This window comes from Geotrypetes seraphini, chromosome 13 (assembly GCF_902459505.1).
Source record: "Geotrypetes seraphini chromosome 13, aGeoSer1.1, whole genome shotgun sequence".
Classification (NCBI taxonomy): Eukaryota; Metazoa; Chordata; class Amphibia; order Gymnophiona; family Dermophiidae; genus Geotrypetes; species Geotrypetes seraphini.
In genome coordinates, this window is record NC_047096.1 from 79,233,354 (window position 1) to 79,360,637 (window position 127,284).

At 42.7% G+C, this 127,284-nt stretch overlaps 4 protein-coding genes across 14 annotated transcripts; 2 read left to right on the forward strand and 2 right to left on the reverse strand.

Moving 5' to 3' along the window:
* Nucleotides 1–35,475: 35,475 nt before the first annotated feature.
* Nucleotides 35,476–58,923, forward strand: SP2 (Sp2 transcription factor). Of its 6 annotated transcripts, none has more exons than XM_033917574.1 (7): nt 35,476–35,505; nt 49,794–49,870; nt 52,206–53,165; nt 53,971–54,274; nt 55,240–55,414; nt 55,647–55,840; nt 57,970–58,923. In XM_033917574.1, the coding sequence occupies exons 2-7, from the start codon at nt 49,808–49,810 to the stop codon at nt 58,068–58,070; spliced, it is 1,797 nt and encodes a 598-aa protein (XP_033773465.1). In that variant the 5' UTR covers nt 35,476–35,505; nt 49,794–49,807; the 3' UTR covers nt 58,071–58,923. The 6 variants fall into 6 exon arrangements, with proteins under 6 accessions (XP_033773465.1, XP_033773462.1, XP_033773460.1 ...); XM_033917571.1 differs by lacking the exon at nt 35,476–35,505 and adding an exon at nt 35,569–35,641; XM_033917569.1 differs by lacking the exon at nt 35,476–35,505 and adding an exon at nt 35,701–35,837.
* A 163-nt stretch (nt 58,924–59,086) lies between these two features.
* On the reverse strand, nt 59,087–80,418 carry LOC117347141. 4 transcript variants are annotated; one of them, XM_033917577.1, is made up of 9 exons: nt 80,217–80,301; nt 79,663–79,720; nt 78,980–79,230; nt 78,162–78,766; nt 64,985–65,058; nt 62,193–62,645; nt 60,868–61,114; nt 59,836–60,045; nt 59,087–59,731 (listed from the first exon to the last, which is right to left on the reverse strand). In XM_033917577.1, the coding sequence occupies exons 3-8, from the start codon at nt 79,195–79,197 to the stop codon at nt 59,870–59,872; spliced, it is 1,773 nt and encodes a 590-aa protein (XP_033773468.1). In that variant the 5' UTR covers nt 79,198–79,230; nt 79,663–79,720; nt 80,217–80,301; the 3' UTR covers nt 59,087–59,731; nt 59,836–59,869. The 4 variants fall into 4 exon arrangements, with proteins under 4 accessions (XP_033773468.1, XP_033773467.1, XP_033773470.1 ...); XM_033917576.1 differs by having other exon boundaries at nt 59,087–60,045; nt 80,274–80,418; XM_033917579.1 differs by lacking the exon at nt 80,217–80,301 and adding an exon at nt 80,306–80,361 and having other exon boundaries at nt 59,087–60,045.
* A 140-nt stretch (nt 80,419–80,558) lies between these two features.
* On the forward strand, nt 80,559–100,747 carry PNPO (pyridoxamine 5'-phosphate oxidase). 3 transcript variants are annotated; one of them, XM_033917580.1, is made up of 7 exons: nt 80,559–80,829; nt 83,833–83,957; nt 89,269–89,368; nt 90,582–90,635; nt 93,668–93,796; nt 93,942–94,012; nt 99,631–100,747. In XM_033917580.1, exons 1-7 carry the CDS (start codon nt 80,680–80,682, stop codon nt 99,794–99,796), a joined length of 795 nt encoding a protein of 264 aa, XP_033773471.1. In that variant the 5' UTR covers nt 80,559–80,679; the 3' UTR covers nt 99,797–100,747. The 3 variants fall into 3 exon arrangements, with proteins under 3 accessions (XP_033773471.1, XP_033773472.1, XP_033773473.1); XM_033917581.1 differs by lacking the exon at nt 99,631–100,747 and adding an exon at nt 98,335–98,875; XM_033917582.1 differs by lacking the exon at nt 99,631–100,747 and adding an exon at nt 94,784–95,546.
* Nucleotides 100,748–115,742: 14,995 nt separating this feature from the next.
* Nucleotides 115,743–120,602, reverse strand: PRR15L (proline rich 15 like). The gene is made up of 2 exons (XM_033918747.1): nt 120,447–120,602; nt 115,743–117,151 (listed from the first exon to the last, which is right to left on the reverse strand). The coding sequence occupies exon 2, from the start codon at nt 117,109–117,111 to the stop codon at nt 116,803–116,805; it is 309 nt and encodes a 102-aa protein (XP_033774638.1). The 5' UTR covers nt 117,112–117,151; nt 120,447–120,602; the 3' UTR covers nt 115,743–116,802.
* Nucleotides 120,603–127,284: the final 6,682 nt, after the last annotated feature.

A 127,284-nucleotide genomic window follows, 5' to 3' on the forward strand; every position in this document is an offset into this window, starting at 1 on the left:
CTAATATGCATTTTAATATTCTGTGTGCTGATGCCTATTACAGGAGTACAGAAGCCTTTTTAGCATTAAGGGTACACTGTAGCCCAAGGTAGCTTTCTGCATTGGCCCCACCAGTCAAAAGAACATAAAAATAGCCTTACTGGGTCAGACCAATGGTCAATCAAGCCCAGTAGTCCAGTCTCACGGTGGCCAATCTAGGTTCCTAGTACCTGGCCAAAACCCAAAGAGTAGCAACATACCATGCTACCAATCCAGGGCAAGCAGTGGCTTCCCCCATTTCTTTCTCAATAACAGACTTAAAGATCTCAATCTGTATACTTTGGAGGAAAGGCAGGAGAGGGGAGATATGATAGAGATGTTTAAATACCTACATAATGTAAATGTGCATGAGTTGAGTCTTTAATTTGAAAGGAAACTCTGCAATGAGAGGGCATAGGATGAAGTTAAGAGGTGATAGGCTCTGGAGTAATCTAAGGAAATACTTTTTTACAAAAAGGATTGTAGATGCATGGAACAGTCTCCCAGAAGAGGTGGTGGAGACAGAGACTGTGCCTGAATTCAAAAGGGTCTGGGATAGGCACGTGGGATCTCTCGGAGAGAGAAAGAGATAATAGTTACTGCGGATGGGCAGACTAGATGGGCCATTTGGACTTTTCCTCCAGGAAATTGTCCAAACCTTTCTTAAAACCAGCTATGCTATTCGCTCTTACCACATCATCTGGCAACGCGTTCCAGAGCTTAACTATTCTCTGAGTGAAAAAAATTTCCTCCTATTAGTTTTAAAAGTATTTCCCTGTAACTTCATCAAGTGTCCCCTAGTCTTTGTAATTTTTGACGGAGTGAAAAAATCGATCCACTTGTACCCGTTCTCCTCCACTCAGGATTTTGTAGACTTCAATCCTATCTCCCCTCAGCGGTCTCTTTTCCAAGCTGAAGAGCCCTAACCGTTTTAGTCTTTCCTCATACGAGAGGAGTTCCATCCCCTTTACCGTCTGGCAATTCAGTTTAGAATGAGCTGGGGAGGGCTTCAATGAGAACTCCAGCAATTTAGAACATGAAGAAGGTATTTTTACGGTCTGTATCCTGCAAATTAAAAAGTCACCTTTTCAGGGACGCCTTTGAATAACAACCCTTCCATGTTTAGTTTGACTTCGAAGCTCAATGCAGGCAAGGCCTTATCTTTGTAATGTTATTCCCTTATGTTTTACTCCTTTGTCGTCCTCTTTCCTAGATCTTCCTCTCGTCTTTCTGTCTACCTCGTCCAAAGTACGACAGTGTCTCCATAATAAATTGTTTGTCTTCCCCATTTTATTGTACATCGCTTTGAAATTCTGGAAAAAAAGCTATTTTTATCAAACTTTTAAATAAACTTGGAAATGATATGATGGTTTGGATAGGCTGGCCTGAGCTTCGACGACAACTCCAGTAGTTGAAATGCAAAGTATCGAGCCTTGACAGTAACTCCAGTAATTACAGTCGGACTTCGACAGTCTAGCACCCAGTAATATCAAAGAAAAAAGACAATTCAATTTAAACATGAATTTATAATGACTGTAAATTGTTGGGCAGACTGGATGGGCCATTCAGGTATTTATCTGCTGTCATTTACTATTTTACAATGCTAAAATGAGCAAATTCATACTAAACTTATAATTAAGCAATGAAATATTTAGGCTTGCTTTCTTCAGCTGTGAATTTTAGGGCTCCTTTTATCAAGCCGCACTAGCGGTTTAATGCGAGTAATAGTGCACGCTAAACCGTCGGCCGCACTAGCCGCTACCGCCTCAGGGTTTAACGCGGGATGAAAAGTCGCTAGCACGGCTTGATAAAAGGAGCCCTTAGTGTTCAGTGTGTCAGACACTTGAACACTGTCAGTCAGGTATGTCACATGAGAAGAAAGGTTGAGAACCACTGTTCTAGAGAGAGGGAGAAGAGATGCTGCTAAAGTCCAAATAAGAGCCAGAATCTGAAAGTGGAAAGTGAAAGGAAGGGGAGAAGGAAACATTCACACCATGGAGGGAAGAAGGGAAAGGAGATACTTTCCAGCATTTTGAATTGGAAAAAGGAGGCTGGCTGTACAGGAATCCAGAACATAGAACAAGGGGACATTTGTTAATGGATTAAATATGTGAGGGAATAGATTATTATTATTACTAAGTTTTCACACTGCTACTAGACCTAGGACAGTGGTCTCAAACTTGCGGCCCAGGGGCCACATGTGGCCCACCAGGTACTATTTTGAGGCCCTCGGTATGTTTATCATAATCACAAAAGTAAAATAAAACAGTTTCTTGATCATGTGTCTCTTTAGCTATAAATAACAATATTATTATTAAGACTCAGTCAAAAGGAAAAATGTATAAACTAGAAAGAGTTTTTTTTACCTCATGCAAATTTGTCATTAACTATTTTTTCTGAGGCCCTCCAAGTACCTACAAATCCAAAATGTGGCCCTGCAAAGGGTTTGAGTTTGAGACCACTGATCTAGGAGATACTCCATGAAACTAACTGGTAACAAATTTAAAATAAATCATAGGTTTTGGGGTTTTTTTTCACTCAATGAAAAGTTACACTTTGAAATTGTTGCTAACACGGATGTGGTCAAGGCTAGTAGTACAGTCATGTTTAGAAAAGGTCTGAACAAGTTTCTGAGGAGGGGTCCATTAATTATTATTTGCCAGCCAGACAGGTGTCTCCTAATGGGATCTGCTGGGTTCTTCCAAATGGTCCAGAATGGTCACTGTCAAAGGCAGGATGCTGGGCTTGATGGAGCAAGGAACTGACCCAGCATGCATCTCTTTTGTTTTTAAAGAAATTATATTCAGCAGAAAAATTAAAACAGTGCTCCTTTTATGCCATGAATCAAATAATTATAACATCGGAACACTACCCCAAAAAAGTACTTAAATAAAGCTTAAATCATGCTATACATATGTAAAGATCAGCTCAGAGACATGGAGGGGCTTTTTCATAGTAACATAGTAACATAGTAGATGACGGCAGATAAAGACCCGAATGGTCCATCCAGTCTGCCCAACCTGATTCAATTTAAATTTTTTGAATTTTTTCTTCTTAGCTATTTCTGGGCAAGAATCCAAAGCTCTACCCGGTACTGTGCTTGGGTTCCAATTGTCAAAATCTCCGTAAAAACCTACTCCAGCCCATCTAAACTCTCCCAGCCATTGAAGCCTTCTCCAGCCCATCCTCCCCCAAACGGCCATATACAGACACAGACCATGCAAGTCTGCCCAGTACTGGCCTTAGTTCAATATTTAATATTATTTTCTGATTCTAGATCCTCTGTGTTCATCCCACGCTTCTTTGAACTCAGTCACTGTTTTCCTCTCCACCACCTCTCTCGGGAGCGCATTCCAGGCATCCACCACCCTCTCCGTAAAGTAGCATTTCCTAATATTGCTCTTGAATCTACCACCCCTCAACCTCAAATTATGTCCTCTGGTTTTACCATTTTCCTTTCTCTGGAAAAGATTTTGTTCTACGTTAATACCCTTCAAGCATTTGAACATCTGATTCATATCTCCCCTGTCCCTCCTTTCCCCTAGGCCCTAGAGTCTAGGGTATACATATTCAGGGCTTCCAGTCTCTCCTCATACGTCTTCTGGCGCAAGCCTCCTGTCATTTTTGTCACCCTCCTCTGGACTGCTTTCAGAAGGTAAAACCCCCCCTATTTTGCCATCTCATCACCCAATCATTGCTGAATCTTTCATACTTTAAAGCAGGAGTGCCCAATAGGTTGATTGCGATTGACGGGTAGCTCGCCAAGGCAAAGTGAGTCAATCATCCAGGACTCACTTTGCCTTGGCGATCTATCGGGCCAATCAGTCTTCCTCTCCCCGACGTCAATTCTGCCGTCGGAGAGGAAGTTCGGGCCAGCCAATCGCTGCCTGGCTGGGCGGAACTTCCTCTCCGACGGCAGAATTGATGTCAGGGAGAGGAATGCTGGTCAGCCCGAAGCAGGGAGAGCATGGGGTGGCGGTGGCGGCGGCTTTGGGGCCTGTTATCCATTGGTTGCGGTTTGGGTCCTGTTCCCCGATGGCAGCGGCAGTGGCAGTGGCTTGGGGAAGGGCAGGGAGAAAGAAAGGGGGCAGGCAGGGAGACAGAAGGAAAGAAGAGAAACAGAAAAAAAGAAAGGGGGCATGAAGAGAGGAAGAAAAAGTTGGGGGAGGGAATGAGGAGTGGAGGAGAGGAAGCATACAGGCTGAAAAAAAGATTGGATGCACAGTCAGAAGAAGAAAGTGCAACCAGAGACTCATGAAATCACCAGACAAGGTAGGAAAAATGATTTTATTTTAAATTTAGTGATCAAAATGTGTCTGAATTTATATCTGCTGTCTATATTTTACAATATGGTCCCCTTTTACTAAACCGCAATAGTGGTTTTTAGCGCAGGGAGCCTATGAGCTTCGAGAGCAGCGCTGGGCATTCAGCGCAGCTCCCTGCGCTAAAAACTGCTATTGTGGTTTAGTAAAAAGGGAGGGGGGTGGGTATTTGTCTATTTTTGTGTGGTTGTTACTGAGGTGACAGTGCATAGAGTCATCTGCTTTGACCTCTTTGAAAAAACCCCGGAATAAGAATGATAATTAACAATTCTATGTGTACAGTGTGCGTTGTGTTTTTTTTTTTATTTTATTGTTGGTAGATCATTTTGACTTGGTCATTTTAAAAGTAGCTCGCGAGTCAAAAAAGTGTGGGCATCCCTGCTTTAAAGCATTAAATAGTGCCAAATTTATACCAAATAAATATTAGAAAATCAAAAAATTTCTTAACTTAAAGCTTGGTTTCTTGGTAGTGTTCTAATATTATAATACACAAAGTCTTTCACTGCCTGTTCTCTTTTTGAGGTATCTTTATACTTTGACCCCGAATCTCTTTTGACTGAAGTATGAATCAAATAATGGCAGCTGGGCGGAGATCCCCATCTGCTGGTCCTGTTCTTGTCTGGTACAAGAAGTAGCAAGTGCAGACCTGTCTGCCAACTGGCAGGATGTGTTCCACTGTTTGTTTTATTCCTGTTTAAAACATCCAGGCCTTTAGTTCTAGTAAGAATCCTGTGTAAAATGCTAAAAATATGTTCACATCGAAGGCAGGACAAGCTCACAAGACGTCGTTCCTTTCATTTCACCACTCCGTATGCCTAGAATAAACTACCTGAGTCCGTCCGTCCCTTGTTCAAAAGTAGGCTGAAAACCCACCTTTTAAAGACAGCCTTCAACTCATAACCCCTACTCCCCTCTGTCCTCTGCTCACCACCCTAGCCAACAGTTTAACCATCCTCTGGCATCCTGTTTGTCTGTCTTGATTGTTTAGATTGTAAGCTCATTTGAGCAAGGATTGTCTCCTTTGTGACTCTGTACAGTGCTGCGTACATCTGGTAGCACTCTAGAAATAATTAATAGTAGTAGTAGTAATGCGTCGATGCTTTGAAACAATATAGTGGTTGGCTTAACTTGTCAGAAAACTCAGTCATGCTGATCTTTCAGCTAAATACAACAATATTCAAAGAGCACAAACCCCCATACCACGCCTCTGACTCTCTCACCCCAGTCCCGTCTCTCTACTGCAACGCCAGATCTGCATGCAACAAAACACAAATTTTGAAGGACCTTCTTGAAGATCTTAACCTCGGATTCCTATTCATCACTGAATCATGGATCACAAAAGACGACATATTCTCTCAAAACGAACTCTGTTCTCACGGTTACCAAGGCCTCTTCTCCCCCAGAATTAACCAAAAAGGAGGTGGTCTGGCACTCCTTCACAAATCATTCTTCGATGTCCAGCTTCTAGAAAAGGGTAGCCATGCCTCCCTAGAATACATGCTAGCCTCTGTCAATGACGAGCTCCATCCTCACCCACTGGGTATCCTGCTATTATATCGTTCACCATCCCCCTGGAACAAATCCTCTGATCTCGTCCTTGAGACCATTACAAATGCCTTCCTCAAATTTCAAAGATTACTAATCATTGGGGATATCAATCTTCACATAAACGATACCACCAACAAGGATGCAATTGATTTCAACAACTTCCTCACCTCTTTAGGCTCCCCCCCCGGCTGTCTCCCCAACCCATGAAAAGGGGCATACGCTAGACATCATCAGCTTCCTCGATCTCACCGATTACAAAACTTCGGTTTGACGACACTCGCTGGACCTGTCCCTTGGTCCGACCATTTCCTAGGGGCTTTCTGCCTCCCCATTTTCATGTCACACCTCGAGCCAACACCGCGTACCCCCAATCCCATTACCTTCCGAAAAAAAATTGCGAGCGATTTGTCCTGGACCAAATTCCTCAACCTAATTTCCACCATTCCCAACCCTCCAAACCCTGAATCCAATGGCACAATTGGATCTCTCTCTCTGAGACCACCTACCACTCCCTTGCTCCACTATCCACTAAAACTGTCTCCTACTCCCGCAAGGCCCCCTGGTACCTTCCATATCACAGACAACTGAAACAGAAATGACGAATACTGGAACGCAAATGGAAAAAATCTAAATCCCCTACTGACAGACAGTCCTGGAGGGCTAATATTAAGTTCTACAATACTGAATTAAAAAAATCAAGGAAGAACTACTATGGCAACAAAATCTCCAGATCCAACAACCAAAGTAATACACTGTTCAACATTTGGCGTTCCATATCCTCTAAACATGATTCTGCCACACTCCCCTCCTCTCCATCTGCCGATGATCTAGCAAAATTTTTCAATGAGAAAGTCACTACCTTACGATGCTCCTTCCCTCTTACACCCTCTTACAATTCTCTGGTGCTCGCCGTCTCCAACCCTAATCTAACCGAGGCCAACCATATCTCAGCCGATAGATCCTGGACCGCCTTCGAACTCGTTTCCAATTCCCAGGTCTCCAAACTCTGCCTCAAGTTAAAATCCTGCAACTGTACCTTCAATCCTTTCCCCTCCTATTTATACGAGAATATTCCCGCACAAGCCATCTCATCTCTCACCAAACTTATAAATTCCGCCCTACACTCAGGCCTATTTTCTGCAGAAATGGGACACATTGCCTTATCCCCTCTATTGAAAAAAGCTAATCTAAACTCCTCCACACCATCCAGCTATCGCCCAATAGCCAACATTCCTCTCCTGACCAAGATGCTAGAGTCCATCATAGCCACCCAACTCTCATCCTATCTTGAGAGATTCTCCATTCTCCTACCCTACCAACATGGCTTCAGACCCAACTTCAGCACCGAATCCCTTTTGGCCTCTTTAATTTCAAAAGTCCAACAACTTCACTCTTGCAACAAGTTCGCTGTCCTTCTACAATTTGACCTTTCTGCAGCTTTCGACATTGTCCATCATGACATACTAATCCTCCAACTTTCTGAAATTGGCATAAACTCCACAGTCTTAGATTGGTTCTCGAAATTCTTACGTTCCTGCTCCTACTTCGTTAACATGAATGGCACCTCATCCTCCCCTTGGAAACCGATTTGCGGAGTTCCTCAGGGTTCACCTCTATCCCCGATTCTTTTCAATGTTTATATGTCCTCCCTGAAACTCCTCCAACTATCCCCCTTGGAGACACTTTACACCTACGCCGACGACATCCTCGTCCTCCTCGAGACTGACTCTAACCTCACCAACCTCTCTGATAACATCTCTTCTTGTATAACGAATCTCCAATCCTGGGCTCTCACCGTTCAAATGAAACTAAATGAGACCAAAACAAAACTACTTTGGCTCAGCCCAAAATTAGATCAGCTGTCCACCCTCATCCCACTATCCTCTGGCACCAAACTGCAGCTTGAGCACTCAAGCAAAGTTCTGGGAATCATCATTGACTCTACACTGTCCTTCAACGATCACCTCAACTCCTTAGTAAAAAAATGCTTTTTCAACCTTCACATGTTAAGGAAAGTCAGATCCTGCTTCCACCAACAACACTTTGCTGTCCTCGTCCAATCCATTATTCTATCCAGACTGGATTACTGCAACTCCATCTACTTAAGCCTAACAAAGAAAAGTCTTCTCAGACTGCAGCGGATTCAGAATACCGCGGCTAAACTAATCTTCGCAAAAAGCAAATTCGACCACGTCTCCCCGCTTCTGTCTAAGCTTCACTGGCTCCCAGTTATCCTCAGGGTTAACTACAAATGCGCCTGCCTAGCCTTCAAGTCTCTTCACGGCACTCAGCTGCCTCTCACTATCTCTCTTCATGTATCATCCGCTATGTTCCCCCCTCCCCCTGTGAGCTTCGCTCATCTGTGCCCTTCTCTTCTTCTACCAACTCCAGACTCTGTCCCTTCTACCTTACTGCACCGTATGCTTGGAACAAGCTGCCTGAATCCCTGCAGTGGGCTCCATCTCTGGCAGTGTTCAAGATTCAGTTAAAAGCTCACCTCTTTGAGAGAGCTTTCATCTCCTAACTCCTCTTACCTTGGGTTCTGAATCCCTCAACCCTATATGTCATGTCTATCTGTCCAAATTAGATTGTAAGCTCTTCCAAGCAGGGACCATCTATTAAATGTCAAAATATACAGTGCTGCATATGCCTTTCAGCGCTATATAAGTGATAAATAGTAGTAGTAGTTGTAGAACCCCTGATGCAGACAGTACTGAACTAGACTCTTCTGAAAGATCCTGTAGTGCACTCTTGAGAGAAGCACGAACTGCAAAGAGATTCTGCCCACTGGTTCTCAACCCAATTCTCAGGAGTACTTCATCAGGAATAGCCCAAAAACCTGATCGGTAAAGGTGCACATGGAAACTTGGCTCAGACCATGCTAAGTAACTGACAGCAGTGACATAATGCACTAGAGGTGTGCACAGGGATGGGAACAATGGAAACCCATAGAAACCAATAGTCATTAATGCCTTGGGGATGAGAAGGAATGGATCCAAAGTGAATGTGGACAGGAGGGAATGGATCAGAGCTAGGAGGGGATGGGGAACTGATTATGTCCCTATACACAACTCAACTAAGAAACTTGAAACACCAACACCTCAGCTAAAAAAAATTTGAAAAGAAATTCAAAACATCTTGCCTATTTAACAAATAAATTTCAACATGTTATGTTTTGTTTGAATTTATAAGTTAAGAACATAAGAACTAGAGAATGACATGGGGAAAAAAATCTGTCTCCGTCACTGCACCGTCCCTTCACTGCCCCGTCACCGCCATTCCCTTCACCGCCCCATCACCATCACCGCAGTCCCATTCACTGCCCCGTCACCGTCACTGCTATCCCATTCACCGCCCCGTCATCATCCCTGCAGCATCCATACAAGCCTCAGTATTGCAATATTTAGCTTATTCCTTCCTTATAAATCAAAGTTTTGGCTGCTGAACTGGAGAAAGAGATGTTCAGCTGGCAGGACTTTGTTTATAAATTTTTATCAACACAACTAATATACTACTTTATCCGAAGCAAAAAAAAAAAAAAAGAAATAGAATTTTTTTTCTACCTTTGTTGTCTGGTTTCTGCTTTTCTCATCTTCTCATTCAATTCCTTCCATCCACTGTCACTCTTCTCTCTGCATCTTCCATTTGCTCTGTTACGGTGCCTCTCCCTTTTTTCCCCCTTCCAAATTGGTCTGGCACCCTTCTTCCCTCCGCTCCACCCATAGTCTGGCATCTCTGTCTTCTTCCCTGCCAGCATCTTCTCCCCACTCTCTCTTCACCATTTCTCTTCAGCGTCTTCTCCCACTCTGTCTTCACCATGTCCTTTCAGCGTCCTTCTTCCCACTCTGTCTTCCCCGTGTCCTTTCAGCATCCTTTCCCCCCTGTCTTCTCCATGTCCTTTCAGTGTCCTTCTCCCCCCTGTCTTCCCCATTTCCCTTCAGCGTCTTCTCCCCACTCTCTGTTCCCCACTTCCCTTCAGCATCTTCTCCCCACTCTCTGTTCCCCATTTCCATTCAGCATCTTCTCCCCACTCTGTCTTCCCCATATGCTTTCAGCGTCCTTCTCCCCCCTCTGTCTTCCCCATGTGCTTTCAGCGTCCTTCTCCCCACTCTATTTTACCCATTTCCCTTCAGCATCTTTTCCTCTCCACCCCACATTTCCTCCTCCCTGCTCCTTACCTTCGTGGCGCTTTCACCCCCACCCCCTCGGACAACAGGCCCGGTGCGACAAACCTCCCTGCCCTTTACCCGTGGCCGGCGATGTCTAAACTGCCTTCTTATTGCAGCCAGAGAGTTGTACTTGCATATGGCTGCCGTAAAGGTCATCTCTGATGCAACTTCCGGTTCACGTTATTGTTCATATACCCAAAGATCTTCAAGACTCCTGACGCAGGCCTTAGGGCCGAAACATGTACATGTCGGGTCGAGTTACTTTGGATGAATAAAGATCAATCAGATGAGTTGAAAGACACTTTTATTTGTGCACCTTTCTGATTGGACAATTCCACCCAGTTTTGCTTCCACAGATACGCTGGACAGTTCCCCCCCCCCTTGGCTTTTTTAAAAGAGGCTGAAATGAGTGATGTCGGGAGACGAGATCGGGCCCGACTCAGTCTTTGATCATGTTCGCCTTCGCCTGCCATTACTTTGCCACCCCTCCCCCTTTTTTTACCTCACTTGTGCAGGAGAGTGGCACATATGTGGATCGCATGTATAGCCATCAGTGATTGGTGTAGGCTTGTGTCCGATAAGGTAATTTGCATGGGGAGCCTTTAGTGAATTGGTCGCCTGGCATGACTTGACCACGGATCAGACAGGTAAGGGCGCTTTAGTGAATCTAGCCCTAAGATGCCTATAGAAGTACAATGGGCATTTTAGCGTTTAGCACATGCTAATTGCTAGCATGTGCTAATGTGGTAAGCACACACTAAATCGCTTAGAGTCCATTGATGAACTGCCCCTTAGCCGCATGAGCGACATCTCTTAAAGATAGGACTGACCGTTATACAGTTCAATATAACCACTACATTTAGGCAGTTAGTTAAGCATTGTATGTCGGCACTTAACCCCATAAGTGCTGACTCACCCCCACACTCCCCACAAAACAGCCAGCTTTGAGTTTAGTGGTCTGTGATGATATTCAGCAGCACTAATCAATCAATGTCAACAGATACTCTAGTCCAGGGGTAGGGAACTCCGGTCCTCGAGAGCCGTATTCCAGTCGGGTTTTCAGGATTTCCCCAATGAATATGCATTGAAAGCAGTGCATGCAAATAGATCTCATGCATATTCATTGGGGAAATCCTGAAAACCAGACTGGAATACGGCTCTCGAGGACCGGAGTTCCCTACCCCTGCTCTAGTCTCAACAAGCTACTTAACTGGCCAGGAGCTATTTCTGGCCAGTTAAATCACTTTGAAAATTGCCCCTTATTTTTTAATACTTTTTTATAATTCCCCCACCTGAGCACTGTGTATTGATGCACCTTCTTGTCCAGTTTGTCTATCATGACTAGATTGTAAGCTCTTTTGAGCAGGGACTGTGTCTTCTGTGTTTTGATGTACAGCGCTGCCTATGTCTAGCAGCACTATGGAAGTGATTAGTAGTAGAAGAGATGCCTGCAGCCAATGACCTACAGAATCATTATGTTTTCAAACATCCTATATATAGCTCCATGCCTCTGTACTAAAGACATTTGATTGATTGATTTACCTACTAGCATTTATATTCTGGATTTAGTAATGGTGCTGAAAAACTCTACACAGAGCAGTATTCTATAAATAGCACTCTGAGTTGCTCACCATTTATAGAATAGCACTTATTTATTTATTTAAAAATTTATATACCACATACAACTATGCGGTTCCCATATCACAAAACAAAAAATAAAGAGGAACTGGAGAAAAAAATACAAAAACAAAAAACCAATAACCTCCAGTTAAAGCGCTGAATCAAATGCTCAAAACTTCACCAATTTATGTCTATGAATTCAGGTCATTTCAGTGAGTATACACTTGCTGGGGAAGTTGCCTCAGAAGCTGCAGGGAAAATGTTTTTGTTTCCATATCACATACATAAAATCTTATTTCCCTACAATTATCACACATAACATAGACATGTCTAAACAACATCATTAATCGTCCCTGTTATAAACAGGGATAGAGCGCAAATTCAATCAATTAGAGCTGATCTCTGCACCAAACTTCAGGCATGAGGATTTTCACCAACTGAAACATGGTCTAAATCAGGGGTCCCCAAAGTCCCTCCTTGAAGGCTGAATCCAGTCGGGTTTCCAGGATTTCCCCAATGAATATGCATTGAAAGCAGTGTATGCACATAGATCTCATGCATATTCATTGGGGAAATCCTGAAAACCCGACTGGATTCGGCCTTCAAGGAGGGACTATGGGGACCCCTGGTCTAAATCCTAGCAAATAAGATAGGCATGGATCCACGATATTCAGTACTACTGTGCACATCTTTAATGAATGCCCGCTGACCTGCCCATGCCCCTCCCATGGTCACACCCCTTTTGAGTTGTGCGTGAATATAGATATTTTATTGGTAGTTTAGCAAATCCAAAGTATTCCAGAGCTTGAATAGTGAGTGTATTTTCCTCCCCATGGTCCAACTTACTAAGCTGCTCCTGAGGTAAAAATGCATTCTGTAATTCCAGAAGAAGAAAAGAAAAAAGCATTCTGATAGGGTCTCTCGTCTCAATGAGTGCCTACAGGTTCTTCTAAAGTCTTTCCTGAGCTACCTGCAGCTATTAGGAAAAAAAGGAATAACTGCCCTCCTTGTAAGAAAAACAAGTCAAACTTCAAGGTTTGGAAAAATCCCAGAACAAATGCGTCCCTTCTTAGGGCTCCATTTTGAGGCCAGAGGAGGGTGCAAGGAAGGCAATTATCCAGGACATCATCAGTATCACAGGGGCTCCCTTGGCAAAGCCCTATTTGTAAGCTCTGTCAAGCAAGGATTGTCTCTTACATGTTTAGTGGTGTACCTGACTTGTTGTCTACTCAGAGTAGAGAACCCCCCTTCTCCAGGCAGTAGGGTAGTGCACGGAGTGATCTGCCAGTCCCCCACCTTGGTTGGAACAGGAAAATTACATCAGAGGGGGCAGGGGCTGACAGAGCCAGAGGCCATGCATGTGAGCCGTGGACCTGCAACTTCTCCACGCAATGCTCTGCTGCCTGGAGAAGGGAGGTGCTCCGCTCTGGGTAGCCAGCAAGCCAGGTACAACGCTGAACATGTATGAGACAATCCTGCATCCACTCCATGCACCCCCAACTCTCTCACTTGGTTTGCCAGAGTACGTGTTTAATGTACAGCATTGCATATCTGTCTAGCAGTGCTATAGAAATTATTATTAGTAGTAGTAGTAGTAGCAGCAGTGTCAGGGTGTCTGGCCAGGTCCACTTCTTTGTTTTTACTCTGTGCCACCATCCCTCTAATTCTATAAACTTTTGTGGCACAACTTAATGTTTAGTGTGCAAAGTTGCAAGCACAAGTTATAGAATACTGTCGGTTAACTTGATTGAGTAATAAGCTGCTAATTAGCATTGACAACCAGTTATTGGATATAATTGGTGTTAACACTATTTGGCACAAATTAGCAATTACACTATGTGATGCGGCCCATCTTACTGGGGGTTAGGCTGAAGCCAGCATTCCTCCTTCCTGAGGGTCACCTGTAGGATACTGTGGTCTGTAAGAAATAAGGCTGAGACCAGTCTCCAATTTATGACTCAGGCCTAGATTCTCTAAAAGTCGCATTAAAAACTGATGGGCCACTGTCGTAGCCGTCATAGTAGGCCTGTCAAAAAAGTGAGTCATTCTCCAAAAAATGCTCATGCAAATGAGGTTGACAGAGAGTAGCAAAGATTCACTAAATTTGCATGAGCCCATGCATAGAATAAAGGCAAAAAAAAACCCCCAACAACAAAAAATTGAGCCACTAGTAACCCTCCACCCAACAGTAGAAGAGATGCCCAATCTCTCCTGCCGCCAAGAAATACACCTCCAGCACCCCTTTGGCAGCGGGAGAGAAGCCCATTCTTTCCCGCCGCCAACCGACACACTCCCCCGGCAGCAGGAGAGAAGCTCATGCTCTCCCATTACCATCCCATACATCTGACGACCCCCGCCCTCTCCCCCTTACCTTACTTTCAGATGGCAGGTTGGAGGGATGCCTACTCCCTCCAGTCAGCTGGCCAGCCTCTTCAAAATGGTGGACCTTACCTTCCCCGGTGCATCCTGGGATGCACCAGGGAGGGGCCTGAGGCTCTGATTGGCCCAGGTTGCACTGGGGAGGGGAAGGCCCGCCATTTTGAAGAGGTGAGCCAGTTGGCCGGAGGGAGTAGGCATCCCTGTGGCCAGCCATCTGAAACTAAGGTAAGAGGGAGAGGACAGGGGTCATCAGAGGCATGGAGGGGAGGGGTTGCATGGGGACGGGAGAGCGTGGGAGGGGTGTTGCATGGCGGCAGGAGAGGGGGGTTGGGGTATGTGTTGGTTGGCAGCAGGAGAGATTGGGCATCTATCCCGCTACCAGGGTGGGAGGTGTCTCAGTTGGCGGTGGGAGAGATTGGGCATCTTTCCCGCTGCCGGGGGGTGTGTGTCAGTTGGCGACAAGAGAGACTGGGCAGCAGGAGAGATGCCAAATGGGTGCTGGAGGTGTGTTTCTTGGCAGCAGGAGAGATTGGGCATCTTTCCTGCTGCTGAGAGGGGCTATAAAACACACGCTCAAGAAGCGTGCTTTTACTACTCCCACTAAACTAAAAAATAGACAATTTATGATTCTTCCTATAATTTTTTTTTTTCATTAGCCACAGTTAAAATGCACTTTTAACTGTACCGGCACCCCTGGACCAGTCACTGATTTTTGTTGCAAAAAGCCGACGTCACTCTTGGAGAATGACTCAGCAATTTTTAAGAATCCACCTGAGTGTTCATTTCAATATTCAAGATCCCATTTGCATGGCAGTGTCAGAGACTGCTAGAAAGCTCGCTAAAGACTGCGATAAGCTGTTTTGATAATCCACCACTAAGAGCTCCTTTTACAAAGGTGCATTAGGGCTTTAAAGTGCGGAATAGCGCGTATTAAACTGCCACGCATGCTAGACTCTACTGCCTCCTCTTGAGCAGGTGGTAGTTTTTCGGGTAGCGCGTGCTATAGCGTGCGCTAATCCGGTGCGTGTGCTATAAACGCTAGCACACCTTTGTAAAAGGAGCCCTAAAATGCATGCAGGCTAACCCTTCTGCAACCAGTTTAGTTTTGAGAATCTGGCTGGAGTCCTGTTTACTATCTCCCAATAAGATTAGGGTAAGACATTACTCTAATTTGTAAAGGTGGTTCCAAAATCACCTTACTGTCTTTGGAGGGCCTATGCCCCATTTCTCACAGGCAGGCAGGCAGAAGAGCCCCTCGCCTTGAGATACAAACGAAACAACAAGAAAAGGCAACCAATAATAAAGTCTTTATTAGAAATAAAAAGTCCCAACAAGGATCTCAGTTTCGGCGTCTAGAGGACACCTTCTTCAGGGGACACTGCTGAAAACAACGTGAAGTCAAAAGCTCAGATTGTAATCGGGAAAACCTTTGTACTGAGCTAACTACAGCAATGCAGGATTAGCCTTGGAAGGCAGCCCTAGGGTTTGCCGTTGTTCAGACGTCTCAGCATTCAGGGAATTCAGTCAGCCTAAATGTGAGAGATAACCCACTCCTGCCACCTCCCACGTAATCTTCCCTGTCAGGCTATTGCCTCTCAAAGTAGGATCATCTGTTACTCACCCTAATATACAAAAAGGATTTAGGGGCTATCCTCAAACCCAGGATGTCTTCCAATACTGATTCATTTCTGGGGACTTCTCACATGCTCGTAATGGCGCTAAGTCATATTCTGTAAACTGTGTGAGCATAATCCAAAGAGCAGAAGTGCAGGGGGGGGGGGGGGAGGGTGGACCTGGGAGGAGCAAGGGTAGGTCAGAAGCGTACCCAGCATTTGCACGCACAGATTACACTACAGAATACTAGCATTGACTCATCTGACTGCCTACATTTAGGAACGAGTATTTAAACCAGCCATTGAGCTAGCCTAAGTGTTTGCCCCTACAGTTAGGCTTGCAACTGTGGACTTACACTAGCATTCTATAATGGCAATCATGTGTTTAATAGCTGATGTAGAATTTGCGTTTAGTGCACATCGTCCCAGTGCCTAACTTTAAGCGCTCTATTGAGATCCATGAGCCGGATTTCAGTAAGTGATGCCGAAAGTTAGGCACTGGGAAAAATTTTGCTCAGCACTATTCTATAAATGGTGCTCTGGGCTGAGAGCTCTTCAGTTCGTATCATGTTAGGACAAAAACTTGCACTAAAAATCTTGGACTGTAACTATGACAAATTGTAATCCGTTAACTGCATTAGAGAATGACACGGGGACAAATTTTATGCTTACTTAAGCCAAGCTCTTCTGGCTGATGTACTTGCTTCCCCCTCCTTTTGGTTTTTTTCCCTTCCCATCTAAATATTGTAGTTCTTCCCAGCTTCCTTTTGTACCAGTAAGTCATTGGTTGTCAGTCAGGTATTTCTGTTGCTGTATTGTTAATTGTTTTTAATGGTTTCCTGAAACCTGATGTCCGTCTCAACAGCAGTCTATTGACTTTTCCTCCAGGAACTTGTCCAAACTTTTTTTTTTAATCAGCTACATTAACTGCTCTTAGCACATCCTCTGCAACGCATTCCAGCGCTTAACTATTCTCCAAGTGAAAAAAAAATATTTCCTCCTATTGGTTTTAAATGTATTACTTTATGACTTCATCGCGTGTCCCCTAGTCTTTGTAAATCTTGATGCAGTAAAAAAAAAAAAAAAAATCGATCCACTTGCACCCATTCTACACCACTCAGGATTTTGTAGACTTTGATCTTATCTCCTCTCAGTTCCATCCAGTGGCGTAGCGGGGGTGAGCAGCGACTGGGGAAGTGGGGCCCCTCTCCCGCCCCACCCCGTCACATGCGCACACTCCTTCCTCGTACCTTATCATCTTTGGCGCAGGCAGCCACAAACTTGCTGTTTGCGTCGGCTTCGGCGCTCTCTCATGTCACTTCCTAGGCGCAGGACCCAGAAGTGACATCAGAGACAGCGCCGAAGCCAACGCGAGCAGCAAGTTTGTGGTTTCTCACGCCAAAGTTAAAAAGGTACGGGGGGAAGGGGCGCATAAGGCAGGGGGAGGAGTGAGTAGGAGGGGCGGAGAGCAGGAAGGGTGCCAGTGCCCCGAGGAAGACCATGCCCAAGGCAGACCGCCCCCCCCCACCCCCCTTACTACACCACTGGTTCCATCCCCTTTATCATTTTCATTGCTCTTCTTTGAACTTTTTCTAGTGCCCCTTAAACTCTGTTCAGACAGCACCCCTCTCCTTAAGCATTTCTCATCCAACTGCTCCACAACATCCCCTTTCTCAGACCTGGCTATACCATTATTCCTACATCATGTGAACTTTCTATTTTAGGCCCTCTTTGACTAAGCCTCAATAGAGGTTTCTACCTTGATTCAAAGCATTAAATGCTCCAATGCTCATAGGAATTCTATGAGCGTCGAAGAATTTACCACTCTGGGTCATGGTAGAAGTTTCAAGTTTTATTGGGATTTGTTATCTACGCAATATCATATATTTCAATGCGTATAACAATTGTTTTTAAATGACAATTAACAAATTGGGGAGGACAAAAGATAATATAGACAAATTTTGGCATTCTATTACAAACTGGTACAAAAGGCAAAAGGGGTGAACTACAAATTTTTTAAGAAAAGAAAAAGAAACATTTAAGGAAAAAAAAACCACATATGGAGGGGTCATGGAAAACATATATGGTAGGATCTCAATCCAAGATATAAAGTGAAATAAAGAGTATTTTGGCGACCTACACATAACACTCATTAAAAACTGGGATTTAATATTTGTAGGTAATATTTTCTATATATTGAAAGCGTACTTGAACAGAAAGCTTTCAAGGGAACGCTTAAATTTTTCTAAAGAAGGTTCATTATGTAAAAATAGTGGTAAATTGTTCCAGAGCTGAGGTGCTATGACCGAAAAAATGGTAGATCTCCTGGTCCCTATTATTTTTAAAGACGGAATCGTTAATAGATGTTGTTGTGTTGATCTGAGTGTCCTAGATGATGAATATGGTATCAAAAAACGGTCCAAAAATAGTGGCACATGTGATTGTTGAATTTTAAATGTTAAGAGTATGATTTTAAAAGTTATTCTACCGCAGCCTAGTAAAAGGGGGGATTACTACCTCCGCCAACTGAGAAGGCTCAAACCCTACATATCCACACCTGACCTAGCCCAACTCTTCTATGCCTATGTCCCCTCCAGGATGGATTACTGCAACTCCCTATTTAATGGAGTAGCCAAAAAAGATCTCAAGTGCTTACAGCGGGTACAGAATGCAGCAATCCGCCTCCTACATAACCTCAACTACCACAATCCCATCTCCCCAGCTCTCCACGCAGAGCACTGGCTCCCAATTAACCAATGCTGCGCATTCAAGGCCCTGGTAATAGCACATAAAAGAACCCCTGCCTACACAGAATCCAAGCTAACCCTGTACACCCCCACCCGCCCCCTCTGCTCGGAAATGGAGAAACGCCTATGCATCCCTCCAGGAAGGTCCCTCTGGTCAGAAACCGCATGCAAAAGCTCCTACAGCCACTTCATCCCCCAACTCTGGAATCAACTCCCCCCACAAATCAGATTGCAGAACTCATTGATGACTTTCCAGAAAGCGGTAAAGACCCTCTTCAACTATAATTATAACCGCAATCTACCCCTCACCCCCCCTAAACTCCCCCTCCCTTCTACCCTCCCTTCTGATCCCCTACTTAAATTGCTGTATAGTCCTTGTACTTAAACTACTGTATAGTCTTGGTATTGTCCAAATGTACACCACAGTGAATGTTTGCTTGTAGGCCGTTCTGAGCTACTGGGAGGACAGGATAAAAATCTAAATAAATAAATAAAAAATAATTTCACTAAGGATACAGGGAGGCTTGGAAAATCATAGGGCAGAATAGATATTTATATATTTATGTATACATAGTAGCCATTTATAAATTCTTATGCAAATTAGCAGCAATAGGTGAGGATTGGAGGGTATTCAATGTAAAGCCTGGTTTTAAAATGGGCTCAAAGGGTGATTGGGAAACTACAAACCAGTGAGCCTGGCATTTTGTTCAATAGAGCAAATTACTGAGCACTTGGATAGACAAAATTAATGGATCAGAACCAACATGTTAGGTGCAAAAAGAAAGAACTGCCAGTCCAAGAGTCACCTGACCAACACAAAACAAGTAACATCAGTATGTCTTTCCCAAAGGTTTATTCATAAGAGATGTGAAACTTGGCATTGACCCTATGGTTGTCTAGAATAACCTAAAGTTAGACAACTGTGCAAATTGAAGTTTTTCCCACGAGTTTAAAGTTACATAAGAACATAAGAAGCGCCATCTCCGGATCAGACCTTCGGTCCATCAAGTCCAGCGATCCGCACACGCGGAGGCCCTGCTAGGTATACACCTGGCTTATTTTATAGCCAACCATATCTTTATATGCCTCTCTCAAGGAGATATGCATCTAGTTTGCTCTTGAAGCCTAGGACTGTCGATTCCGCAATAATCTCTCCTGGGAGAGTATTCCAGATGTCAACCACTCTCTGTGTGAAGCAGAACTTCCTGATATTAGTCCTGAACTTGTCCCCCCTTAGCTTCATTTCATGTCCTCTTGTCCGTGTCAAATTGGACAATGTAAATAATCTTCTCTGCTCTATTTTGTCGATTCCTTTCAGTATTTTGAAGGTCTCGATCATATCCCCACGCAGTCTCCTTTTCTCAAGGGAGAACAATCCCAGTGTTTTAAGTCGATCCTCATATTCCAGTTTCTCCATACCCTTCACTAGTTTAGTTGCTCGTCTCTGCACCTTCTCCAGCAGTTTTATATCCTTCTTTAGGTAGGGAGACCAATGTTGGACGCAGTATTCCAAGTGGGGTCTGACCATTGCCCTATAAAGCGGCATTATAACTTTCTCCGATCTACTCGAGATTCCTTTCTTTATCATGCCCAAGTTGGTTAACGACACAGCCGAGTGAGGTGTTAAATTGATAACTGACTTTGCCCCTGGCATCACCACAGACCTAGTGCAGCATGAAGGTTTCGAGGTTTATTAAAAATTTCTTATACCGCTTAATCTAAAGTTCAAAGCGTTATACAATAGAATCTATTATCAGCATACAATAACACGAAAACAGAAGATTATAAACAAAACTTATCATTACTGGGGATTGGTCAGTAAAAACAAAAATACATACACCAGACAAACAAAGTAAAACAAGAGGGAAAAGGGAGGAACTACAATAAGTAAAGAAAAGAACGATTGCGGGAAGAACAATAAGGAGAGGGATAACCTGAAAAACAACAATGAGATTATTGCCCTTACGAGGGCAGTTATGAAGCCTTATTGCAAGGAGTTGAACAGCATCACATCCTAATTCCTGTAAACCGTGCCGAGCTCTGCGTCTGCGGAGATGGTGCGGTATATAAACCTAAGGTTTAGTTTAGTTTAGTTTATCTTGACTATCTCAAGAGGACATTGAGGGCTCCTTTTACAAAGGTGCGTTAGGGCTTTAACGCGCGAAATAGTGTGCGCTGAATTGCCGTGCGCGCTATACCTTAACGCCAGCATTGAGCTGGCGTTAGTTCTAGAAGCGTAGCGCGGTTTAGCGCGCGCTAAAATCCTGCGTGCGCTAGAAACGCTAGCGCACCTTAGTAAAAGGAGCCCTGAATAAAGCTTGAGTGTTTGGAAAACCATTGGTAGATGACACCAAAGTGTACGTGTTTAGCAATTAGCGAAGTATGTTAAATTTCTGTTATTTTCCACAATAAAGTGCAGACATAGAAGGTTCATTTAATAAAATACTACTAGTATTTTGCATAAAATGTCTTTTTATCAATGTATCATTGCTTAGTGTGAAAATATAAAAGTTATAGCTATAATACCATGAAATTTGCTCCATTAAGCAAAAATAGTAGCAATTTTTTTAAAAAATGGAGCTTTATGTAGTCAGTGGCTTTGAGGGACCCTGGGCTGGGCTTTAAAAATCTTTTCAAATTATTTCCTGTCAAGCACAATCAAATTCATGGGGAAAAACTTCAATTAGCACAGTTTTTCCAACTTTAGGTTTTTCTGGACAACCCTAATGGTCACGTTTCGGCAACAAAATCTATAAAAATATAAATAGCTGACAATGATTAACAGAGGTGGATATCGAGCGTCTAGTGGTGGAGCAAGTTATAATGTGTAAAACGCCAAATGTGTGTACACAGAGTTGTAGACTTTTGAATCATGAATAGGATGACATATTGAGTCAATATTGATTTTAATTATTTTGAATAGAAATTGTTTTCTGAGCATGATGATGTCACACACCCTGTAACTGTTAGTCATGACCATGGGACCAGCCCTTCGTTTTTAAAATCCATCTTCTCAGCTAGACTTGAGTGAATTTCAACGAGGTGGTAAGATGAAAATTATTTTTCTTGAGTTGTGACCACTGAACTTTTTTTTAATTTTTATGTGGTTTGTGGATATGGAGGAGTAGCCTAATGCTAGAACAGTGGGCTGAGAACGAGGGGAGCCCAGTTTAAACCCTACAGCAATTTCTTGTGATCTTGGACAAGTCACTTAGGGCTCCTTTTATCAAGCCGCGCTAAACCGCCGGCCGCGCTATCCGCTACCGCCTCCTCTTGAGCAAGCGGTAGTTTTTGGCCAGCACAGGGGTTAACACGTGATGAAAAGTCGTACGCGTTAACCCCGCTAGCGCGGCTTGATAAAAGGAGCCCTTAACCTTCCATTGTCTTAAGTTCATACTTAGATTGTGAGCCCACCAGTAACTGAAAATTACCTGCAGTATCTGCTTTGATAGCTTTTGGGATTGTAGGCAGTATATAAGAAATTATACATTAAATAAACAAATATATTTCCGAGATGAAAATCAAACAGTCCTGCTAGAGTGAAATGTCATGATTCCAGGGTTACCTGACAATTATTTGCAATGATTATGTGTCTTTTGCTCCCCCTAATGGTTAAATAAATTGTGGTTCTCTGAGGACAAACAAGTATAATATTCTCACATTTGGGTGACGTCATCCATGGAACCCGGTACAGACACTGCCAAATGCACTGTTACTTTACATCTTTAGGCAGTTGCATGCAGGTGCCTCTCTGCCTGACATCGGCATGAAGGACCAACAGTTCTAAGTTTTCTGTAGAGCCGAGAAGCTGTATATGTTTGGTATCTCCTTAGCGCATCAAACTTTAAAGTCTTTTTTGTGTCTTCCCATTATTATTTTATTGTTCTTTTCTTCGTAATTCTTTATTTTTATCAAGTTTGGGTTTTTTATCAAGTTTGGTTAAATTCTGTCAATTTTTCATTTTTGGTCTACTTCAAAGCCTTTTTCCAAACCAGGGAGTGCCAACCAGGGCAGGATAAACCAATAGGCCAAGTAGGCACATGCCTAGGGCATCGATTGACAATGCGGGCCCCACCCCGATCGGCACTCCCCCACCCCATCGACGGAAAGTAAGACAAGCAAGCAACGTGGGTAAGAAAGGCAATGGAAACTGTAATTGTGCAAGCGGTGTTGCTTGCCCAAAGCTTCCCTCTGACGCAGCTTCCTGTTTCTGCCTGGGCGCATGGTGGGGTGGGGCGGGGCAGGGGGGCCCAGTGTACTTGTGTGCCTAGGGGCCCTTGACGAATTAATCCTGCCCTGGTGCCAACATTTTTCAGTATACTTTTCACTCAAGTTCCCTGGGCCCTTGAGACTTTTGACTTCGTGTTGGCCATTTTCCCTCCATGTCAAAAAGGATGCTAAGTGGCTTCAAGAAATGTACTCAATGTAATTGGACCATTTTAGGCTCTGACCCCCACAATTGGTGTGTTCAGTGTCCTAAGCATCGAGACATTCATTGTGAACTCTGTCTGCAAATACAAAAATGGTCTTTCAATGCCCGACAAATTCAGTGTGACAAACTTTTCAGTTTGACATCAACATCCATCATGGTGGGAGATTCGAGACCCGACAGTCAATGTGCATTGACACTGACATTGATATCATGTGCACCAACACAACATTGAGATTATCGAACATCAGGCTCTCTGCAGAGACACTGCACTCAACATCATCACTGCCTCATGCATCAGGGGACATTTCATGTAAGAAAGCTAAGAAACACAAACATTCCTTCCCTTCTAGATATGAAATGACATTTCAATTTGATATCTCTGCAGCCTTCGACTCAGTGGACCACCACCTACTACTAACAAAACTGTCAAAAATTGGCATAACAGGCACTGTGTTAATGTGGTTCTCCCGATTTCCTACAAAACAGAGAATACATAGTCAAAAAGAACGGAAAAACTTCCAACCCCTGGAAGGCCTTCTGTGGCGTGCCACAAGGCTCCCCACTCTCCCCCATCCTATTTAACCTTTTCATGAGTTCTCTTGGAAACATAAAATTTGAAGACGAGAGCATAATGTCTTACGCAGATGACATTTTTCTCCTTATTCCTACAACCAACAATCAAACGGACATCACCAACAAAGTCACACTCAATATTGAAAGAATCCAAAACTGGGCAACAATCAACAAGCTAAAATTAAACACAATCAAAAACAAAGTTCTATACTTCCACAAGGCCCAACAGACGGCACCAACAAACATTACCCTCCAATTGGGCAAAATCCTTCCTATAGATGAATCCTCCAAAATCCTTGGCTACATTCTAGATTCTACACTTACCATGAAGCCTCAAATCTCCAAAAGAAATCCCTCTTCACCCTGAGACAACTGAGGCTAATCAGACTGTACTTTCACCATTACTTTGCCTTAATAGTACAACTGATGATTCTACCTCAACTAAACTACTGCAACTCCACCTACATAGGAATCAACTTCGTAGTGGGCCATAAAATACAACTAATCAAAAACACTGCTATAAGACTAATCTTCAGTCTGAGAAAATATGACTCTGTCACAGTTTTCACCAAACAACTACACTGGCTACCCATCTCATAATGAATAACATTCAAAATATCATGCATCGTGCACCACATACTTCATGGAAACTCAGCGGCTCCCCTCATCCAGCTTTTCTCAGCGGCATGGTTCAGCTCTTGCAGAACCCTCAACAAGATACTACTAAATCTTCCATCCACAAAAAAATCTTCAATACAAACGGGTTTTCCACTCCATACTTACCTTTCTAGGAGTAAAAACCTGGAATGACCTCTCAGAAACGACCTGTTTTCACAGGTTTAGCAACGATCACTGCTAACCGACCCAATTCACAAAATGGCGGTCTTAGCTAGAGGGGTTGAAGTAAAAACAGACATGGTGGGGGCAGAATTAAGTTCGTGTTGATGCAGGTACTCTGAGGCAGCATGGCGAAATGCGTCAGAACCCGTTGAAGCCCTGCATTACAAGCTAAGTCTGTTTTGAAGTTGAGCATTTAAAAAGACAAAAAGTAATTTAAAAAGATTTAAAAAAATGAGAGAGTATTATACTTATAGATACTACAGGGACCAGTGCAATGATTGAGAATTGAGCCGTATCAGTAGTGGGCTAAAAAATTTTGCTTACCCAGCAGTCTCATCAGCTAAAAATGGTTCTCTGAGCACTGAGAAGTATTAGAAAGTATGTGTTATAATCACCTGTGTGCACAGCACTTGGGGCAATTGATTATTCCTGAATATATGTTAAGGATTATATATGGCCATGCAGAGATTCAGTGCAGGAGGAGAGAAAGAGAGAGAATGAAGCAGCTGAGAAATTTCTCCTCCTGTCCCAACTGCTGGCTCCAATCTTCTTTCACCTGACTGAGTTACTGCCTGAAGAGCTGGAAAATGTTACTAATGTTGTATCGCCACCTACAGGTTGTATGTTTTAGTTCTGTGATTATTCAGGGGGATAGACAGATATGGATATATGGATATTTGCCGATACGGAGTGTTTTGTTCCTAGTGATAACGTGTTTATCTTTTTTTAGACATCAGTATTGGTGTTAGGGATTGTTAGAATCTATTACACTTCTCTCTCCGTATTCGCTGTGATAGGGGATTAACAGAAACACAAATACTGAAAAACTGCGAATAACTTTTTTACATGTTATTTGCTGTTTACTATTAAAAACTATCGTGAATATGGTGAAACCGCAAATAACATGGTGGGAGACCTGGCCTGTTCCTGAAGGAGAGGCAAAACACAGTGAACAAAGTGCTAGGAATCAGCGATTTTCTCTGTAAATGCTTGGAATCAGAGATTTCTCTATGCAAGCTGATGTAATTTGGGGGGGGGGGGGAGGAGCCAGCAAGCTAAAAACCGTGAATAATTGAAACCACGAATACGGGGGGAGAAGTGTACTAGGATTTTACTGCTGCTTACTATTTCATTTATTTTGCTATGCTAAATAAACCATTACTGTTACCAATATCTCAATGGCCCATATTCTTTATCAATAAATAAGGGGGCAGTGAGCCTTAGGACTAGGACGATAAAGGAGATAAGGGATAGGGACTTGTATGCTGCCTTTTTTTTAGTTACACAACAACATTCAAAGCAGTTTACATACAGAGACTCAAGCATTTTCCCTATCTGTCCCAGTGGGCTCACAATCTACCTGGGGCAGTAGAGGATTAAGTGACTTGTCCAGGGTCACAAGGAACAGCACAGGGTGCTGAGGCTGTAGCTCTAACCACTACACACTCCTCATAAGTTTAATTATTCCCTAGACGTTCACCTTGGATACCATCTATAAAATAACCCCTACAGGGGTGCACACCCACGAGCACCTCATTATTAAATCTCCCTTTTTGAAGGTAATTCCACAAAGGCAACCTGAATGTGCCTGTTTACAGCCTACTTTTTAAATACTGTAGAATGATAACATAACAGGTCTACTTTTTATGCGTGAGCACTTACACTAGCCACTGAGCATGAATACAATGCACATTGATTATACTGTTTTATAATGCGTGCACATTCATGCGCATCCTACTCATACTAGCAAGTGTGCAAATAAACATAAAGTTCACCCAAACTTCAGCCATCTGACCATTCAACAAAACAGGGCAGGATTCAAATGGGGAGTGCTAGTGATATTATGAACAAGGCCACAACTTCACCGAGGGGGGGCCTAAGGGCAAGTGGGAACCACTGCCCCAGGTCAGATCATAAGTTTGTGGGACCCTGGGCCAACTAGCACATAGGACCCCTCTCCCCTTTGGACATAGGATTCAAGGTCCCCATCTCTATCTCCTGCAGTTGTCTCACACTCATCATTGCCCATCCCTCCTGCAAACGCTGGCTTTAAAGACACAAATCCATAAGACGATCCATTTAACATTAATAGAGTAGTTTAGACCAGTGTTTTTACACCTATGGACCGGCAGAAATAAAATAATTATTCTGTGGACCGGCGGTTGAAGAACACTGGGCTAGTTCGTGGGCCAGACCCTGCCCATCTCTACCCAATCTCCACCCCAGACCCCACCCCCATAATAGTACTAATGCACCTTGCATGTCCCGTGCCTCATCTGGAAGCCTTCCCTCTGACGTTGCAACGCGCAGGATGCCTGTAGGAGTCACTGCCCGTGGCTTTGTGCACTGAATCAGTTAAGAAGAGGGAGCTGGCTCGAAGATAACGCCGCATCGATCGCACTGTGGACCGGTGGTTGAAGAACATTGTTTTGAGCCTGATGCACGTGCTGGCCCTGTGGACCGGCAGGAAATTTCTGTGGACCGGCACTGGTCCATGGACCGGTGGTTGAAGAACACTGTTTAGACAATAACTGACAAGATGTTAATGACAAACAATGAAATGACAAAAGCAGAAATAGGTTGCATAGGGTACAAAACATAGAAATTGGTAGATTCATCATATTCCTGAAAAATATAACATGTGTTTCAGTAAACATAACCATCAGACTGCATAGACAGGCTGCTACCCAAACCCGTCTTGATGAGAGCTGCCCTCTCACGCGTTCGTAACCCTGGGCATGGGCCTAGTAGGCCCAAGCTGGCTTTGATGGATACCTGAGCCTTATGCCCACCCCCAAGAAAATGGGAAAGAAAGGATTAGATTGTACTATACAAGGCAATGGACAAGTATTGCCTGGTTGGTCAGGCAGAAAAAGGTGCAGGCTGGCATTAGGCAGCAGCACCAATTATGGCATTGGCTGAGCTAATCAAGGATGGCTGAGAGCATAAAAACGAATTTAGGAATTTGAATCATTCAGGTAATGATAACATGAAGGACCTTCTATCCCAAGAGTAAAGTGTATATGTGTAGTTTATTGTTGTAGGGGGTAGAAAAGCTGCTAATGGTTGCCTCAGTTAGAGAAATCCCCTGGACCAGAGTGCCCAGGAAGTGAAGGTATACAGGCATCACTGCTCTTCCTAGAAAAGAGGTGGAAGAGATTTCCCCATTGCTCCTCCTATGAGTGGTGGGCTGTAGCTAGAGGGCACGGTCACCTGGGGCAAGGGAATAGGACTTGTATACCGCCTTTTTGTGGTTACACATTCAAATTGGTTTAAGCTAGAGATGGGCCAATGAGTAAAGTTCAGGGGGGATGAGACATGTGGCTTGGCCTCTTTCCTTTTCCTATTACCTGCCTATCCACCCTTCTTATATGGAAAAAGTGACAAGGGAAAGCACATACCTGAGCCTTAAGTCTATTGCAAGGGGGAACAAAGAGGACTGGATTATACTATGGAAATCAATTAATATAAGCATCACCAGATGGAGACACCCAAAAGTGTGCAGGTTGGCATTAGCTGATCTAGTCACAGAAGGCAAGTTGAGGGCCTCTGAAGTACAGAGTTGCACGGGGTCAGAAATCCCATCCGCCCTCATCAGTATCCCACCTGTTCTCTCCCGTCCCCGCCAGAATCTCTTCCATCCCTGCCCGTCCCCATGAGGAATCCCCTCCATCCCCACCCGACCCCGCGAGGAATCCCCTCCGACCCGAGGAATCTCCTCTGTCCCCACCCATCCCCCCATAAAAGTTACCTGTCCCCATAAAAAACCAGCAATTACTTCTGACAGCTTTGATTTTTTTTAGTCTTAGTTTATTTAAACCAACAATAAAATGAAATATAAACAAACTAGTTTTTTAGTCCGGGTGCTAGAATAGATGTGTAGACTTAGGCATTTCTTTCTATTTTTCTGTCTTTCCCCCCTGTCCAGCAGCACCTCTTCCCTGCTCCCCCTGTCCAGCAGTAGCCCTTCTCCCTTCCTTTTACCTCCCCCCTGTCCAGCAGCACCCCTTCCTAATTTTCAGGACAATGGTTGCATAAGAAAAATGTGCCAAAACTGAACTGGAAATCCCAAAACAAACTCAGCAAGTAGTTAATTTTGTACTAAACACAATTGGTGGCATAGCCATGAGAGGGGGCTGGGCCTTCCACTTTGTGCTTAGCCCCCCTCAAAATGAACATCTCCCTTGCTGTAGCTGGTGGGACATTTTGTTTTTCCATCATCTTGGTCCCAGTCTTTGCTTTTGTCTATCTTCTACTAATTCTCTTTCCAGGCCTCAGAAACCTCAGTTCCATCCATGCAGGAGTCCCGTATATCTGGGGTGATCCCCATTGGAGTCCCATAGACCTGGGGGGGGGGATCCCTGCGGGAGTCCCGTGAGATTCCCACAATCCCTGTTCCCGTGCAGAAGAGAATGGCAATTCTGACTAACTCAAGTAATGATGTCATAAAGGTACAGCCAATCAAATTACGATCCTGTATCCCATGAAGTTATTGGCAAAACACCATCAAGCATGTTGTATTTTGAAGATTTCAAAAGCCAGAACAATAGAGATGGGCAGCCTTTTTAGGCTACAGTTAGAGCACTCGTATTGGAAGTAAAGTAAGAGCTGGAGTCACTGCTAAGGAAAGCTTTGCCTAAATATGTTCATAGTAGAAGCAACACTATAGAAATGAAAGCAGACAGGGCAGAGAAGGCAGTGTGCCAACAGAAAGGTTGACTGCAACTAGAGAATGACACGGGGACAAATTTTTCCCCATCCCCGTGAGTTCTTTTCCTGTCCCTGCCTCATTCCTGCAAGTTCTGGCCTCATATGCACAAGCCTCAAACACTTTAAAATCATAAGTGTTCGAGTCTTGTGCGGTTAAAGCAAAGCTTACAGGACAGCGACAAAACTCTCGGGGAAATTGAGTTCTGCGGAGACGGGGAAAAATTTGGCCCCCATGCCATTCTCTAACTGCAACTCTATCTATTGGAGAGGCATCTTCAGTAGCTGAAACATGCAATGGTAAATGTGGTGTGTGCAAACTGTACGCCACCTAATTGCCATGCCTATTTTGCTCTGCTCCCCTGTATAACTGTGTCTCCTCCTATGCATTAACGCAATGTTCCTCTTCTGTTAACTTGTAACCCACTCTGAGCCTTCTGGGAGGACGTGATATAAATCTAAATAAATAAATAAATATTATGGTAGATGGGATGGTGGGGAAAAGGGGGCTAACGACTACTTGAGTAAACTTTTAGAACATAAGAACATAGGAACCTCCATCTCCGAATCAGACCTTCAGTCCATCAAGTCTGGCGATCCACATACGCGGAGGCCCAGCCAGGTGTACACCTGGCGTAATTTTAGTCACCCATATCCCTCTATGCCTCTCGTAAGGAGATGTGCATCTAGTTTGCTTTTAAATCCTAGAACGGTGGATTCCGCAATAACCTCCTCTGGGAGAGCATTCCAGGTGTCCACCACTCGTTGCGTGAAGCAGAACTTCCTGATATTTGTCCTGGACTTGTCCCCCCTTAGCTTCAGTCCATGTCCTCTTGTCCGTGTCACATTGTCACATTTTTTTCTGCTCTATTTTGTCAATTCCTTTCAGTATTTTAGTATTTTCTGTCACCCTATGGCATTCCTATAACTTTACTGCAACCGTCCCGAAACTTTCCATCTCTTTTGTGAGGAAGCCAGCACAGATTATATTATCTCTCCAAGAATTCAATAGTGACCTTCACAAAATTGCTGTAAACCTTCCTGGAAGAAAGGGTATTATTTTTTTTTTTTTTTTTAAATAAAGCTATTCTCTAATTAGTAACTACAGCCCACATAGGGCTCCTTTTATTAAGTTGCGATAGCGGGTTTAGTGCGGGTTTAGTGCACGCAGGATTTTAGCGTGCGCTAAACCCACGCTACGCGGCTAGAACTAACGCCAGCTCAATGCTGGCATTAGTGTCTAGCGTGTGCGGCAATTCTGCGCGTGCTACGAACGCACTAAAATCGCAATCACAGCTTAGTAAAAGGAGCCCGTAGTGTTTGCAATGTAAAAGGTTTAAGAATAGCATGAGCAAAGCTAAGTGCAGGCGATACATTTTCTCTAAATAATATGCATTTAAAAGAACTGAATAGCATTAACACACGAATATTTATTTAGACATGAATTATAAAAGCAAGTGAATCCTATGCAACTTTAAAAAATAAGGGCCTCTTTTATAAAAAAAAAAAAAAAAAAATAGTGCAGGCCAGCGCAGCAAATGCACCGAAGCCCACAGGGATTTAAAGGGCTTCGCTGCATTTGCCACAAGGCATTCGCTAGCATGGCTTCATAAAAGAGGCCATAAGATTTACTATAAAAATTGCCAAACAACTACTTTGCTGTGCAAGTTTTTTAAACTTGATATTGTACTAAAAATTATGCAAAATTTCTTAAAAGAATTAAAAAATAAGATTTTATTTATCATTTTTCAAGTTTCTTTTGCCTATGTAACGTGCTTGATACGTGTATGTACATACTTTGGGTGAATCGCTTTGTAAAGGCGATTTATAAAGCCCTAATAAGTAAATAAACAAATAAAAGTCTTAGGTGCACAGACTGTTTATTTTCTCCCAATGCTAATTAGAGGTGAGGTTTGCCACCTTTTACTTCAAGAAGTAAACATCAGAATGTACAGTACACGGGTGAGATACAGGTGCTGAAACTGTGCTTTGGAAGTGATGAGTGTGAGGATCTGAAGAAAATCATGATGAAACTAGAAGCTGTGTTTAAATAAATTGACAGGCTAAATAGCAGTATGTCACCAGCATCTACCGTATTTTCACACATATAATGCGCACGTTATACACGATTTTACAAACCGAGTATAACCATGCGCGTTATATGTGTGAGCGCGTTATACATTTTTTTTTTCTCATTGCGATCTGGCATCCCCCCTGCGAACCGGCATCCTCCCCCCGCTCGCGTCACCCCCCTCCCCCGTGATCCTACATCCCCCCCCCGCACCGCAAAGACATTGCTTACCCGATTGGGCACCGGCACCAGCACCAATGCACAGGACGTGCCAGTGCCAGTGCCCGAAGATCCTCCCTCGCCTGGGCTGGGCTGTGCGGTGCGAGGGAGATCCTCCCTCTTCTCTGTGCTGGGCTGGTCTGGGCTTTGAGCATTTGCGCATGCTCAAAGCCTTCTGGTCTCGCTCTCTCCGAGATTCTGAATCTGAGAATCTCGGAGAGAGCGAGACCAGAAGGCTTTTGTCTCACTCTCTCCAAGATTCTCAGATTCAGAATCTCAGAGAGAGCGAGACCAGAAGGCTTTGAGCATGCACAAATGCTCAAAGCCCAGACCAGCCCAGCACAGGGAAGAAGGAGGATCTCCCTCGCACTGCCCAGCCCAGCCCAGCCCAGGCGAGGGAGGATCTTCGGGCACTGGCACGTCCTGTGCATTGGTGCTGGTGCCGGTGCCCAATCGGGTAAGCGATGTCTTTGCGGTGCTGGGGAGGATATAGGATCGCGGGGGAGGGGGGTGACGCGAGCGGGGGGGAGGATGCTGGTTCGCAGGCCAGAAGAGGGAGTAAGCGGGGGTGGTGGGAGGAGGTTATAGCAGCATGCGCGGTATACGCGTGTGCGTGCTATATAGATTTTTTTTTACAGCAATGCTTTGTTCCCGCGCGCTATACGTGTATGCGTATTATACACGTATGCGCGTTATATGCGTGAAAATACGGTAATGGTATTCAGCACTAAGTTCTGAAATAATTTAAATATGAAATAGCAGACCTAGGTGTGAATTGACAGAGCACTGGAAGCAGATTGAGCCCCCATGTCTGGAAGGATAAATAGACTGTGGAAAGTGGTTTTGATGGAAAAAATGAACCACCAGATGGCAGATGACCCATATAATAAGTTTGAAAAGGACCAGGCACTTTTACTGAAATATTTGAAAGTGCTTGCATTCTAGGTATATTTGGTGAGTTGAGGGGGGGGATGGTAGGGAGGGGCTCAATTATTAACAAAACAGAGAAACTGAATGCTGTTCTAATTAGTTTCTATTGGCAATATGCAGTTGATAGGGATTGAAATGATATTGTAAATGCCTACTAAAGATTTGATGTTAAACTGTCTGTTGTTTAAAAGAAAATATACCTGAATATAAATAAATGGAATTGCGGTCCTTTTAATAATCATTGATTAAAAAGATAGGAAAGAGAGAATAGGTAAATTTTCAAATAGATAGTGAAGAACAGTGGAGCATCCCACAGATCTACACTGTACATAAAAACTGATAAGTAAAAAAAATATAAGGTTATACCTTTTAATTAATACATTTCTTGCCTAGCTTTTGGGAGCTTAATGCTCTTCCTCAGCTCAGAACTGAATGAGTAAAAGATGACAATACTAGAAAATATCAGTCAATGAAAAAAACATTCCAATAGTCCAAGAAGGAGGGAGGAGAAATTGGGGGGGAGGGGGAGAGAGAAAAGGATGAGTGATCAAAAGGTGACAGGCAGGTAAATGCTTTGGTGTATAAGGTGTAGGAATCCCAAATCTTTTTGAAGTTACTTTGAAACTAATAATAATGTGGGGCAGATGCAGGAAGCTTTGTGATGCAGCAATTGCCCTACTACAAAATTACTGCTAGGAAAATAATATTGTAAAATCACAACAGTAATCCATAGTTCATTTTTAAATGTCACCCTTCCTGTCAATGTGCAAGCAGTGACTGGCTCACACAGACAGGAAGAAGAGCAAACCAAAACAAAATATACGGCATCTCCCTACCTCTCTAAACCAAACCATCAGTCCCATCTAGAGGCCCTCCTCCCTCCCTTGACCTGACCCCCCTACCCACATTTAAAACATTTCCCTGTCTAGTAGCCCCTTCCCTCCCTCACCCTTCTGACCTGACCTCCTTTCTTCAAGTAAAAATTCAATCCCTGGTGTCTAGAGGTACTCTCCCACCCCTGACCCCTCACCTACCATACCTTGAAAAATAGCTGTGCCCTGCTCATACATGGTAGACATGCCCCACTTAATGCATTCCCAAAATGCACTGTGCAGAGCAGGGTGTCACCATTTTTCAAAATGGCAGCACCAGAGGCAGGAGTAGGCATTGCACCAGACAGGAGGGTCAGGGTGGAAGGGTGCCATTAGATGCCAGGAATTTAATTTTTTATTTGAGGCTAGGGGATCAAGTTGAGAGGAGGGAGGTGGACCACTAGACTATCAGAGAAATGTTTTAATTGTGAGTAGAGGGTCAGGAAAGGAGAGGGTCACTAGACTACTATGGAAATGTTTTTGAACTGCAGGTGAGGGGATCATTTCAATATAAGTCATTGGGGAGGGCCTGATGCAAGTATTGGGGCAGGATGGTTGGATTGGAGGGAGAGGGAGTACCAGTAGTCACCCACTCCTCTCAATCAATCCTTATATTCTGCCCCAGACCCTTATACAATTTTTCCTGTGGTAGCTGCACATCCAAAGCTTTTTTTAAAAATTATTTTGCAGCTGCACATCCAAAGCTTTTTAAAAAAAAATATTTTGCATGCTGTGGAATATAAAAAATGCCACATTTGCATTCATTTTAATGAGGTGTGCAGTCAGGGTTTCCAGAGTTACATGAAATCCTCTCTACATTACTACCCTACAGTAAAACTGTGTAAAACCTGTAGTAACATGAAAAGATTTCTGTATAGGCCCCTTTAGGTTCCTTGATTGTTTTAAAGTTTCTGTATATCATCCTAATCTTAGCATATTGATACACAATACAGTGGCCTGGTCCCCAGAAGTGTCCTCTTGTCTGCTTAGGGGCCTCTAACCTGATGTATATGTAAATTATTCTAGTCTTTAACATCTTGCCTGTCTCCCAATATAATACCATTCTTCATATTTTCAGCATTGAATAACATAGCTACAGTATTTACTGGGCTGGCCACTGTTGAAAATAGCTTGACATCATGCCTAGGATGGGGCCTTGAACTTCTGCATATGCTGAAGGCTCAACAGGTCTCACCTCCTCTGAACTTATATTTTCAGAAAGGGAAGGACCCAGCAGACGTTGAGCATGTATTCCAAGTATGTGTTTTGTATGCAAGATGACATGCCATTACCACCACAGTAGAAGAGGGAAGCCACTGAACACCTTGTTGGGAGGATAGGAAGATGCTGGAGGGGGACACTGAGACACCAGGGGAGGAGATGGAATAAGGAAGGAGAGAGATGCTGGACAGTCAGGGGGAGGGAAAATAAGGAAGGAGAAATATGCCAGTCACCACAGGAGAACAGGAATAAGGAAGGAGTGAAATGCTGGGACTGGGGGGGGGAGGGGGAGGAAGAGAGAGAGAGAGAGAGAAAGAAAGAAATAGCAAAAGAGGGAGATGATTGACACCATGGGGAGAAATAAGGAAAGAAAGGGACACTAGACACCATGGGAGGGTGAGACAAAGGGAAAGGGTTATGAGTACCATTTGAGGGGATAGAATGGGGTATATGCTGGACAGCATAGAGAGATAGAGAATGAGACATGCTGCTGGACTCCATGGGGAGGAGGGGAGGAAAGGGAGGATCTTGAACCTTCAGGAGTGGGGTACATTTGGGCCTGACCCTACTCTGAAACAATAGCACAAAATCCTGCAATGTAGTGTGCAAGGAGATGCTGAACAGCATAAGGGAAAGACAGGAAGGTATTGGCTGAGTTTAAAAAGGTTTGAATAATTTCCTAAAAGAAAAGTCTCTAAGTTGTTATTAAGATGGACTTGGGGAAATCCACTGCTTACTTCTAGGATAAGCAGCATAAAATCGGTTTATTCTTCTTTGGGATTTTACCAGTTACTTCTGACCTTGGTTAACCATCCGGCATGGCAAGTTCTTATGTTCTTAATACCAAATGCTCAGATGTAACAGACCAATTCAAACAAGTAAATAAAAGTAGAGACATAAATAACAACAATTAAGTCTGGAAACGAGCTATCACCTAAATAGAAAGAAACTTTTAAGTGCTCGCCCTCCCAAACTCCGCTTTCTCCTGCCTTCCCCCATCACGTCTTAAAGAAGGGAGGTCGTATTTTCCACAGGAAACTGTTTTTCTCACTGGTCATTTGCCAGTCAATCAATAACAAATTAGCCAATCATATCAGCAACAATTTGGCACGTCAGGACCCGCCTTCGTCGAGTGGGTGGAGACTCAAAAAGTGATAAAAAGCGCTTACGGTTTTTTTCTTTTTAACCAGGAATGGATTATATAGCCTGTCCATCAATCAACAAGTGGGTGGCATTTATCATTCCATTGGATCAATGCCCCATCAGTCAAGTTTATGATAGCGAATCTGTTGGCTTAGTGTACGCCCGTCATAGCAGGGACTCCTGTTGCCCGCAAGAACCTAAGGCTCACCCTCTATTGGTAGATATTACCGTCGATCACTTTACATCACAGAATGGACAATATCATTGGCCAGGCGCACTGCCCATTGCTCAGTGTTTGATTGCCATTGGTTCGTTGCCCCATCTCTCATGAGCAGGGTGTGTGGTGATTGGATGTGGCGGGGCGGTGGTGCAGTCCGCCAGGGACCGGGGATGAAGGAATGGCGTCATGAGCGGTGGGTAGGAGCCGCTCTTTACTCTCTCACTTTCCAGGCTGCTTTTGCCGTCGGTGGGACTCGGAGTCGCTGTCGTGGCTGGTCGGGGGTGGGGAGTTGCTGTGCTGTGGCCGGGTGGGGCGGGCCCGGCCCCGGGGAGGAAGGACCTGTCTGGGGAGGCGGGACCGACCTGGCAATGGTGGGGCCGCGTTTCCGGAGTAGGCCTTAGAGCTGGCGGAAGAGCCGTAGAAGTGGATGGGGGAAGAGTGTGGGAGGGATACGTTGTTGGACGGGGGGAGCGGAATGAAGGGCTGTATGTGCATTTAGAATAGGAAGCGTGTATAGGCTAGGGAAGATACGCTGCTACCCCTCCTATGTATATATATATATGTACTTTGTTGGAGGATGAAGGAAGTAGAAAAGGTTAATATGGGGTAGAGGGTACACAAGGGGCCTGAAGCGTTGTATATGTAGGAGGGCTAGGAGTGTGTTCATAGGAAGTTGAAGGGAGTAGGAAGACTGTATCTGACTATTTACTCAGTTCTCGAATGCTATCAACTGGTCAAATTTTCGGGCTATCCCTGAGAATATACGTGATATTTCTGCTCAATAGCAGTAGTATGCATGCAACTCTCATGCATGTTCACAGAGCCAGTGGAAGGGTTTGGGGTACCTTTAGCGAACCTTCAGCTTAACCCTTCCCCTCCCTTAAAAATAGATATTGATGGCTCAGAAACTATTGTTTAACTTATGTTGCTGTTTTGCTGCTCAAACCCCCCCCCCCCCCCACCTGCTGGCATAGGTACCTGCCTGTATTTGCACCTGATTATATAAATTAAGGCTATCCTAAAAATTGCTAGCTGCTCTAGAGTAGAGAGTTGCGCAGGGACAGAAATCCCACCCGTCCGCGAGGAATCCCCTCCGTCCCTGCGAGGAATCTCTCCATCCCCGCCCGTCCCTGTGAGGAATCCCCTCTGTCCCCACCCGTCCCTGTGAGGAATCCCCTCCATCCCCGCCCATCCCTATAAACTTCAGAAATAGTTATTTCATTTAATTATGCTACTGAATTAAAGGCTCTGGTAGAGACCCATTTACAAATAAGCAAAGACCCTTTATTAATTTGGAAATATTAATTGGGAAGAGTATATACTTTGTAAACGGGTTTCTACCAGAGCCTCTAATGTAAATATACAATATAAATAAATACTCAGCTGATGAGAACCCCCAAGCTGTCAGCTGAGGACTTCCTTTGCAGTTGGCCGTGGGTCCCTTTTGCCAAGCTTGGCAGGCAGCAGTAGCGTCCCTGAGTCACAGATGCTAGCACCTCAGTGGCTCATGGATGTTGCCAGCGACTGCTGTGCTTGGTGGAGGGGAGTTCTGGCCCTCTCTAGAGGAGGTATTCTGCTGGCGGTGCTTGGGGATCCCCACCAGTCACAGCAAGGATCAGCAAATACTTCAACACTGTAGAAATAAAACCAGAAATGCATTTCCTTTTCTTTTGAACACAATTCAAAGACATCTGCTACATACATTTCCCAAAGCTAACATATTGAGTCCTCCCACCTTTGTTTGAGGTCTTTCTGTCTGTCTCGCTCTCTTTGTCCTCCCTCTCCCCAGGGCCTGGCATCTCTTCTCTTTCTCCTCAGTTCAGTGTGTTTCCCCTCTCTACCCCCTCTAGTTCAGCATCTGCTCTGTCTTTCCCCTCCCTTTTGGTTCAAGTCTGCATTCCAGCCCCTCCTCAAGGTCCTTTTCTGTCTCTCTCTCCTCTCTCCCCCCCCCCGTCCAGATCTAGTGTCTCTATGGGTTTACAGTCAGGGTTTACCTGCCATATCCCTACATTCAATTTCACAGCAGGTTACAAAAAAAATCATAATACATCCCAACCAATCTACACAAATTAATATAATTTTAAAAAAATTATCAAAAAGCCACTTCAAAACTCGCTTTGCGAATCACTCCTGCCAATTTAGTGATTCTAGAGCCCCCCCCCCTCTCTTTTTACTGTCCTTCTACGCAGACATTAGAAAACAAAGTTTTGGGATAGTAAATAATTTGTTTTTATTCATTTAGCTTTGGAGATTTTCATTTAAAAATTTTACAGGGATTCCATCTCAACTCAAGTCTTCAAACACACCTAGTCAGGATGGTTTAAGGACACCCTCCATGAATATACATGAGATAGATTTGTATTCAGTGGAAGTAATGAAAACAAATTTATCTCATGCATATTCATTATGGGTAGCCTGAAAAACTGATAGGCTGGGTGTGTCCTGAGAACTGGTTGGAAACTTTTCTTTTTTGAATTTGGTTTTTTAAAACATGTCTAATTGGCCTTAGATTTCCCTGTATCCTGAATACAGAAATAGGAACATTATCTCCTGTCTTTTTGCCAGAGGAGACTCTTTTATATTTTTCTGCTGTCTGATTTAGCCTTAAAACATCCCAATCTAAAATCCTAAGCATATATTGTGCAACTAATCTTAAAAAATTATTTCTGAGCTCTGTCTGCATATGAATCCCTTCTCAGACTGTTTTGGGGAAGCTTTAAATGTTATCCAGTGCCACACTAAAACCTGACCCATCTCGAATAAAATATAATTAAATAAAAATATACTCATTTAACTCACTTCGTTCATTCTATTATTTTAAAAGAAGCATCAGAAATTTAATCGAATTTTTGAAATGTTAGCATGTAGTTTTCCGAGCTCTGCAGAGACATTTGGACACCTCTTTTTTGCAACTAACTTGGGTCAAATACGAGTTATTTGTTCTGTCTGAAGTTCTGGACAAGATCATTCAAGCCAAGCAGGTAATAGATGAGCCCAGCATTAGGCCAGAGGCATATCGGGTATGGAGGTCTCTCCTCGAAGAGCTTACACTACAAGACCCAGAAAATACGTTTTGTTCAATATAAAGATATTTTCAAAGCACTGAAATTGAGTACCTCAGCACTTTGCACCAGCAAAAACTGGCTGAGCTGGCGGGGGGACAACAGGGTGCTAGGGAGAACACTGCTCGTCTTCCATTTCTTGCCTGCCTGCCGCAGCACACATAGCCGACCGGAAGTCTTCCATAAACCCTCCCTCCGACGTCAGCGCTGACATCGGGGAAGACTTCCGATTGGCTATGTGTGCTGTGGCAGGTCAGGCAGGAAATGGAAGACGAGCCTCGCAGCAGGGAAGGTAGGAAAATCAGACGAGCCTCGCAGCTCGAATTGTATTGAACCCTGTGGGATCCCTGCGACCCTAGGGGGCGTCCCCACGGGATCCCTGCGACCCTAGGGGGCGTCCCCATAGGATCCCCATGACCTGAAGGGGGAACCCATGGGATTCCCATCCCTGTTCCCGTGCAGCTCTCTATTCTAGAGCACTTGGCATAACTACAAAGGAAATATGAGGATAAGGGGTTAAGGAGAGGATAAGGTTCAGGGATGCATGAGGTATGTATGTGGAAAATCTGCTGCTGGTTCTCTCCCAATTCAGAAATGAGCAACTCTTCTCATCTAGTTGAATATCTATCTATTCAGTACTAGCAGCAACTGTTTTCTGCTATTTTTGTGCATTAATGGGAATGGTGTCAGACACAAGCAAGGAAATATGGGTGGAAGCATGGAATATAAATCTCTTGGTTGGCATGAGCATTGGGACACTTGACCAATATGCTCCTGACTAGAAGAACTTTGTAGTGAAGAAATAATTTCTTTCGATTTGGGGTGACTTTTTACAGGTTGCATTTTGGGTTAATTTCTTGGCTTAAGAACCTGAAAAAAATAGAACTTGTTAACAGTATATCACTGAATCCATCTTATATGAAATTTATTGCCAAGATTGGCTGTTTCAATGATTAAATTGGTAAATACATACATGGTGGTATCAAGCATACATGCCCTTTGGGGAAATATGCAAGTGACCATTACATGTAAACAATGTTTGTTTTATATTGAATAAGTTCTTGGCACTTATAATTCCAAACCTGATTGCCAGAGAAAATTGAGCATGTGAAAGAATACTTGCATTTTTAAGGCAGTAGACCTCTTAAAGATGACTGGATTTTATTCTTTGGGGATTATATTTTGATGATGTTGAGTTTGATTTTATTGTTCTGATGCCTTTTTATAATTGTATTACTTCAGGCATTTGTGTATATGTGATTAATAAATCTGAATGAATAAATAAACCTAAAATAATATATAGGACAAATTGCACATACCGGTCCTCCTAATTTGAGCTAGTAACATGTTGGTAGCATTCTAAATCCTTAATGTGGGTCTGGACTGCAGCCTTGGACCTAATCTGCTATCTGCTTCTGTGAAAACACAGTGGTCAAGGCATGCATTCTAAAGTCTCCCCAATGGTCCCTGCCTTTTTTTTGTTGTTTATATGCAGGGAGTCTGAGGGTGTCTCATGTTTTGGTCTAAAGAACAATACCCCAAATGATTTGTAGCCATGACTCCCCCCCCTTTTTATTTTTTATTTTTTTGCAATTGTTTATTTATAACCAAAAATGCACACCAACACAGCATCACAGTACCAAAACAGTACAAGCAATACAATCAATCAGGCATCAGAATAGCATAACCCTCTGAGAGCAACCCCACCCTTGACTTAAGAAGAGAGCTAAACTGACCTTTATATTAGATGTATATGCACATAAGCTATATGCAGTAAGGATCTTTTTATCAGTAAATCTGATGTTTGATATCTAACTGCTTGAACACCTAGTATTGCTCATTCTTTAGTTGTTGCCTTGGGTTTCTCTGCAATACTCATAAATTGTCAAGTATTGTTTAGAATATTTTGTTAGTGACATGAGAAGTTCATTAAGACAGATATTAAATGTCTGTTACCTTTATCCTACTTCTTACTTTCATAAAAAGAAGGGAAGGGAGATTATGTACGTGGGGCAGTGGAGGATAAGTAACTTGCTGAGTCACAAGGAGTTAACTAACCGTTAGGCTATTCCTCCACTCCTAAAAAGATCCCCCCCAGCAGTAAATTTAGGCAGAGGAAACACTTGATTTTCTGAAGAAGTGGTTTATTTAATAGAAGCTGGTTTTGACCTGGGGTGGGGTTTAAGGGCAAACATGAGTTTTAAGGACATTTCCAGAAAATGCAGGACACGGTTCATTTTTGGGCAGTTTGTCCACCTGGATGAAATCTTAATGGGGGATCTGAGATTCACTCCCCCTTTCCTTATCAGAAGAAGAATAGATATCACACTAGCACTTAACATTTTACAGTACTGCAAAGGTGTCCTCTAACTACTTTGGCTTAGGAGTGTGGTTCCTTCTGTCATGGTATACACAAAACTTCCATATAGAAATATTGCCTTTGAAAGAACATGTTAAAAAGATGTCATGTTTATGTCATGTTTCTGATAACTGTGAGGCAGTAGTAAAGAAAACCATATTCTTCACAGGAAATAGTAACACACTAGGAGCAGAAGTGTCAAAAACATAAGAAATACCAATTCCCCAAAAAATATTTATTGGCACTTTTGCTGTGTGAACCTCCAGTATAACATGCAAAAGTTAGCTGCTCTTTTGGTCCCAACCAAAACAGTATCAGGAGATGATGAACTACATGAGCTTTTCCAGAATACACTCTGACCTTTCTCCAGTCCCTTCTGGCCCTTGATGCGGTAAGCTACTTTTTGTTAGTGCATGGCTTATTCCTTATTTTCATACACTACTCTTATTCCTGATGCAGTAAGAAATTTTAGCACAGGAAAATCAGTGGTAAAAGAACTTTGCTGAAGAATAGCACACTAGGTGTGCAAATCACTGCATGACAGATTGCTCCCAATATGAAACAGTGCTAAAATCTAGTCCAGTGTTTTAATTCTTCTCCTAGTGAATTTTTTACACCAGATCAGGACTGGTGTAAAGATGGAATGGGAGCAAACAGGTTATCTGAAGTGAAGTGTGGCACTTCATCTTACATCATTAAAGATACATGGTGGCTCAAATGTGACATTAGACACCCCTTCCCAACACCACAGAAAGAAACCCTAGTAGTTTGTGGGCACCTAGACCCCCTAGCTCTGAAGAACTCCCAAATGATCCCCTTGCACGCTCTGCCTCCCCCCTTCCCCCCCAAAAAAAAAAAGAAAAACAAAACTTGGTGGTCTTCTAGTCTCAGATCTGGTACTCCCCCCTCTATCCAACCTCCCATACACACATATTCGATCTACCTTAAATCATTTCTTCATCTGGGTCACTTAACAGTGACAGTGGTCCAACAGGCTGTCCACCCAAGCTCAGAGCCTGCTCTCTGCTGCTTTCCACCCCTTCCTGACCTAATGTGCTGCTTCTGCAAGGGTAGGATACAGCAGAGAGCAAGCTCTTGGGTCGAGCAGATGGCCTCTTCAAATCGCTGCCAGTATCAGTGACCTGGATGAAGAAACAATTTAAAGTAGACGGGGGGAGCGATGATGTTTGATACAGGGGAGCACTGGACCTGGGACTGGAGGTGAGGGAAAGAGATGTTGGACAGTGGCTGGGTAGGAGGGAGGGAAGAGAGATTGAAAGAAATATTGGAACCAGAGGAGGAGGAAGAGATACTGAACAGTGAGTGGTATAGAGGGAGGGAGGCATTTAAATGAGATTGAGAGATGTTGGAGCCTGGGGTGCTGAGGAGAGAGAGCTTGGACAATGGCTGGACTAGGGAGGGAAGAGAGGAGAAATGTTGAACCCAGGGGCAGAGGGCACATGAGGTGCAAGCGGTAATTTGTGGACCCCCAGAATGGAGACAGCCAAAGTTTCTGGACATCCACTCAAAGCCCTGTTTTAACCCAAACTTCCCAAAAGGCCTAGTGTTCCAGCTTGATCCCCCAAATTCCTTACCCTGTCCACCTCTAAAGTTGGGAGTCTGGAAAAATGCCATCTTCCCAAAATGATAGTGCATCAGGATATACAGTACTGCTAGGAGATCACTTTGCTAAATAAGGCAATTCACTAAGGGAAGCATTCTCTTATTTGGTAGATTGACCAGGGTGCGCTGGAGTAGATGGCACCTGGTGAAAGGGGCCCACTGAGCTACCAGTTAATTTTTGCTGGGTGATTCGGGACATACTGTAGAGAATGACATGGTGACAAAATTTATCACCATTCCCATCCCTGTGGGAAACCATTCTTTAAGAAGAGAGGGATGGATCAGAGTATGAATGGGCAGAATCACTGACCCTCAAGCCTTGCATTGAAGAATGCTGGTGTAGAAAGACTGAGGCTGAGATAGACACTAAAGAATGACATGGGGTTGTTTCCTGCTGTTATCTACAGGAATGGTGATGAATTTTGTCACCATGTCATTCTCTACTGAGCTACTGGTGAATTTTTTAGGGTGGGGGATGGGGATCACGGAGTCTGGTTTTTTAAAATGTGTGTCTCTCCCTCTCAGTGTATGAGCTACTTCTTACTCATGCATTGACAAGAAGCTGGACACTTTACTCACAATGCAGCAATAGATTGCACATTACTATGGTGGTGTGTGCTTTTTTTCACACAGCACATAGTTGGTGGGGGGTAGGTGCGGTAGTCTTCAAATGGTTTAAATCGTTTCTTAGTGGTCGGAAACAAGAAGTTTAAAATACATGAGAGATGATCAGCTCAAAGGTCCCCGAGAACTGGAGTGCCACAAGGATTTGTTTATTTTTGTATCTGAACTGAATTTGTTGAAACTTCACCTCTAGTTGCCCAGCTGCACAGTAGGGTTTCACTGCAGTAAGTACACACTTCACATCATGCCACTGTCTGCTGCATGTCATTAACTTGGACTTCCAGAGGCTGCCTGTGACAGTTATGGCTTACCTTGAAGCATAAAGCTGGGCTTCATAGCAGGCTGCCCAATTTTACCAGAAGCAGGTCTTGTCAGATGAATCTGATCAAGTTTTTTGACTGAGTGACCAGAGAGCTGTATGTATACACTAGATGTAGTGTATTTGGACTTCCACAATTCTTTTGACATGCTTCCTCATAGGGTGATCAGTAGATTTATCATGAGCCATAAGGAACTGGTCAAGTGACAGATGACAAGGGGTAGTGATAGATGGATTTCATTCTGAGAAAGGAATGTTAACCAGTGTTGTGCTACAGGTATCAGTCCTTGGTCTGGTTCTTTACAACATTTTTGTAAACAATACTGTGGAATGTTTTGTAGATGACCTTCTGGAATGTGGGGATAATATGAGGAATGGTGTAAACCTTGAAGAATAGTCTAGAGCAGTGTATCACAAACTGTGTGCCATGAGACGCCGGTGAGGAGGAGAGGCGCTGGCTGACTGCCTACAGGACATGCCTATCCTGCTCCAGCACCCCCCACTGGCGGCCTAGGGCCTCATCTGGAGGGCCTTTGCGCATGCACAGATGTTGACATGATGATGTTACGCATGCGTGTGATGTTATCATGGCGACATCCACACATTTCCGTGTGCCCTTCAGCCAAGACCCAGAGTTTACTGTGCTGCCAAGTAAAAAAGCTTGTGGGTCACTGATCTAGATTGTGGCAGCTAAGATTTAATGCTAAAAAATGCAGTTATGAATGTGGGTTGCGAAAATCCGAGGGAGCAGGCAAAAGTACTGTCTGTGAAGGAAGAGCAGGATCTGGGGGGTAATCATATCTGCTGATCAGGTAGATAACAGTGAGAGCAAAAGCCAGAAGGATACTTGGGTGCACACAGCAAGAGGAATGACCAGGAAAATAGTAAGCGATAGTGCCTCTGTGAATCTTTGGTGTATGACATGCCATTCTGGAGACTGCAGCTTTGAAAGGATATAAGCAAGATGGAGTTGGTCCAGAGGGTCACTACCAAAATGGTCAATGATCTTTGCTATGAATCATAGGATAGGAGCCAAACCTTTTATAATGCTTTTACAAATGATTGTCATTATGTTCCCAGAACCAACAGAAATAAAGAAATACAAATAAAAATTACTGATTGGACAAAATCCATGACTGTGTGACAAGGCATTTAAAATCTTGAGTTAACCATCCCAACCTATTTACAGTCTTTAGTTCCAGATGTTTCCCAAGCATGATATATCAACCACCCCTTCATCCTGGACTTTACCTTGCAAAAAAGCTTTTAAGATATAAAGTGTCATAAAACATAAATTTGTTAACCGATCCACAGTATGACTATATATTTGGAAGGAAAAGTTGCAACGGCAGTAAGAAAATATTTTAAACTTGACCTCCCAAAAACCCATCCTGTACTTTGAAAAATGTTTTAAAACTAAATTGTGGTCTATATCCAGCAATTAATGTACTCGTAATAAAGAGTAAGATTAATATCTTAAGAAAATTCTAATAAAGCAGTCCCATCAAGGCTACTATGCTGAGAGGATATAGTATACCCTAACTAAGGATGACAGGGCTTGAGGATGCATCTTCTAAATGTCCATAATGTATCTACGTCTCAAATGTAGAAAAATTTCAACTTAGAATCTAATTCAAAATTCCTATATAAAAAAAACAATCTGTGGATTAACATGTATTAAATTCTTTATTAGCTAGATCCAGGGCAGCTGTTAATTAGTGTTCTCCTGAGCGTCATCCCAAGAATCAAATTGTAAAGTTGCAAAGCTATGACAACCAGCCTGAAAGCATATCTTCCATTTGGACTGATGAGACAGCCAGTTCCTCCAGGGAAACTGAAGTAGTCCCTTTCATCTATGTTCCAGCGCTGTTGGCAAAGGTCTGACAGGCTGCTTTGAGGGCCAAACCACCCAGAAGATCATCTCTTTCTCTGCTTCTCATTTCCAAAGCTGAGAGTTTCACCAGTTGCACAGCATCAGTCTGATGCTGACACTTCAATTCTCACAGTAACCACTCCATCCCTAGAGAGCCCTTCAGCAGTGGAGTCCATCGCTGCAGTCCAATCCTGCACCTCCACTGCTCCTGAAGTCCTCTGGTAGGACTAGGGGAGAACTCTCCAGGACTGAGTGAAACCTCAGCTTGTCGGAAAAACCATCTCCATCACATCCAACTTCCCTCTAACAGCCAACCCAGGATACTGAACTACTGAGCCAGTTATCTGCGAGGATCAACCTAATCTTCCCTTTAGGCATAAAAAGAAATTACAATGAATAGAAAAAGAGTCTACAATTCAGCTGCCTTAAACTGCTGCCACGTTGGCTTTGCCCCCTTCCCACCCAATTCAGATCTAAATGTGTATACTTCGTAAGAAAAGCAGCATAGAGGAAATATGATGGTGACATTTATAGTAAATATCTTTATGGTATAAATGCACAAGAGACTGCCCTCTTAAAATGGAAAGCAAGCTTTAGAATAAGGGATCACAGGATGGCTGAACAGGAGTAGACTTGCGAGTAAGAAAATAGTTCTTTATGGCAGTGATTCCAAACCTGGTCCTGGAATCACCACAGCCAGTCAGATTTTTCAGGCTATCCACAATATTTGTGAGAGAGAGTTGCCTGCAAATCTCTCTGTGAATATTTCTTGTGGATATCCTGAAAACCTGACTGACTGGAGTGCCTCCAGGACCAGGGAACAATGGTATCTGAATTCAAGAAAGCATGAGACAAGTATAGAGGATTTCCAAGGGATAAGGGAATGTAGAATTTTAGTAGGTAGTGTGGGAAAGACAGACTGGAAAGACTATCTCGTCTTATTCTGCCATTTATTTTTCTCCAGAGACGAGCAAGTAAGATGCAGGCCCACTTTTCAGTTGATGACTCCTAGTAAAGAACCTTTTGGCTTACTGGGCTTGTATGGAACCGCATCTCAACTCTTTGGAAATTGGGGGTACCCTTGTATAGACCTCTTTGCTGCTAGCATATGTAAAGTGTGTGCTCTACTTCTCCTTCTATCCAGGTGGCATCAGCTTTGCACGAGATACTTTCACCATCTCATGGAACGAAGGACTCCTATATACATTCCCACCCCCTCCCCTTTCCACTGTTACCTTGAGTTCTGCAGAAGATACTTTTAGCCTTTGCAACTTTCATCTTAACACCCCAGTGACCCAGTCAATACTACAAAACAACTTGGTCCATATGGGACTCTCCCAAACTTTTATCGCACAACAGAAGGCCAGCTCCTGCACCCCAATTTTCACAGTCTCTCTCACAGCATAGAAGTTGAACAATGCCTACCAGTCTCCCAGGAAGTGAAGTCATCCTCTTAGTGGCTAGGAGACCCAGCACAAGAAAATCCTACCAATCCAAATGGACATGTTTTGCCCACTGGGCACACAACCAACAACAAAACCCCATTTGCCTGCCACATCCTTATCTCCTTTACCTCGCTGACTTTAGTCTCATTACCACTTCAATTAGGCTCCATCTTTCCATCATTGCCAAACATAATGAAGAGATGGACCACAGGGCCAGTCTCAGTGCATTCTCTGGTAACCCATTTCATGAAGGAATTAACAATTTACAACTTCTTTACATGCCCCTCTACCATTCTGGGACATCAATCTTTTTCTAGAAATGTTGATGAAAGGAACCTTTCAAGACCTGAAGACTATCACCTCAGTACATCATGCCAGTGAACTGCAGACTCAATTCCTCCTCAACCAAGTTCTCCAAACACATCCAATATTTCTGCCCAAAATTATCTCTGATTTTCACCTTAAATCACGTCCTTCCCCGACCCCCACTATTCACCAGCAGAAAAGGCCCTGCATTCACTGGACTGCCTATAGGCCCTATTTTACCTCCAGAATATTGAATCCATCCACAAATCCCATTAGCTCTTTGTCACTTTTAACCCAGATAAACCTGGGCTTCCAGCTTCCAAACAGACATTGTCTACCTGGATCTTGGACTGCATTAATTGTGTCAGAGTTATGGCTTCCTCCATTGCCCATTTGGAAGCCTTTGTCCTGCTGGACATATGTAAAGCTGTCACATAGTCCTCTCTGCATATCTTTGTTAGCACCACTGCATCGACCATAACACCTCAGCATATACAGCATTCGGCCAATCTATTCTAAGAACATTTTTAGCCTGCTAATAGGGCAATCCAACCACCCAGACCATCTCCTTCGGCTAGTGAATCTCCAGAAAGTGTGCCTGCATCCCTGGAGAAAGCGAAGTTGCTTATCTGTAACAGGTTAGGTAGACAGCAGGGGAATGCAGTCACACTTTCCTACCTGTTGTCTCCCATTCTTTTACATTTTATAGGGAGCTAGTAACATAACTGACTAACCAGTTGTACCATGTGCAGGAAATCCTATGCATGCCCAGTAAACCAAAAGGCTTACTTCTACAAGAGCACCGTTAAAATGGTTCCATCAGGAGAGTTCACCAGCAAGTGTAGCTGCATTCCTCTTGCTGTCTTTGGAGAACCCCTGTTACAGGTAAGCAGCTTTGCTTTCTATGATTTGGTTTTCACTGCAGGCTGCATAGAGAATGACACGGGAACAAATTTTCCCCCGTCCTCAAGGGAACTCATTTTCCCATCCCGTCTGAGTTATTTTCCTGTCCTTACCCCATTCCTGCAAGCTCTGTCATCATTTGCACAAGCCTCAAATACTTTAAAATCATAAGTGTTCGAGGCTTGTGCAGTTAAGGAGAGCTTACAGGAATGGGACAGGGACAGCAACAAAACTTGTGGGGACGGCACAGAGAAATTGAGTTCCTGTCTTATTACCCTTTTGTATTTTTCCTTTAATGTCTCCTCTTTACTTTATAAATTGTATTTCATCCCTCCTTACCTTGTGTTTAACAATGTTAATTTTTAGCATATTAAGTTTATTTATTAATTGTATGGACTGTTTTGTTACCCAATCAATGTAACTTTTTAAATGTACACCGCTTAGAAACTTTGTTTAAGGCGGTTAATCAAGCCATTAAATAAACTTGAAACTTGAAACTCTACTACATGCTGCCGGCTGATGACTTGGCCACTGTAGCACAAACAGCAGAGCCCTGTCTAAGGAGGGACATTACATCCAAATGTGCACTGTTCAGTCTGTTACTTGCTGTGTAATGTAGGCAACAATGTAAGAGCTCAGGTGGGCAACTTTTAAAGAGCTTGTAAGACTTGATTGTCCCAGACACATTGTACAGAGTACAGACAAGCATTGATTTTCAAAGGGAAATGCCCTGCAAATTTTCCCTATGAAAGTTTGAGGCAGTGAGGAAAAATACAAGTGCCCACTCTGAAGTAGGTTCAAAATGCAAATACAAAAGTAAAAATTAAAATCCCTGGTGCCAATATTCAGACCATGGGAGTTAGCCGAGCTGACTCCTGTGTTTGGCGCTGAGCCCAGATATTCAATGCCATGCCGTTTCTGGTGACAGCACTGAATATCCCGTTTATTTTTGGCTGCTATAAACATAGCTGGCTAAATCGATATTCGGCATTGGCAAAATTAAGTTTATAGTAGCCAAAAAATAGACCAGCTATTAAAGTGGCTCAATTTGGCTGCTAAACATAGCCAGCTAGTGCTTTAAATTTCACAAGGTAACTAGCTATCTGCTAAGTTCTAATATTTAGCAGCCATTTCGTGCTGAATATTAGTGCTTAGACAGGTTAGCGCTATTTAACCGGCCAGTTAAATAGTGCAGAATATCAGGCAGCCTGTATGTTCGTTCATTCATCTAGTCCTCCTTTACCCCCTGCTCTGATGGGGGGGAGGGAGTTTTTAAATTGTATTATTAACATGGGTAAATGCGTATACTGTAGAAAGTCTGCAGTTTGCCTCTCTGATTGAACACAACACTAATGTCAATATTACAACAGCAATTAGCTGCTCTACTAACTAGTAGTAATTTATGGAATGAATTCATTTGACCTTATGAGTTGTCAGACCTCAGACAGTGGCCTGATAAGTAGCACCAACAAGCACAGCACTGTATTGACTGTTTCAGACCCTCAGGGTCTCCACAATGGACAGAGCTGGGGAGGGGGGGGAATTCCACCATCTGTAAAGGGGGAAACTTTCCCACAGACAATAGAAGCCACCTAATGGCAGGAAGTAACTGTTCCCTCTGTTTCCTTATTTCAGCCCCGCTGGACAGCATGTCTGTCACCACTGCTGTGAGCCCCAGCCAGTACCTGCAGCCCACTGCCATCACAGCACAGGTAAGGAAAGGAGCTCAGCACTCGGACCTTCCTATTAGAAGAGGAGATGGGAGATCAGGCTTGAAACCACAGCACTCTGAGCGTTGCTTACTGTTGAGGGAGTGGAGGCCAGGTTGAGAGCCCTAGTACTCAAACTCTGCTCTTTCATGACACACATCACAAAGTGCTTTCTCCGCTCCTTTTATTTTGTAGCTATAAAGTGGTGGTGGTTCTAGCAGTCCTAACTGAGGAGTATATGGTGTCTCCATCTTTTGCCAGGACTGACTGCTTGATGATGAGATCTGAGATATACAGCGGTATTCTAAGGTTAACTGCAGGTCTTTTCCGTGCAGTACAACGCATACTAAGGCGCGCTGTTTTAACACGTGCTAAATGTTAGCACATGCTAACGAATCCTTTATAGTCTATGGACACATTAGCATTTAGCGCGCGCTAAAATGGGTAGCGCGCCTTAGTAAAAGGACCTCAAAGTGTGTTCCCCAGGATATGTGAATGAAAGCCAGAGTCTTTTGCCTGCTGCCCTCTGATTCAGCATTTGAAAGCAATATAAGAGGAAGTTGAGTGTACATAGGGTTACCATATCTCTGGATTTCCCCAGACATGTTCTCTTTTGCAGGACTCCGTTGGGCATCTTGGTGGCTTTTTTATGTTCCGTCTTTTGTCCAGTTTTCAGGGCAGCAGTGAGCTGTAGTAACTTGCAAGAAGAAACAAGCACGCAGAGCTGCTCTGCTTAGCACATACTATCAACTGTGCCTGTCCTCTGCTCCCTCTGCTGTCAGTTCCTGTTCCGGGACAGAGGACCGGTACAACAGACAGTGCATGCCTGAGCAGAGTGGCTCCATACACGTTTCTTCATCTTGCCATTGCAGACTGTAAGCAGCAGCAGGAGTGAACCCGAGGTAACCTGAGAAGGGGTGTGGGGCAGCTGGATGGAAGATGCTGGATGCAAGGATGGGGGAGAGAGAGAGAGGGACACATGCAAAATGGAAGGATTAGGAGAGAAAAAGGGGACACTGGATGGAAAAGGGATATGGGGAGAAGTTGGATGGGTTAGAGAAAGAGGGGACATGCTAAATGGAAGGATGGGGAGAGAAAAAGGGAACCCTGAATGGAAAAGGGATAGAGTGGGAACAATGGATGGAAGGATGGTGAGAGAGGGGAGACGCAGATGCTGGATGAAAGGATGAGAGAGAGGGAAGAGGTACATGCTAAATGGAAGGATGGGAAGAGAAAAATGTGACATACTGGATAGAAAAGGGACAGAGAGAATATGCTGGATGGAAGGATGAGTGGAGAAGAGAGTGGACATGATACAAAAGAGGTAGAGGAGAGATGCTAGATGGAAGGATAGGGAGCGAGGTGAGATGCTTGATGAAAGCAGGGGCGCACGGTCACACTAAATGGAAGGATAAGGGTACATTCTGGATGGAAAAAGCATGGAGAGATGCTGGATAGAAGGGTGGGGAGAAAAAGAGGAGAAGCTGGATGGAAGTGAGAAGAGACCCAAGAGAGAGGGGGTACATGGAGGTGGGAAGGGAGAGAGGACTTGCTGGATGGAAGGGGGTAGAGGATAGAGTTAGTGAAAGATTGGGAATTAGAGGGCATGATAAGGCAAAGTGATTGTGTACCGTGTGTTTATGGGGGGGGGGGGGGGTAGGGTTATGGTAACCCTAACTGTACAGATTGTGTTTTAATTCAGTGACCATTTAAACAGTTTATTCTTAGTGGACATGGGGGAATATGACATTGCTTTTTCATAGAATACAGTGACAAATGGTTCTGGCCAGTGAATTTACAGAGGCAACATAGCTGATGAGCCTTTGGTGAACAAGAAGCACTGAGCCCACGTTACAAGTTGCTTAGGACTTTAGTATCAAGAGCTCCTCAACTATGGAACTTTATGCCAACTCATTTACGAGAAGAATCATTATTAGACCGCTTTAAATTGAATTTTAAAACTTTTCTATTTATTGACCTATAATCTAAAAAAAAAAAAATAATAATAATAATAATACATCTTTTTGCAGATGGGATCCCCCTCCCAATGTACTAGCCCTATACATCTCTCTGTCCTATTCATTATTGTAATTCTCTCCACTAACCCATTGTCTTTAAATGTACATCTGTCTCTGTCACATATAATGTATAACCCTGTTCTTAAAGCTATGTATGTCGCTTAGAAATATGATAAGCAGGTTAACAAATTTTAATAAACTTGAGCTTCTAATAACAGCAGAGCATTATTGAAGGCCATTTGGCCTTTATCTGCCATCATGTTTCCATGGTTGCCATATGTATCAGGCTAACCCCTCTTCCTTTCTCTTTACTTTTCTAGGACTGTCAGCCTTCCCCTTTAGCCCTTCTTGCAGCAACATGCAGCAAAATTGGACCCCCACCTGTTGAAGTAGCAGTTTTACCTCCAGCACCACCTCAGCCCACTCCAAGAAAGCTTGTCCCAATTAAACCAGCACCACTTCCTCTGGGCCAAGGGAAGAACAACTTTGGGCTTGTGTCAGTGAAAGGAAACCTCATTCAGATCCAGAGTCCCCAGCATGGGACCTCCTTCCCTGGAGGACAGCTGGTATTTGCCATCCAAAACCCTACGGTCATCAATAAAGGTGGCAACTCCTCCAGCAGCATCCAGTGTCAGGGAATAGCACAAAACCAGGCCATGACACGGGTGCAGACTATTCCAGGAAACCAGATACAGATTATTCCTGGCACCAATCAAGCCATCCTTGCAGCACCCAGCACCACTCAGAAGCATGTGCCCATCAAACCCGCCCCAGCACAGAAAGTGAACATGGGCTCGGCTTCCATGCAGAGTGTGGGCAATCTCATGAAGCTAGCTGGTGGTGGCAATGTTACCTTAACCCTGCCGCTGAGTAATTTGCTGAGCACTGCTGATCCTGCCCAACAGGTGCCTCTGATCACTGAAAGTCCAAAGCCTAATAAAAAGACTAAAAAGAAAGCCTTGGCACTGGCCACAGCGGCAACATCCCCATCAACATCTGTGGCCATGGCTGAGCAAGTGGAGACTGTGCTGATTGAGACAATGTCAGATAATATCATTCAGGCGGGTAACAATCTATTGATTGTGCAGAGCCCAGGCTCAGGGCAACCATCTGTACTGCAGCAGCTGCAGGTGCTCCAGCCCAGACAGGAGCAACAGGTGATACAGATCCCCCAGCAGGCCCTGCGAGTGGTCCAAGCTGCCTCAGCAACTCTTCCTCCTGTCCCCCAAAAAGCCTTACAAAACATTCAGATTCAGCCTAGTGAGCCAACACCTACTCAGGTAACTCTCCTAGACACAACTTTTCTTAGAAGAGATGCTATAGGCAAATACTGCACCTCACTAAGATTAGCTCAAGTTAGGAGTGTGAAGACTCGTATTCCACATATTAGATTGTAGGTTAGGAAAATGAGGCTGTTTCAGATAAGAGGCAGAATACTAATGTCAGTATGGCACCCATAAAACAATTTTTTTTCACTTTGAGTCACAGCTCCCACCAGAACTTGGTGTCTGGTCACCCTGATTCTGGCTGGCAGAAGTCACTGTTGAGCAGTGGCCAAAACTCCTTACCCCAGGGTAGTTGAGCGCTTCCTTTACAGCTGACTGAGGAAGCAGTAGCCATATTTTCTACAGACCAGTAAACAGCACTAAGTCAGTCTTGATACTTGTGAAGTGCTGGGGTGGAGAGCACCATATTTAAGTAGAAGAAATGCCAAGCAGGGAGGAGAGAGGCACTAGAGGATTAATTTAGTGGTTAGAGTAGTAGGCTGAGACCCTGGGGAATGAGTGTTCAAATCCTGTTTCTCCCACTAATGCTCCTTATGATTTTGGCCAAGTCCCCATACCTTCCATTGCTTCAGGTAACTTAGATTATAAACTCTCTGGGAACAGTGAAATAACTAGAATGTCCAATTGTAACGCAACCTGCAGCTTGGATTTGGAAAAGCGAGTAATGAAACCTAAAATAAGAGAGTCTTGAGCTTGAAGCCAGTAGGGTGGGGAGCACAGCAGAGGTTGTAGAACTGGAACAAGCTTTCCTTCTTGACAGTGCCTTAGTGCTTCATGCCTGTGCACCTTTTCTTCCCAGGTATACATCCGGACTCCATCAGGTGAACTGCAAACTGTGATTGTTCAGGAAACTCCTGCAGTGCCAGTGACATCATCACCTGTGCCCTCTTGTAACAGCATGTCCCAAAGTTCACAAATAGGAAGTGGCAGTAAAACGCCAGGAGCTGCACGCAAAGAACGCACTTTGCCCAAAATTGCCCCTGCTGGAGGAATCATTAGTGTAAATACAGCTCAGCTAGCAGCTGCAGCCCAGGCTATGCAGACCATTAATATCAACGGGGTCCAGGTTCAAGGAGTTCCTGTCACCATCACCAATACCGGAGGTGGGGCACTGGGAGAGGACCAGATTTTTAATGAGTGGTAGTGGGCAGGGAGGGTATGTACCCGGGTTAGCCTTAACCTGTGGGGGGACACTGCCATGAGCATCCTTTAACTGGGAAAGTTAGACAGAATTATAGGGTTAATTATTGGGGGGGTGCTAAGCTGGGTTAACATTTAACAGGACCTAAAGTTAACCAACCCGAGTAGTGTAAATAATCAATACAAGCAATATGTTATCGGAGAAGTGCATCTAGCATTCATCCACCATTCTACAATCTCTTTAGTATTCAGGAAAAAAGGCCTCAGAATTGGAGCCTACGCACAGTCGTGTCGTAGACTGAGGTGATCAGCGTAGTTTTTTTGCTCCATGCTCCAGTCATTGGCCAAAAAACCTGATAACTTTACTACTTTTTTTTTTACTGTTTTTCTTTATCTTGTTTGGAATTTAGTTTAATCTTTATATATTTTTTCTGTTTTACTACTAAATTCCTATTACAAGTTATCTTCAATAACATTCACTGTTTTTCACCATTTTATTAAATATGCACCTGTCCATTATACTGAAAAAGATTGACATCTAAATTACTTATCTTAAGCAATGCTTGTTCTTAAAAATGCCTTAAGTAGTAAAGTTATCAGGTTTTTTGGCCAATGACTGGAGCATGGAGCAAAAAAACTACGCTGATCACCTCAGTCTATGACACGACTGTGCGTAGGCTCCAATTCTGAGGCCTTTTTTCCTGAATGTTAAAGAGATTGTAGAATGGTGGATGAATGCTAGATGCACTTCTACGAGTGGAGTATAACATATTGTGTTATTTTAACATTTAACATGGTCATAAACATTGTGACAGGAGTAGTCTTACATGGGGGCTAATAGGGGGCTAGTTGAAGAGGAGTGTTGTTCCAGGGTAACTGCAAGTGTCCCTTGACAGATAGTATTGTGTGTTGTGATTCTTTTTAACAGGCCAACAGCAGCTGACTGTGCAGAACATGTGTGGCAGTAACCTAACCATCAGTGGCCTGAGCCCCAGCCAGATCCAGTTGCAAATGGAGCAGGCCTTATCAGGAGAAGCACAGCCTGTTGAGAAGAGGAGGCGTGTAGCCTGTACCTGTCCCAACTGCAAAGATGGAGAAAAGAGGTAAGGAGGCTTTGGCTGTTATGTAACTGGCTTTAGTGCTCTCACGTCAACCTTCACTCTTGTAGCCAATTGCTTCACAGCATGTAAGAGATTTGGTTTTCTGTTCTCAGTTTCTACCAGTTCCTTCTCTGTCAGACAGAAGAGAGTGCAACTACATTGCCACAAATGGCTGTCGGTGTGCTTTCCCTTCCTAGTTGATGCTAACAGCAGTTGTGGTTTTCTTTCCTCTCAGATCTGGAGAGCAGGGGAAGAAAAAGCACGTATGTCATGTGCCCGAGTGTGGAAAGACCTTCCGGAAAACCTCATTATTGCGAGCGCATGTACGCTTACACACAGGGGAGCGGCCCTTTGTCTGTAACTGGGTCTTGTGTGGAAAGAGATTTACACGCAGTGACGAATTACAGCGGCATGCAAGGACACATACAGGTATGTAACATGCAAATCCATCAGTCTGCTGTGGTAGGGGGGAATAAGCACAAAATTTCAACTCTGTAATCTTCTCTGTATCCAAATTGTTATATGTGGTAGCAACCCATGAAAGGAGCTGTAAGATTGTTATATACGAGGGTCATTTCATAAATAATGCACACACTGTTTTAAAATTTACTTTTTTTTTTCCCCCAAGTATTTCTTTACAATCCTTCAATATAGTCTCCCTGCTTTGCAATGACCAAGTCCCAACGTCCAGGAAGCTTCATTATTTCATCTAAGACACTGTTTTTGTTCAGTTGCCGAATGGCTTAGGTAACAGCAGAAAAGAGCTCTTCCAGAGTTCCAATGATCCACCGAAAGAGTGGTGGATCATTGAAACAAACTCCCACTGCAGGTGATTGAGGCCAGCAGTGTGTCAGATTTTAAGAGAAAATGGGATATTCACATGGGATCTCTAAGAGAATAAAGTCAAGGGGCGGGTATATGGAATGGGCAGACTTGGTGGGCTATAGCCCTTTTCTGCCATCTTTTTCTATGTTTCTAACGATGTCCACGGATAGGTTGTTTTAACTTTGGAAAAAGGTCAAAGTCTGGTGGTCTCATGTTTGGACTGTAGGGAGCATGAGGTAACACATCCCAACCGTATTTGTGTAGTTTTTCAATGACATGCCCTGTGTGTGGGCAAGCGTTGTCGTGAAGAATGAGTGACCTAGCCAAGAGCAACTGAGGTCAGGTTTTGTGCAAAAAATCACAATAATACACTGCTGTGACACTTCTTCCACATGGAACTTTGTCTGTGATGATGATGCCTTCATGATCATAAGCAAAAATCATCATTTGTTTGATTTTTGATTGAGCTCATTGAAATTTTTTGGGTCGTGGGGAAAATGGAGCTCTCCACTCGTCATTGAAAAACTACGTGAATATGGCTGGGAGGTGTTGCCTCATGCTCCCTACAGTCCAGACATGAGACCACCAGACTTTGACCTTTTTCCAACGTTAAAACAACCTATCCGTGGACATCATTTTGCATCTCTGGAAGAGCTCTCTTCTGCTGTTACCTAAGCCATTCGGCAACTGAACAAAAATGGTGTCTTGGATGGAATAATGAAGCTTCACGGACATTGGTACTCGGTCATTGCAAAGCATGGAGACTATACTGAAGGATTGTAAAGAAATATTTGAAAAAAAAAAAATAACATGTAAATTAAAAAAAGTGTTCATTATTTATGAAATGACCTTCGTATGTGGTAGCAACCCATGAAAGGAGCGTTTTGTAACTGGAATCTCCTAGTAACCAGCTGCAATGTGTAGAAAAGGAATCTACACGTTATGTCAAAGTAAACTATTTGCAAAAATGTTTAGGTGCTCAGATATTAGTCTGATAGCATACAAAAAATAATCAAGGTTCATAAACGTATCACTCTAACATTCCAGGGGCCGCTGAAAAGTTCTCAGCCCAACCAAGAAGGGAATGATGTGGAGCCTTAAAACTTATAAGTTATTCCACACTTTGTGATGCTTTTTGGTTTCAATGATATGAAATGAAAAGTTTTAAGAAAAGTGTGGAATAACATTTTCTCCTTGGGCTGAGAACTTTTCAATGGCCCCCTCATACTCCATGTTTCAGTTTATGTCCACTTCAGGGCAGAATCATACAAATGTCCTCCTTGAGTGTATAGAGCTACAAGAGTAACTCCAGAGCTACCAAACTGACCAGCACATCACCCCAAAGTACTAGCTTTTACCTCCGTGCATTTTACCTGTAATATGAAGTTACAGATGGACATATAGTTTTCTCATGTTTTTAATTTACCCTTTGTGCATCCAAAAAGATATAAAAACTAATAGCTTAACATGGCAAAACTCTAACAGCTCTCTCCACAGACTAAATGAGAAGACAAAAGTCTGGTATCAGACTAATCTTCTATGAGTTCATATTTATACATTTTTTGAAGAGACACTTTATTGAAATCTGGCATCTTTTGAGTTTCTGAGAAGCTCAGTTTGGCCTTTTTTGGGTTACTGGTATGCAGAATGTAGACACATTTAACGTACACAAAGGTATAATACTCTAGTGATCAAGAGGTTTGGTTCTGACATTTCTCACTTTTCTCTGGCAGGTGATAAACGCTTTGAATGTGCACAGTGTCAAAAGCGCTTTTTGAGGAGTGACCATCTAACAAAGCACTTTAAAACCCATCTGGTCACCAAGAACTTGTGAAATCAGTAGCAGCACTCCCAGGACTGAGAGTCTCGGGAGTTTCACTGTCGTAGGCAGTTGCTGCATCACAGTAGGCCACCCTCCTTCCTTGCAGAAAGGTGACACCCAGGTTCCCCAGCACCAGACGCCCGAGTACTGCTTGCAGAGGTGACTTCAGGATCCCCAGCATCAGCTCCCTGCAGGAAGGTAACACAGGATGTCCAGCATTGGCCTCCTCTGTACCCATTGTATTCTTGGATTGACACGTATGCACTGGCCAGATAGAGGGAGGGAGCTCAGAAGCAGGAGCAACTGTTTCCACAAAGGAAAAATTGGTTTATATGCTTCAGTTAGGAGCAAAATGTCCTTTGCCTGCGATGCAAGTAACCAGGAAGACTTCGAACCACGTTGGGTATTAAGTGTGCAAGGACACCCAAGACTCATACTGAACTGTACTCAGTTGGTGTCCAGACTAAGCTGTCCCACCAACCATGGATTATTGAGTCTGATGGCACATTCCATTTAAAGACTATTATTCCCTGTGCTTTAGAACATTGCCTTACCCTGATAATGATGAAGAGTCATGTTATTTCCTTTTTTAAAAAAATTTAATTGGTTTGTGTTGCTTTCCCCTGGATGCAGGTGGAGCTGGAGGCCCATTGTCTTTCCACTGATTTTATTGCAGAGGCATATTTCATTTCTAATCCGGAATTTAAATAAAAACAACAAAATGTATATATTTGTAAAATAAGACATTTGCCATATTTGTAAAATAAGACATTTGCCATCGTGTTTACTGAGTGTTTAAAGCATTACTTGTTATTTCTGAGCTTTTAAATTAATTAAAAAAATGGAAAATTTTGTTTGACAACTATGTTCCCTCTAAGTTGAGCTTGTACATTCGAGGAGCATTGCTCACAAAAACACTTGCAAATCTGGAAAATTATTGATTTCTAGAACTTGTTACTCCTACAAAAACTTTTTTTTTAAGAACTTGTCACTCACAAGAGAAAAGTTTGTACGCACCCAGCCAATCCTTTGAGGAAGCAATGTTTAATAGTAGAGTTAATTGGAGAAAATCTTGAATTTCACTATCTCAGTGGTGCTCTTCCATCATGGATCTCCAATGGGGGGGAGAGTTTTGCCTATGGAGGTCAAAGCTGAGGTATGCAGCTTTCCAGCTGGCCTTTAAATGTCTTCAAACTTTGTGACTGGTATTGTGCCACTAAATCATGTGTGGAATAGAAGCAATGCCTTCAGATGTCAGGCCACAATTGTGGGTGGAAGAGCTGATCCCCTGACATTAATGCTTTCCTCGTACAGCTCCATCTTCTGGTGATAGGAGATTGGGGATGGGTGGTTGGTGGCCCCCAGATTGTCAAAAGCTGTATAGCCATGAGGAGGGAAGATGATTGAAACAAAACTGTCCAGTAAAGGCATCTGAAGGGTTTAGGGAGGACTACTTTCTCTAAAACACCTCTTGCTAAGTAGCAGTACAGAACTGTTGGAGAAAGAATCTGAAATGCAGAAGTCAGCTGCCTCCAATGTACAGAGATGCCTTCAGTGGTGAAGAGGATGTATTATGCCATCACCAAAAAGGAAATCTTAGAGGATGTAACTTCCCCTCTCAAAAAGCTGCTGCTCTGCCAAGCCATCTCTCACCTAGGATCCGACACTGATCTCTGCAAACAGGCATGGCAAAAGAATGTCACAGTTTGGATCAGCTTTCAAACTCTGTACAGTCCTCAGATGCAGACACAGTTATGCATGTTCTTCTGAAGCTCACCTTCCAACACTGAACAACTGGCAGGACGGGGCTGTCAGGGGGATAAGGAACCTTTGGGGCCAAGCATATTGGTAGGACACCGCTGCCCTCCTCCCTCCATCCAGTCGATGCGGATGGACATCTTCTTTACAGCTCGGCGGGAGGTTCCGCACTTACTGTTGATGACAGCATTGAAATTGCAGCCACGGCCACACGCTTTTGTTACATATTCTATGGAAAAGAAGCAAAGGCAAAAAGGGTAGAGCACACTAGGTCATAGACCCCTGGCTTTAGTTGGAAGTTGCACAGCACTGATTCCTTCCCACACAGGAAATCAAGAAGAGATTATGCTCAGAACCCTGCCCCCAACCACCAACCCTACACAGCTGTCACCATCCAGCACATGCTCCTTTCCCCACCTATTCCTCTTTGCATCACACATGCCTGATATTCACACTTCTCAATCCTGTCCTGAACACATCCTTAAGTAATCTGATTTTCAGGAGTATCATAATAAATATGTATGAGGTATTTATCCAGATACCAACTCTCTGATATACTTCAGACATATTTCATTATGGCTGCCCTGAAAACCAGAGCAGTTTAGGACTACACCAAGCCACAGTTGCAGTCTGGTGCCCCTGCCCTGCATTCCTATGCCATGGCCAAGTACAGGAGACAATAGCTAAAAAGCTATTATGGCACCCCCGCCTCCCTTATGCTCAATGCAGCTGCATCACTTGCGCAGCCCTCAGTCTAGCTCTGTGGGTTGGAGTGTTCTAATCATGGTTAAGAAACAGAGATGTTACTAAAACTCTGTGAATCTTACCAGTATTTAGCCTATACTTCTTTTCCTGCAGCCATCTCTAGCGCTGCCTAGATAAGTGCATGTATCTTCCTGTAGTCTTCTGACCCCTTTTCCTGCAAGCTCCTGTTCCTCACCCACTTCTCCACATTCTACACTTTATGTGCAAACATATCTCTCATTCCTGCTTTTCACTATTGTATTCTTGTCTGTTCCCATTCACATCTTGCTTCCCTCTACTTATATACCTTTAATGGCATTAACTACAGCAATGGGAAGTCGAATTGGCTTCTCCATGGTGGTGTTGTTGTGGGCAATGCGCTGCCCTGTGGCTGAAGACCTGGCCAATGTCTCCCTTGAGAAGAAATAGTCCAAAAGCCGCCGGGTCATCAGTTTGGGTTTGTCAGTGGAGATCTGGGACAAGTCATCCAGCTGGTGATGTGTGATGTAAACACCAGAATTTGGTATCAGTTCCAGTTTGGGTCTTCCATTCTCCTGTGTACAGTAAAAAAAAAAGATAAAGCACTTTACTCCTACACTATATTCAGAGCCCATAGGCCATTTAACTAAAGATCTGGGGCTAAGAAGTGACAGGCTACTCCAGATATAAGGGCTGTTACAGTCAGGGTATTTGCTGCCTTGCACTGGTACTAAAAGTAGATACTGTGATGTCCAGGACAATATGACAGTCCGTCCCCCCCCCCCCCCCAAGAGATCAATACCCTATAAAATATGGCAGCTGGGCTTAATTCCCTGGTTACTTGACCCTAGATCCAGCCCTGTCTCACCTATACTTGTGATGAGTGTTACTTCTCTTGCCAACGCATCATACTGTAACAGTTCTACAACTAGGGAAGGCAGTTCTATCAATTGGTGCATCCATTTAGGTGTGCCAAGCTCGAGCACTCAGCACTAATTCTATAACGACATCTGTGCACCAAGACACCATTATAGAATACCGGCATAAGTCGACGTGGGTGCACTGAAGTTTAGGCTTGACCATTTATGCCACGTAATGGCAGGTGTAAATTGGCACACCTATAAGCACCAAGTGGTGTGTGTAATTATTAGTATTCTATAACCTCCCCTTTTACAAAACTGTAGCATGGCTTTTAGCGCCGGCCGTGGTGGTAATAGCTCCAGTGCTCATAGAATTTCTATGAGTATCAGAGCTGTTACCACCATGGCGGGCGCTAAAAAGCAAGCTGCGGTTTTGCAAAAGGAGAGGTAAATTACATGTTACCTTACAGAATAGCGTCTAGTTTACGTTCGCATATAACAACCAATTATTGGTGCCTAAGATGTGTCTAAGCAGCAGGTACGTCTAGATGCAAATTTATAGAATTACCTTCTCTAGGAGAGAAAGCTGATTTTAACTGGAGAGAATTTATGCCAGCACACTCCTAGGTATGTTATGAGCTCACCACTGTCTTGCTCATTAAAGGTGCACTGGGTATTTTCTTTCAATTAATTTTGATTCTGCAGCCCTCTGAAATCAGAGCAGCAGACAGAATGAGCCCTGGATTCGTGGACCCAGCCCACTAACCACAAGTCAGATATGTCAATGTTGTACCTCTACTGGAGATGCCCATGCGGGGGTACCATCAGGCAGAGTATCCTGAATAGTTTCACCCCATATTCCTGAAGAGTCATTTGGTGCTGCAGGGCTTCCTGAGCTATCCTCTGCATTCATCCAGTACTGAAAGCCACTTGTGACACTGCTGACCCTCAGCATCCCTACTGGAGAAGACTCTCGCACATGCACAAGAGGCAAAATCAAAGGCTCTCGAATGTCTGCATGAGGAGGCTCTCGTACATGTGCTGTGGGCGGTAGAACTGTAGTCTCTTGCACATGTGCAGGGGGAGGCAGGCTGGGAGACACTCGCACATGTGCAGAGGGAGGCAGGCTGGGAGACACTCGTACATCTGCGGAGGAAGGCAGGATGGGAGGATCTTGCACATCTGGTGGGGAATATTTTGGCTCTCTCTTGGAATGCAGAGGCACTAATGGCTGTGCACCATTCACCTGCAAATATGAGTACATGTTTACCACACATGGTGCCACAGCACAGATTGTCCAATACACAGTACAGAAACAATACTATTGACTTTGGTAACTGAGATCAAATCATTCCTGAATGAGTGAAGAGATGTAGTTCTACTTCAGTTTGACATTTCCGCTGTGTTTGATGCAATTGATCATCACTTAATGGTACAGTATATAGATTTAGTGAAATAGGTATTTCAGGCAGAGTTCTTAAGTGGTTTGAGGAATTCTTAAATAAAAGATCATATAAAGATCAGAAAAATGGCAACTTATCAACTTCATGGCGGCCACATTGTGGTGTGCCGCAGGGCTTACCTTTATCCCCTCTATTCTTTAACATCTATTTGCGATCATTGGGAAAATCTTTGATAGCAATGGAGAAGAATGTTTTATTATATGCAGATGATATTTTTTTGTTATGCCCAGTATTAGATTCTTTTTCTCAAACCCTTGAATTATTATTGAAGAATATAAATGTAGTAGATACCTGGGCTAAATATACGAGAGTTGAACCAACAGAAAACAAAAGTTGCCTAGTTTGGTAATTATGATTTAGTCCCGCAAAAGAATCTTACTCTGAGTACTGGAATACTAGAGAAAACCTTCACACAGAAAATAAATCCAAGGTTTAGGGGCTTTTTTTGCATTCCAAATTGTCTATGGCAGATCAAACAAATTCTCTTGTTAAGAAAATATTTTTCTTTTTAAATTACGGCAGTTAAGAACTATTCCCCCCCCTCCCCCATCTTTACAAAACCTTGCAAGAGGTTTTTAGCGCTAACTGGCACGCTGAATGCTGAATGCTCCAACGGTCATAGGAACTAGGACCATCGAAGCAGCGCAGAGCATTCAGTTCACCAGCCGATGCGCAGTTTTGTAAGAAGGAATGGGGGAGGGGTAATATATGACCATTTTTAGATTTTTCTAGCTTTCGGCCTATTTCTCAAGCTATCTTATTACCCCACTTAGATTATTTGAAATTCCAAAGAAAACTGCTATTGCTGCAGAATACAGTAGCAAGGTTAATATGTTGTGGTGAAGAAGTTTGATAGAGCTTCCCCTCTTCTGAAAGACCTTCAATGTTTACTGATTCAGTATAGAGTAAGATTTAAAATTGCTTGTATTGTATTTAAATCTTTGTCAGCACAGAATCCATCTGTTATAAGTAACTATTGTCATCTTATGCAAAATCGTAACAAACTGCTGTCTGTTAGGAGAAGTATATTATCCTTTCCATCACTGAAAGGGGTAAAGTATAAAGGTATTATCAATCATCATTTAGCTACTATGGAGTAAAGGATTGGAATAGCTTGCCTATTCATATTACATTGTCTACATCTTATTATCTCTTCCGTAAACATTTGAAAACTTATCTATTGAATAAATGGGTTTCTCAGGCCATGTGATGAGCAACTATTTGAGACATGTTACTTTCTTTTTTATTGCTGTACTCGCTCTCTAAATGTTAAAGACCTCTTTAATGTAATCTGCACTGAATCCTCTGGAGATAATGTAGACTAGCAGCCTCAAAAAAGTGGGCTCTTAGCTTGAAATTGAATAGATGTAAAATTATTTTCCACCTGCTCTCAAAAGCTAGAAGTGGGGAGTGTGTGATGCAGTGGTTAGAGCTACAGCCCCAGCACCCTGGGGTTGTGGGTTCAAATCCCACACTGCTCCTTGTGACCCTGGGCAAGTCACTTAATCCTCCAGTGCCCCAGGTACATTAGATAGAGTGGGAGCCTGCTGGGACAGATAGGGAAAAATGCTTGAATACCTGAATAATTTGTAATCCGCATAGAATTGTAGGATATGCAGAATATAAATTAATAAATAAAATAAGGACCATATTCTATAAACAGCACCTTAACTTAGGCGTCTAAGTTAAGAGGGAAACGCTGTTTAAAACGGACCTACTTAAGCTTGTAGCTATGTATTTGTAACTATGACCTAACTGGATTAATAACTATACTGATCTACCTGTATTAGCAATTCTATTGAATGTCCGTATCAAACTAAACTGTCCATTGTATTGATTGTAACTTCCTGGGAACTGACCCAACCTCTTGTAATGTAATCCGACTTTGAACTGAATAGGTAAAGGCGGAATAGAAAACCTGATTAACGTAAACTTAAACAAAACATAACATAGTGTAGCACCTGAATAATATACAATTTGGCCTTTTCTCTCTCCCATATACTTAGTTTCAAGAAGTAAAAATAAATAAATGTGTCCTGAGGACTGTGGCCATGGCCTATCAGAGAGCCATAGAAGGAAGGATGAAGAGCGATCATACACCAATGGAAGAAAACAGACTCACCTGGGGGATGGCGGTGCTCCTCTCCAAATATCCCACCAGGCCCTTCAAGAACTGCAAATTGTTCTCAGTGATGTCTGAAAAGACAGAAGTTAGAGATTACGCACATTAGCTGTTATATAGCTGAAGATCTACCAGAAGGGGGTGTAATTCTTTAAGTGAATGTCTCCTTTTGGGTACCCCCAATGCCATGCAGTGAAAGCCTATTCTATAATGGCACCGGAGTGCCCACAGACATAAATCTGGTGCAACTGCGGGTACCCAAATACAGCAAGGATGTGCATTAATTTACTGTATTATGTAAGCTCCATACACATAAGTGCCAGCCCTTCCCATGCTCCACCAATGTGAATGCCCCTTGCACTCTACATATAATGCAAATTTGAAAAGGCATGGCCAGAAGCGGATCAAGGACAGATCATGAACATTCCTGAAAGTTATGTACATTGTTATAGAATATGCGTGATATGCGTACAACTTAGGTATACCCGTTTAGGCTAGCTAAAACCTGGCCTGAATGCCTGCACCTAAGTTATGCAATGCACACAGTTCTGTAAAAGGTACGCACATGAATCACGCTAAGTGCCGTTCTAGTTGGTGCCAATTTTTGGGATGCCTTATATAGACTCAGGCCCTATGCCACTTATGCATGCCCTAAAGAAGGAAGAACAAGGTCTTCACAGAACAGACAATGCAGCAAAACAGTGAGGATACCAAAAGAAGAACCAAGGAAACCAGATACTAAAATTCTCTTCAAATAATATCTATTTTATTTAGCCAACGCATAAAACATGTTTCTACATCCACAGATAAGGAAGGACAATTGTGGAGCAAAGATTCGATACGGCCGTGTTTCAGCGAAGATGACTACATCAGGAGTCATATATTCCAAATGATTAATGTCCTTATCATGAAATCATGTACCTCAATGATGAAAAGTAGAAGCACATGCTCTCTCTCATAAGTATTTCACATTGACTAATAACAGAGCTCCATAATTGTTCTTCCTTATTTGTGGATGTACAAATATTTTTTATGTGTTAGATAAATAAAACTGATATTTTTATTTAAAGAGACTTTTACTATCTGGTTTTCTTGGCTCTTCTTTTGGTTACCCTCTTATATATACCTTTGCAGAATAGCACACAGATGTTTTACTGCCATTTACATACTGCAAAAATACTGGTATTCTGCACGTTTACATAGATGCCTTGAAAAACTGGAAGCATGAACAAAGAAACTCCTCCATGCCTATGAGATAATCTAAAAGACTGTACATCCCACAACTCAAAGATGGAATGGGAATTATAGAAATACTGTCCTGCAATGGCAAAATGAGGCAAGTGCTTCAGTAAATCTAGGCACTTGCTTCCTTTTACCATTGTAGGGCAGAATAGATTATGGCCCTTATTTTACATAGAAACGTTTCATGTTTTAAATGTCTGGACACCAGCATTTAGACATTCATGTTATATGGACATCAAAATCCTGATTTTATAAAACCAGGATATGGACCTCTAAAACTGCAGTATGTCCTTATCGCAAGGGGGCATGTTTTGGATGAGATAGGGAGGAGTCAAAATATAAACATCCAACTGCAGTTTCAGAAAAGAAAGGGACGTCTATGTCCAAAAAGATGGGCATTGGATTATATACTTGGTACCTCATATGTCCAAGTTACAGAAAGGTGCTCCAACTGAGCAGTTTCTCCACTGAAGAGATTAAGGGAAGTCACCCTTTATTCTCCAGTGGTTGCTGACCCCCCTGTCCCCCAAATGTGAGACTGACAAGGGATACTAAGGACTTTTTGATAGTTTCAAGAACTCTAGACATTTGTGGTACTAACATTTTTTTTGTGAAGGAATAATTTAATGGTTAGAGCAGTGGACTGAGAGCCAAAGGACATGCTTCAAATCTCACTTCAGTCAAATATAAAAATTGGGGACAAGTTACACACAATGTAACAAGAGTGAAAAGGTGCATGTATTAGATAGAAAAAATCACTCTATGGACCTGTTCAAAGGGTAAAGTTAATTGCAAGCTACAAGTTAAGTTTGCTTAGTTCTTGGACTTTAAAATCTATTCAATCATTATAGTGCTTATTTTTTCAACTTACAAGCATACATGGAATGATATATTGATACCGTTTACCCTTCATGCGATGATTGGGCTGTGAGGTGGTTTTTCTGGGGTTCGCCCCAGTTTTCCCCTCCTTGATTCTGAGCAAGTTTTGGTGAACTGTGTTACATCAAATCTCACTTCAGCATTTTTTTCTTGTTGTTTTTAAATTGTAAGCCCTCCGGGGATAGAAAAATACCTACTGTACACTGCTTCAATCTTAGAGCTTGCAGGTTTCTATTGAAGTAGTGTATATTTGGGTTCAAAACCAGAGTCCCATGGTTTGCAACCAACTGCTCAATCTATTAGGTCAGTGTTTCCAAGCTGGTGCTGAAGAACCCCCTTGCCAGTCAATGGATATACATGAGACTGATTTGCACACACTGCCTCCACTGTATGTAAATCTCTTTCATGCATATTCAATATAGATATCCTGAAAACCTGCCTGACTATTCTTCCACTCCACATGGACATTTATGTGGCCATTTTATAACGTGGACGTTCCAATGCTACCACAAGACGTCCATTTCCCTCTTAGAAACATGATGGCGGATACCGGCCAAATGGTCCATCCAGTCTGCCCATCCACAGTAACCATGATCTCTTCCTCTCTCTAAGAGATCCCACGTGATTATCCCAGGCTTTCTTTAATTCAGACACAGTCTCTGTCTCCACCACCTCTTCCGGGAGGCTGTTCCACGCATCTACCACCCTTTCTGTAAAAAAAAGTATTTCCTTAGGTTACTCCTGAGCCTATCACCTCTTAACTTCATACTATGCCCTCTCATTCCAGAGCTTCCTTTCAATTGAGACTAGACTCATGCGTGATTATGCCACATAGGTATTTAAACATCTCTATCATATCTCCCCTCTCCAGACTTTCCTCCAAAGTATACATATTGAGATCTAAGTCTGTCCCCATATGCCTTATGATGAAGACCATGCACCATTTCAGTACTGCTCTATTCATAATTTGGATATTTCAGTTTGTTAAAACGGATGTTCATGCTGGGCATCCCCAGCACATGGATATCCATTTCTCAAGTACTGTAGAACAAGCTGCATGTCAGCAGATCCTGTTCTAAACTACCAGTAACATGCCAACCTGGAAGTTCTTTCTAGAATGCTGTTCCACACATTCAGACCTTAAAGCATATCTAATGGCATCAACAGATCCAAATACATAAAAAGTGCTTAAGTATGAAGGCATCCATAATCAGTTTTCATCTTTAAGCCTGGATGAGCATTCCAACAACTAAACAGAAAGGGGAAAGAAGCAACGAAATTTGTAAAGCAAGATAAAAGAAATTATTTAAAAATTCAGATCAGCAAACAAGGAAAAAGAAGTGTGAAATGCACAAATACAGTGGGGAAATAAAAAATGTGATCAAAATCTGACACAGGAATGGTTAAGAAGAGGTGAATTTAAAAACTAAAGATGAATGTTTCTGACCTTGTGGCTGCCACATGACTAAGGGGGGGGGGGGGGGGGGGGGGGGGGAGAGTGTTGTGCAGTGGTTAAAGCTGTTGCCTGCAATATTTATGTCAATGACAAGATTCCCTTATATGAAAAATGATGGATTTTTAGAATAACATCAGGGTTTATACGTCATGACGTTTGGAGACATGATGACGCCAATACGATAAATTAGTGATAAACCACGAACAACAATCTAAAATTAAAAAAGTAATTATTAATTTTAAAAAGGGGGTGGTTACCACTATCTCCTCTTATGGAGATATAAAGATGCAAACATTAACAGCTGTTTGTAAGTTTCCCTTACCCCTTTCATGCTTCTCCACGTTTGTGACATCATGCCGTATTTACGGCGAGCAGATTAAACTTTAAAATGCTGGCAGAAAGCAAGTCGCCATTTAAAAAAAAAAAAGTGTTACTCCACCAAGCGCGGCAGAAGGGGCCGTGTCCATGGTAATCTAATGAGAGGCGTTCTAAAAGTTTAAGTAAGTACAAATAATCGATAATGCCCTGTAGTTTAAAGTATATTACATAAAACATATTAGTATTTAAAGCACTTAAGGGGGATACAAATAATTAGGAATTTTAAGACAAATGAAAGTTTAAAAAAAATTGTTTCTGATATAACAGTTAAATAAATTACTGATGTAAGGCATAACCCTAGGTTCTTTTTATAATGGGGGTTCTCTTCTTTTTTTGCTAGTGCCAGTTGATCAAACAAATATCTTTTGGATGATCTCCTGATGAAGCCTAGTTTCAAGTGAAACGGAGATGCTCCGTTGAGCCAGTCATCATCTAAACAACCCGGAACATTAAGTACCAGTCAAGGGCATCCAGTCACTTAAGCTGGGAGCAGTAAATTGGGACATAAAAGCTAAGTATATTGAAATGTTAGAAAGCTTTTCTGTCCAGTAAAAGTGGCCGGTTGAAAATGATTATGATTTTGATATATTGATAAATATATATATTTTTTTAAATTAAGAAAATAAAGTACAATATATCAAAAATATTTTCAGTATAGAGGGATTCAAGAGACTAATGATAGCTCGCAAGAAGCTGTTCTGACAAAGACAAGTTCTAAAACTCAGGCAGCAGCGAGCACTTGAGGTCTTCTTATCCCTATATGAATCATAATCATAATAATATAAATTTAAAAATATATAAATTTAAAAAAAACATCAGTAACAGAAGAAGAGAAAAAAAGAAAAGTATTTCCTCAATCCATCATTTTTCATAAAAGGGAATCTTGGCAGTGGTTAAAGCTACAGCCTCAGCACCCTGAGGTTGTACTGCTCCTTGTGACCCTGGGCAAGCCACTTAATCCTCCCATTGGCCCAGGTACATTAGATAGATTGTGTGCCCACAAGGACAGATAGGGAACTATGTTTGAGTACCTGAATAAATTCATGTAAACCGTTTTGAGCTCCCTTGGGAGAATAGTACAGAAAATTAAATAAATATGATGTGGAGCCATGAAACTTACAAGTTATTCCACACTTTTCTTGATATTTCTCGTTTCAATGAGACAAATACATCTAGTAAATAGGCACAAGCATAGGGAAACCAAGCCATTGTGACATCACCGATGAGGATGACTCTTAGGCATTGGTGGAATGAGGCATTATGACATCACAATACAAAGGGCCACTGAAAGGTTCTCAGCCCAAGCAAGAAGAGAATGGGGAGAGTGTGGCACAATAGTTAAAGCCACACAGTAAAAAAAACTCACTCCATTAATAATACACCACAACAGCTACACACCAAAGAAGTCTTTCAAGCGAAAGAAAAAGCCTCAGATTACTGAAGAGGTGATCCCACACTCTACCACCCACACATCACAGGCAAAAATACTTTTGCTGATATAAAGACAATGAGATGAAAAAACTAGTGAAAAAATAACCAATCCAATGGTCATTGAAAACTATAATTCTGGGCAATCACTCTGAACGTGATCAAAGGACCGACAATCGTTTTGTGGCAGATGCAACAAAATGGTAGACAGGTAATCAGTTCAAAGTTTTCTTTTTCTGCTTACTTATGTTTTTATTAGCTGTTGAAAGGTAGTTGTACATATGACCCTTCTCTTTGGTGAGTGATTAGAGTATTTTTTAAAGAGGCTGTCCCCTTATTTGACAAATATTGTAAATTACTCCTTCCCTACTAGAAGTGTGTGGCACAGTGGTTGGAGCTATGGCCTCAGCACCCTGTGGTTGTGCATTCAAACCCTGCGCTGCTCCTTGTGACCCTGGGCTCCTAGCCCCAGGTATGTTAGATAGATTGTGAGCCCTCCGGGACAGATAGGGAAAATGCTTGAGTACCTGATTGTAAAACCGCTTAGATAACCTTGATAGGCAGGATATAAAAACCTAATAAACTTAAAACTATTTTTCCATCTTGACTCAAACAGGCTGTAGTTGGCCTAGGCAAAAAAAATACCCACCAGTTGTGCTCAGTTGATGCTGAAAATTACTCCCAGTTTCCAGCCTGCCATCTTTTGCTAATGTGTTTTGCAACAAATGGAAGAATTGTTAGATGCCCACTTGGTTCTGGATACTAAGCAGTATGGCTTTGAGAAAGGCTTTAATACTGAAGTAGTAATTGTTTCTTTCTTTGGCAAACCTCATTGTCATAAAACTAGGCGTAAATCATTTCTACTTGATATGCTGGATCATGCGATACTCTTGGACAGTTGCCATAACCAAGCACTAAAATTTTCAATTTTACTTCATAAGACTATAAAAAGTCTTTCATTATAATGAATCTTCATGGTTGTTTCTTTCCTCTCCTTTCCTTTCCTTTCTGCTATGTTAGTCAATATCTGTCTAGGTCAGCAGCTCTTTTTTGTTCTGAAGGGCTTCAGCTCTGGATTTACATAGATAAGTACAGACATTGCTTCCTTTTGATCATGTCTCAGGCTCTTTCCTTTATTATCTAGATCAGTGGTTCTCAACCTTTCTTCTGTTGTGACACACCTGACAGACAATACTCGCATGTGTGATACAATTTGTAGCTGAACAAAAGGAAAATCTGTATATATCATTTGTTACTAACAACAATGTAAGGGAAATACAGGCACAAGGATGATATGTGTCAGGAGAAAGGTGGCCTGCAACATTTTCTTCTGGGGCTGAAACCAGAAGTAGGGAACAGTTACAGAAATTTCAAGGATCTGACTTCTTGGTTCTCAGCTCTCCCCAACCTGTAGCACATACAGTAGAATCCCAGTTAACCAGTATTCAACTAACCAGCACTTTCAACCATGTCACAGGGAAGCCCCTTGCAAATAAAATGGCAGCTAAATTGACCCAGTGCCCTGACCAACAGAAACCCATACCATAGCCTAGAGCTGGGGGGAAGAAAGGGGCACACATAGGAAATGTACCTAAGCAACCAATTACCAATTTATCTTTTTCTAGGCCAGGGTCTAATGGGATAAACTTAGCACAGGTAGGAACCTTAAAGCCAGGAATCAAAAATTCAGGATTTACGTGCACACAGGACACACAATGCTGTAAGAAGGAAGCAGGTTTAAACAGGCACATAACTTTCAGGAGGAGTCATCTAATTAGGGGAAAGCCCACACCTGTTGCTAGCTTCTACACTCTTAGTAAAGGAAAGCAAAGGGGGAGGAACAGAGGGCAGCAATGGGCAGACTCAGAAGGTGAAGCCTGAAGTCAGACTATGTTTGGTGGAGAGGAGAAGCACAGCTCCAGAAGGAAACGCAGTCAGACAGCTATATGAGTTTAAGTTGGAATATCCTGAAATTGAAATGCAGGAGGATATCATGTCAGCCTACTCTGAAAGTAATGGGTCTTTGAGTCAGGAAGAGCCCATGGAGCTTTCTGAAACCAATTAAGATTACTTACCTTCTGAAAGCCAGATGGAAATTGATAAAGGTTTAAAAGTTTACTAAAGGGGAAAATATTGTGGCATTATTCAAAGCTGTGATTAACCTGAGTTGTTGGAAAACAGAAGCTCAATGTTTGAAGCACTTGACCAAGCACTGTTTTATGAATGTCCTGAGAAAGTAAAGCATGTGTTTGTTAACATTTGCTGAAGCTGTTCATTCAGGAAAGGAGTATAAAACTCAGGCATTGGTTTTCAATGAAGGAGTACAAGAATTGTTTGTAACTTTACAGCAGTGTGAGAATGCAGGGCAGAGAAAGCCTTTAAAAGCAGAAAGGAACCATGAATAATGTAAAGCCTGCTCTAGGCAGTATAACATTACAGAGAACTTTGAGTTATTAAAAGCCTGAATGGGATTCTTGGGGAGGGATTATAGATAACTGATCGTTGAGGGTGGATGATTCCAAAGCCATAATAAAAACTCAATGGCGATTTTCAGGTAGTGCCTGCATTGGACTGTAAAGAAACGTAGAGGAAGGCAGAAGTCTGAGAGAAAGTTAATTTGCCTATCCTTGTAAGAATGTGAGTTTGGCTCAGCCTGAGTAGGCCAGACTAAAGCCTGCCTAAATGTTGGTAGGACTGTAATAGCAGAAAGAAGAGTGTCTTATTTTGAACTCAAATCTGTTTTTGAACTTTAAAAGGAACTGAAGTAAATCTGCCTATAGAACCCAGATGGGAGATGTTTTGTTTTGATGAAACTATTTTTTTTTTAACTGTTTAATGAGAAACCTATGTTCCAATAAAAGTACATATTCCTGGAGGTGTTTGTGACTCTGGACCTTAGTAGAAAATATGTTACTGAGGAAAAAGTTCTAACTCTAATAAAAAAGCTGCTTGGTTGTGGTCTGTGAGATGGGCAGTTACAGGCTTGACTCGCACTAGCCAGGCCTACTTCTGGTCCCAGCCAGCAAAAAAAAAAAACCAAAAGTCTCCCACACTCCCTCCCTCCAGCTCCCAAAGCATCAGTGGCAGCCTCAGATCTCCGCCCCCCTCCTTCCAGCCCTTGAAGCATCATTAAAGCCTCATTAAAAAAAGCTACTGCTAAGCAGCCTAGGCACCCAGCAGCTAGCAGCACATAGTGATGCCAAAACCAAGAAATGTGTGTAGTTAGGGGTGGAACTGGACTTCGGCGTCAGAACTGGGCACTGGAAATGTAGTCCTGTAAAACTCTGGTCTACATTTCCAGTGCCTAAGGTCCTTGGGAGCTGCGATTCCGAAAGCAGTGCCTGTTGGTCCTAAACGCTATTATACGCCTCCAACCATCCTTAACAACATCAATTGACTAAAATATACATGTCATCACTAGGTGTGATTAGCTGATGTCAAAAATCTGGACATCTCATCCACTGGAAAATATGAATACTATAAACATACAGTATACTGTATCAGAAAAACACTGAGATCACAACCCTAGGAAAATTATGGCAGAGGAAGAGATAATGATCACCTGTGACATTCCCATTCTTGATGATAAAAAGCTCAATGCAAAAAAAAAATAAAATTAAATAAATAAATAAAAACAGGCATAGTGGCAAAGAAGAAAAACCACAAAAACATTTTTGACCACAGAAATGTCAATGATAAGATCTTCAAATACCAAGAGATGCAATCAGACACTAGAAAATGTGGCAGAAAGAAACTGAACATAAATATTCTAATTTGTAATGGCTACCACTAGCTTGATTTGAAAGAACTTCCAAGTGTACGTTCATATTGTCTGTATGTATTACCTTTTGTGATCTCCAGAAGGAAGAATTCATTGGTACAATGCAAACTTAAGAAAAGCACTAGCAGCAAATATAAGAGACTTTCATAAGACCCACTAAACCCTAGCTTGTGAGTTAGGGTCATTCCTGTCATACAAGATGAAAAACTAACCATTTGGTGATATTAAGAACACAAAACATAAGAATTGCCATACTGGGACAGACAGAAGGGCCATCAAGTCCAGTATCCTGTTTCCAACAGTGGCCAACCCAGGTCCCAAGTAATAAAACAGATTTTATGCTGTTTATCCTAGGAATAAGCAGTGGATTTCCCCAAGCCATCTCAATAATGACCTATGGACTTCCCTTTAGGCCTATGGATTTCACTTTTAGGAATTTATCTAAACCTTTCTTTAAATCCCGCTAAGCTAACTGATTTCACCACATTCACTGGCAACCCTGAGTAACACTCACCCTTCCAACTAAATACATATATTTACAGTACATACGTAACAAGAACAAAGTTGATAAAACCAGATGGTCAGAACTTCAGTCTCAGTATTGCTAAAAAGCCTTCCTTCCTCCCCCAGATTTCAGAAATCAGAATTGAACAGGTGTATGGGGATTAGGAGGGTCCTACTTATAGACTTCTGGTTTCAGAAAAGGTCGTGGAACAAGAGACTTTATTGCCAATGTTAGATGGATATTGGAGAACAGCAAAGAATACTAAAAGCCCCTATACTTTTGCTTCATCAACTACAGCTAAACTTTTGACTGTGTGGCTCATGATAAACTATGGAGAACTCTAGCACAAATGGGAATACCCAAACACATAACTCAGCTGATAAAGAGCATCTATGACAATCAAGACGCTGCAGTAAGGATTGAATATGGCAACACTGATTGGGTTCCAATAAAATGTGGCATCAGCAAGGATGCATCTTGTCACTTTACTTGTTCAATCTTTATGGTGAAGCCATTTTTGGAAAAGCAAATTTGGAAGAGAGCATCGGTTTCAAAGTTGGTGGCCAAAATATAAACAACCTGCGCTATGCAGATGATACAACGCTCAGCAGCAGCAACAAAGAATTTAAGAAAATTTTAAAGAAACATTTGTTCTATATTATAAAATATGGTACTCAGTGATATTGTGATAGTGTAAGCCAGGGTGTCCAACCTTTTGGCTTCCCTGGGCCGCATTGGCCGAAAAAAATGTTTCTGGGGCTGCGCAAACGCTGCAGCAAGACAGAGGAGGGAGCCGGCAAGACGATAAACACCCAGGGGCAGCAGAGGAAAACACTCCATCGCCCTTGACCGGGGCCACACAAAATACTTCACGGGGCCACTTGCGGCCCTTGGGCCGCAGGTTGGACACCTCTGGGTAAGCGATTGTTAAAATGAGATATGCTCCGTAACTGAACTATGTTATCTGGTAATATGTTGGGTTTTGTAAGTCAGCAGACTTTTGTTACCTGTTAATATTGTCTGGTATGTATTGTAATTGTTTTTATTGTGTATGCTTACTTTTATAATCTGCTTTGTATAAAGGCAGACTAGAAATAAACTAAACTACTAAGAAGTCAAAGCCAAAAGTCATAACATGGGATTACAACTGAACATAAGACAAAGATCATGAACACTGAAATCCTTCACAACTTCTAGTCTAGCTCCTGGGCTCTTTTATAAACAAAGAAGCAACTAGCAGGGAAGAAATACTCCACAGAACAGAACTGTATCGCTCTTCAATAAAGGCTCTTGACAAGTATTCAAAGACAAGGAAATAACACGCCAAACAACATCAGACTTGTCCACGTACTCATTTTCTCAGTGGTCAATTACAGATGCAAAAGCTGGACACTACGGAAACAAGACAGAAAGAAGATTGACTCATTTGAGCTTTGGTGCTAGAGAAGGATTTTATGCGTGCTGTGAACTGTCAAATGAACTAACAAATCAATTCTGGAAGAGATCAAACCGGCTGTGTCACTCGAAGCCCAAATGATGCAGTTATGACTGTTTTAGTTTGGTCACACTGTCGGAAGAGAAAGATCATTGGAGAAGGACATTATATTTGGGAAGACTGAAGGAACCAGGCAAAGAGGGCGACCTGCAATCAGATGGCTGGACATGTTGAAAATAACCATGGGGTGATGCTTGAGGACCTTACCAGACTAGCACAAAAACAATACTTTTCAGCAAATAGGAAGGAGAAACATACAAGACACAAGACTTATTAGAAAGTCTCTTCAAAATATTTCCTATAGTTACTTCACCTACTAATGAAAACTGAGTCCAACATCTATCTCCAGCTATTCCACACCCATCTAGATTCTCTTGTTGTTTTAATACATAGTTTTGAGAATCCTCACCTTATTTTATCCACTTTCAATTGAAAAAATTCTGCTAGTTCTTGAGCAGTTGGTTGAAGCTCCATTGAGGCAGATAAAAAGTTGCTCCGTTGATGTTAGATGTTTAAAAATTTGAAACAACTTTTTAGATTAATTTGAAACAGCATTAATTTGTTGATCAAAATGCTGCTGTTTAGCATTATGCACTGCTAATTGATATTGCTTAATCTTTTGCCTCCTGGTTTTATAAATTTTAAGATATCTTAAGTTTTCTCCAAAGATGCTACGGCCTCCAGCAGCCTTTCCTCAGATCTACCAGCGCTGCTATAAACCAAGAATTATATTTTATTTTGGTCTTATACACCCTCAATGAAGCTAGCATGTTTTAAGGCCGAGTCTGAAGTGTTATTCCATAATTGCAACATTAAAGTTGGACTACTAGGCTCAGTATTCAACTCACTTTCCACCCTTTTCCAAAAATTCCCTGAATCTATTTTACCACGCTTTAATGCACAAGAAACACTGAGTTTATCCTGAACTACTAAAGCCCTCTTTTACTAAGCCATGGTAGAGGTTTCTACTGCGGCTCAGAGTGCTAAATGCTCCAACACTCGTAAGAATTCTATAAGCATCAGAGCAGCATGGGAGCCTTTAGCTCTCCGGGCCGCAGTAGAAACCTCAACCGTGGCTTAGTAAAAGGGGGAGGTGGTAAACTAGGAGTTTTTATTTTTTTAAACTTAGCCAAAAGTGATAAGACCACCCTGTTGGGCCCCATTTTTGATGGTCGCTAAGCAGTATACAATCCTCCCTTCTTGTAAAAGCAATAAAATCATATAAAATTGTATGTCATTTTTCATGTGTAGCACCTTCCATTTCTAAATGCAAATTTGACTGATCTAAAAATTCCCTAAACTGGCATGATAAAATATCATCTTCTTCCTCTGAATGTAAATTTAGGATGCCCTAGAACAATTAATTACATTTTTAAATATAGTTAAATAATGTCCTACTAGTTCAAATGTTCTTTGATTAGTTACGTTCCAATTCCAAGGTCTATTCAGTAAAAATAAACCTAATGACTTGAATAATTTAACAGTAAGTTGCATGTGAACGTGGATGCCTCGCCTTTGGACCACCCTGACAATTATACACTATGGCAGTTTAGCATATAATTGTAGGATAGTATTTAGACACCATACTGCTATACATACAGCAGTAAACACTTATCCACATGGATGATAGTAATCTATGAATTTATACACTCGACTGGTGTGTAAATTTAAGCACCCTGTTACAAAATGAGGGGGAAAGCACACTGCTGTTTAACCCAGATGGAGTGGCAGCAACAGCCCCCCAAATTTCTTACAATAGAACCAGCACTATTCATCACAGTCGCACCTTCTCAGGCCATCCATCCTATTATTATATTATCAGGACACATGATCATTTTTAATGATAGTAGTAAGAGGGATATAAAGCAAGGTTAAAAGATTTCTCCAGATTATTTTTACATTGGTTGCTTTATCTTTTAAACCTTTAAACAATTCCCACATGCTCTCTAAAATCAACATCATGCACAAAATCCTAACAGGCTGCTAGACTAGAGAGTGAAAGAATTCTGTTACCGACAGAGTTGTGTCTGTAATCCAGCAGCAGACTCCCACATGTACTTTTGTCAGCACTGCTTCTGCTGGACAGGAGGTCATTCTGCTCCTCTAGGTTCTGGAGTTGGCTTTTCAACTGCTGGTTCTCTAGCTCGAGTCGTTTGATCTTCCGGTCCTGTTGCACAGTTATCTCTTCTCGAGATGCCAGCAGCCTTTGTAACTCAGTCACCTGCAATTCTAGCTCTTTTACTAGTTCTGCATATAGCTCGGTAACTCTGCTCCTATGGCCGCTGCTGCCAGCATGTCCACTGCATTGAAAGCCATCCTTGGGGGTATATTCTAGGCCTGTTGTCTCAGGTGCCTCCAAGTTCTGCCGACTATACTCATGGAGACTACTGTATGCCAGTGACAGTCCAGGATGAGCCCTGCTTAAGCGTGCCCTGTCCCTGTGACACCCAGTGTTAACTGCTGAGCTCTGGAGTTCTTGCCCATTTATTTGTTGAGGAAAAGGAGAACTGAATCCGGATGTCTTCTGCCTTTTCCTAGCCTTGGCCATTTCTTCTTTACTGCTCAGCAGCTGGTGGTTAGTCCTTCCCAAGCTAGGCAGAACCGCTTGAGGCTGTCCACTGCAATCAAACCAGTCAACAGTGAATCTCAGTTATTTCACTTCAGTTCTCACATCTCTGCTCCCCTGGCTTCCTTCCATCCTCTCTTCTTTCATATTGCAACCTCTCTCTCTCTCTACCTCACTTCATTCTGTGAATATCCAGAATTTTGGGGAAAAAATATTTTTATTTAAAAAGCATACTATAATGATACCGGTAAATGTTTTTCCTTACCTAACACATTCAAGGGAGGCTGCATGTCTTGGGGAATCTAAAAGCTCCAAGTCATGGTGTGGCTGAAAGTTAGCATTACACAAGATATCTCCCTCTAGTCCATTGCCCATCATCTCATACTGCTGGCGACTCTCCAACTGCTCTTCAGCACCCACTTCTTGCTCCATCGTCAGAAACTGGCTCTGCAGAGCATGCATGTCACACACACCATCAAACATCAGTAGTTATGGCCTTGCCATGCAACCTGACACCTGCAGAACACAGAAGGAGCCATGAAGCACAATCTGCAGGAGAGGGAATGAATGCCAGAGGAAACACAGACTGGAAGGAAACATAACACTACTATTACTATCATTTTTTATTGCGGTACTAGACATTTGTATCATCCCACCCAGTAGTAGACTGCAGGAACATCCAGAAATGGCATATCAACATGGGAGGAGTCTTTCACTAAAGTTAAACGCATGTTATCTACTACAGAATCCTTTTTATTCCTATGGGCCCTGCTGCAGATTGTATATGCTAATCTTTAGAAAAAGATTATATGTGCTAATCTTTAGAAAAAGGACACCCAATATTTGTTATTCATGTTCAATCTCTTTCAAGTACCTCATGCTCAGAGCTGATTTTGCTAAATTACTAGCAATAAAAAAATATATCCAACATACAGTATTTCTAAATACCTTTATGAAAAGTGCATCAATGAGATCCTTCTGTACACTATTCAGCAAATAATCACTTCTGTAGGAAAGAGACAGTAATAAAAATCCAATATAGACCAAGAAACAAAAATTATAATCTGTATTCTGCATTTCAGTGCTACATTGATTCCCCAGATTGTTTGAGATCATCGTGACAGAGGGGGCCAACCCTGGCTTTGTATACTTGCACCTAAGAACCTGAGTTTAATCCTTCTTGTTTTTAAACAAATAGCAACCACAATTCCCAAATATGTAGTGAGGCAAAAGCAACGCTGGGTTACTTCTGGAACAGGCTGAGCACCCCTCACATTCCAAATCCTCTCAACCCTCCAAGCTTTTCCCTTCCAAAGGTCTCCACAAGCAAAAAGTTCACATGCGCCCAAGCGCAGAACCCCCCCCCCCCCCGAACATATATTGCAGAATGATGACGTTATAGTGCAAGAAAATACGATAGCATGAAAATGGTAATCTCATCAACCATGCGATGATTTGCATTATAATTTTCAGCGCAATAGCTGCCGAATTCTTTCGTTTACTTCTAGTTCCTTCCAACACCTTCCCATCCGCTTCCCCAGCTCTCTCGGTCACTACACCTTTAATAAAACATCCATGTGCTTGTTTACACCTCTGACAGCATTTCCTGGTCACTGCTCACACTCCTCCCTCGTCATTGGATAACCACGATTGTAGTATTAAGTGGTGATTGGTTAAAAATTCTGATTCTTCCAACATTAGGCTTCCAATGGAATTCCAGTATGTTTGCGTAAGTGGTGGTAGGTGATCAAATGCTGATTTGCTATTGTTTTTTTCAGAGGCGGAGCCGACAACCTTCCCTACGTGCGGATTGGTAAGAGGGCGGGACACTACAATCCAGGAACGGGTATGGTGTCAGCTGGTGATTGAAGGGCTGCATGGCCCCGATTTATTTCCGGATTAGCTCAGTCATCCGAAATAATTTTGCCAGTAGAGTTCGGTTATGCTAGTGCACGAGCAGACGTCATGACGTTTCTTTTACGTAGGGCGGTCTGGGCTCGTGGGGCTGGAGCTTATCCGTTTTGTCGGTTCATTTTCCTGTATTCTGTGCATTCGAGTGTGGCTGGAACAATGGATCTGGGGTCAATGAGAAAAAAATATCGCGAAGACCAAGAGGTGAGCCATAGGCCAAAGAACTACAAGTCCCAATGTGCCCCTAGATATGAAGTTAGATACAAGGTCGCCAAGCTCTGTTATCGCTTTTAAGGCTATGCATTTTGGGACTTGCAGTTTGGATGCCCGGGTCATATTTGAATGTCAGAATGACCGAGAGCCAATTCTGTGCCTAAACCATAAACGCTGAGAAATTATTTGGCAGTGAAAGTGAATAAAACAGAACATGCAAAAACACTATGGATCTATTCAGAGCCTCCAAATAGATCCATAGTGTTCTTGCAGCTTGAGTGCTATGCGCAGTTCTGTTGGCCCCACCTCACAAAAGATAAACTAGAACTAGAAGAGGTTCAGAACAGAAAAAGGAAAACAAAAATATAAAGGGAATGGAATGGTTCCCTGATGGGAGAAAAAAAAAAGCTAAACTCGGGTTTCTCTAGCTTGAAGAGGAGAGAGGCGGTAAGAATCAAGCAAGACTTAACAAACTTGTCCTAAGGACCCCACACACCCAACCAGGATTTTAGGATATCCACAATGGCCTCAATTCTATAGGTGTCACTTAAATATCGGCGCCAACTAGTGTACTGCTAAGCACAATTCTATAAAAGGCACACTGTATAGAATCATACTTAGTGTTGCCTAAGTGACGATAGACGTCACTAGGCATCCTAACTTTTAGGTATACCCTATTTATTGCCATGGTTTTCTGGGCCTAAATGCATGCACCTAAGTTCTGCACATACCACCACCTAAGTCAAAAACAGGTTTCTAACCCAAAAATATGCCCACAATTCACCCCTAACATCGCCAGTTTTAGGTCATTGCCCTGGACTAGGCACCTACCACTTTGTGCACCTAACATTCAATTAACAACAATTATGAGATGCTACTTGCCAATTATTGGTGCCAATGTGGCCTATTAATTAATTAAGTTAGGCGCCTATGTCAGCTAGGTATGCCAATGTGGGCGTCTAGCTTTAGTCAGACTTTATAGAATTTTGGGGAATGAATGTACAGAAAGTAAATTTGCTTTTACTGGGTTTTCAGCATATGCAAATTTTATTTCATGTATAGTAACTCTGGATATCCCAAAAACCCAACTGGCTGTAGGGTTCCCAAGATAAGGCTGGAAAAACTTGTAGAGGGTTAGAGGTTGAAATAAGTTAACAGGGAACAGTTATTTACTCCTTCAATTAATACTAGGACTAGGGACCCTCCATGAAACTAATTGGTAGATGAGACTTTCAAAATACTGAAAGGATTCGACAAAATGGAGCAGGGAAGGCAGTTATTTACAATGTCCAATGTGACACGGACAAGAGGACATAGACTGAAGCTGAGGGGGGACAGGTCCAGGACGAATATCAGGAAGTTCTGTTTCACGCAGCGAGTGGTGGACACATGGAATGCTCTCCCAGAGGAAGTAATTGCAGAATCCACCGTTCTAGGATTTAAAGGTAAATTAGATGCACATCTCCCTTGAGAAGCATACAGTGAAATGGGGACTAAAACTATGCCAGGGTACACCTGGCGGGGCCTCCGTGTGTGCTGATCACCGGACTTGATGGACCCAGGGTCTGATCCGGAGATGGCAATTCTTATGTTCTTAGTTGATGCATAATCAAGGCTAATTTGCTGCCAAGGGTGTAACCAAAGTTAATAGTAATGTTGCACAAGTTTCTGAAGGACAGGTCCATTAATAAACAACCAAGTTGATGTGGGAATCACCCTATTAGGATCAGCCAGGTTCTTTCAAATGACCTGTACTGATCACTGCCAGAGGTTCGTGGAGCCCAACATCCTATCTCTGGCAGTGCTTATATTCTTGGAATCCCCATCGAAATTTGTGCAACCGCTGTATATGCAGTGTTCCTCAAAAGTTTGAAAACTTGGCTTTTTCAAAAAATCCCTGTTAGGGGCTTAAGGAGATTCAGACTTAGGGGTCCTTTTATCAAGCCGCACTAGTGGGGTTAGCGCGTCAGACATTTCATCACACGCTAACCCCCGCGGCAAGTAAAAAAACTAACGCCTGGTCAATGGAGGCGTTAGCGACTAGCGCGGCAGGCGGTTTAACGTGCGGTATTCCGTGCGTTAACCCCTACCGCGCCTTGATAAAAAGACCCCTTAGTAATAAACGTTTACTCGATAGAATGACAATGTTAGTGGTTTTAGATGCCTTATCTTATATTACAGGTATAAGTTTATGTGGGAGTGTGTAGTGCAGAGGTTGGAGCTACAGCCTCGGCACCCTGAGGTTGTGGGTTCGAATCCCGCAAGCTCCTTGTGACGCTGGGCGAGTCACTTAATCCCCATTGCCCCAGGTACATTAGATAGAGTAGGAGCCCGCCAGGACAGTTAGGGAATAATGCTTGAGGACCTGAATAATTTCTAATCCGCAAAGAATTGTAGGATATGCGGAATATAAATTAATAAAATAAATAAATAATAAAATAAAATGTATATCTCTATTTAGCATGTATGATTGTGTGTATAATTTTATGTAATGATATGCTGCTTGTAACCCGCCTAGAACTCTGATTTGCAAGGATTCGGTGGGATATAAGATTTCACGTACATAACAGTAATATTCTGAGGATATAGGGAGTAGCTGCCAGTTAATGGGCATGCATTTGCAAACTGTGCATCCCATACACTTCCTGTTAAGGGGGACTAGAAAATGTAAGAGCCTTGACCCAACTTTGAAAATAACAATAAAAGCATGTTTTATGCTATTCAGCACCACCAGCTGGACAGCTCCTGTAACAAAAGGCTAGCCAGTTCAGACTCTAAACTAATTTTACTGTTGAAATATTTGAAAGGTGCTGAATGATGAAGGAGCTGTTGAAGAACTGTTGACTGTTTCAGTTCAAGTTGGATTGCTTTGCCCTATCTTCATTAGAAATGTGGTTGAGCTAATGTCACAAACTGCAGTGAAAGTGCTTTAGCAAATGCTTCAAATGTTGTCTGTAGAAAATAGAGTAACAGTCTCTTCTTGTCCACTCACAGGCCTTTGAAGAAAACCAGCTTGCTTCTCTGGACCCAATCAAGCAGTTCACTACATGGCTACAGGAAGCTATAGATTGTCCCTCAATTGGAGAGGCAAATGCGATGTGTTTGGCTACTTCTACCAGGTAAGAGCACCAGTGACGTGAGTTTGGAGGTTGTGCAATGAGGGAACTGCAGTCCTTTAAGAATATATGCTCAAATCTTATTGAAATTAGATGGCATTTCAATATATTCAGGCTGAGAAAATGACAGGCTCCTTCAGCACCAGCTTCTAGTGATGCAGACTGGATGGACCATTATGGTCTTTATATGCTTTCATTTGCTATGTCATTGATGAAGGAAATATAACTATTTAGGAATTTAAGAGGTAATACTTCATTTTTAAGCACCATAAAACTGGTGTTCTTAACACCAGTCCTATAACAGCTTAAAGGCATGTTTAAAAACCATTAGAGAAACTAGCTCAAAGCCACTTTGGCACACCAGCTTACATCAATGGCTGGTGTAAGTTGACACCCCTAAGTGAACCAATCAACGTGCACAACTAATAGTATTCTATGAGCTATACATGTTGCTTGGTGATATGCCCATAGCATACCTATGTTCTGTTATCAATAATGTTAGTAACCAATATAATGACACAGCAAACTATTCTTTTTTTTATATAATTTTTATTCATTTTACAACTTACATCAAGTGTATCAAGAAATAACATTTGAATTGGGGGGAAAAAAAGCCCATCACTTGTATTACTATTATTATCATCAACTGACATTCATGAAAGTTAACCTCCCCATCCATCCCTATCACATCAAAAATATTCATTTTTATATTATATTATATACATTCTATTAATATATCAAAAAATCATTCCTCCCACCCATCCCTGGCCCCTCATTTCAATTATCTTATGAAGGGAAAATGTTTACTACTCATTACAAAAGTCTGTTAAAGGTCCCCAAACATCTTGAAATGTACCAAAATATCCTCTCTGTGTGGCTAACGTTCTTTCCATTTTATAAATATGACATGCAGAACTCCACCAAAAACTGTAATTTAATCTACTCTGATTTTTCCAATTGAATGTAATATGTTGAATGGCAATTCCAGTCAGAATAAGTAGAAGCTTATTGTTTTTTGAAGAAATCTGACTTTTCACTCTATTCTTAAAGTTACTAAGCCAGTAGTGGGCGAATACCTCAGAATATGTAATCTTTTCAAAAATTAGTGGAGAAAAAAGCCTCAAAACATATGCAGCAGTAATTACTAACCCCCTCTTTTACTGAGGCGCGCTAGCTGATTTAGTGCGCGCTAAATGCTAGCGCGTCCGTAGAATATAATGGGCGTGCGCTAAAATGGCTAGCATGTCTTAGTAAAAGGCCTAGTAACTTTGTAATAACCTGCCAAATTTCTATTCATTCATTCAATTTTCTCTACGGTTCTCCCAGGGGAGCTCAGAATGGTTTGCATGAATTTATTCAGGTTCTCAATCATTTTTCCCTGTCTGTCCCGACGGACTCACAATCAATCCCCCCATTAGATAAAGTGACTTGCTCAGGGTCACAAGGAGCAGTGTGGGTTTGATCTCACAACCTCAGGGTATTGAAGCTGTAGCTTTAACCACTGCGCCACACTCTCTCCTATCACAGGCATAAAAAAATTCCACTAACAAACATCATCCATATCGTCACAGGGAACGCCCCACAAATGTGCACACAACAAAAAAAATGAAGAAGCACTTGGCTGTCCATTGAAATCTTCTTACTGTTCCCCAAAGATTGCTACTTCATCCATAAAGTTCCAACCCAATCATTTTTCAAGGCGATCCTTTATAATCCTCTGATTTAACCAGTAAAGTCCTAGCAATATATCCTGACAAGAAATCTTGTTTTGCCAGCTATCCTGGCTGCGTCAGGGGAAGCCTTCCCTTAATTTGCTCTGCTCGTGGTAAGCCCCCTTGCTGTTGTGTGCTGGGTGAATTAAGGCACACTGTTAACAGAATGGCATCTAGAATTTGTGTGTGTAGCTGCCAGTTATTGGCCCCAATCACCCACATAAGTGCTAGTATTCTATAAATGTAAGCTGTTGGGCCCTGAGTCTATAAAGCCTGCCTAAAGTTAGGCATCGATACCAGCATCTAACATAATTGATTAATAGGCTTAACCCTGTCTCTCAAACTGTGTGCCACAGCACAGTGGTGTGCCACGAGAGATTCCTTAATAAAATTCCCTTCATAAGTATACACCAGAAGAGATGACATGTACGTCACGTACGCAAGAGTCTGTCAATGTTATGAGCATCTCTGTGTGCAAGGATACAGCCGCCCAGACAAGCATCGTTCTTTGTTACAATTGCCCATACATAGCTTAAAGAACTTTAAATAAATAACTCTCAAAATTAATTTTTTTGTTTAAATCTTTTATTAATTTTTCAAAGTTGGGAGGGAGGGTTTAAATATTATGATTTAAGTTAAACTGATAGAGATTCAAGTGATATTGTATAAGTTTAAATGTTATTTTATGATACACTTGTTGTAAGATGTAAAATGAATAAAGAATTAAAAAAAAAAAATTTCAAAGTTAACAAAAATGCAGTACAGTATTTACACAAACAGCATTATTCATATATGCATTTAAAATCAATCAAAATCCCCATAGCATAATAACCCTCCCCTACCCCACCCAATCAATATCTTGCAAGAGAATAAAACTATGACATAAATATCTCTCTCCCACCCTCCCTCCCCCTGGGTGTGTGTGCAATATACCAACAGGATCACAGGGGAAAAAAACAACAAAAACTAATTACAACGCATCCATAAAAGATATCAAAGGGCCCCAGATTAACTTAAATCTCTTAGTATGACCCATTATATCTACATTCATTTTTTCAAATCTATACATTAAGCACAAACTTGCCCACCAAAAATTAAAGTTAAGGCGATCCCAGTTCTTCCAGTTACACGTAATCATTTGTATGGCTACCCCGGTCATGATAAGGAAAATCCGCCATATGTCCAATGAGGGCTTCAGATGTAACATCGTCCCACATATGACTGCCTCATATGTCAAAGGAATCGATTCCTCAAGTATAGCATTAATCTTTCCCCATATCAACTTCCAGAACTTGAGTATTAAAGGACAATAGAACAACAGATGATCCAGTGACCCTATATCAAGATGACAATGCCAGCATCTATTAGACTTAGAATTATCTAACTTTTGTAAATGAACAGGGGTCCAAAAAGTTCTATGCAATAAGAAAAACCATGTTTGTCTCATAGATGCTGACGCTGTACATCCTCTGAGTCCAAATTCGTGGCCATTGAGAGGCAGAAATGTACTGCTTTATCTCAATGCTCCAAATTTCTCTAAGACTATTTTTTAGTTTCTTATTCAAAATTTCAGAAATTAATTTATACCACCTGGTGGCCTGATGTCCCAGCAAATCTGTCTGGAAGCATAGGACCTGCAAACTATAATAGTTTTTAAAATTCTGCCATTCAGGGAACCCACTGCTTCAGCTGCAACCATCTATAATTTTGAGTATAAAGTTATCTAGATATGTCAAGGACAATAGTATTTTATTTGATACATGGAAAACATTGAAATTTATTAATAAATTAACGGATGTTCCAGTGGAAAAAATCATTTATCAATCCTTATGGTTAAACGCCAAGGTTCAAATAGGTGGGTCTGGGATCTCCTGAAAGCATTGGATGCAGGCAGGCATTCGAACATTAGATGATATTATATCTAATGGGAAACTTCTAGATTTTTCACGGCTGCAACAATCATTTAGAATTTCAAAATCTCAAAATTAATTTTTTGTTTGTTTTGCAATTTTATAACTTCAATTATAATGTGCCACAAAAATAAATTTGCTCCGTTTAGTGTGCCAGAGCTAAAATGGTTTAAGAAACACTGGCTTAATGAGTGCCAATATTGGCGTTCAACAGCTCATAATTGGCTTTAATTGGACTGAATTGAAAGTTAGGTGCCTAACTCGAAAAACTTGATGCTATAAAACTTAGCAAAACACCATTCAGGAAGTAGAAATCAAAGCCAACTATAATACACAACACTTCTACTAATGTCTAAACATAAGGAAGCATTCGTGTTTCTTTCATTAACAAACCAACTAGAAATATTGAAACTCGAGTCTGACAGCGAGCTGAAATTGGAGGAAAAAAGCCTCAGAGCCCCGTCTCCTCCCTACTGAGATTGGGCGGCAGACATAATAGGGCAAGGACGGGAAGGGGTAAAACGCAGACCTCACAGACCTGACGGACCTCACGGATCTAAACCCGTACGGCCTTAAAAATCTGAGGTCCGTGTTGGTCTGTGTCTGTGGCGTTTGTAATTGCTATTGCTGACAGACCTTGATGAGATTTTTGCATTGACGGATCCGTCTCAGCATAGGGAGGGAAAAGTGTTAGGATCCGTCAGCACTAAAAATCTCTTCCAGGTCTGTCAGAGCCAGAGACTAGTGCTGGAGCGGCAGAGCAGAAGCCAAGAGAGCGGGGACATAGGTTTTGGAAGTGCTTTATGGAAAAGAAGTCTCCAAACTCCAGCGCTAGTCTCTGGCTCTGACAGACCTGGAAGAGATTTTTAGCGCTGACGGATCCTAACACTTTTCCCTCCCTATGCTGAGACGGATCCGTCAGTGCAAAAATCTAATCAAGGTCTGTCAGCAACAGCAATTACAAACGGACCGACACGGACCTCAGATTTTTAAGGCTGTACGGGTTTAGATCCGCTAGGTCCGTGAGGTCCGCGTTTTACCCCTTCCCGGCAAGGACACCTCATCAGCATAAAAACCTCCAAATTCTAAATCGCTAAGACAGCTCTGTGCAATGCTAGTAAAGCATGTCAAGTGCATTAGAATAACTGACAGAAAAACACCACACGTATCGGTGCTGGATCCGGTAACACACCGGCGATAGCCAGCATTTCACCTCCGCGGCTACTTCAGGGTGTGGACTCCATGTGTTTTTCCATGCTCTCAAACAGACGCCTATACTAAAAGTGGGTGTGGTTGTTTTTGAGTTAGGCGCCTCTTTGTGTATTAGGTACCATTAGGCCTAACTTTAGGTGAAGAAAACCCTGGCATAAATTGGGGATGCCTAAATGTTGGGACGCTGAGCTCTGCCTGAGCACTCAGGTGACGCTAAGCATGATTTTATAATGGGCACCTAAGTTTTATAGAATCGGAGCCTAACTTTAGGCGGACTTTATAGAATCGGGGCCTTGGTGCCTATATTTAGGCACAAGCTCATAGAATGAGGGGGTTAGTGTAGGAATCAAGAATAGGAGATTTGGCTTGGTTGGATTGGGCAGTCCTTGCCAGAACTTTGTCTTTTGAGGCAAGAGGGGTTGATGGTTTCTGGGGAAGCTGTTACTTCTGTTAAAATGATTCTTTCCATCTATTTCTTAGGGATGGGAAGCCCTCTGCTCGCATAGTGCTTCTGAAGGGAGTTGGGCAGGAGGGATTCCGTTTCTTTACCAACTATGACAGCAGAAAAGGAAAAGAGCTGGTGAGGCCTCTGCCCTAAATCTATCTATTCCAATTCTCTAGAGAACAAGGTGGTGTACCTGACTGGGGTGCATGTGTGTGTGTGTGTGTACATGGCACAGATGTGATTCCTAATGTACCATATTTTCACGCATATAACTCGCATGCGTGTATAACACGCATACGCGTATAGCGCACGGGTCCAAAGCATGTCTGTAAAAAAAATTTTATATAGCACGCACATGCGTATACCCGCATGCTGCTATAACCTCCTCCCACTCCCGCTTACTCTTCTGGCCTGCGAACCGGCATCCTCCCCCCCGCTTGCATCACCCCCCCTCCCCCGCGATCCTACAACCCCCCCCCCAGCACCGCAAAACATCTCTTACCCGATTGGGCACCGGCACCAGCACCAATGCACAGGACGTGCCAGTGCCCGAAGATCCTCCCTCGTTGGGCTGGGCTGGGCTGGGCTGTGCGATGCGAGGGAGATCCTCCTTCTTCCCTGTGCCGGGCTGGACTGGGTTTTGAGCATTTGCGCATGCTCAAAGCCTTCTGGTCTCGCTCTCTCCGAAATTGAGAATCTCGGAGAGAGCGAGACCAGAAGGCTTTGAGCATGCACAAATGCTCAAAGCCCAGTCCAGCCCGGCACAGGGAAGAAGGAGGATCTCCCTCGCACTGCACAGCCCAGCCCAGCCCAACGAGGGAGGATCTTCGGGCACTGGCACTGGCACGTCCGGTGCATTGGTGCTGGTGCCGGTGCCCAATCAGGTAAGAGATGTTTTGCGGTGCTGGGGGGGATGTAGGATCGCGGGGGAGGGGGTTGTGACGCGAGTGGGGGGGAGGATGCCGGTTCGCAGGGGGGATGCTGGATCAGAATGAAAAAAAAAGTTGTAAAACACGCTCTCACGTATAAAGCACACGGTTATGCACGGTTTGTAAAATCGTGTATAACGCGCACGTTATATGCGTGAAAATACAGTAATTGTGAATAGGATTACATATACATGCAGGTGCTGTCACAGTTGTACAGCTTTGACAGCACCTGTGTGATATTTGGAGCCATATACTGTATATTCTCTCTGATGCTTCAAGTTTGATAGTATGTGTGTTCTATGTGTGTGACCACATGCCTATACAGATGTGTTCTCATATTTGATTATGGTACATAGAGAAAGCTCAGGCTCCCTTCTGATAACTTGCTCCCTTTTAATAATTCACTCCCTTCCTTTCAGGCATTCAACCCCTGGGCATCTATTGCCTTCTATTGGGAGCCTCTGAATCGCCAGGTAAGTCCTGTGCTGGTACCCCATCCTTGGGATGATAGTGTGGGGAAGAGAAACAAACTTCTCTCTCCCCTACTTACTAGGGCTGCCTTAGTAGTAGCCCTAGTAACCCTATTAGGGGCATTTTCAAAATGCTAAGATGTCCAAAAACTATATAAATTTGGACCTTTTTCTTGCTAAAACTAAGTGCCAGTTTTCGAAGCTGACTTTTTAGATGTCTAGCTAGGCATCCAGAGTTCAAGGGAGCGTGCTGGAGGCATGATATGGGCAGGCTTAGCATTTAGATGTCTTGCAGTGATAATCATGGTGTTTGTTTTTTGTTTTGATAAATTTCACTCAGTAGGGCTGTGTCACTTTACTTTTTCACTTTATCTATCATCAGATAATCATATGGCACGCCATCTACTCTATTGTTCTCCCTTTATTAATTAGGGTGCTCAAGCTCCATTGCTCAGTCATTAGGCATCAGATTTAGCCCATTCATTCACTCTCCATTTACGGTACTTTTATCTGGTTTTTCTTGATCTTTCTTGAGTCTCAATTCATGACATGTTTCTGCTTTGGCTTTGGGGTTTTCATAAACATTTCTAGAGATATTCTTAGACATATTTATCTGACAAAACATTTTATTTTATTTTATACTTTTGGAACATATGTTCTTTTACACCTATATGCTATGTTTTATATGTGCATGTCATTTTGTCACTGCTTTTGTATTTTTTGCTTGTAAATGTTTTGTTCACATGTACATGTCATTTCAGTTGATGCCCTTGCATTTCATATTGTATTTTATATTCGCTTTTATTTGCATTTACTTTTGTTTAATTTATATGTATGCTTAATTCAGTGTACCCTGAGGAAGGCGTTGTTTGGACGCCAAAACTAGGATCCTTGTTGGGACTTGCATTTTCTGAATAAAGACAGTTATCCTTGGCTGTTTGGACTCCTCCTTTGCCTCTTTTGTTGCACTTGCAGTGATAAACATTTCCTAAGATATCCAGGATGGAACTTAGACAGCCAAGGCTAGACCTGTTTTGAAATTGCCTTAAGTGCCAAAAAGGTACCCAAACTGACCAGATGACCACTGGAAGGATTAAGTAATGACCCCACACACACCCTCCTCCAGTGGTCATTGACTCCCTCCCACCCCACCCCACAAAGCTCTGAATGAAACAGTACATACTTGTCTCTAGAACAAAGGAAAGCCTAGTAGAGCATCACACAAATGTCTTAAGTAGCCTGGTGGGTGGGCTAGTGAACCATGGAGAGGAGGACCCAGTCTCATAAGCCATTCTAACCACTACATTTATGGTGGAAAGTGTGAGGCCACCAAAACCCTACTATACTGCCATATAGGTTCCACCTGCAGCCATAAGGGTTATTGGGGTGATAGACAGGTGGGTATAGTAGGTTTTGGGGAAGTTTTGGAGGACTCGCCAGAAATTATAAGGGAGTTATGTTGAGTCTATTCTTTAAGCCCGTTACATTAACAGGTGCTAGAATAGATGTGTCTGTCTGTCTTTCTTTATCTCTCTCTCCTTGGCCGCTGTCTGTATCCTTCTGTCTCCCCCTCCCCCCCGAGCAAAGCTGTCTGCCTCCAGCACCCACCTCCCCCCCCAAATGTCTCTCCATGGCCCTCTTCTGTCTTCCCCCCCAGAGCAAAGCTGTATGTCCCCAACACACCTCCCCCCAAAGCAGCCCCCTTTCCCTATCTCTCCATGGCCCCTTCTGTCTCCCCCCAGCACACCCCTCCCCCCAAAGCAGCCCCCTTTCCCTCTCCCTGTCTCTCCATGGCCCCTTCTGTCTTCCCCCCCAGAGCAAAGCTGTTTGCCCCAAGCACACCCCTCCCCCCCTAAAGCAGCCCCCTTTCCCTCTCCCGCTGACTCTCTTTCTGGCCCCCTTTCTCTGTCTGTCTTTCTGTCTCTCTCCCTGCCCCTGTGTCTTTCTTTCTTTCTGTCTCCCTCTCTCCACTGTCTGTCTGTCATTTTTCCCCATTTCCCTGTGCAGCAGCATTTCCATCCCACTTCCCTATGCAGCAGCAACAGCATTTCCCTCCTATCCCCCCCTTTCCTGTGCAGAAGTAGTAGCAGCATTTTCCCCCACCCCCCTTTCCCTTCTCTTACCTTCTCTTCCCTGCTCCGTTCGGCCCCTCCCCCTTCTTGTACTGCCGTTGTCCTGCTCCATCCGACCTGCTCCTGACCCTCCTACCGCCGACAAACCTCGGGGCTCCAGCCGCGTAGGCAGCACTTTAAACATGCTGCTTCGCGGCCTTCTACTGCTGATTTCCTCTGCCGCGTCTGTCTCCGATGATGTCATCAGAGACGCGGCAGAGGAAATCGGCAGAGAAGGCCGCAAAGCAGCGTGTTTATAGTGCTGCCTACGCCGCTGGAGCTGGGAGGTTTGTGGAGGGTGAACGGCCAGAACGGGGCTTCTGTCCACTGGTGCTGCTTACTCCGCTGGAGCCGGGAGGTTTGTAGAGAGCACAGTCACGCGCCTTCAGCCCCCGCATGCGCCGTGAGGTTAGAATGTTGCCACAGAAGCACACCTCACGGCGCCACACCGCACAAATTTTTGAGAGCGCATGCGCGCTCTAGCGTTTTATTATTATTGATGTACATCTGGAACCCTTTATGTAAAGTTCACAGCAGTGCCCTCTAAGGTGCCCCACTGCTCTTTTGGCATGTTGTGTGGCCAGTCCATTATGTTGCTGGCCTCTCCCATGTCCAAATAGTCTGGATTTGGATGTTTTGAACTTGGACACTTTTGTGGCTGAAAATGGTGAACAAAGTTGGATGTCCTGGCAGCCAAGACATCCAAGTAGGTCATTTAAAAAAAAAAAAATAAACAAACACATAACTTGGACGTCTAGCAGTTTCGAAAATGGACATTTCCCTGCCCCCACTTTTGGTCGTCTTGCATGAAACGTCCAAAGTCAGGCTTAGAGGTCCTATTAAAAATGCCCTTCCATTGGTTGTGCTGTGGAGAACTGAATGGCCAGCAGAGCACAGGATTCACAAGCTTCTCTTTGTAATCAGGTGCGGATTGAAGGGCAGGTAGAGAAGGTTTCTGAAGAGGAATCGGAGCATTACTTTCACAGTAGACCCAAATGTAGCCAGATTGGAGCAGCTGTGAGTCGGCAAAGTGAGGTCATTCCAGATCGAGAGGTAAGACAGCCTCATGCAGTGAGCACAGAGCCTTCACTGGCTTTAGGAGTGGAACTCATAATTTCAAACTCTTTAATTTCCCCATTCCTGTTTTTTGTTTCCCAGCCTGTTTTTATGGAAATAAGTTCCACCTTTGTCTTTGCAGTATTTAAGAAAGAGAAAAATTGAACTGGAACAGCTGTATCAGAATAAAGAAATACCCAAACCAGAGTCCTGGTGAGTGCTAAGGTCTGCTCTTTGTGGTGGGGGGGGGGAGGAAGAATGGACTTTGCAGCTATAAAGAGAATTTGGACATTACCCAAATACATTTTTATCAGCATATTTTAGCCCGTTTTCAAAGATAATTTCCCCTGAAAATTAGCTTAGGAAAGGCACCACCACCACACATTTATAGCTGCTAGTTTGCAAGAGTGGATTTTCCAAGAAAATGTATGTTTGTGCAACACTGGATTCATGATAACCATCTCACTTACTGGCAATGGAGGAATAAGTTACACTCCTTGATGTTAGAGGCTAGGGATACTAATCTCACCTTGAAACATGGGAAGTGATTTTGATTGGCTGGGAAGCCTGCATCCAAATTTTACCACATAGCACATAGTACAGTATATAATAAATTGCATATGCAGTCCACCTTATTTAGATGTTTTTATAGCTTATACAATTGTTTATCTTTTCTTCTTTGAGGGGGAGGAGGTTAGAAGTGTTGGGAGGCAGTAGGATTGAGACCTGTTGAAGACTATAAGAACCCAGTTCTTCTCAATCATAACATTAATTTAATAGTTTAACAGTAAAAGGAGGCAGAACACCCTGGGTGCCAATTTGGCAGGGGTGCCAGCATCTCTCCTTACACCCACCAGTGCAAGAAGGTCTATTAAATGAATCCCCCCTATACCTCTTCTAGTTGTCACTGGCATTGAGCAGGGACTCCTCCCCATTGCTTGCGCTGGCCTCAGCCTACCCTCTGATGTCACTTCCTTTTTGCAGGACTAGGAAATGACATCAGAGGGCAGGATCAGCCAGTCCAAGCAGTGGGTAGGAAAACTTGTTCACTGCCAGTTACAGCTAGAAGAGGTATGGAAAGGAAGGGAGAATGCATTAAAGAGATACCCCAACGCCGGGGGAGGGAGAATGCAGCACCAGCTTCCCTTGCTATGCCACTGAGTCATTCCTATATGGGATAGAGAGCAAATACTGTTGGAAAACATTGATGCAAATTGTAATTGTTTTACTTTATTGTTTCTGGTTTGTGTGTTTACATATTGCATCAATAAAAAGATTTCACATAAAAAGTTTGTGTTTAAATGCAATCCCCTCCCAAACTCTGTCCCAGGAACAGCTTCCTCACAGTGGGTAAAATCGGGCATCTAGGGGAATTATGAATGGGAATGTGTCTGTGCACAGAGTGGACAATTTTCTGAAAGGACATTTTGCAGGGGTAAAAATCTCTGTTTAGAAATTGACCTTTGCTATGGACTAGTGCTGCCTGATTCAGGAAAAAAAATTTCAATTCGATTCAGCCTATTGAATCAATTTGATTTTTCTGCCCAATTAGGTGTTTTTTTTTCCAAATATCCTGGTGGGTTTATTTTATAGCCTCTTCACCCCCTTTGCCCTCTCCTATCCACACTGGTCCTATGTTCCTCTATGTTCGTAGTCTAACACCAGCTCTGGAAGGATATACATTTCAAATCTGACATATTGTAATCACAAAACAGAAAATTAAAATATTTTTTCTACCTTTTGTTGTCTGGTCATTTTTCAAATCATGTTGGTCTGGTTGTCTTCTGATCAGGCTCTACTTCTTCTTTCTCCGTGTTTACCATCCATCTTCCATCTCTGTCCTCCCCTTCTGTTTCCCTTTCCTCCCCCGGAGGTCTAGCATCTTTCCTTTTGCTCATCTCCATCCCCCCGCAGCTGCAGCAATGAACCCCACTATCTACAGATCCACCATCTTTCCTTTTCTCAACTACCCTTTCATCCAGCATCTCTCTTCTGTGTCCCTGTCCCTATTCTCCTCTCCAGTACTGTCCCCCTTGTGTCCCTGTTCCTGTGCTCCCTCCATGCCCAGCATCTTATCTCTCCCCATATCCAGCTTCTTCTTTCTCTCTTCCTTATCTCCTGTATCCCCTTCCCCAGGTACAGGCTTTCTCCTACTATCTCTCCTGCACCCTGCCCACCTACTTTGGAGCAAGATCTGTCCCGCTTGTACCCTTCACCTTGTGGTCTTGCATTTCTCTCTCCCTCTCTCCATTAGTCCAGCACCTCTCCTCTGCTTTCCTTCCCCTCTCTTATATCTTCCTCCTCCTCTCTGCACAGGATTGCCTCCACGCCATGAAGGCCTGCTCCCCCATGAAGGCCTGCCCTCCGGCTGCCAAGGCCTGCCCCCCCCCCCAGCTTCCCCACATTTACCTTAAGCCAGGGGTGTCAAAGTCCCTCCTCGAGGGCCGCAATCCAGTCAGGTTTTCAGGATTTCACCAATGAATATGCATGAGATCTATTAGCATACAATGAAAGCAGTGCATGCAAATAGATCTCATGCAATTCATTGGCGAAATCCTGAAAACCTGACTGGATTGCGACCCTCGAAGAGGGACTTTGACACCCCTGCCTTAAGCTAACACGGCAGCCTGCAGGATCACTGGTGCCATAGCTGCTGCCGCCATCCTCAGCGGCGCGTTTCCTCTGCCGCGATCCTGACCCTGCTGAGGGGTGGGACCGTAGCAGAAAGAATGTGCCACTGAGGATGATGGGCAGCTGCAGGGATCGCTATAGCACCAGCGATCCTGCAGGCTGCCATATTAGCTTAAGCTGGTAAGAGCGAGGAAGCTGGAGAAACATTCAGGCCTTTCCGATTGACCCTCTCCCCATAAGCATGAGTGGCAGCGGACAGCCAGCAAGAGTCAGTGCTGCCGCTCCTGCTTTAGGAAGGCACGGGGGGAGGGTCAGCCATCGAATCGGGAGGCTGATTTTTCTTAAAATTGAATCAATTCGAATCGAATTGTGAATCGGGCAACACTACTATGGACTCTGCATACCTTTCTCTGTATGTATGCAGCATGTCTGGTTGTGCATGTGACTGTACATAAAACAGTTTCAAAATACCAAATCCAAAAATGGGGTTGAGGGGGGCAAATCCTAGATATAGAAAAACCCTATCCTATGATCTGTAACTGAAAACCTGCACAATATTAAATCTAACAAGTGTATGGAAGAGAGGTCTTTCAGTTAAAAGGCCTATACGACCAAATTGCCTGAAGCGTAAACATAAGAAAGGCCAACTTAATGTCTAATCACAAAGCTCCCATCACATCATCAGACCTCTTTGGAAGCCTGTTCACCATTACTGGCATCTCTAGAACAAAGATTTCCGGCTCTCTCTGTTCCTCTCTGGCACTTAGTTAATGGACTGTCCCTGAAGAACAGATGAAATGGATGAAATAGGACAAAACTAAAGACTTTTTCAATTTAAGGATGTCTTCGCTCCTTAAGAACTCTCTGTTTCCAGGTAGTCCAGTACTTCACCTTTCCCCTCCTTATTGTGCAAGCCCATTTGTCTTTTTCTTTTATTTGAATATTGTATTTATCCCCTTCCCCCCTTTTGTGTCTCAATTTGAATTTGTTTTACTAATATGATTTTTTTTTCTATCCCCCTGTGTTTGTAACAATTTTTATTCGTATGGAAACCACCTAGACGTAATGATAGGCGGGATATCAAATACTTAATAAACTTGAAACTTGAGTATTCTGTTGGACAGCCTTCCAGGTTTTTGGACACGAGACAAGCAGTTTATCAAGATAAGTGACTTAGCTTTGAGTGTACTTTGTGCTAACTTTATACCAGTAAAGTAGGAACTGATATGGCATTGGACTTTGCTCAAGTTGGGGTTATTTGAATGAACTGGATTCTGTGACTTGATTTAGATTATTAATTGGCATTCATTGCACTGTTGTACTATTTTATGCAAATTTGCACTTCTGAAGAAAGGTCTGGTGATGTGGTGGGAGCTCTGTATAAAAGTTGGCACATTCATATTTTTATGCTCCAGGGATGCTTGCTCATATAGTCCTTTTAATTGAAAGAACTCTCTTCCATACACTTATTAGATTTAATATTGTGCAGGATTTTGATTTGCAGATCATAGGGTGGGCTTTTTGGTTTTATGCATGCATATGACTGTGATCCTTTGTACACATGCATGTTTATGTGCAAAACTGTTTATTGGTCAAAAGCACAATCGAAAACCGCAATAACAATAATACAGCATAGACCAAATTTTCAAAAAACATAATCCTCCCCCCCCCAAAAAAAAAAGGGCATGGAGCAGCAGGAGAACAAATGTCACAGACAGTACAAGAAAAGGACAACTACACAGTCAAATATTCAGTACATGGCTACGAGCATACCTGGTCAGAGGCCCAAAAGGGCTCCCAAGTAAGTTGTAAGTGATGGCCCTTAACGGAGTCCATCTCATGAATATAACAATGTTTCATCTTCAGCTGATAAATCATCAATGATCTCTATTGCAACAAGGTAGGAGGATGCGCATCCAGCCAGTGTCCTAGAATAGACTTCTTTCCCAACAATAATGCACGCTTCAAAAAAGTACGTAGGCCTCTCGGAACAGGATGAGCCAAGGCTGAAGTAGTGAAAAGCATCTTTGGATGAGGCAAACGATGAGTATTATTCATATGTTTATGCTCCAGGGATGTTTGCTCATATAGGTCTTTTAATTGAAAGAACTCTCTTCCATACACTTAATAGATTTAATATTGTGCAGGTTTTCGATTTGCAGATCATAGGGTGGTTTTTTTTTGGTTTTATGTACATAAAACTCTGCATGCATATGACTGTGATCCTTTGTACACATGCATGTTTAATTCGTGCGTTTGTCTATGCCTGCATGTGGGAGTGTGCGGTGCAGTGGTTAGAGGACTGGGGTTGTGGGTTCAAATCCCACACTGCCTGAGGTTGTGGGTTCAAATTCCACACTGCTCCTTGTAATCCTGGGCAAGTCACTTAATCCCTCTAAAAAATACTCTCTTCACCTTTTCATTCTTTTCACTATTCTTTAATAAGTGAAAACATAGATGTATTGGGACGATTCTACTTTAGTTAGAACAACTGTTATATGTTCCCACTACCGGAGGAAGAACCTCAAGTCTCAGTTTGCTGCTGGCTATTTGGCTAAGCCTGCAAACCACAGTGGGACTATCTTCATTGATTTCAACCTCCACCTCCCAATTACTACAAATGTAATTGGGAGGTGGAGGTTGAAACCAATGAGGATAGTCCCACTATGGTTTGCAGGCTTAGCCAAATAACCAGCAGTAACCTGGGACCTGAGGTTCATCCTCTGGTAGTGGGAACATATAACAGTTGTTCTAACTAAAGTAGAATCAGCCCAATACAGCTATGTTTTTACATATTAAAGAATAGTGAAAAGAATGAAAAGGTGAAGAGTATTTTTTAGAGGAATTGATAATTTTCTCTTACACTGCCTGTATATTTTGTATGTTTTTGTCAAGTCACTTAATCCCCCAGTGCCCCAGGTACATTAGATAGAGTGTGTGTCCACCAGAACAGATAGGGAAAAAGCTTGAGTACCTGAATAATTTGTAATCTGCATAGAATTGTAGGATATGCAGAATATAAATTTTTAATTTTTTTTTTTTTAAAGAGCTCGTGAGTTCAGTTTCCATGAAGGAAAGTTGCACTGCAGGCAATGAGTGGTGTATTTTTGGAAGCTCTCAGATCTCTGGCTCGCATCCATTTTCAGGGTGTATTAGATTTTGGATATATGAGACTCAGTTTCTCGATTTGCCTGTCCTAGGGGCGGCTACACTTTGAAACCAGATGTTATAGAGTTCTGGCAAGGACAAACGAACCGCCTGCATGATCGTATTGTATTCCGTCGTCTCCAGGAGGAGGATGCACCTCCAGAGCCCATGATGCACTGTGCTGAGGGAGGCTGGGTGTATCAGAGACTCTCACCTTGAGCATAGCACTGGGAGTAGCTCCTAGTGCAATTTTTGTCCCATCTTTCCCTTTCCTTATATTAACCCACTTTGTGCCGTTTTTGTAGAAGTACAGTAGGATCATCTTTTAATGTGACTGGAGAATCATGCAATGAATCTTAGTAATTACCACAGCTTTTAATAGGAAACAATCATTTCCAAGGACAATGGAACATTTTTAGGCTGGAGGGGCCAAACAAAATCAAGCTTCACCCCCCTCTCAAGCTCTCTAGTTGTTGTATTGTGTTGGGCAAAATATTGGTAAGGTTGTGGCCCACCCCATTTTGTTGCCTGTGTTATGTCTGTAGTGCCATATGGGTCCCATACCCCTGCAGCAAATTCCATGGATATAAAGGATAATCTGTCAAATTAAGTCTGGTAAACTTTAACTCACCTTTAAGGGAGCCAAAATGAGTGGGTCTGAACTGAAACCTCTGTCATCCTATGTCTAACCATGCCATGCCATGTTATATCATTCAATGTTCTATCACACTCTCACACTGTTCACTACTGCGTACCATGTCTGCCACATGTTTGCTGTTGCAAATCTTCCATGCTATGTTTTCATCATGCATGCTTGCCTAACCATTTTTGCTAGTCATGTCATACTATGTTTACCGTGCTATGTTTTGCTGTACTATGCCATACCATGTTTTGTCATATTATATTTTTACCATGCTTTGTAAACTTTGTTTTGCCATCTTTGTCAGACTTGCCTCAGGCACATTAGATAGATTGTGAACCCGCCGGGACAGACAGGAAAAGTGCTTTGAGTACCTGAATTAAATTCATGTTAACTGTTCTGAGCTCCCTTGGGGAAATATGGTGTAGAAAATTTAATAAATAAAATGTATCAAAGTAAAATTTTGTCTTTGAAAGCTTTTACCTCAATAAATCTTTAAGTCCATAAGGCACTAGCTGTTGGATTGTGTGTTTTGGGTTTTTAAAAAAAAAAATAATTTTTTCCTCATTAGCAGATTAAGGGTCCTTTTGCCATGCAACGCTAGAATGTGGCCTGCAGTAGCTCCAGTGCGGGTGTGTCCCACATGCTGAGGCCACGTTTAGCATTGCCAATAAAAGACAGCTTTTTTTATTTTTCTGATAATGGCCATGAGCTAATTTCAGTATGAACACAAAATGAAAACACTCACACAACAAGTACATGAGCCCTTACCACCACATTTTTAGGAGATTAGGGCTCATGTGCTAATCAGCATACAGCAATACCCACGCATTAACCAATTAGCATGCTCCTGCCCCGAAACATGCCCCCAGCAACAAAAAATATTTTTTTAGCACATGGGTAGTACATGCCAATTCCAAAATTACCACGGGGCACCTAAGCATGACCTACAATAGTACATTGTAATTTGCGGTAAGCATACATTAGTGAAAGGGCCCCTTAGATTTAAACTTTGGGGTCTGATATTTCTTTAAATTATTATTTGATAGCTTTCAGGAGGAAACAGAGTCAGAATGAGAATCCCCAGAAATTGCTGTGTGGGTAAATAACCCACAGAGACTGCTGTTGTTAATGATCATGTGCAACAAGAAATACCTTCAGAATTAACAGTGGTTGGTCGCAATTACTGGCTTCTCCTGCAGGAGGAACCCCAATGCCTAGCTACGTTTTCCTGGACTGTCAGAGGAAATCTGGCTTCCAGCCTCTCAGCTGACAGGAGTTGCTGGTTTTATTCTTAGCTGTGTTGACTTTGAATTGGGACTTGTCCCAGTGAAACTGACTAGATAGCCTTTGACCTCTCCATACAGGTTTTGTAGCTTAAGTGTAAACTGTGCTTAGAGATTTGCAGCCTAATCCCTAGAAAATGGAGGATTACAGGCAAAGGACATAAAGCCCTGAAGGAAGGGAGGATTCCAGGCAGAGGACATTCTGGAAATCCTGGGGGAAAGGAGGATTAAAGGCAAAGGAAATATGAAGCTCCGGGGCGGGTTTTTTGCCTAGACAGCAGCGATTATACTGCAGTCCATCTCATGTGCACTAGTACTTCTCATCACAGATGAGAGGGGGAGAGCTGTGCCTGCTCTGAACAGCTACACCTAGACATTTCTTATATTTTAAAATATTTATTTATACTTCCAGTAAGTTACAAAGGAACTGTTCAGTACCCAAACCCAAACTGTACACCATAAACATCAGTATTCATCAGCCATAGTAACTGATCACAAAAAGCCTGCCATTATATAAGGACCTTCAAGCTGTATTGCTAATGCTCTCAGAACCTATCTTCCAGTCTTCTTATCCAAGGTGTCACATTTGTTGAAACTTTTCTTTTTATTGTTATTCCTCCCATACTAAGGCCATCATTTTACAAGCCCTATTCACATTTGATCCATGCATTTATCTTGCATAAATGTCTAAATCCCTATTTTATGAAGCAGGAATATTTATTTTTTTATTTTCTATCCCGTCCTCCCCAAAGAGCTCAGGACGGGTTACAGGTCAACATACATAATATACAGTTAACTGGTTACAATTTGCCAAAGTTATAGTACAAGTTTTTTTTCTGGTACAAGTTTTTATCCTAACTCAACACATACTAGGAATCTAATACCAGTATCCATAATAGATTCCGGGTAAAATTTGTCATAGTTACAGTGCAAGATTTTACAATACAAGTTTTTATCCTAACACAACACATACCAAGGATCTTGTATCAATATACATTTCTTTGTAATCTATGAGTCGTGGGTGGGGGTGTTAGGTGAAAGGTATGTTTTTATTGAGGAGTCCTTCAAAGGATCTAATCGGTGTGGTCAATTGATTCCAGTGGGTTGGTATGAAGTGGGAATAGGAACATCGTTTGGCAGTTTGCAGTTGAAGGGCACAACCAGGGGGCATTTTGAGGTGTATTTCATCCTGGGAACAGAGGGACTTCTTTGGCATGTATGGAGGAAGCTTGATCATCATGTAGTCCAGTGCCATGTCGTGCAAAGATTTGAATGCTAGCATCAGGCCCTTGAAGACACAACATTTGACTACAGGCAGCCAGTGAGCCAACAAGACAGGGCCATGTGGATGGAGGAGTTTTAAAAGTCTGATTTTGCGTTTTGTACACGCTGGAGATGTCATATGTTCTTCACCATGAGACCGTTGAATGGCGCATTGCAGTAGTCTGGTTGCCAACCAAGTTAAGAAGCAGAGACACTCAGGGTGATAACTCGTATTCTGCCCTTTTCATGCCATTACTTTCAAAGCAATCTGAAGGAAGATAGCAAAGGCTCAAAAGGTGCTCTGTCTGTAGATTTTATCCTCATCTCATGCAGCCTGCACATAAACATTTACTGGGTGATGGACTTCTAGTGACTCCAAGGGATGAACAGGTGGTGAATTCACTAGCTCCTTGACCCGAAGCCCTTCCCAATTGCCCCAAGCTGAAAAAAATCCTGAACTTTGCTTGAAATACTCACCAGAGGAACTTCCCAGCAGACAGGAGTGCAAAAAGGTAACGTGCAGAGTAATTTATGGTATCTAAGTTGCCCAAACAAGATTGGGCGAAGTAACACATTCCTGCCTCCAGGATAGCAAAGGCAGCTTATTCACCCACAGCTTCAGTAAGCTTGACATGGGCAGCGGACATCAAGCATGAAGTCACAGCTGTTATTGAAAAGTCTTTGTATAAAAAATTTCAGCAGATATTTGACAAATTGAATTCTTTGGACTATTGTATGGAAGGTCTCAGTACTGACTTTGGATCTTATCAAGTCCAGTGTTTCTCAACTTGGTCCTGGAGTACCTCCTTGACAGTAAGGTTTTCAGGATATCCACAATGAATTTGCAGAAAGTTGATTTGCTTACACTGCCTCCAATATATGCACATTTCTTTCATGCATATTAATTGTGGATATCTTGAAAACCTCACTGGCAAGGGGTTACTCCAGGACTGAGTTGAGAAACACTGATCTAAAGGAGTCAGCCCAGGAAGTAGAAGTGGCACAAGCAGGTGGGGATGGAATTTGATATACTGCCTTTCTGCGCTTACAATCAAAATGGTTTACATATTATATACAGGTACTTATTTTCTACCTGGGACAATGAAGGGTTAAGTGACTTGATCAGAGTCACAAGGAGCTGCAGTGGGAACTAAACCCAGGTTCTCAGGCCACTGTGCTAACCATTAGGCTACTCCACTCCAAGCACTTAAAATTACTTGAAGAAAAAGTGGATGACATACAAAAAAAAAAATTCCTAGAAGAACGTTCTCAGATTTTTGGGCATTCCAAAATCAATAACTGAGATGGAGCTGTGTGGCTTTTTAGAGATATGGTTGGTTGCCACTGAGCCTTAAACTGTTCTCTAACGCAGTGGTTCCCAACCCTGTCTGGGAGGACCACCAGGCCAGGACTTCACACATAAGCTAGTTGTCCTGCAGTTGCTTAGACATGGAAGTAAATTAGACCATGAGGAAAGATAAATTCTTTGTTTTCAGGACTAATCCAGTCATGAGGCTGCTATGTGAAAGAGTTTGCACCAATTTCCTCACAGCTCTTTCAGCAGAAACAGAAATTTGCTCTATTGTACCCTGCAAAGTTGAGAGCTATGTTTCACAGACAGTCACATATTACTTCAGTAGAAGAGACTAAAAACATTGATGCTAGATTGGAATCAGAAGAGCCTCTTGAATAGTCAGCAGTTGCAATTTGCCTTCCTTCCAGTGAAGTTTTGGCTGTCTGCCTTGAGAGGATCGTTTGTGTCTAGTTCTCCACACTGATGACATTTTTGCTCTGCTATCATGTGCCCTTGACTTTATTTTTAGTCAATTGAATGTACCGTAGTTCATTACTGTTTGGCAACATTTTGTTCTCTCTGCTACTTTTTGACTCTTCTTTTTGGTAAAACAAAGTTTTAAATTAGGATATTGATCTTAATTTTATTTTTTTATGACATGATGTGATTTGGGCATTAATTATTCTTACTGGGCTGCTGAGTAATATGAAACAGCGGGAGGGGTGGAGGCTTGCCTTTGGGGTCTGTTCCTTTTCTTAGGAACATTTTTTATTATTTGAAGAGAAGGGATTGGGTGGGCCGAAACTATAAATGGCTTTGGAGGGATCATTTGAGTTACTGTTGGTTTGGTTGGGATATCTGTTAGTATGTTTGGGATTGAAGGGTTGGGTGGGACTTACTAGGGGGTGTTTTCTAGTGGATAGTGGGATCTAGCTGTGCAAGAGTATTTGTTAGAGGTCAAGAGGAGAACTGGAGGGAGAGGCTGGCTGTGAGGACAGCTTCTTTCTTTTATGCTGGATGTCTATTCTTTGAAATCATTTCCTTGAGGGAGTAACTTGAATTAAGATGCACATTATTTCTTGGAACATTGGGGGATATCTTCCCCAATAAAATAACAACAAATGTTGCACGCACTTAACAGACAAAATGCATCTATGGCTCTACTGTAAGAGAACCAAATTGTTAATGTAGAAAACAGCCATGTATATTAGTATAATCAAAAAAGAAAAAAAGCCCAAAATGGTGTTGGTAGGTTTGGCAGGGAATCTCACTTATTCAACAAAAAATGTATATACATACTGAAATAAAATTGTAAACCACATTGATTCCGTGTGATTTGGAGTATGTCAAGCCAAATAAAAACTTGAAACACCCCCACTTGTCTTATGTATGAATGGTTTGTGGTTTATTTAACACTTGCAGCTGAGGATATATGGATCCATGCTCTCCAGCAATGTTCTAAAATTTGTACTTTTTGGCAGATGTACTATCTGGAGCAGTTGCTGGGATATTTCATTGGGATATCTCTAATGGGTATTTTATTGGGACATTTAGATGCAAGAGGATTGAGAGATAAGGAACAAATATCCATTTTGCTAAAGCTTGTATGGTGGGGCAAAAATATATTTTACAGACTTGGTTGAGGGTTGAAGCCCCCATGTACTGGCAAAGGTATAATGCCTTTCATTCCTTAGTATGCTTAGAGCAGTGGTCTCAAACTCAAACCCTTTGCAGGGTCACATTTTGGATTTGTAGGTACTTGGAGGGTCTCAGAAAAAAATAGTTAATGTCTTATTAAAGAAATAACAATTTTGCATGAGGTAAAACTCTTTATAGTTTACTAGCTTTATAGCCCGTTACATTAACGGGTGCTAGAATATGTGTGTGTATGTCTGTCTTTATTTCTTTCTCTCTCTCTCTACTTAGCCGCTTTCTTTTTCCTTGGCTGTCCACAACCACCCCTTGCGTGCTCCCCCTGTCCATTCTTCCTTCCTTTTACCTCCCCTGTGTCCACCACCACCCCTTCACTGCTCCCCTTATCCAGCAGCAGCCCTTCTCCCTTTGTTTTACCTCCCCCCTGTGCATCAGCACCTCTTCCTGCTCCCCCTGTCCAGCAGTAGGCCTCCCTTCATTTTTCCCCCCCTGTCCATCAGCACCTCTTCCTGCTCCCCCTGTCCAGCAGTAGACCTCCCTTCCTTTTTTTCCCCCCCCTGTCCATCAGCACTTCTTCCTGGTCCCCCTGTCCAGCAGTAGGCCTCACTTCTTTCCCCCCCTGTCCATCAGCACCTCTTCCTGCTCCCCCTGTCCAGCAGTAGGGAGCTACTTCAAAGTGCTCAGTTATTTAATAACTGCCTTTAATTTTGAAGCTAACTGCAATTGTCTACTCCTTTATGCCTTCTCTTTTTCTCAGTCTCTGTTCTTGTCTGTTCATCTTTTCATATCACTAATCCTATTGAATGTTGTGCTGCTCAGCCTGCTTTGTATGGAACCTGGGGAGGAAGGCCGCCGCAGCTTCGCGTGACTGGGAGTTTGGTCGGTGTCGAGCGTGGTACTCGGTTTCCCACACAGCGCCGCGCTGTGCTTGGAGCATCTTTGGCGGAGAGGGAAGAGGCCTGTGCGGGAGGAGAAGCCCCGGAGCCACCGCCATTCAGCGCCTGTACACCGCGCTCCTCAGCAAGAGCGGCAGCAGCCGGCAAAGGACCAGCTCGTTCGCCGACTTGGGCTCGAGGCCTTCCGGTGTTGGAGGAGCGGAGCGAACTTCTGGAGGCGATCGAGTGGGAGGCTCAACAGGGATTGGGGGGGAGGGGCGAAGATGACGACGACGAAGAAGAACCGTCGGCGCGCATGCGCACTCCTGCAATGCCACGAACCTACATCTCACAGATCAGGGATTACAGATCACACAGGTCTTAGTGCGCATGCGCGTCTAGCGTTTTATTATATAGGATAAATCTTTCCTTTTGGCTAAGTCTTAATAATAATAATGTAATTTATAGCTAAAGAGACATATGATCAAGAAACTGTTTTATTTTACTTTTGTGATTATGATAAACATATCGAGGGCCTCAAAATAGTACCTGGCGGGCCACAAGTTTGAGACCAATGGTCTAGAGGTTAGGAATGCTGGTTTTACTTTCAACCTCCAGTCTCTGCTTTATAGACCATGTATTGTAGTTTGATCCTGAACACATTAGAAGGGGAGAAAAGTTTGACTATCATCTTGATAATCCGCTTGGTAGGGTTGTTAGGTGTGGGGGGTTTGCTTTTATATATTTTTCCCTTATTCCCTTTCTAAAAAAAAAAGTGGTGGGCTTTTATTCAGATTTGAATTTGATTTAAAGAACAGAGTTTCAGGTAGGGAGGGAAGGGGTGGAGATATATTTTGGGGGAGGGAATGGTGATCTTGTATTGTAATTGGGTTTTCTTTTTATCTTTCAATGCAATTTTCCTTGTTTAGTAATGTATGCCTAACAGAAAAGACATTCACCAATAAAAATGGTTTACTATAAAGACTTTGAAGTGCTGCTTATACTTTGAACAAATATTTGTACTTTATTATATCTACTACACTTGCCTGAAACAATGACTATGGATACTTTAATTGGGGAGGATTACCTAATAAAGGTATTTTAATTTTTATTCTTTTTAATTGCTGGGTGATGCCAGCAACCCTCAATGCAAACTGATATTCATTACTATGTGAATATCACCTCACATATCCACCTTATCAGGACAGCCATATTATAAATTCTAAGATTGTGCAGCCCCATTACTCCTCGCTTCCTCCACCTTTATTACAGGATGCCTTTGCACATCCCACAATGCACTATTTTAAGCTGCATTAGGTGTGCGTTAAAGCCTACCATACCTTAGTAAAAGGGCACCGAAGTCCTGAAAATCACTTATCGTCCATCTTCCCTTTATTACATAAAGTCTTGTAATCCTAAAATTGTGCTATGGCTAATGATGTTGCATGTGTAGTACTTAAGCAGTCTGTAATAGGCATGGCAGTCTGCAGCACGAGCATTTCAGTTATTTGCATAGACTTTTTATTAATCAAATATTTTCTGAGAAAGCTGCCGCTCTATTAACCCCTGGGTGCTGTGTTGTGCAGTAGACACAGAAATAGAAGTCAGTAATAACTGCTGGTGAGGGTGTCGCCCTTGGCACAGCAAGGTGAGTACAGAACAGTGATTACAGATACCCAGAAGAGATGTTGAAGGAATGAGTCAGCACCGGTGTCCGCCCTGAACAAACATCTGCATAATAGGTGCAACAACAGAGCAGGCTGTCAACCAGTGACTGAAGTAGCAGAGGGGGAGTGAAAGGGAAGGACCCTATCTTCCCCCCTCCCAGCAGCTATGGTCCCTGTTAACAAGCCAGAATCAGACATGTGGGGTGCAGAAAAGGAAGCAACTCTTATGATGAGGACAGGGCAGAGTGATTCTGATATGTACCAAGAAGTGACCTCGGGGTTTCAAAATGGTATGAGAAGGACCAGAGAAAAACTTGAGTGTATAAAGAGAGGTACAAAACAATAAAAAAGAAGTGACACTAGCTCTCTATTAGTCATCTCATTTACTTTTAATTAAGGTTAGTGCAACTACATGACCTACAAAATGACACTTAAACACCCCAGTAGGTATACTTGACAGCAATGAATGGCAGGACATACTAGATACATTCTAATATCTGAAATAAACATACAGAGGAGATTTTATAAAAAGATGCCTACAGCATAAGTCATGCCTTCATTGTAGGTGCAGACATTTGCACCTGCTTTTGAGGCAAGTCTAAACATAAACACCTACAATTTGTAAAGAAAGCACATAGATTAGCATATGTTATCATTTATGTGCATACAAAGACACCTCTGGACACACCCACCAGCAATGTATGCACCATCATGTCAAAGTGCATATTTAGACACTGATGGAAGTTTTAGAGTGTTTTGGTTTATTTCACAATTTGCTGTTCCCACCTTTTGCACATATAAGAACATAAGAATAGCCTTACTGGGTCAGACCAAAAGTCCATCAAGCCCAGTAGCCCGTTCTCATGGTGGCCAATCCAGGTCACTAGTATCTAGCCAAAACCCAAAGAGTAGCAACATTCCATGTTACCAATCCAGGGCAAGCAGTGGCTTGCCCCATGTCTTTCTCAATAACAAACTATGGACTTTTCCTCCAGGAAATTGTCCAAACCCTTCTTAAATCCAGCTACGCTGGTTTAGAAACGGAAAGATAAAGATGAAGTGAAAGAAGAGCTTGTTGGGACCTTCCCAGCTATCAGCAGATACTCTAAAAGCCAAACACCAGAGTAAAGAAATGAGCTTTAAGATCAGCTTTGAATTTCCGGTAGAGGTTTCTATGTGTAGGTAGTGAGACAATGAATTCCATAAAGAGGGAATCAAGAAGTAGAATGTGGGGGATGCCCTAAAGTCAGCGATCGCTGCTAAACCTGTTTTCACAGCTTTAGCAACAATCATTCTTACTGACCCAATGCACAAAACAGCTCACGCGTGGTTTTCCCCTCGATCACCCATTTTCCGATTTGGCCATGCAAATTAGCTACAAGAACGAGAGGGCATTCAGAAAAATTAAAAGGGGACAGATTCAAAAACAATGCTAGGAAGTTCTTCACCCAGAGGGTGGTGGACACCTGGAATGTGCTTCCAGAGAACGTGATAGGACAGAGTACGGTTTTGGGGTTCAAGAAGGGATTGGATGATTTCCTGAAGGAAAAGGGGGTAGAAGGGTATAGATAGAAGATTACTATACAAGTCTTAGACCTGATGGGCCACCACGTGAGCGGACTGCTGGGCATGATGGACCTCTGGTCTGACCCAGCAGAGGCATTACTTATGTTCTAAAACAGCCAAGCGATTGATGCACTAACATCGCTTGGCTATTCAAAGAAAAAGGGGGGGTTTTAGCAATCGTAAAAACCAACTTGTTACTGACAGGTTTGCCTGGGGTATTTTTCATTTTTTTTTTTTTCAATGGCACAGATATTTCACAAAATATCAAAAAAGATGAATTGATGAATTGCGGATCTAAAAAGAAATTGGTTTTGTGCTAGTCCAGAAAGGTCCTCCAGTGTCATCCCCATGGTTATTTTCAATGTGTCCAGCCATCTTATTGCAGGTTGCCCTCTTCACCTGGTTCCTTCGATCTTCCCAAACATAATGTCCTTCTCCAATGATCTTTCTCTTCTAACGGTGTGACTAAAATAAGACAGTCGTAACTTCATCATTTGAGCTTCAAGTGACAACTGATTTGATCTCTTCCAGAATCAATTTGTTAGTTCTTCTGGCGGTCCATGGCACACCTAAAATCCTAAATTTACAACTACTAAAATAAGGAGATCTTAGCCCCATAACATGAACTCACTGAACCTTATAGAATTATTTTGTCATTATTTGGCTTTAGCTCAGATCTCTTCTCCAGAAGCACTGGTGGGCTTTGAACTGTGGCATTTGTGGATCTCAGCCTGCTGTAAGCACTCAGGGCCCAATTTTATATATGTTGACTATAAAATTGGTGCTGACTTGTGCTGCTCTAAGCATGATTCTATACAACACACCTAACTTTTATGGAATCATGCTTATTTATTTATTTATTTATTCAATTTTCTATACGTTCTCTCAGGTGATCTCAGAACACCGTCTAAGCAGTATTAGGCTACTAAAATGGTGCATAGTCTTCATCATAAAGCATATGGGGACAGACTTAAAGATCTCAATATGCATACTTTGGAGAAAAAGCGGGAGAGGGGATTAATGATAGAGATGTTTAATACTTAAGTGGCATAAATATGCATGAGATAAGTCTCTTATGATTGAAAGGAGACTTCAGAGTGAGAGGGCATAGAATGAGGTTACAATATGATAGGCTCAGGAGTAATCTAAGGAAATAAATTGTTTACAGAAAGGGTGGTAGATGCATGGAACAGTCTCCCGGAAGAGGCGGTGGAGACAGAGAATGTGTCTGAATTCAAGAAAGTGTGGGATAGGCATGTGGGATCTCTTAGAGAGGGGAAGAGATAATGGTTTCTGCGAATGGCCAGACTGGATGGAACATTTGGTCTTTATCTGCCATCATGTTTATAAACTAACTTTTAGGCACTTCTTATTTATGCCAGGATTTTCTTGACCTAAATGCATGGGCCTAAGTCAAAAACAAGGGCATAACTTGAAAACATGCCAATGATCTGTCCCTACGACACCTACTTTGGACTGGGTGCCTACCAAGTTGTGTACCTAACTAGCTCATGTATTTAACATCCTTACAGAAGCAATGTAAAACACTATGAATTGACTCCCAGTTACTGATAGTGATATAGAAGCTTTCAATAACCAATAAATTTCAAATAAGTTCAATTAATGTCAATTATTGCTTATTGAAAGTTCTATACTGCTACTAATGATTGGGGAGTCAATTCAGAGCGGTTTTACATGAGCTTCTGTAAAGGTGTTACAATACAGAGTTAGCATTTTCTGAGATGGTTTTCAATACAGACACATTTATACCATAATCAATCATCCTACATATATACATATATAATAATAACTTTATTTTTATATACCGCCATACCACAAACAGTTCTAAGTAGCTTCCAAGGGAAAAGACTTTATACAGACAGCGACATTACAGAGAACTTTCGAAATTACATTGGCATGTTAAGTTTAGTCAGGTTTATCTGGAAGTGTTTTGGAAGTACATCAGGTTGAAGTGGGGGTCAGAGAAATTTGTCAAAGAGATAAGTTTTTATTGACTTCCTAAACATTTGGTACGAAAGTGCGTTTGAGATGAAGTTGGTTAAACATTTGTTCCATTTGCCTGCTTGGAATGATAATGTTCTATCGAGGCATCTCTTGTAGGTGCAACCCTTTAGGGATGGAAAAGTGAACAAGTAAGTACTGCATGTATTAGTTGTGCCTGGGAATTAGAATTGGTGAGACAGATAGGTTGGGGATGAACCTGTCATGGTTTTGAAGCAAAGGCAAGCAAACTTAAAAATAATCCTTGCTTCCACAGGCAGCCAGTGTAGTTTTTTGTAATATGGGCTTACATGGTTTGATTTCTTGAGGCCATAAATGAGATGGACTGCAGCATTTTGGACGACTCTCAGTTGTTTGATGGTTTTCTTGAGAGATCCCAAGTATATAATATTGCAGTAGACTAAGGTACTTAAGATCAGTCAAAAGGAAAAGAAATCAAAGTATTGTTTAATGATACGAAGTTTCCATAGAGTGAGAAAGCATTTTTTTACTTGAGTGTTAGTGTGATTTTCAAACGTCAGGCTTCGGTCCAGGGTGATGCCAAGGATTTTGGTTGTAGGATTAATTGGGTAATCTGATCCATTTAGTTTCAAGGAGGTGTTCACGATCATGTTATTGGGACTTGCCAAGAAAATTTTGTTTTTTTGGGGATTTAGTTTTAGTTTGGAGTGCATAGTCCAATGTTCTACCTTGGTAAGGACAGATGAGATGAATTGTTCTGTCTCTTGGGTCAATGAGGTTATGGGAATAATAATTGTTATATCATCCGTGTATATGTACGATTTTAGTTTTAAATTGGATAACATATTTCCCAGTGATGCTATGTAGATATTGAAAAGTGAGGGGGAGAGTGGGGAGCTCTGTGGCACTCTGCAGGGATTGGACCAAGCTTGAGAGTAGGTTCCTTCGCTGTAGACCATTTTTTAGGAAACCTGCGAAGCAATTTAGTACCTGTCCGGAAATGCCGATGGAATCAAGGCACCTAAGCAGGAGGTCATGATCAACAAGGTCAAAGGCACTGCTCAAGTCAAACTGCAGTACCAGTGTGCTTTTTCCCCGGGAAAACAAATGGAAGAGATGGTCAGTCAGAGGCCTAAACTGTTTCAGTGCTGTACTTTGTTCAGAAGCCAGATTGAGAATCATGTAGAATGTTGAACTTCTCTAAATATTTTGTGAGGTTGATGTTAACCAGACCTTCCATTAGTTTAAGAAAGAATGGTATGTTGGCAATGGGTCTGTAGCTGGCCTTCAAGGAAAAGGACTCCTTTGGGTTTTTGATAATAGGAGTCATGAGGATATGACCAAGTTCCTCTGGAAATTTACCGGTACGCATGCATAAAAACCCCCAGTTAAAAGTTCAATCTTGAAGGAGATAGGAGCTGTCTTCATAATAGTCGGTGGGCAGTTGTCCAATAGGCAATTGGATTTTATATATTTTGAGTAAAGCTTGAGGAAGTGGCTCCAGTCTGGGTTTCAGAGTGATTCCAGATCATGTCAACAGCTGTACCTTCTTTGTCTAAGGTAGTAAGCGTGATAGGTAAATCTATGCTTGAACCTGCAAGAGGCAATCTCAGCTAAGATCGCTGCAGGAGGTGAGGAGTCTGTATTGGAGCGCTTGTGGAATTCAACATCAAACAAAGAATTGACTATTTTGAAAAGTTCGTGACTATTTAAAGTAGGAGAATTAATTTTTTGGGAATAATGTTTACTACACTTTTCTTTGATCATTATTTTGTATTCTTTAACTTTAACCTTTACTCGCCAAGTAAGTCTATCCTCATCTTTCCCTGATTTGCACCATATTCTTTCCAATTTGTGTAATTCTCGCTTTAAGACCATTAAGTCAGTATCATACCAGATGTCTGATAAATGTTGTCTTTTTTACGTTTTTTTCTGAGGGGCTATGTCGTTTAAGACCTGATCACTAAAGTTTTTCCATCCTAAAATGAAGGTAGGGTCAAAAGCTGGGTTGGAAATTAAGCTATAGTGCGTCCAAAATTCTACTAGGTTCAGTATTGCATACTATGTTCATACTAAATCCTACTTATTTGAACGCATAATACCTGTATCGTGTTCTATGTTCTTCTTAGATTTACATCCTGATAATTCTAGCTTTCTGTACTTTGTTTATCAAATCCTCAGCAATTCTGGATATCTTTACTGGGTTCACCCTATTGTGTTCCTAGTGGGGACTATCCAGCTATCTCCTCTTATTTTGCATTATTAGTTAAAGTAGTCTGTGAAAGAGGATGGTCTTTATCTCTTTCTTGAACCACCACCTTTGAGCCATCACTGAGAACATTCTTGTCCTAATGCTTTTGTCTCTGAAGGAGGATATTTCCAGCAGGTATTTTTCGCTCGAGCGCAGAGCACATGCTGGTGTATGGTAATGTTGTTAATTGCCAATTATTGGTGCCAATTAAGCCTATTAATTAAGTTAGTCATCTGTATTGACTAGGCACAGTGGCTTAGTAAGGTGGCCGGTCCACCCCGGGGACCATCTTGGTGAGGGTGCGGCCACCAGTCCTCTTCTCTGCCCCCCACTGCCAGAAGTGCATGCAGTTTCCCTTCCCCCATACCTCTGTAACATTCCTGTTGCAAGCAGCAACCCCCAATCTGCTGTCACACCAGTGTCGGCTCTTCCTCTGATGTCACTTTCTGGACCCGCACCTAGGAAGTGACATCAGAGGAAGAGCCTACATTGGCGTGACAGCAGGTTGGGGGGTGCTGCTCGTGCCAGGAACATTACAGAGGTACGGGGGAAGGGAAGCAGCGTACACGCGGTAAGAGGGGTAGGGAAGGGGCCTGTGGAGGTGGGGTGCGCAGAAGGCAGGGGAGGGATGCCACTGTCCCGGGTGTCTCTCACTCTTGCTGTGCCACTGGCAGGAGTACTGATGTAGAAACCTAACTTTAGGTGAACTTTATAGAATTTGGGAGTCAGTTATTTTAAAGTCACCTTCATTAATATATCTGCACAGCCTCTCACAGAAACAGATTTGCACCTGTGCCTTAAACAGTGACACCTGCAGAATAACCGGGCTCCAAACTGGACTTTGCCCACATTCCCTCATTCTGGCAGTCTCTATTTGATTCTTCAGTGTACCATGGACATTCTGTGTTCTGTATATGTTTGTTTTCATTTCTAATTCTAAGGGTGGAGATGATTTGAAGGGAGGAGGGGAAAACTCTTTCTGTTATTCTTGTGCTCCAGTGGTGAGGCCTGCTCTTTCTTCTACACAAGGTCATGGCTTTACTTTGTTTTCTTTCTTGTCCTGGCCACTCCCTGCCAAATAAAATCTTTACCACTTCCGTGTGCACCTGTGCAGGTGGGAGCTGCTTGTGAGTCGGTGTTGCCACACCCTACACCATCTCATGCCCTCAACCTCTGCTGTCATATAGCACACAGCCTGCATCTGTCTTTTCTGTCTGTTCTTTAAGATAAAACAAAAATGTAACTGAATATCCATCCAAGCTTCTCAGCCAGTCTTCTACAGCCTGACTCTTCTTCCTTGGTTCTGTTCCCATTCCCCACAGAGAGCACAACTGATAGCATACATACTGTCTCCAGAGATATGACCCAATCATCCCTTCTCTATGCAGAGAGAGCACAATTGAGTCCCTAGTTAATCCTTGCATCTCCCCCTCCGCATGCAGGTAGATCTCATCCAGCTCCACCATTGTCCCCTGTGTTTCCCCGTCCACTACTGTGCCCAGCATCTTCTCCTCCCCGTGCAAGCAGATCTCAGCTGGCATCACCAGTGCCCTTGTTATCTCCCCCTCCCCATGTAGACAGCTCTCAGCTGGTATCACCATTGTCCCCAGCATCTCCCCTCTGACATACACACAGCCTGGTTCTCTTATCATCTCCAGATTATCCCTGAAGCATATCACAGAAACAGTACATTTTCACTTCTGTTTATTAACAAAGATAATTTACAAGCTTTAAAAATATTGCTTCATTAGAAAGAACTTCATTTTGATTGCTGAGTACATTTCTTAGACCTTGAGCAAGCATATTTCTCTAACCCATGCTAAAGAGAGGGGCCAGAAACCCCCAGCAAATATTGCACCAAAATCAACAGCTCCCCAAATGGAAGACTGAACGTGGGCCTGATATAGCAAAGCTTTTTTTCCCCCCATGTGTCTATGGAGAAAAAGCTTACTAAATCACGTCCTTAGAATGTCAGGCAGTCACCAACTATAGTGCAATTGATCCCCTGTCCCATGGAGATACTGCTTTATCTCACTACAGAGGTGCCATCCTCTAATTAAAGCAAGAGGCCTAGCTATGGGCCGCCTCTTGTTTCCAGTGTCCCTAGTCTGGAGTTTGCTTCTGTCCCTACTTATTCTCAAGGCCTTCTGCTCTCAGGATATTTCCATGTCTCTAGGGTAAAGAATTTTCTGTCCCTCCCACAATCTCCAGGCTGCCTATTGTCAGGCCTTCTTATGCACCGAGGATTTTCCCCTATCTGCATAACCATGACTCTTTTCCCTAGGGCCTGTGTTTTCAAACCTCATGTCCCCAGGGTTCTCCGCTGTCAGACATGTCTCCTCTGTAAATAAGAGGTACTTTCCATGTTTGAGAGTATCTGTAAACTGCTAGAACTTGCTCTTTCTCGCTCATTCTTGTGGGATAAGAGAAATCAGTGTTGGAACTGCTGATGCATCTGATTACTGTATTTTTTCAATAAGATAAAATGTTCTTGTTTTATTTCTAATTAATTGGCAAGTTAAAGTGAGCAAACTGAATTCTTGGTTCATTACTGAGGTTCTAGGTTACTTCATTGCCTATCAGAAGTGATATGTAAGCTGCTGCCTCTGGTGGGGTTTCCTTGGACAGGAGCCGCTGCCTCTGGCAGGTCTCCCTGGGATGAGAGATGCTACCTCTGGCAGGTCTCACCGGGGCACATGCAGCTCTCTCTGATGATTTCCTCTGTCCTGAATATGGCTTTAAGCTGCTCACTGGTCACCTGCGCTGTCCGTGTACAAGTTGGGGTTTTCTGCCAGTGTTGCTCGCACTTTCTTTTTTTCCTTGAAGCGACCTGAGTTGGATACTTTCACATGTCTCCCTTTGGTGCTTTTGTCAACAATTTTCTCTAGTCGGGCGTTAAATTCACTCTCAGTGGAACTACTCTGATGTCCTGACACCACTTCCTGTGCCTTCTCGTTGCTGGAATAGTCCGCAGGGATCTCGTACTGCACCTTGGGGGTGGACTTCTTTTTGCGCAAGAAGGTCAGTTTCCACCAGCTGTAGTTGTTATCTGCCATGACAGGTGACCAAAAAAATCAGGAAAGCACCAGGCCAGCCCTGCGAACAGAAGAGCACCAGCATAAAAAAAGGTCCCCTCTCCTTAAACATGTAAACCCTGAACAAGAGGTCCCAAAATGATGAATGACAAAAAGAGAGGGATAGAGAAAAATAGTGATGGGCAGCAAGACAATGATACCTAGGGACAATTACAAACAGAGATGGTGTCAGAGACAGTGGCAGGGTCACCAGATGTAGCTCACTGGGCTGTGAGGGAGTTCTTGCCTCCCTTGCAGATTCATTCTGCCACATTGTAAGAAAGAAAGAGAGAGAGAGAGAGACTCCAGCCACTCAGCAATTGCACTATAGTACAATAAAATCTGTGTTCACACATTTAACTTTAATCTCTTTATTCAAATATTGCAAAATACAGCTGCAAACATCAGAAAATATAGATCGCAAGTACAGACTTGTATTATGTCATCACCACCACCACCAATTCCCACCATCCCCAGTCAGATCCACAAAGTTCCCTCCTCCATCCCATATTCACTCAAGCATTTTATTAACATGATGAGAGATTGTTCTCAGGATCATTCCCTACACAGCTGAATTTTTTTTAATCCATCAATTTACAACTGCTTCTTTTTCTTCCACCTCAGTTGGCTCCAAGGCCAAATATCGGGGGATTTTTCTCCTATCTTATATCTCCTCCCAGGTTACTTTAGTTCAATCATTGCAGGCTCCTTCCAGAACCTTGAAAATTGTTCATCATTCAACTTCTGCTTGTGATACTTACAAGTACGACTAAGCACCTGCTTATATTGATGTTTTTGTGGTGCATGGGCTCTTACCCAGAGTGTATGTGACCCGTGAAGCAGGCGTTTGCAATGCCGAAACATGGTGCCATGCCGGATTTGAACTTTTGAGGATTTTACATATTAAACCATTGATTTTTACCTACTCCTCTGGCTCTCCATTGGGAGTCCATTGTCCAATCCCACTTTTTTTGTCTATCTTCTTGTTCCAGCCACCATTGCACGATGACCCTGATACCCTTCCTCCCAAGTGATATGAATATTACCTCCACAATATCCCCCATTTCAGCCAACCTGGAGAGTAAAAGACCTAAGCTAGGAATCAAATAGGCAGTTTTATGAGAGTGCCCAAGTGTCTTAAAGACATGGAAAAAAAACAAAAAACATTTGGCCCCACTGATATACAGAAGACTGACATACTTTCCTAAAATAAACACCCACACAGGCTCACTCAGCTCTGCCAATGTAACTTACTCCTGCCCTACAGCACTCTCTAATATTCCAAATTGCGCAAATACTGTAGGAAATCCAAATGTCTAATTTCTACACTGTAACTTTAATCATATTATGGATTCATTTTATATGAGTAACAAACTCCGAGAGTCCTGCCATTTCATTGGTTTCACTGATAAGCAACTCAGTCTGGAGAAACCAAACTGCTCTTTGCCCTCGTCAGGCATGTTCTAAGCAAACACCACCGCCAGCAGCTTCCATTGCAGGAGGAAAGTGGGAAAGTGGGAGAACGTATGAGCTTGGGGTGGGAGGGGTGTATGTGAGTGCAGGAGTTGAGATGAGAGTTTCTGGGTTTCTTAGTTGCCTAAAGAAAAACCTTGTTTTTGTGATATGCTTTGGGTCCTGTTTGTTTTTTTTAAAGGCTGAATAAAAATACAGTATAATGAAAAATTAAAGGTGAGATAGAGGAGAGAAATGTAATATTTAAAAATGTTAAACTGAATAGCTTTTTGTTAAGCTGAAAATGCAATAGTGCATTTAATCGTTAATTTTCCTAACTGAGGTTATCTACCTTACTATGATTTAAAAATATTGAAACATAAAATATATATAATTAAATAAATAGAGTGGGAACCGTGTGGAGAGTGAGAGAAGCATGGAGGAATGGGGAGTGATATGGGGGAGGGGGGTGAATGGAGGGCATGGGGAATGAAGAGGAGTGTGTATGGGCGATGGGGGTAAGTGTAGAATTAAGTGGGAGTATGTCGGTTGTGGAGTGAATGTGGGTGGTGGGATTAGTGTGGAACTGTGTGAGAGTGGGTGTGGGTGATGGGGAAAGTGCAAACAGGATGAGTGTGGGTTAGTGGAGGCCAATGTGGAGCTGAATGGTGGTGGTAGGGTGAGTGTGAGATTAAGTGGGAGTGTGTGGGCAGTGTGAAAGCGATTGTGGGGAATAAACGTTGGGCGCTGTGAGAGGGAGTTTTTCTCTCTTCCTGGTAAATTACAGCTCACAGTCATTTTGACAATAAAGTACATTGATCTAATGTCGGTTTCCTAGGCTTTGGGCATTTCATAACTCAGCAGAAGCTGGTTAAACATTGACAGCAGCTCTGAAAAGTCATTTTGACAATACTTAGCAGAATTCAGATCTTTCAGGGACCAGGGATGAGATACAGTGACAGCTCTCAGATATAGAATGTTATTAACCCAAACTGAAATATTGTGCAAGAGAACAGAAATTACTTAACAGGTATGTCTCCCGCCTCTCCCCTTTGCATGACCTGGGTGACCCAGTGGTTGTGCAGGTGCCACTTATTTCTCACCCACAACAGCCCATGAAGTGTGCAAGGCCACTGACTTCTTACCTTAGGGTGGCACAGTGAACAGCAGTTATTGACTTACCATCCTGCTGTGAACATAGGGGTTTGCAAGGATCATTGCCCTCTCAAGCCTCATAAAATGTAGGAGAATAGTGAAGAGAACTAATCTCTCAAGAAATAGTAGATACAGGACTATAATTGAGACAGTTTTATGGATGAGGAAATATCTATACTGACTCCCATTCCTTTCCTCCACTGCCCCCTCAGTCCTCTTTCTCTCTCCCCTCTCCAGCCATGAACTGAATGACAGGAGGAAAGCAGCATTCTTCCTGTTTTTTTCATCTGCTGCTGCCCCACATGGATTTGCACCTTGGCAGCTGCCCCTGTTGCCCACCCCTCATTCTGGCTTTGGGTGAGGGTGCAAGGATTACAGACCTTGCTCTGCCTAAGGAGAAGTACAGAAAAATTGTGACCTGAGTCTATTCCTGCATGCACAAGGGAGGAGTAGGACAGGAACAATATGAAACCTTCAGTTGACATATGCTTTGCCCATTAGTCATACTTTAGCCGACCCAGTAGATTTTTAGAAAGTGTGTCACTGGCTGGTACCTGATCAGAGCACCAGTAGCTGAAGTTCTCTTAAGTCTCTGAAAATGAACTTTGTTGTCTCCATTAATTAAGTAAAGATTAAGGAAAATGCCTGAGAAAAAGCCCTGGGGCAATCCCCGCTGCCCCGTTTCCCCTGAGTGGCAGAGGAAGACATACCTGAGAAGCAGTAAAGCCCCAGGGAGCCAGCGATCCTTGTTAACGCACAGCTGTTAATGGCTGAGAGGATGAAGGCTCCTTGGGGTCCTGCCACAGCAGCAGGAGAGGAGCCGGCCAGTCTCAGGTGTGCAAGGAACAGGTGCACCTCGCTGCCGGAGTCTCCCAAGGTTAACCTGAATTTTAGCCACTCCTAAGTACAGAAGGTGCTACTGAATATTCATGACTCCTGAAATCTGATCCTCTCCTGTTCACTTATTAAATAGCAAGTCTGCCAGCTGTACCCTAAGGGAACACACAGAAGGGCTGAAAGAGAGAGAGATCTCTTGAAACTGAGAATGTATAAGAATATCAGACTCTAAAGTTTAGCACTGAGGGGAAGGATTGGGACTTGTATACTGCCTTTTGCAGTTATACCACCTCACTCAAAGCAGTTTACAAACAGGTGCTTCAAGCATTTTCCCTGTCTGTCCTGGTGGGCTCACAGTCTATCTAATGTACCTGGGGCAGTGGAGTATTAAGTGACTTGCCCAGGGTCAAAGGGAGCAGCACGGGGTTTGAATCCACAACCTCAGGGTGCTGAGGCTGTAGCTCTAACCACTGCAGCCAACCCTCTCCTCTGGGGTCTCTGGTTTATCAATGGAGAGGTGAGAGAGGATGAGGTAACACTTTAGGGTTCTCTGGTGTGTTAGTTCGCATTGAATGGTAGGGTTACAATATGGATTAAAAAAAAAAAAAAAGAAGAAGAAAAGAGGAGCCCAGATTGAGCCAGTCTGGGTTTTGTTTTCATTTAAAGCACTGGAAGTAAAACTCGTCTGTTAGTGTTTGGGAGGCTGCCTCTGAGAATCACAGGGTTAGCACTGAGAGGTTTACGAATGTGTATGGGGGGGGGGAGGTAGCTAAAAATCCTATGTTCTTATCCTAGGCTTTCCCCACACCCCTACTACCAAGGATCCTCTGTGCTTATCCCAGATTTTACACCACCCCGCCCCTTAAAGTTAAGGATCTTCTATGCTTAACCCAGGTTCTACCTCTTACACTCCACAGTTAAGAATTTTCTGTACTTATCCTAAGCTTTACCTCCTCACTCAACACCCCCCCCCCCCCGGGTTAAGGATTCTCTATGCTTATCTCAGGCTTTACCCTCACTCCCACATAACCTCAACACCTCCCACAACTAGAGAATAACACAGGGATGGCCTGCGGTTAACAGCAGGGCAGAGATGGGGGCAGAGCCTATGGGACAGGGACAAACTTTGTCCCTGTGTCATTATCTAAAAACCTGAAACTAGCATTAGTATGTAGAAACTTAACATATCTTAGACAAGTGGCAACTGAATTCAATGATAAAAACAACAACAAAAAAAAAACTGCAGAAGATGCTTTTGGATTTAAATGAACTACTGTTAAATGACATAATTTGTCTTGTCTGCCTTTGATGTGGCATTGCAACAAGAGTCTTGTCTTCTGATCAGACTCCTACCATCTGCAACATCATTCTATCATGTGCCCAGCTGCCGAAGCATCTTACTGTTACTGTAACAGAGTCATCCATCCTTGCTAGCATCAAGGAACATTTACAACATTTAATAGACATTTATTTTCCTGTTTCTCCACTACACAGTTTAAGTTCTCTTCTACACCCATGTCTGAAAGAAAATTCAATTACCTTCCCAGAAGATGTAAAAACACAGGTTGTACCAAAACCAGATCAAAATCGAAGGCTCTATTTGTGATTTGTAAACAGTTGTAAAGAATATTGTCCCTTTTTATATGTTAATAAAAAGATTTGAATATAAAATCATAAGTGTTTGAGGCCTGTGCAAATGAGAAAAGAGTCTGCAGGGACAGAGCTTGTAGTGATGGGGCGGGGATGAAGACGGAGCCCACGGGGACAGGGCAGCGATGAGGACAGAGCCTGAGGGGATGGGGATAGAGTCTGTGGGGTAGGGTAGGAGGCGCCTGGGACTGTGGCACCCCCTGCTCCCTCCTCTCTATGCCCCTGTTCCTTTCCACTCCACACTCGTGCTCTCCCTTCCCCTGTACCTCTAAATCTTCGCCAGTGCAAGTGGCTTCTGCAGCATGCTCCTCTTGCCAGCGCTGGATTTCCCACTGACGTCACTTCCTGGCCCTGTGACCCAGAAGTGATTCAGAGGGGAACCGAGCTGGCATGAGCAGCAGGCAGAAATTGCTCGCACTAGCGAAGATCTACAGAGGTGTGGGATGGGGCATGAGCATGGCATGGTGTGGCGGGGCAGAGAGGAGCCTGCGCAACTACTGACACGACACCCGGGATGGTCTACACACCCCAACCTCCCTTACTATACCACTGCCTGTGGGGATGGGGATAAACTTTGTCCCTGTGTCATTCTCTACTTACAGCTAAGGATCTTCTCATAAACAATAGTTATTCAAGTCCTGGTTTTAACCATTTTATAATTTCCAAATTTTAAATTGAATTCATTATGTGACAGTATGAAATTTTTAATAAATTTAATAAAATATTTATGAAAAAAATAAGAACATAAGAACATAAGCAATGCCTCCGCTGGGTCAGACCTGGGGTCCATCGTGCCCAGCAGCCCACTCACGCGGCGGCCCAACAGGTCCAGGACCTGTGCAGTAATCCTCTATCTATCCCCAACATTTATTCCCCACAATCATTTTCACACTGCCCACACACTCCCACTTAATCTCACACTCACCCTACCACCACCATTCAGCTCCACATTGGCCTCTTCTATCCCCTTTTCCAGCAGGAAATTGTCCAATCCTTTCTTAAACCCTAGTACCATACTCTGCCCTATTACATCCTCTGGAAGCGCATTCCAGGTGTCCACCACATGTTGGGTAAAGAAGAACTTCCTAGCATTCATTTTGAATCTGTCCCCTTTCAACTTTTCTGAATGCCCTTTTGTTCTTTTATTATTTGAAAGTTTGAAGAATTTGTCCCTCTCTATCTCTCTATGCCCTTCATGATCTTGTAAGTCTCTATCATATCCCCTCTAAGTCTCCTCTTCTCCAGGGAAAAGAGACCCAGCTTCTCCAATCTCTCAGCGTATGAAAGGTTTTCCATCCCTTTAATCAGACGTGTTGCTCTCCTCTGAACTCTTTCGAGTAACGCCATATCCTTCTTAAGGTACGGCGACCAGTATTGGACGCAGTACTCAAGATGCGGACGCACCATCTTGAGTAATGGATTCAATGTTATCAGTTTGGAATAATAGATGAACAAATTACATACTGGCCTTAGTTTTTCACAGCTGGAGTCACCATTGAAGCAGCACTCAACATGTCAACACACATGCAGACATTTAAGTTTTGTTTTTTTATACCATTCATTTTTCTAATTAGAGATCCTCTGTGTTCAATCTACTCCTTTTTGAATTCTGTCACCATTTGTGTCTCCACCACCACCTCCTTTGGAAGGGCATTCCAAGCATCAACCACCTTCTTTGTGAAAAATAATTTACTGACATTATTCCTAAGACCTCAATTCATGTCTTTGGAAATGATTTATTTCTATATTAGCACCCTTGAATGTCTATATCACATCTCCCATGTCCCTCCTCTCTAGGGCAAATCTGCCCATTTACCCATTCTAGGAGAAAGATGTTTTGGCCAGTCCTGGTTTTAAACTTAGCAATATAGTATTTGTAGTCCATGATATTTCTGTCCCTTGAAATCAGCGCTGCAGGTCCCATAATGCACCAGGATGATGTTGGCAGAAATCTGAGATCAGCCAAAAAGTCTCCCTCCTGGAATGAGTAATTTTGCACCTCTGCTAGGACATACATATTTATATCTTCCAGTCTCTTCTCACACATCTTTTGGAGCAAGCCCCATACCATTTTTGTTGCTTTCCTCTGGACTGCTTCAAGTCTTTTTACATCCTTTACAAGAATTGTAAACTGCTTAAATACTATTTGATAGGGGCTATATCAGACAAAATTGATCCCTAATCCTTCATTCTTTGTTAATCTGTTAATTTTTGCTTCTACCCTCTCCTTTGGGAATTCATTCCACACATTAGATGTAGCCAGGATCTTTTTATTTTCAGACAATCAATCAACCCCTTTATTTATGGGTCACTTTCTCTTGAAAACTCAAAGCATCTTTTTATAAGTCCTACGTCTCAAGGACAGCTTGGATGGACCTTAAGGTCTTTTATCTATTGTCAGAGTTTATGAAAAGAGGAAGGACATGGAGGAGCTGGCAAGAAGCAGTAATGATTGCTATCAGGACATACACATTTTACATTTTGGTATTTAAATAATGTTAACTCTCAGTTATGAACAGATTGATGCAAAAGAGGATTGAATCTGCTGAAGTTTGAAATTTGAGCATTAGTACCAATCATCAGCACTTCCAACCTTGTATATCAAATATGTACAGACCATAGCCATTTATAATTCATTCATCTATAAAAAGAAAAAAAAACAACAGCTGTGGAAAGTGGAGAATGTATCTTATATTCAGCTACCTCATGGTATGCAACAGCGGAAGTGTGGTGGTGATGGGGGATTTCAACTACCCTGGGATAGACTGGAGTATCGGGTACTCAAACTGCACGAGGGAGACCAAATTCCTGGAGGCCACGAGGGACTGTTTCATGGAACAGTTGGTCAAGGAACCAACACGGGGAGATGCCACTCTTGATCTAATCTTCAACGGGCTAGGGGGACCCACAAAAGAGGTGGTGGTACTAGCCCCACTAGGAAACAGCGATCACAACCCGATCCAGTGCAGGCTAGAAATTGGATCACCAAAAGTGAAAAGAACCACAACGACAGCACTCAACTTCAAAAAAGGAAATTATGATGCCATGAGGAAAATGGTGGGAAAGAAACTCAACGGCAACGCAAGGAAGATAAAGTCCGTAGAAAAAGCCTGGACCCTACTCAAGGGCACGGTGAACGAAGCACAGAACCTATGTGTCCCTAAGTTCAGGAAAGGGTGCAAAAAAAATAGAGCAAAAAACCCAGTGTGGATAACAAATGCAGTGAAAATGGCGATAAGTGACAAGAAAGCATCGTTCAATAAATGGAAAAAGGACCAAACAAAGGACAACCAAAAGGAGCATAAAGAAAACCAGAGGGAGTGTCACCGAGTGGTAAGGAAAGCAAAAAGAGAATATGAAGAGAGACTGGCGGGGGAGGCAACAAACTTCAAATCATTCTTCAGGTACGTTAAGGGGAAGCAACCAGCAAGGGAGGAAGTGGGACCCTTGGATGATGGAGACAGAAAGGGAGTAGTAAAAGAGGAAAAAGAGATAGCTGACAAGTTAAATGAGTTCTTCACATTAGTCTTCACGAGGGAGGACACAACCAACATTCCGGAACCCGAAGAAATCGTAAATGGAGATCAGGATGATAAACTGGTCCAACTAGAAGTGAGCCGAGTGGATGTCCTCAGGCAAATAGACAGGCTAAAGAGCGACAAATCGCCAGGTCCGGACGGCATTCACCCAAGGGTACTCAAGGAACTAAGGAATGAAATAGCAGAGCCACTTCGACAAATATGCAACCTATCCTTAAAAACTGGAGAGGTTCCGGAGGACTGGAAAATAGCAAATGTCACGCCCATCTTCAAGAAGGGTTCAAGGGGTGACCCAGGAAACTACAGGCCGGTGAGCTTGACCTCGGTCCCGGGAAAGATGATGGAAGCACTGATTAAGGACAGCATCTGTGAGCACATCGAAAACAATGGGCAGCTTAAGTCAAGTCAGCATGGCTTCTGCAAGGGTAGGTCATGCCTCACAAACTTATTGTACTTCTTTGAGGGAGTAAACAGCCAGGTGGATAAAGGGGAATCCATAGACATCATTTACCTTGACTTTCAAAAAGCCTTCGACAAGGTACCACACGAAAGACTGCTTAAGAAGCTATGGAACCACGTGGTGCAAGGGGAGGTCCACCGATGGATCAAAAACTGGCTGGCAGACAGGAAACAGAGGATTGGAGTAAAGGGCCATTACTCAGACTGGCAATGGGTCACGAGCGGAGTTCCGCAGGGGTCGGTACTGGGACCACTCCTGTTCAATATATTTATTAACGACCTGGAGGCAGGAACAAAATATGAGGTCATTAAATTTGCGGATGACACCAAACTATACAGCAGGGTTAAAACCACGGAAAACTGCGAAGATCTCCAAAAGGATTTGACGACACTGAAAGAGTGGGCCAAAAAGTGGCAAATGAGCTTCAACATAGGGAAATGCAAGGTCATGCATGTAGGGAAAAAGAACCCGATGTTCACTTACAAAATGGGGGGATCACCGCTAGGGGTAAGTAAACTAGAAAGAGACCTGGGAGTGATGGTGGACACAACATTGAAGGCGTCGGCGCAGTGCGCCGCAGCCTCAAGGAAAGCAAACAAAATGTTGGATATCATTAAGAAGGGTATCACAACCAGGACGAAGGAAGTCATCCTGCCACTGTATCGTGCAATGATGCGCCCGCATCTGGAGTACTGTGTCCAGTACTGGTCGCCGCACCTCAAGAAGGACATGGCAGTACTTGAGGGAGTACAGAGAAGAGCAACTAAGCTAGTAAAGGGTATGGAAAACCTCTCATATACTGACAGACTGAAAAAGTTGAGGCTGTTCTCCCTGGAGAAGCGGAGACTTAGAGGAGACATGATAGAAACCTTCAAGATCCTGAAGGGCATAGAAAAAGTAGACAGGGACAGATTTTTCAAATTATGGAGAACCACAAGTACAAGGGGACACTCGGAGAAACTGAAAGGGGTTTAGAACAAACGCTAGGAAGTTCATTTTTATCCAGAGGGTGGTGGATACATGGAACACGCTTCCGGAGGCTGTGATAGGCAGGAGCACGTT

Excerpts from the sequence above, each read along its gene's own strand:
- LOC117347141 (XM_033917576.1), bottom strand. The coding sequence starts at position 79,197 with ATGTTTGATGGTGTGTGTGACATGCATGCTCTGCAGAGCCAGTTTCTG. Across the intron at positions 62,646-64,984 it reads GGAGCACCGCCATCCCCCAG|GTGAATGGTGCACAGCCATT; the intron begins GTGAGTCTGTTT and ends TCATATTTGCAG. Across the intron at positions 60,046-60,867 it reads TGTAGTTAATGCCATTAAAG|AATATGTAACAAAAGCGTGT; the intron begins GTATATAAGTAG and ends TCTTTTCCATAG.
- PRR15L (XM_033918747.1), bottom strand. The coding sequence starts at position 117,111 with ATGGCAGATAACAACTACAGCTGGTGGAAACTGACCTTCTTGCGCAAA.
- SP2 (XM_033917569.1), top strand. Across the intron at positions 49,871-52,205 it reads CCACTGCCATCACAGCACAG|GACTGTCAGCCTTCCCCTTT; the intron begins GTAAGGAAAGGA and ends TTACTTTTCTAG. Across the intron at positions 53,166-53,970 it reads GTGAGCCAACACCTACTCAG|GTATACATCCGGACTCCATC; the intron begins GTAACTCTCCTA and ends TTTTCTTCCCAG.
- PNPO (XM_033917580.1), top strand. The coding sequence starts at position 80,680 with ATGACGTTTCTTTTACGTAGGGCGGTCTGGGCTCGTGGGGCTGGAGCT. Across the intron at positions 80,830-83,832 it reads AATATCGCGAAGACCAAGAG|GCCTTTGAAGAAAACCAGCT; the intron begins GTGAGCCATAGG and ends GTCCACTCACAG. Across the intron at positions 90,636-93,667 it reads GGGAGCCTCTGAATCGCCAG|GTGCGGATTGAAGGGCAGGT; the intron begins GTAAGTCCTGTG and ends CTTTGTAATCAG.